The sequence below is a fragment of the Balaenoptera physalus genome, assembly GCF_965194825.1.
Source record: "Balaenoptera physalus genome assembly, contig: HAP1_SCAFFOLD_1385, whole genome shotgun sequence".
Taxonomy (NCBI): Eukaryota; Metazoa; Chordata; class Mammalia; order Artiodactyla; family Balaenopteridae; genus Balaenoptera; species Balaenoptera physalus.
Window position 1 is genome coordinate 40,015 of NW_028125411.1, and position 144,179 is coordinate 184,193.

General features: G+C 40.8%; 2 protein-coding genes across 2 annotated transcripts; both read right to left on the bottom strand.

Annotated features, from left to right (window-relative positions):
* Positions 1 to 29,617: 29,617 nt before the first annotated feature.
* On the bottom strand, positions 29,618 to 107,894 carry LOC309653887 (dihydropyrimidinase-like). Its single transcript, XM_082478650.1, is given in 10 exon segments — positions 29,618 to 29,938; positions 39,960 to 40,167; positions 70,354 to 70,496; positions 72,581 to 72,725; positions 72,727 to 72,805; positions 86,125 to 86,347; positions 87,604 to 87,783; positions 93,103 to 93,201; positions 93,203 to 93,265; positions 107,617 to 107,894. Coding segments are annotated over 10 exon segments (1,515 nt in total). The 5' UTR covers positions 107,875 to 107,894; the 3' UTR covers positions 29,618 to 29,821.
* A 13,901-nt stretch (positions 107,895 to 121,795) lies between these two features.
* On the bottom strand, positions 121,796 to 134,416 carry LOC309653889 (low-density lipoprotein receptor-related protein 12-like; the record flags this gene model as incomplete). The annotated part of the gene is made up of 5 exons (XM_082478652.1): positions 121,796 to 124,096; positions 128,661 to 128,793; positions 130,424 to 131,528; positions 133,034 to 133,236; positions 134,361 to 134,416. 5 exons carry the CDS (start codon positions 134,414 to 134,416, stop codon positions 123,230 to 123,232), a joined length of 2,364 nt encoding a protein of 787 aa, XP_082334778.1. The 3' UTR covers positions 121,796 to 123,229.
* Between the last annotated feature and the right edge of the window lie 9,763 nt (positions 134,417 to 144,179).

The following is a 144,179-nucleotide window of genomic DNA, read 5'->3' on the forward strand; positions in this document are numbered from 1 at the left end:
TCTCATGGCCATCGTGACTCTCTAAAGAAAGGACAGAGCAAACAAACTTATCTGATATCCTTCTCTCAAGGAAATCTATATTTCCACAGTCCCGCTTTGGAAAACTCTGCAGTGGCTACAACTAAAATTCATCCCTTCTCCTTTATTCCAATCATAGCACATAAAAGGAGCAGGGATAGCCCCTTCAGCCAAAGCTCCCTGCATATTTTCAGATAAATGTTACGTGCTACGGGGCAGTATTGAGAAAGACAAGGACAGAGTATGAAAATGGCATGGATCTTGATGATTTTATTCTTTCATTTTAGAAACAAGAAGCTCAAGACATCATCCATGATTCTTCATTTAATATATCTCTGTTTGAACCCAGTTGCCTCCCTAAACCAAAGCTACTTCTGTCTAAGACCTGGATTCCTCTCAGTTTTATTCTTGGGATACTAGTGATGCTAGGACTGTTGTCCTCCATCCTGATGCAACTTAAAATCCTGGTGTCAGCATCCTTCTACCCAAGTGTGCAGAGGGAGCGCATCCGATACCTACATGCAAAGCTACTGAAGAAACGATCAAAGCAGCCAGTGGGAGAAGTAAAAAGGAAACTGAGTCTGTACTTCACAAAGGTAAAGCCAAAATAGGGTTATAACCTGTAATTAGGGAAATCTTGATTTTGAAGGGCAAATGGAATTTCAAAGCACTCTTCAACTTTACATTAGGGCTTATATCCCCAGCAACAGATAGGACACTGTTTTGGGGCGGGTGGGGGGGGTGGGATGGGTGGGCAGTGACGGGGAACGGATGTACATGGCTAAGTCCAGAAGACTCTACAGCAATGACGGTCCAGAGGATTCTACAAGATAGCCTTCAAAACACTGATTTCAATTGAGTACGTTCGGTCATATTGTAGAAAAGCTACTGGGAAGGCCCTAATGGCTGTTAAAGAACAATACCCAGTCAGAGTTACTTTACCGGGATAGATAAATAACAGAAGGGAAGTATCTACTACAGCTTGGTAAACGCCAAAGAATTTGCTCATCCTCCAGCATTAAAAAATATATATGATGAGATATATATATATGATATGTATATATTTATACATATATATGATAACATAATGACTTCCATACACATATAAAATGAACACTTGTCAAAGATTTTATTCAACGTATTAAAGATGGAACAGTAAGAAACTCCAACCAATTCAAAGAACCGTTTAAATCACACATGTATACAGGCCATCGTGAATACCAAAATGAATTTGCTTAATAGATACAAAACCGGCTTCTTCCACAAGGGAGGATGGGAGGATCAATTGTACTCTGCAGGGTGAAATTCATTTGCATGTTCATAGACAAGAATCATTTGCATTGTTGCCATCAGCTATCTACAACTTCCAGAACTGGAAAATACTTCATAGACAATGAGAGACCAAAATAATACCTAAGGATAAGCTTTTCTGGCCGTTTCAGAGTCTTGTGAAAAGTTTGTGTCAGTGGCATTTGAAATGACTTTAATGCTCATTCATCCAGCTTCGTGTCTTTTCAGATTCATTTCTGGCTTCCAGTCCTGAAAATGATTGGGAGGAAACAAATGGACATTGCCAGTGAAGAGAGCCCGTGAGAGGCCCCATGCAGCTCCTCAGCCACGCTGCTCCAGCAATTCTCCTTAAGTCTCCTGATGGTGACCCTTACTCATGCCCAGCAACAGAGAACTGCACTGCACGGTCCTTCAGCGGTTTGAGTTTGCAGCGCCAGGCTACTTTTTTCCATAAGGGCCAAAGGGCTACCAGATAAATTGTTGTGTTGTCTGTCTCACAAACAGGGCACATGATCTGGACTGTATCTCAGTGTAACACGACTAGAACCAGGCCCTTCGAGGAGAGTCTCAGCATAGAGTAATATTCAAAGAAAAAAACTGGAAAAAATCAAAATCTCTACTGCAGGCTCACAAACAAATATCAAGGAGAACATACATGTATGATGCCAGCAAAATATCTTTAAATGCTTCTGTCCCTTCTCTGCCCTTCTTAATATCCTTCATAGCTATTTCCTACCCACAACTGTCTGGCCTCCCCCTGCCCCTTTATTCAAGAACTCTTTCCAAAACCCATCTCCAGCAGCTCCTAATTTCTTCTCACCACCTGCTCTGCTCCTATCCTCTACTTTCCTGGATCTCTTTTGTTCTTCCTCTTCTACCAAGTCCTCTAGCCACATTTATTTAGAGAACACATTTATTAAAATCATATGAGAGGCTTCCTACAATGTGCATCTTGGGCCTCTTTTTCACTATAATCAATGTACACTCTACAGTACAGGGGCCTATTTCCCCTATATTCAAAATACCTAAGAGGGAAAAAATACTGATTCTATTATCTCTAAAGTGCCAGAATGGGAAGAAATGAAGAAACATTAAAATTTTAAAACAATTTTTTAACTTTTCATTTTGAAAATGTTTCAGCCTTACAAAAAAGTTGCCAGATAGTAAGTACAGTGTTCCATTTACCCATCACCCCTCATCCCCGAACATTAACATCTTACATAACCATAGCACAATTGTCAAAACCAGATAAATACACTGAAAAACGCACAATCTACAAAACTCATTGGATTTTCACCAATTGTCCCACTAATATCCCACTAATGTCCCAAGGGCTAGTCCTTGATCCAATCCAGGCTCATGCATTGCATTTGGCTGTCATGGTTCCTTAGGCTCGTCCAGTCAGGGACAGTTCCTCAGTCTGTCTTTCTTTTTTTTTCATGACCTTGACATTTCTGAGGAGTGCTGCCAGTTATTTTGTAAAATGTCCTTTGCTTTGCGTTTGTCTGATGCTTCCTTATAAGTAAACCCAGGTAATGGATTTTTGGGCAACAGTACTACAGAAGCACTGACATGCTCTTCTCAATGCATGAGATCAGGGGTATGTGATGTTAATATGTCTCATTACTGGTAAGGTTACCTTTCTTCACTTAGTTAAGATGGGGTCCGCAGATTCTTCCACTGTTGAAGTTACTATTTTCCCTTTGGAATGAATAAGTATATTGTGGGAAATACCTTCAGACTATACAAACATCCGGTTTCTCATCATACATTTACCCTCTAATTTTAGCATCCATGGATGCAAAACTGTGCCAGCCAAACAGTGATTTTCTATTTTAATAATATCTTCTACATTTTAAAATTGAAATTCTACACTCTCCCCAGAATGAACCATTGTTTCAAAGACCAAATTTTGTTTTGGGCACCAGAGTAGGCATTTTACACATACAGTCTCATTTATGGTTCATGACAATCCTGTGAGGTAGGTAGTATTATTTCTATTTTATAGATGGGAAAACTCACCCTCAAAGACCCTGACTTAGCTGGCCTGGGCTGGGGCCTGGGCACTGGCACGTTTAAAGCTCCCGGGTGATTCTAATAGTTGGCCAGCACTGAGAACCATCATTCCAGGAAGTTTTACTGAATTGCAGGTCTTTCAACACAGGTCTTCAGTGGTGAAATTTCTCTAGCAGAAGGAGCCTACATTAGAAATCTGAGTCAGCATTTCCCAAAGTGTGTTCCTCAGACCACTAATCCCTTAGTTGTTCCATAAAAGAGTTCTATGATGTCAATAAATCCACACCATCTGCCTTCCAACCTTGAAGATTCATAATGCATGTTGGCATAATTTTAAAACTTTGAGAAACCCTATAATAAAGAAATCTCATTTAACCTTGTTTCACCCAAAATTTTCTCAAATTATTAAACCATGGAACAATTTTACCTGTAATAACTGTTAACAGCACATAGGACCAGTTCTACAGCCCATACTCTGGTAAATACTGATATAACTGGCATAACTTTCAACCAAAAAAGATCTGAGAAGGTGAAGATGAATTTTTAGTTTTGGCTTATTTAAATATTCTGATGATTTTATGCTTTACTGTGTTTTCTAAACAAAACAAAACCGTGTTTATTAAAATTATATATTAATAAACTAATACAATATGTGATTTTTTTTTTTTACTCATTTTGCATTTATTCCTCCTACAGAGAAGGGATCTGCTCCACATTAACTAGGCAAAGAATCAACTGCTCAAGTTAGAATGCACCCTCTCACCATACACAAAAATGAACTCTAAATGACTTAAAGACTTAAACATAAGACATGACACCATAAAACTCCTGGAAGAGATCATAGGCAAAACATTCTCTGACATAAATTGTACCAATGTTTTCTTAGGTCAGTCTCCCAAGGCAATAGAAATAAAAACAAAAATAAACAAATGGGACCTAATCAAACTTACAAGCTTTTGCATAGCAAAGGAAACCATAAACAAAACAAAAAGACAACCTACAGAATGGGAGAAAATATTTGCAAATGACAAGGGCTTGATTTACAAACAGCTCATACAACTCAACAACAAAAAAACAAACAACCCAACTGAAAAATGGGCAGAAGACCTAAATAGACATTTCTCCAAAGAAGAAATACGGATGTCCAATAGACACATGAAAAGATGCTCAATATCGTTAATTATTAGAGAAATGCAAATCAAAACTACAATGAGGTACCACCTCACACTGGTCAGAATGGCCATCATTAAAAAGTCTACAAATAACAAATGCTGGAGAGGGTGTGGAGAAAATGGAACTCTCCTACACTGTTGGTGGGAATATAAGTCAGTGCAGCTGCTATGGAAAATAGTATGGAAGTTCCTCAGAAAACTAAAAATAGAATTACCATATGATCCAGCAATCCTACTCCTGGGCATATATCCAGAGAAAACTATAATTCAAAAAGATACATGCATCCCTGTGTTCATAGAAGCACTATTTACAATAGCCAAGACATGGAAACAACCTAAATGTCTATCGACAGATGAATGGATAAAGATGTGGTACATATATACAATGGAATACTACTCAGCCATAAAAAAGAATGAAATAATGCCATTTGCAGCAACATGAATGCAACTAGAGGTTATCATACTAAGTGAAGTAAGTCAGAAAGAGACAGACAAATACCATTTGATATCACTTGTATGTGGAATCTAAAATATGACACAAGTGAACCTATCTATGAAACAGAAACAGACTCACGGACGTAGAGAACAGACTGGTGGCTGCCAAGGGAGAGGGAGTTGGGGGAAGGATGGAGTGAGAGGTTGGGGTTAGCAGATGTAAGCTATTATGTATAAAATGGATAAACAACAAGGTCCTATTGTATAGCACAGAGAAGTATATTCAATATCCTATGATGAACCATAATGGAAATGAATATTAAAAAAAGAATGTGTATATGTATGTAAAACTGAAGCACTTTGCTGTGCAGCAGAAATACATTATAAATCAACTATACTTCAATAAAAAGAATTCTTTTTAAATCAACTGCTCAAGTTTTAGAGAAAATGGGATCCTTTGGTCTTTCGAAATTCTATTAATTAACTAACTTACTTATTTACCTAAAAATATCACCAATATCTACAGGAAACATTTGAACAGGGCACACAGAAGGTGCTGGTGATGCCCAGACAGCTCGCCTTGGCCCCTGCCTTTGGGATGCTTCCAATCTAGTCAGGAAGACACACAGATGCTTAGACAAAAAATAACAACATGTGGTAGCTTTTGGTAAGTGCCAAGGGCACCGGGCAGGCAGTGCCTTGAGGGAATCATGGCCAGTTTCTCTGCCCTCGTCTATTACGAATGCCCAGTTTACCCCTCTTCTCTATGACAAGGGCACTGGAGGGGTTGGGAAAAGGGTCTTAATTTCCTTGAAACCAAACTACCTTTCTGAAGTAGCATAATCTCTGTTGTTTCTAATGGACCGTGACTTTGAACAGTTCTCGAGACTTCTAGAGAGTGACCTGCTGTCTTTATCTGTTAGGTATGCTTGCCCTTACTCTGAAGTGCTTGTCCCTATTGGAAGGACAGACTGGCAAAGAGGTGCTGTCACAAAAGGCAATTTTGATCTTGAAAACAAGATTTAGACTTACTCATTAGGGCCAATCTAATGTAGGGCATAAAATGTTTATTTAATTGCAGCTTACCCATGTTAGATTTAAACAAACGGTTAGTTAAATTTCTTGAGACATCTATTGCCAAGTGTGCTCTGTTAATCTTGAAGAGGAAGAAAGATATTGCCCCAGGTAATTTAATAGAACTTCTTTTTCACCTCTAATGTTAATGGCTTATAAAAGAGTATCACATTATGGTCTAAGTCACTATTTCTCATCTAACGAATCTCAGCTTGGTGGCTGTATTTTGTTATAAGCGTCATTATGATGTCCTCATTGACTCCATATTTGTTGTCAGTTACGTTGCTCTTTGACAGGAAGGTACAATAATTCTAAACACCTTCATAGTAATAGATCTCTTTTACTGTTCTACTCAGGAAGTAAAACCTTGTCCTTCCTCTTAGATCCTATATCTGCTGCTTTCTCTGTTAGAACCTAATCAATCCTAATTATAATACGGGATATGTTGACATATTCACACATCATATATTTTGTCTTAATTCACCTAAGAGAAAGAAATAAAAATATCTTCTTTTTTTTTTTTAATTTTTAAATTTAATTTTATTTATTTTTTTATACAGCAGGTTCTTATTAGTCATCAATTTTATACACATCAGTGTATACATGTGAATCCCAATCGCCCAATTCATCACACCACCATCCCCACCCCTCCACGGCTTTCCCCCCTTGGTGTCCATACGTTTGTTCTCTACATCTGTGTCTCAACTTCTGCCCTGCAAACCGGTTCATCTGTACCATTTTTCTAGGTTCCACATAAATGCGTTAATATACGATATTTGTTTTTCTCTTTCTGACTTACTTTACTCTGTATGACAGTCTCTAGATCCATCCACGTCTCTACAAATGACCCAATTTTGTTCCTTTTTATGGCTGAGTAATATTCCATTGTATATATGTACCACAACTTCTTTATCCATTCATCTGTCCATGGGCATTTAGGTTGCTTCCATGACCTGGCTATTGTAAATAGTGCTGCAATGAACATTGGGGTGCATGTGTCTTTTTGAAATATGGTTTTCTCTGGGTATATGCCCAGTAGTGGGATTGCTGGGTCATAAGGTAATTCTAGTTTTAGTTTTTTAAGGAACCTCCGTACTGTTCTCCATAGGGGCTGTATCAATTTACATTCCCATCAACAGTGCAAGAGGGTTCCCTTTTCTCCACACCCTCTCCAGCATTTGTTGTTTGTAGATTTTCTGATGATGCCCATTCTAACTGGTGTGAGGTGACACCTCATTGTAGTTTTGATTTGCATTTCTCTAATAATTAGTGATGTTGAGCAGCTTTTCATGTGCTTCTTGGCCATCTGTATGTCTTCTTTGGAGAAATGTCTATTTAGGTCTTCTGCCCATTTTTGGATTGGGTTGTTTGTTTCTTTAATATTGAGCTGAATGAGCTGTTTATATATTTTGGAGATTAATCCTTTGTCCGTTGATTCATTTGCAAATATATTCTCCCATTCTGAGGGTTGTCTTTTCATCTTGTTTATGGTTTCCTTTGCTGTGCAAAAGCTTTTAAGTTTAATTAGGTCCCATTTCTTTATTTTTGTTTTTATTTCCATTACTCTAGGAGGTGGATCAAAAAAGATCTTGCTGTGATTTATGTCAAAGAGTGTTCTTCCTATGTTTTCCTCTAAGAGTTTGATAGTGTCCGGTCTTACATTTAGGTGTTTAATCCATTTTGAGTTTATTTTTGTGTATGGTGTTAGGGAGTGTTCCAATTTCATTCTTTTACATGTAGTTGTCCAGTTTTCCCAGCAGCACTTATTGAAGAGACTGTCTTTTCTCCATTGTATATCCTTGCCTCCTTTGTCATTGATTAGTTGACCATAGGTGCATGGGTCTATCTCTGGGCTTTCTATCCTGTTCTATTGATCTATATTTCTGTTTTTGTGCCAGTACCATGTTGTCTTGAGTACTGTAGCTTTGTACTATAGTCTGAAGTCAGGGAGTCTGATTCCTCCAGCTCCACTTTTTTCCCTCAAGACTGCTTTGGCTATTCAGGGTCTTTTGTGTCTCCATACAAATTTTAAGATTTTTTGTTCTAGTTCTGTACAAAATGCCATTGGTAATTTGATAGGGATTGCATTGAATATGTAGATTACTTTGGGTAGTGTAGTCATTTTCAAAATATTGATTCTTCCAATCCAAGAACATGGTATATCTTTCCATCTGTTGGTATCATCTTTAATTACTTTCATCAGTGTCTTATAGTTTTCTGCATACAGGTCTTTTGTCTCCCTAGGTAGGTTTATTCCTAGGTATTTTATTCTTTTTGTTGCAGTGGTAAATGGGAGTGTTTCCTTCATTTCTCTTTCAGATTTTTCATCATTAGTGTATAGGAATGCAAGAGATTTCTGTGCATTCATTTTGTATCCTGCAACTTTACCAAATTCATTGATTAGCTCTACTAGTATTCTGGTGGCATTTTTAGGATTCTCTATGTATAGTATCATGTCATCTGCAAACAGTGACAGTTTTACTTCTTTCTTTTCTTTACTTCTTCTTTTTCTTTGTCTTTAATTTTTGCCAGTTTGATTACTATGTGTCTCGGCGTGTTTCTCCTTGGGTTTATCCTGTATGGGACTCACTGCACTTCCTGGACTTGGGTGGCTATTTTGTTTCCCATGTTAGGGAAGTTTTCGACTATAATCTCTTCAAATATTTTCTCTGGTCCTTTCTTTCTCTCTTCTCCTTCTGGGACCCCTATAATGCGAATGTTGTTGTGTTTAATGTTGTCCCAGAGGTCTTGTAGGCTGTCTTCATTTCTTTGCATTCTTTTTTCTTTATTCTGTTCCACAGCAGTGAATTCCACCATTCTGTCTTCCAGGTCACTTATCCGTTCTTCTGCCTCAGTTATTCTGCTATTGATTCCTTCTAGTGTAGTTTTTATTTCAGTTATTGTATTGTTCATCTCTGTTTGTTTGTTCTTTAATTCTTCTAGGTCTTTGTTAAACATTTCTTGCATCTTCTTGAGCTTTGCCTCCATTCTTTTTCTGAGGTCCTGGATCATCTTCATTATCATTATTCTGAATTCTTTTTCTGGAAGGTTGTCTATCTCCACTTCATTTAGTTGTTTTTCTGGGGTTTTATCTTGTTCCTTCATCTGGTACATAGCCCTCTGCCTTTTCATCTTGTCTATCTTTCTGTGAATGTGGTTTTTGTTCCACAGGCTGCAGGATTGTAGTTCTTCTTGCTTCTTCTGTCTGCCCTCTGGTGGATCAAAATATCTTATTTCTGAGTGAGTAGGAACTAACTTTTTCACCCAAAGTCACTAATACTGACAAAGACCATTGAGGTCAATTATTATTATTATGTTATCATTATTATTATTCGTGCATTTAAAACAAAATAAGGTTTAATGATAAGGTTAACTCATTTACTTTAAGGAAGGATACACACTAGATTGAATTTGATGTAAATGATTAGATTCACCAATCCCTCACACTGCCTCCAAGTAAAAAAAGTTAAATGTTCTCAAAAAGATGTTGGGTACTACTTATTTAAAAGAAATCTTTAACATTACCCTAAGAGCATAATCATTAAGCCTATGGTAATGGAAGAGGTGGTGGTATGCATTTATATAAGTATTAATACAAAGTTCATACATCAGAGAATTTATAAGGTCAGTTTTTTAAAATATTGGGTTGGCCAAAAAGTTCGTTCAGTTTTAAGTAAAAATAAAAGACATTTTTCATTTTCACCAAGAACTTTATTGAACAATGTATTCATTAACCAAACGAAAATTTTGGCCAACCCAATATTACTTTGAAGGATGCCCAATATCTTTTTACATTTACAAAAGTGCTTACATAAATAAAACATTCCAAACTTGTTTTAAATTATAAGCAAATTTGTTTAAAATTAATTATTGTAGAGATTTATTAATAACTATATTTGGCAAAGTTAGTGGGGGAACCTCAAAAGATGAAAAAGCAGCTTTGAAAAGATTCCCATATAATTATGGTCAATGCATGCAGAGCTTTTGAAATGAGAACTTTGTTCTGTTAAATAAAATGACAAGTTAATTGTTTGTTCTTAATAATATATCATGGGGAACCACTCTATCTGTGAAGTTTAGTAAGCAAGAATTGAAGAGATGAATATAAAATATCTATTTGGACAAGCACCGATTAGCAAAGTCAGTCCATGAACTATTGCAGGAGAGCACAGGAAACACAAGGAGGGTAACCCATGATATTCATAAATTTATTACTCACATACACATTAGAAATCAATGCTGTGCTTGGTAGAGCTTATGCATAGCTCTTTAAGAGAGTTTTTTTTTTTTTTTGGTTAAACAAATATTGTATTTTAAAATCACAATACAAGAAGAAAAAAGTCAATACAGATTCTGAAAATGAGCTTCACAGCGACTAGAAGGTGGCATGAATGAAAAAGTCAATGATTGTTGGTGAGATTGTGGAAGATTATTTTTCATATTTAGAGTTTTCTAATGTGCTATATTGTGGTATGTGATTAAGAAGCCAGACCTTCAGGCAGCAGCTTTTAAAGTATGCAGGTATATACAGTCCTATGGGACTGCAAGTGTATGCTTCGCTGGCCACCATCTCGAGGTGTCCCCCGGGGAAGCAGTCCCCCAAATTGGGACTCCAGAGGAGTGTACAAACTCCTGTCTGTGAGCTATAGCAAGGCAGAGGGAGAGCGCAAAGATGCCTTACACTAGCCTACCTTCCCTGAGAGCACATCGACGTCCATAGAGCCCTATAGGTGGGCCTGCACCTCGGACCGGAGGTCCAGGACCAGCAAAGAGGCTGCACTTGCAGAGAAGCTGGGGAGGGTGCCTCAGACGGCTGTCTGCGCACTGCCCCAGGTGGCAGACCAAGAACCACCTTGCAGATTACCATACTCGCAGGGGACCCAAGGACGCCAGCCCCATTGGCCAACAGAGCCGGGCAATCAAGGAGTGGCTCCTGGGCGGCAGCCAGACGCATATAGAAGCTCCGCTCAGGCGACCCTGGCCCCCAGAGGCTGCGGAGGGAGAGCCACGATGTCAGCCGCCAGCCCCCACCCCTACCCCCAGAGCTCCAGCAAATGCCTGTCTGATCAGATGCCTCAGCCCAGGCCAACTCCAAGACCAGCACGTGGGCCTCTCCCCCTACAAGTCCCGGCACCCTGCATCCACGCTTTGCCCTGAGCTTTGGGGCTGGTGCATCCCAGTGCGAACCCTTTAAGAGCCCAGGTCCGTAGAGCCTTGTGGGGCTTGTGGACAGAGCCCCCGTTAGTTTTCAAAGCTAGATGTTTTGGGGGCCCGTCTCTCAGGTGCAGATCTTAAAAGTGGGAGGTGCCCAATGTGGGGTTTAAAGCTTTTGCTCCTCAGTGAGAAGCTGTGGGTCTCCACACAGGGGTCAAGGAGGAGGAGGAGAAGGAGGAGGAAGTGGGGTTTATGGCGAGATTGTATCCCAGCCTCTCCTACCGGGGGCTTCTGTGTGGACCTTCTCTCGTGCGCTGGATGCTAGGAGTGGCTCAGCCAGTTTTTAGGTTTCTTCCAGAGGAAATTGTTCCATGTGTAGTTGTAGACTGGGTGTGTCTGTGGGAGGAGGTGAGTTCAGGGTCCTTTTAGGTCCCCATCTTGAATGGGAAGCTTGTAAATCTCTTTTATTTTTTTTAACAGTCCTGATTGACTTTTTTTTTTTAATTTTTATTTTATATTGGAGTATAGTTGATTTACAATGTTGTATTAGTTTCAGGTGTACAGCAAAGCGATTCAGTTATGTATACACATATGTCCATTCTTTTTCAGATTCTTTTTCCACATAGGTTATTACAGAATATTACGTAGAGTTCCCTGTGCCATACAGTAGGTCCTTGTTGATTATTTATTTTATAAATATATAAACAGCTCATTCAGCTCAACACCAAAAAAGCAAACAACCCAATCAAAAAATGGACAGAAGATCTAAATAGACGTTTCTCCAAAGAAGACATACACATGGCCAAAAAGCACATGAAAAGATGCTCAGCATCACTAATTATCAGAGAAATGCAAATCAAAACTACAGTGAGGTACCACCTCACACTGGTCAGAATGGCCATCATTAAAAAGTCTACATATAATAAATGCTGGAGTGGGTGTGGAGAAAAGGGAACCCTCCTACACTGTTGGTGGGAATGTAAATTGGTACAGCCACTGTAGAGAACAGTCCGGAGGTTCCTTAAAAAACTAAAAATAGAGCTACCATATGACCCAGCAATCCCACTTCTGGGCATATATCTAGAGAAAACCATAATTCGAAAAAAGAATGCACCCCAATGTTCATTGCAGCACTATTTGCAAGAGCCAAGACATGGAAGCAACCTAAATGTCCATTGACAAAGGAATGGAGAAAGAAGATGTGGTACATATATATAAAGGAATACTACTCAGCCATAAAAAAGAATGAAATAATGCCATTTGCAGTAACATGGATGGACCTAGTGATTATAATACTAAGTGAAGGAAATCAGACAGAGAAAGACAAATACCATATGGTATCGCTTATATGTGGAATCTAAAAAAATGGTACAAATGAACTTATTTACAAAACAGAAACAGACTCACAGACATAGAAAAGAAACTATGGTTACCAAAGGGGAAATGTTGGGGTGGGGAGGGATAAATTAGGAGTTTGGGATTAACATATACACCTTACTATATATAATTATTTTATTGAATTTATACTATGGGAGAGGAACTGGTTAATAAAATGAATGTGGGTTGAGTGTGGTTATATATGTATATTTAAAAGCCTGTTATATTAGGCTAATGTAAACCCTGTACAGTGGGGAGGAAAGATTTAAATTAATGCGTCTCTGAAACCACCAAACTTTCAGGGTACAAAGTACCTTTTGATTTTAATTGCTAATGGTTGCAGTGACATTTTTAAAAGTTGGAAAGGACAGGGAGATGAATAACAGGGTACAGGGGATAGTAGCCTTTTATGATCAAAATTTTGGGTGTCCATGAACCTCACTTTTTAGTCAAAAAGCAGAAGTTAGTCAGATTTGTATCTGAGGAAATTTTGCAAATGCAAATGAAAAGCAAAAAAAGCAATGAGAAAAATAAAAGCATAACTAAACACAGTAACTACAATTAAGGCAGAAAGTGTCTGCACTGCTTTACTGGACACTGAGGAAATACATAGTGTGGTGTGTGAGGTGCCCTCGCCCCCAGCCTCATTCAGCAAAGACAAGTAACAATGTATCCACTGATCACCGAGTGGGACTCAGGAAGAGGACAGGTTAGAGGACGTAAGGGAAGACCAGGAAGGACTAAGACAAAGATACGAACATCCATCCCTTCATGACCTTACAGAGTAGTGGTTCCCAGAGCTGATTAATCATCAGAATTATCTTCCGAGGTTACAAAATAATGTAAAATTATGGATTCCCAAACCTAAACCCAGATATACTAACTAGAGAGTCCTGGAAGGGTCCTGGGAATCTGTCTTCTAAGGGTCTTCACGGGCAATTCAGATGATTAGGCAAATTGGTAAACACTGCTTTAGAGAAGTGTAGCCAACTTTGGAGAGGAGGAATTGTTGGTTAAATAAAAACACATCTATGTGGTATCTATGTAATTAGTTGTGTGGACATATACATAAGACTTCCATTCTACAAGTTGCTGAAGGAGCTATTAAATCCATCAAGTTTAGCCAATAATGCAAAATGCTAATTGTCAAAAAATATACTCTTATGTTCTGCAGTCCAACTCCCCCACTTGTGTAAATGAGCACCCAAAGGAAAATAAAACCCATGATGGCATCATGAATTAGACAACTGTAACCAGTATTTAACTATTTATCAAATATGATTTGGTATCTAATATTATTTTTTAATTCAACTCTTTCAATTTAAGGGATGGTATATCACATTTTGAAAAATAGAAGGTAACCTTGACTATGACAATCACACGGTACAGAAGAAAGAACAGAGATTTTTAGAATGGGGAAGGCTGGATTCAAACCTTAGTCCTGCTAATTATTAGTGACATGAACTTAGGCAACTTGGCTTTTATCTCTCTTAGCCTCAGTTTTCTTATTTATAAAATGGGGCTTAAAAGAGCAATCTGACAGCATCTTTTTGAGAATTAAATGGGGTGACACATAAAAAGTCTCCCCCAATGAGACAAATAAATGTTAGTTCTTTCCTTTCTCTTTCTTCTTTCCCATTCTTCCCTGCCAAACCCCACTTTATTCAACATTGACATTAGGGTCTGATACAAAAAGAATAAAAACAAAAAACAGAATTTCAACTAGGCTTGATATACGATGGAAATTGACACAATTTTTTTGTGAAGGGACTGATAGTAAGTCTTTCAGGCTTTGCAGTCATGTGGGTCTGGTGCAACCCCCTCACCTCTGCCACTGTAGTGAGAAAGCAGCCATAGACAATCAGTAAAGGAATGAGCATGGCTGTGTTTCAATAAAACTTTATTTGCACAAAGAAGCAGCAAACTGGATCTGGTCTGCCTGAAACGCAGGAAGACTTTTCAGAAATCCATGAGTTGATGCAGGACATGATGCAATGCCAGAAAAAAAAGGGGGTAGGGGATCAAAATCCCTCGTTTTTTTCAAAGTTAGAAAAAAAAAAATGGGATCAAAATCCCTCTTTTCCATCAACTAGCTGGATGACTTTGCAAAAGTCACTTCACCTTTCTGAACTGAATTTTCTCGTCTATAAAGATGAAGGAGCAGGGATACGGAATCTCCGAGGAAGCTGCCATCTCTTAAGGTCTATGATTCTTCGGGAGACCACAGTCTCCTGGAGAGAATCACCAATAAACTGCCACCCAAGTTTCAGTATTTGATTTGTTTGTTCTTTTATGGTTGATCAATGAAGCATAAAGAATAACAGACGCTCTTGGGTCATAAGGATGATTCATTTGATGAAAGAGGGAAAAGATAACATTTGGTAAAAATAAATGTTTTCTCTCCAGACACAAAGAAGCAATCAGAATAGTTATTATATTCTAAATGTCATATGTAATTTCTTATGGTTTAAAGTCAGGCTGCAATGTCAGTTGCCTGAAGACCTGAAAATTGAAAGACTTTCTTTTTCAAAGCAAACAGTGCAGTCACTCTAAATGTGATATATTAATTAGAGAGTGAAAGAAATTGATCAAAATTCTTTCTCCAAAAGGAAACCATTGTAATGATTGTACACAAAGAATAAGAGTGCTATGTCTTGCAAGTCGAAATGCTAATACATACCAGAAAATAAATAATCCATTGTTTTAAAATATGATACAATGAAAGAAAAAGAATGTTGAGTTAGAAATTACAGGAACTGACTCCTAATTCTGGCTCTGCTATTAACTAGCTCAGCCAAGGCACTTCTGTCTCTTGAGTCAAATTAGTCCTTAGAAATCATAATAGCTATGATTTATTGAGCCCTTACTAGATACTAGATATTGTTTTTGGTGTATTATTTCCAGTAATCCTCACCAAAATTTCATGAGGGAAGTTCTGACGCTGTTGCTGTTTTGTACGTGAAGAAACCAAGGCACAGAGAGGCTAAGTAACTTGTCTGCACTGTGTTCTGGAAACAATATTTGAGCATAGTTACTTTCTGCCATGCTGCCTCCTGCAGCATGGTTCTGACCTATTGTTTCCCAGCTCAGAGATTTGCATCATAGGTCCTGGGGAGTTAACATTCTCCCCATTGGGCATTCAAACTCCCCTCCAATCTGATCCCAGCCTATTTTGCCACCTTATTTCTCACTCCGCTTCTGCCCCAACCTTCCCTTTAGTCAAAAAGCTCTTCCCACCTGGCTTGCGAAGAGTCGCCGGCATTCCCCCTTCACACCTTTGCTCTCTTGGACCTCCTCATTGCACGCTCCAATCTTCTCTACCCATTCACTTCCTCCCATTCTTCAAGTCCCGCCTCCTCAGGAAGTGAGCACTGTGGGAAGAGCACGGGTGGGAGTTAAGTGAATGGGGCCTTGTCCTGGCTTTGTCACCGACTCTGTGTGGGAACTGGGAAATGTCATTTAATCTCTCTGGGCCTCAATTTCGCGATCGATTGAGTGTTGGACTCCATTTGAAATTTGCAAACGTATCAACTACTATTCTTTTAAGCAGTAAACCCCCCTTCCTCTAAGTCACCTTTTTTTAAACCTATATATTTTTATTTTGTATTTTTTATTATGGTAAAATATATAGAACATAAAATTTGCCATTTTAACAATTTTTAAATGTACAGTTCAAAGCCTACAATGTATTTTTAAAATAGAAGTATAGTTGATTTTCCATGTTGTGTTAGTTTCAGGTGTACAGCAAAGTGATCCAGCTTTTGTTTTCAGATTATATTTCATTATAGGTTATTACAAGATATTAAATATAATTCCCTGTGCTATACAGTAAATCCTTGTTGTTTATCTAGTTTATGTCTAGTAGTTTGTATCTCTAATTCATTCTTTATATCACCAGTTCCTAACCCAACAAAGACAGAGGTGCCATGACTGAAAGAGAGGCTGATGACCTGAAGCCAGCTTCCCTTCCTCTCCTCCGTCTTGGCAGTTCCCCAAGCACCTGAGGGATCTGAAAACAAAGCAGGAGATCCCAGACTAACTTTAGTCATTCATGTACAACCTCCACCATTTTTTATCATATTAGCATAGTGCATGGTCTATCGTGTACTTAAATGTTCTTTAAGTCAACTCAACATTTTTACCTAAATAAGTTCATTCTAAAAGGAAACTTCAAAAGTCAGAAAGAGAAAGACGATTACCATATGATATCACTTATATGTGGAATCTAAAGTATGACACAAATGAATTTATCTATGAAACAGAAACAGACTCACAGACATAGAGAACAGACTTGTGGTTGCCGAGGGGGACAGGGCATGGGGAAGGGAAGGATTGGGAGTTTGGGACTAGCAGAGGCAACTATTATGTATAGAATGGATAAACGACAAGGTCCTACTGTGTAGCTCAGGGAACTATATTCGACATCCTGTGATAAACCATAACGGAAAAGAATATGAAAAAGAATGTATATCTATGTATAAATGAATCATTTGCTATACAGTAGAAATTAACACAACATTGTAAATCACCTATTCTTCAACAAAATAAATTTTTAAAAAACAAAAGGAAACTTTATAACACCACTGTAAATAGAAAAACAGTATCACCTTCCGTAAATAGAAAGTAACTTATATAAACATCATATATACATTATTTATTATATACCCATATTTACATATATACATTAATATATACAATATATACATCTTAAATATACATATATAAACTATACATACCACACACACAGACATACACACACACATTGAAAACAAAACAACATTATTACATTAACTCTAGCAAGATACTTGCCTGCCAAAGCCTGCAGCCTACTTTCTCTGTTAGCAGCTTGTAGAGCTCATGCCTAGGGGTCATCCCACTGAGGGGTGAGGGCCTGGGGTATTTAGACACCAAGTGCTACCAGTTCCTGATTGTGGGCCACTGCTGCTTCTGGGTGGTATTTATTCCCTGGCGCATCTGGCTTTCCTCAGTTATGAAAAAAGCCCCCAGGCAAAGAGATTTTAGAGTCTGGCCACTGGAGGACAGCGGGAACGCACAGAAGTGGTGAGGCTTGGGGGGGCCGGGGGTGAGGAGCAGGGTCTGCACACCGTCTGCAACAGTTCCATCTCCCCCTCAGTAAAGTGAGAAGGTTGCCTTCCATGATGGCTGAGCTCTCTGCTGACGTTCAAGGCCTGCCATTGTCATGATGTGGTTCTCATCCATAACGCATTGACAACGCTTTGCTTTCATCCCTGATTCCTTTTCTCCAATAAAATGCCTGTTCCTGGGGCAGGGATATTTATACAGCTAGATAATAGTTTTGCTGAAAAAATCAGCGTAATTCTCCAGGTAATCTACTGAAAAACTGTCATCACTGTACTTTGGAGTCCAAAAAAGTCATGGATCATTAATTCAGCTTTAATAAATGAATGATTTCTCTTTGAATGTCTGCCCCATTCAGCCATGAAATCCTAGACAACTTCCAGAAAGCTGTGGCCCAGAACACCTTGATACCACTCAGAAGACTATTTTTAAGAATGCCCTATGTGCAGTAGTCTTTACAGGGTTTTCTTTTTCCTTCTCAAATGTTCTCTAGCTCGTGTAGATGACATTTATGCAACTCAGAGAAAGGCGCCTCAACAGGATTAGTCAGCAGCCAGTCCTCTGATGCAGCTTCTGTGATCTAGTTAAAAATAGGAAAAGAGGATGTTGTGCATAAGTCATCCCCATCGCGCAGTATTGGAGAACTGACCACATTTTTGGTTTCCACATCCTGTTGCTTTATCTAAAAATAGATGAAAAGTCTGTCCCTGACTTTTTGGACAAGACCTTAGCTTCTGTGACCTAGGCTCTCTAGTCCTCCTAGTGCCTGGGTTTCTTTGCCGGGTTCTTTTCACCCCTGCCATTAACAGTCCCAACTCTGGCCTCGGCCTCAGGCTCAGGGCCTCTCCCAGGGCTGGCAGACTCCAGGGCCGGCAGGGGCCAGGTAGAGAATATAAGTTAGCAAAGCCGGCCAGGTAGATGGGCACACACCCCTGGGCCTGCCTGCCTGCCTTCCTCATCTAAACAGAGGGCAGCTCTTCCTCCTGTCACATAGATCCACTGACTTTTCCCAGAGCAGCTAGACAGCCAGAGTTTTAGGGGAGTTCACTTACTCTTTTTTCTTTTTTTAAGGCCTTTTTTTTTTTTAATTAATTTATTTTAATTTTTTATTAATTTTTATTGGAGTATAGTTGCTTTACAATGTTGTAGTTTCTGCTGCACAGCAAAGTGAATCAGCTATACGTATACATATATCCCCTCTTTTTTGGATTTCCTTCCCAGTTAGGTCACCACAGAGCACTGAGTAGAGTTCCCTGTGCTGTACAGTAGGTTCTCATTAGTTATCTATTTTATACATAGTATTGTATATATATCAATCCCAATCTCCCAGTTCATCCCACACTCCCTTCCCCCCTTGGTATCCATACGTTTGTTCTCTCCATCTGTGTCTCTATTTCTGCTTTGCCACTAAGTTCATCTGTACCATTTTCTAGATTCCACATATATTGCTTACTTTTTTAAATGTTAGTAATCAATTAAAAAAATTTTTCTTTGGCTGCGCCATGTAGCTTGTGGGATCTTAGTTCCCAGGCCACAGCAGTGAAAGCACCAAATCCTAACCACTGGACCGCCAGGGAATTCCCAATAATCAATTCAAAAATTAATTTAAAAAAATAGAGTCGAGGTCAATCCATGAGCTGGTGGTTTGTGGCCTCTGCTCATACATTCTTTTTCGGGAACCGTGTTTGTTACCAGCTATAAAGCGGGGTTCTACAAAATCTACATGCTTCAGCCTAAAGCTTCCCACTTTCTTCCAGTCTTCTAATTTGGAAAGAATACAGGACGATGATAGGAGTCCTGGATTCTGACTTGGGCTCTGTCTGTCGCTGGCCGTAGGATTTTGGTTGAGTAGTTTCCCCTCTGTGGGCCTCAGGGTGACCCTTGGAGTCAATGAGTTTGAGAGCCCTACAAGCTCTATTAGCTCATGAGGCTGCTAGATCCCCATCCTCATCACCCTCTTTCTTGCCCTTCTTAGTCTCAAAGATCAATTCCCCATCACGATCAGTGACCCAAATATTTTCCAGATTTTCTCAGCTTAGGAGTCAGTTTTATTTGTAATTCTGCTTCTATCCAACACCCAACCAATTCCCTTGCTGCACATCCCTTGAATCTCCTTTTTTTGTTCCAGTGTTAACTGCCAATATCATTTCCTTACCAAACCATTGCATTTGCTCCCATCCCTACTCCAGCTTCTCCATCAAGCCTCAGCTCTAGAACTCTTTCTCCCAAAACAACAAACACAAAAATAATCTAAAAAGCAATTTGTGCGGAGCTTTTCCTTGGATGAGAATTTACAATGGTCACTTGTAATCCCCATTACTTATCACATCCAACCCCCAAGTTGCCTGCTGCCCTTGCAGATTAAGGAGTCAACTCAAGCAGTCATGTTTAATTCACTAGCTGGGCATGGAGGGAGGGTGCAAAGCTGAGCATCATGGTCAGGGGTGTGTCTCTCAAGCAGCCTCTTATCAGGATGTTAGGCATTCATACTCCAGGAGGAGCTGTAAATATTTAGGCAGTAGCTCAAATATGATAGTCTAATATATTACGGCTAACAATGATACCAATGTCAGGGGAGGAAAAAATGTCTCTATTTTTTTTTCTCATATCCAAGAAACAAACTGGGCAAATTCCCATTTATCCTTGGGGGATTTGAACCTTGGAGGCAGGACAAAATTCTCAAGTTTCAAACTTCTTGCCTTTATTTAGTTTTCCAGTGGTGAATGTATTGGTTTCCTAGGACTGCTGTAACAAATGACCACAAATTGGAGGCCTTAAAACAACAGAAATGTATGCTCTCATAGTCTGGAGCCTGGAAGCTGAATTCAAGGCATTGGCGGGGCCATGTTTCCTCCAAAGTTTCTAGGAGAGAATCTTCCCTTGTCTCTTCTGCCTTCTGGTGGTTACTGGCAATTCTTCACATCCTTTGGCTTATGGCAACACAAGTCCAATTTCTGCCTCTGTCTTCACATGACCTTCATCCTTCTGTGTCCAATATTCTCCCTTCTTTTAAGAACAGCAGTCGTTGTATTCGGACCAAACCTAATCCAGTATAACCTCATCTTAATTTGACTACATTTGCAAAGACCGTATCTCCAAATAAGGTCACATTGGCGGATAATGGGGATTAGGACCTGAAGGTATTTTTGTGGGGGACACAATTCAACCCAGTACAGTAAACAACCAGCACAGACTTTCCCCTAAAAGAATCACCCCTTGTACGGTATGTCCGGCATGCATAACCAACCCTTTAGAAAATATCTTCTACTGGGTTATAGCATAGCTGCACGGTTAGGATGAACTTTACACATCCTCTGATGCATTCTAACTCTAAATGCAGGCGTGAAAAGGGCAGGAGAAATCAGAATTGATTTTTTTTCCTTTTTTTTAATTGAAGTATAGTAGATTTACAATGTTGTGTTAGTTTCCGGTACACAGCAAGTGATTCAGTTATATATATATTCTTTTTCAGATTCTTTTCTCATATTGGTTATTACAAAATATTGAGTGTAGTTCCTTGTGCTATATAGTAGGTCCTTCAGAACTGAATTTTTTTTTCCTCTGCACAACCAGAGGGAAGTTGTTCTATGGAACTTGGAAGTATATCTTAGCCACAATAAATGTTCTGCTACACAGAGTCTCACTGAGCATTGAGGAAAAGATCTAAATGAAGGATCCCAGCAATACACTGAGCTGAGCCATGAGGGACCTTATAAGTGAGAGACACCAAATGTAGGAATCCATTTGGTGCTTTATGGGAAGGTAAGGAATGGTGAAAGGCCGCAAGTGAGGAACAGGATGAGCCTCTGGACCAAGGACAAGCCTACCCACACTGGTTACAAGTGGCAGGTGTGTGACAGACAGTTCTTCCAGCAGATGTGAAAATCCGCCTTGAAAAGAAAAGACGAGGTGATCCTGAACCGGCATTAGTGGGTCCCATCTGAGTGTTTCTTAAAATAGTTGACAGCTGAGAAAGAGACTAAGGTCAAGACACACTCTGTAAATTGACCAAGATGGATTCTAAGAACAGATTAGCTTGATCTTTCTTCATTAAAGTGATGAAAACCATGTCGGGAGCCTTAAAACACAAATGGACTGGTCTAATAAAAGTGACACAATAAAATGAAATTAAATATGTACTGTGACTCTTGTGCCTACATTTTCTTGGGATGGTGTTCAGATCTTCTTCAGTACCAAGGGAGAGATGGCTGGTGGTCTGACCATGGCAGTGACCAGCAGGGGGCAGAGTCCGCAGATGTAGGTGAAAGTTTGAGAGCCATACATTACTTCAGGAGCCAGATGCTTCTCCTGGAGACTCTTTCCAGGGCTTTAAAATATGCATGGAGAAAAAAGTTTTGAAAAGAGTCAGTGAAAATGGCTGACAAGGGAACTTGTTTCTTGGCAAGGAAGTTGTGGAGAAAATTTATATTTCTAGTTGGAAAAAAAATCATGCCATAATGTGTTTAAGTGCAATTTTTAAAGTTAATTTTCTGAGAAGACAATGTTCCCTTAATGTAAGACATTCTATATCAGACAGGATGTAAACACGGCTGGGAACTGACAGGGTTAGAAATCTGAATAAGATACGGCAATGCCTGGTAATGAGAGGCAGGGTGAGTGTGGCATAACGAAGAAGCAAGTTGCCAAGGAAACAAGCCGCTAAGTGGAACGTGGCCATATCAAGCACACCTACCACGTAAAGAGAAGGGAAGGAGACACACTGGGTGGCCAAGAGTTCTCAGGAGGGACCGTTAGGGTGGTTCCACATGAACTATCTGGCACTAGAAAGAAAGCCAAAGGCTGTCAAAAGCCACCAGAGGGAGGAATAAAATTCAAAGCTTACTGGGTATTTTGAACTTGGCCTTATTCATTTGTCATTCATTTGTTGGTTCATTCCAACGAACACTGATCAAGTGCTTTCTGAACACCAGGCACTGTGCTAGGTAGTGAGGCTACAGAGAGCGATGAGACATAGTCCCAGGCCACAAGCAGCCTGCTGTCCCTAACTGCTCTCTGGGGGAGCAGGACCTAAACACTGTCCTCATGTCCCGCTCTTGGGAATCAAGCTTCTCTCTGCCCTGTAGCTCTGGTCCTAATCTAGGGTGTCTGCCAAGTCTCCTTCCTGACCAGGTAGCATCCTTGCCACCCTGCCTAGGATTCCAGCTCCTTCTGAACTGACCTTCTTGGCTTCCAACCCATCCCCATGGCAGGTCCTTACACCTCCTGGCAGCCTTCGCTGCCCAGATATCCGTGCGTTCGCTCTGAACTCCTCCCACCGCCTCCTGCTGAGCTTTCTCAGAACTTGCCTGGAGTGTCCAACTCCTTTCACCACGCTGGTCCCCCCAGCTCAGTGCATCTTCTCCATGGGTTCTTGAATGCAGTCCTAGCCTTCACTTGGCATGCCTGTTCTTGGCTCTGGCTTTTACATGTGACACTCAATAGGGATGGTACAGTGACTCACAGTAAATGCTCACATTCTAAGCTCTTCCCCAGCCCCATTCCTCTATATATCAGTGAACAAAACTTCCAGCTTCCTCCAGTGGGACCCAGCAACACTTCCTCCTTCTCTGTGGCCCCTGTTAAACATCTTGTTCAGTTCTCAGTTATTTTCTCCTTTTCTTGTCACCCTCCCCTTAAAAGTGCCCTTCTGTAATTACAGTGATCTCACCAGGCTATTTTAAAATCTCCCATGGCCTTTATAATCTCTCTCATTCTGAATCTTCTTTTTACTACAAACCAGCTTTCCAGAGTAACTGACTTTTTGAGCCTGGCATTGATATTATCATCATATTATACTCATAACACTCATAATGTTTTATTGTCCACAAACTTCATTCAGTTCAAAGCAGTAAAGTAAGCAGGGCAGGTATCATCATTTCCATTTCATGGATCAAGAAATGGAGGTTCAGAGAGGTTAAGTGACTTTCCCCAAGCCACACGTTGAGAAGTGATGAAAACCACCTTCTCATTCCAAATCTCAGGCTCCTTGCCCATGTCATGTGTCCTCTGGTGCATGAAGCATAACTTCTGGGGCTCTGAGTCTTTGCCCACACCCTTCCCATCTTAGTCTAAGAATCTTTCCTTCTTAGTGTTAGACCATTGTCCTCCAAAGAATTTCAAGAAAAAGAAATACCAACTCATGCCTTCAATTTCCCCTCTTTCATTAGCTCCATGGCATAAAGGTAGATTCTAGGATCCTACAACTAAGATTCAGAAACCTTCATTTTTTCCTTCTTTGCCTACAAGAAAGAGGAGCAGGGGGGAGGAGGAGGAGGAGAAGGAAAAAACAACACAAAAACCACAACAAGAAAATCCTTTTTTCAGGAACTCCCTTGAAATCCCACCACTGCCGGCATAGTTCCACTCCTAAGAATCTTAGGAACTTTTTGACTCCTCTCCCTGTAACATTTTTATTATAAGCTCCCTGAGGGCTGTGTCTACATCTTCTTAACGTAAACCTCTCTCCCTCTCAGCAGACCTAGAGCCAGTAAATATTGATTGGAGGGGACGGGCCGTGCTCTTTTAGAAAAGAGAAAGCAAGCCGTCTTGTTACTAGAACTCCCCAGAGAAGAGAAGCCTTAAGAGCGAGTTGCATATAAGGTGTAAAGCAACTCAGAGTACTGTAAACCACTTAAGAAAAGGATGCAGGCCTTGGGAGGAGGGGGAGTGGAGAATAAAGAATTCCCAAATGTCTGCCTGCAGAGGGGTGAGCAGTCTCCTGGTGCGCGGATGGGAGGAGATGCCCCGTTGGAGTGGGTGGGGCGAGCGCTCACTCAGCCCCGCAGCCCAGTGAGGGCCGCACCTGCGCAGGACGAGGGTCGGTGACACGCCCGTCGGAATCTCGCTGGGTGATGAACAGGACAGGCACAAACACGGGGTTCGGGGGAGGTTCCAACGCTGCTCTAGACACCTAATAATGATGCCGAAATCTCGGCCTCTGTGTACCGGTGCCTAAGCGCATCTTGGAGACAGAGTTTTGGGTGAAGTAGAAAAGAATAGCTTTACTGCTTTGCCAGGCAAAGGGGGACATCACAGGCTCAGGCCTCAAAAACCATGTGTCCCAACCTGGGAGGATTTGGTGAGGAGTTTTATAGCAATGATTTAGGGGCAGAGTTGCTGATAAGGATCAGGGTGTGTGCAGGGCCTGCACTCCTTTAATCTGGCCTCCGGTGGTCTCCCGATGAGCTTCTCTGGTTCCTTTGATCTGGCCTCAGGTGGTCTCCTCCCTTGTCTCTGCATCCCCTCCCTTCCCTGATTAGCAACTGTTCAAACCTGCCCTTTGGAAGGTCATGGAGGCTGGAGTCTATTCCCTACAAACAAGAAACAGGGGACACAGAAAGGCTTCCATGTCCAGGAGCCCCAATGGGTCCTGCTCTGCTTCAATAAGGGCCTAATAAATGTTATATTAATGATCTATTGTGCACATTTATAGAAATCATTAAAGAAAATGCCAAAGGTTCTGTGTTCTTGTGGAGACTACATCCTATTCTAAGGCAAATACTGTTAATACTTCCTTACCCCAACAGCTTGTTTTGGAAAACTCCGTTGGCCCATAGAGCCACAATGGCCAGTCCCCAGTGAACCTCCACTGGCTGATGGCCCTGGCTGAGCCAACCTCTGCTTTTGCTGCGCTGTTCCTTTTCCTAGAATATACTTCCTTCTCTCCTCTGCCAGGTGTGACTGTCTTCATCAATAGGATTTTAAATCCTTTTCTTTCAGCGAGCCTTTCCAAATTCAGACGCTTTCCTTTAAATCCCCTCAGCCACGGTACATTAATTTCAATTCACCAAGCCCATCGTGAAGGTCTGCCCTGTGTAAATCATTGTGCTGGTGTTGTTTGGGGCACAAGCTGTTAAGAAACTGTCCCTGCCCTCAAGGAACTTTCAATCATAATGCAGTTGCAAATATTTTGTATAACAAATATAACATAGTTATTTTATCGTGTTAGATTATTTTATAGGCTGAGTTAAAATGTGGGCAAATATATTTCACAACTGGCCATTTAGATTTTTACAAACTCCCCTGACACGCTATGGATAGCTCCTGAGATAAATGCCGTCCTGACCCCTGAACACAAATAATGGTTTGCTGTAGTGTTGATTTTCATTCGTGAATTATTTCTCTCTTCTTCCTCCATCACCATAATCTTCTTTGTCTTCTCTTCCCAAGATGAATTCATTGAGCACTTCTTTGTGTTACTCACTGTACTGTTGAGGGACAGTGGCAGCCAAAACTGAGGGGTTTGGTTTGTGTTCTATAAACAGTAGGTGTTTAATAAATGATAGATCCACTGCCTTTATTTCCTTTTAACTTGTCCGCAGATATTCTCCAAAAAGAAGGAAAGGGAGTGGGTTTGACACAAAGAAATCTAATGAATCTATTGGTGCCTTCAGGGGGGTTCGATAGTAGGTAAGTGAGAAAGAAGGCAAAAAAAGAGTAAAAGCAGGTGTAGGGGAGGGCCACAAGAAGAGGATGAATCTGACCTTCCATATCATCTGAGTTAATCCTTTCGCCTCTTCCCTGCCAAGGAAGTATTAGTAATTGTTCCCACCTTACCAGTAGGGAAACAGGCTCAGGAACGTCAAGCATCTAGATCACCTGGTTCAAATCCAGCTTTGTGATTTTAAAGGCAGTGACAGGCCGACACTCTTTCCCCCACAAGATGCTGTCTCCTCTCCAGTGGGCAGGCAGAGGGGAGAGAAAACACTGAGAGAAGAGGGTCCCAGGTGTAGCTGGTAGATGCTGCCATTGGGACCTGCTGGATCTACAGGCGTCACTTGAGAGCCAGGCTCTGCTCATCCCCCGTATTTCTGCTTGTGCCCCTGCTGACTGCTCACATGTGCCAGGACCCAGGGCCACCATGCCCACTGAGCCCTCCCCAGGCCCGTGCTAATCCCTCACCCTGTGCCTGCTCTCACTCCGCCCTTCCGGTCTTGGCTTCCATGCTCCTCCAGCTGCCAAAGGAGCTGGCATTACCAAGCCTGGTGAGCTTTGCCACAGAAGGAGAACAGTCAAGATTTCGGCAGTCTCTGGGCAGCACACTGTTTATTATTTCATCATGACACTATTAGCAGTAATCTTAGCTAGCCCATGCTGACCACACAGTATGGGCTTTGTAACCCTCACAGCATCCTTGTGCATTAGGAAGATACTATTATTCTCATCTTATAAATGAAGACGCTGACGCTTAGTAAGATCAATTAAACTGCATGATAAAAAGGAGCTCAACTTCATTAGCACCCAAGAAAATGCAAATTAAAACTCCGATAAGATAACTTTGAAAAGAATCAAATTAGCAAAGTTAGTACGTTGGACAATATCTCATGTTGGTGAGAATCTGGAGCAACAGAAACTCTTCCACTCTGTTATGGAGGGCATACGTTTCCACTTTGGACAAGAATTTGCCAGTATCTAACTAAGGGGAGAATGCGCCCACCATTGGACCCGTCAGTTCCACTCCCCTTCACTCAAGGCATATACGTTAGGGAAGCACTCAGTGAGCACAAGGAAATAGGTACAAAAACGCTTATAGCAGTGTTGTTTATGATAATGGAAACGACCTAAATGTCCATCAACAGGAACATGGGTAAATAGATTACGGTGTGGTCATACAAGGAAATACTGTATAGCAATAAAATGGATAACTAGAGCTAGACCTAGCAAAACAAATAACTCCCAAACATGTTGACTGCAAAAAAGCAGAAACCAAAGAATACGTACCAACAAACAAAGAAAAAACCAACACATACTATATAATGCTTTTATGAGATTTAACCACTACAAAACAATGCTTAGAGATATGTACACATATAGCAAATATATAAAAGATGTATTGTACATGGGAATAAAACACCAGATTCCAGACACTGGTTACCTTGGGGGAGGAAAGGGAAATGAATAGAGAAGCACACAGGGCTCTTCAGCTGTACTGGTAAAGTTTTCTATCTTAAACAGGATAATAGGTATATAAGTGTGATTATGTTAATTTTTTTGCTTTTGGTATGTTTTGATAAATTCATAATGTATTTTAATTTTAAGAATTGTTTAAGGCCTCACAACTAGGAAATAGAAGTTTAGATCCCACAATTTTTTGCTTCCCAGTACATCATACTGCCCATCAGAGGAAGGAGTGAATATTTAAAAAAAAAAAAAAAAAAAAAGCTACTAATTCCATCTAGTCTTTGGACAGACCTTGAGAATGCAATTGTTTAGTGACAAAGGGACCCTTACTTTGTATACCAGAGGCAATCCTGAAAAACAAGGTATTAAATATTAATAGCTTGAAATCATGTTTTTCCATTGCCTTATGTCATTTATTTAGAACTATGTTTCTACAAACATTTTCATGACAAAGCCTAAGGAAAGCAACAAAGGGATCCCCACATTCATTTCAAATGATTTTGTTCATGTAGAGTCCTAAGGCTATTTCATTCTCCCAAAGAGATCAATCAAATACCAGATAATGAGTCAGTAGTCTTCATTTAAAGCCCCTTTACACTAAAATACTCCACAAAATTTATCCTTATTTTGTTGAAAGTTCTCACTTAGTTCATCAGTATCAATTCAGGAACTTAGCAGGAACTCCTCCATGTCCTCTGATAATTATCCATTGAATGCCCATCACTTGGTGCTCTGATAGATGCTGGGGAAATAACAGTGGACCAGACAGCCCTGCCCTGAACGAGCTTTCAGTTTCCTGGGGGAGGCCAACAAGTAAAGCAGGTAGATATAGTACAGTTGGGTGTGGTGCTGTGATGGGGTACGTGGTGGCCTTGATATGGAGGAACAGAAAGTGGGACTTAACCCTATGGTGTTGGGTCTGGGGAAGCCTCTGAGTGAGGGTGATATTTAAGCTGAATTCTAAAGGATGAGTGAAAATTGGCTTCTAGATAAAAAAGTAATTTCATTCTTTCTTTTCAGAGGATTCAGTCATCTTATTGTCGAATTTTTTCATCAACCAAAGTGGAGGAGAAAAGTCGTATTTTAAGGTATCTCTTACCTGAGAAAAAAGACCTGTGATTCTTCCGTAGATGTATTTCATCATCCTTTTTACTGTGTGTTCAAAACGAATCACAACTGAGTAAACTAGATTCCTACCATCCTTTGTCAAAAGTGTGACTACACCCCAGATCTAAGTGAGTAAGTCGGGGCAGATGTGTCTGCAGTGAGAACATAATTGCCCTGATTTTACTGCATGTTTTAAAAATCCCTCTTGGCCTAGTTACCCAGGAGAAGGAATATAAACTCAGCTTCTCTGCACACCCAGAAGGTTCAGAGCACAGACCAGGAAGCACAGGGGCCGGAAGGTATCACTGCAGCATCTTTCAGCCACGTTGACTCAAAACAAAGCCATAGAGGCTAGTGAAATTGCAAAACTGGCAAAACATGTAGATTTCATGAAGTCAGTGGAAATGATGTTAGAGAAATGTTGAAATCACAGGAAAGCCATGGTGAAATAGGTACCTGGCAGAGCAGGACCAGAAAACAACTGGAAAAAAAAAAACCCAAAAAACCCAGAAAAAGAAAAAGAAAATTGACAAGGATGATGATAATATGTGTTTCAAAAAGAAAGATTTGAATGTCAAAAGACTAAGAGAAAACTGATGAAGCACTCAAATGTTTTTTAAATGACCATATCTATATTATTCTAAAACTATGTGAAATAAGCTATCAAATAATTTTCCTGAAAAATTATACCCAAAGCAACATGATTCATTTTTCATTCCATTCTAAGTTCTAGAATATGGTTGCCTTTACAATACATAGATTCATTTCTTCCAGATAAAGTCCTAACCGGTTTATCAATTTTGACTATAAACTTGCACTCTCAGTTTTAAGTAGTGCCAACCTTCCTCAATAACAGCCTCCCTCTGTGTTACAAGCCTCTTGCTCAAACTTGATTCTCTAGGCCTCTGTGCAATGTTTCCTGACGCCTCAGAGAATAAACCTCCAGCTAGCCCAAGGCCTGCTTCAACCTGGAAGGCTCATCCAAGTGTTCTGCGTCAAGAGGTCTTTTATCAGCCTGCCCTTTGGCTGAACTGTCCTTGAGTCTGAGGTCACTTTGAAGTCTTTGACCTTGACCATGGACTCTTTAAACACTAAGGAAGAAAGAGATATGCTAATTCCATATGCTGTCAGGGAGGAAAACTTTCTCTGCCCACTATCCCTTACTGACAGCACCGGGTTCAGGAGGGGGCCTGTTTCCTGGTCCCATGTGTGGAGTCTTCTGTTGTCCCTCTGGATTTCAGTGTGATGACTTCTCCCTTATAGGGTTCACGCTCCACGGGGGTAGGCGTGCAAGTCTGAAACAGAACATTTCATTTTTCTCTTGTGGCTTATTGACTTCTTGAATTCAAAGCTAAGTTCTGCTCCCTAAGTGAATTGTGAGACCAAAAATGAGCCTTGTGAATTTATCATGTGCCTCCCATGCCCTGCCCTTTCACAGAAATTCCCGGCGACCTCGGGTACCGGCATTGCCCCACTCTTTCACTGGGGTTGATCTGCATCAGACAAAGGCCCAGGGAACACTTCCTAACAATCATTCCTTCCAGTGCAACTTTCACTGGGGCCTCTGCCATAGCCTCACACATTCTGTTCTATAACCACCTTACAGGCTTTGCCAACATTCTACCTTTTCTTGTAGTTTCAATTCTAGGTGTCTATATTCCCAGAGTGCTTTGTTGTACGTCTCCTAAGACTTTCAGCTTTTTGTTTCAGATTCTAGCAATCTGTGTGTGTGTTTCCTCATTTTCCTGATAGTCCCCGCTTGTAACAAGCCTTCTACAGAATCTCCCATCTGGAACTATACCTCTTTGGTGGCCAACTGTGTAGCAGAACCCTGGATTCAGCTAGAGTTAATTCAGTGCTTGAGCAGACTTTGGAAATCAGGACTTTCTAAACAAAGGGATTCATAAGAAGTAAGTAAATCCTACTGTTTGTCAATGTGGACACAAATTCACTGGCAAGTCAAGTAATTGTAAACCACAGTGGTTAAGGGCCTGGGCATGTTACTTAAAACTGTGCTTCAGCTATAAACTGGGGATCGTAATAGCTCCTAATTTATAGGGGGGTTGTGAGGATTAAATATATGTAAAGCATTTAGAATAATGCCTAGCATATAAAAGCTCTTAAAAAATAAATATGTGTGTGTGTACGTTTGTGTACATCTGTCTTATTTTGACCACCAAAACTAATATATTGTAGTGATCAACCGTGTGGGCTTTGGAGAAAGGTAGGTCTAAGTTTGAATTCTAGCTTTGCCATTTACTGGCTGTAGGAAACTGGCAAGTTAATAAGCTCCTCTGAGCCTACTCACTCACTTATGAAATGCAAGGAATAAAACCTACCTCACAGGCACATGAGATTTCCCAGATACAAAGCATTTCCTTCGTTCATTCAGTAGATATTTACTGAGCACACACAAGCCCCAGGTATTTTGCCAGGCACAGAGGATAAAGCAGAGAACAAGACAGAGACCGTGTCCCTACAGTGGAATTTGAAGCACACTGATCACTTAGTGACTAGGAAGACCCCTGCCCTCTGTGCACAAGTCCAAGCCTCTGTCCACTTTCTGTGTCTGGTTGGATGCTTTGCTGGACTTGCATCTTGGCTCGCTATCGACTCAGTCCTTTCCTTCGCCCTGGATCCTGCCATCACCTTGAACATCGACACGGGGTAATGAAGCACCAACTTCCCTTGGCTGCCACCCAGCCCCTGGACATTGTAGTTACCTGGAGCCAATCCACACCTGAAACTTTAAATTAATTTAATACCCCACTCTCTGACCACATCCCCCGTTTCAGGTCTTAGTCTCATTGTTTTTTCTTCTCCTGGTTTATTTTTCAAGCCCAACTATATGTATGTACTTAAACCTAATGTGACCATATAATTTATCATCCAAACTGGGACACTTCTGAGAGTGTAAAGGGTACTAAACGTAATTAACAGGTAAAATTCAGGACCATCCAAGCAAACCAGGATTTGTTTCCACTTTCCTTCAACCCTTCTCTTGCAGACAACGTAAAGAGTCTTGCTTTTCTCTTTTCCTGTTGGTATTTGCACTCGGCAAAACCCGTGGCATATTTCAGTTCAAGCATCAGCCTCTTCTGCAGCCCCTGGAGAAAGTGACACCAGTGGGCAGATATTTGTGCCATCTGCCTTTGTGCTGCATGTCCCTCATCAGCACCCCCATCTCCCTGTTCCAACAGTTCCTTCGAAACCTTTCTGTTTGTGGCTTTCATCTGTACTTGTTTGTCTCTCCTGGACTCCTTCCTGGGGACTGATGACTAATACCAGTGATTTAAGCGGGACCGTCAAGCCCGGGCCCCCCCCTCCTCATTCAGGGGGTGGGCTTGCTCCACAAGCCGGCAGGTCCCTCGGAGGATCCCTTCCCTGAACCCAGCTGCAGGCTCAGGGGTGACTCAAACCAGGTGAATCGGCATCCTTCCAAGCATCCTTCTGCCAGGGCCATGCCTTCAACCATCATGGCATGCCCACCCTCTTTTTTTTAACCTAAATATCTCCAATGGATCTTCGGTAACTCAGCCCAGGCAATCATTAGCCCAGGGAGCTTTAGACCTCTCTGCCACATCCAGTATCGTGCTTACCATTTTCTGTAATTATCTGTCTATCTCCTCCAGCAGACTCAGGGTTGGTCTATTGCTCTGTTTCTCCAAAACAAGTACTCAGTAAATACTTGATAAATTCCTATTAAGGGTGGAAGGATGCTGGTGGGAAGGAGATCTCTAGTTGAGCTCCTCTCCTCTTTGTGTCAGTTATCCTGGCCAGAGCTGACTCAGTTTCCCTCATCCTCTTTTGTTCTGCTTCAGCACTGATCTGCTCCCCAGGTTGCACCTGCCCTTTGCACTTGTCTAAGAATCCCTTTCCGGCTGCTCAGTCACTGTACTAGCAATGCCACGAGGCCCCTCTTAGCCTGGCTGGTCACTCTGGTCACACTGACCGTCAAATGTCTCTGACCTGACTGGCCAGGTCTCACGTGCACACAGCCTTCCTCTTCATCTGCTGCTGAGGCTCGGGACGGGCAGGGACCGATTTCCTGCCAGGATGGCTGTGGGCTGTTAACCACTCCTGCCCACACCGCCACCTCAGACACAGACTGACCCTCTCTGGGGAGGCTTTTGCTGCCCCACACTTCACAGTCTTCCCCTTTATAGACAAGTTGACAGGAATCAAAGACAATTTAAGTTCTGGTCTCAAGCCTTGCAGTACTTTCAACCTTCTAATCTTTTCTTATCCTTAGATGTGGTTACATAAGCTCTTTAATGCTAGACCCAGGTCTTGTCCATCTTTGTACTGTCTATTGCCCCTGGCACTGTACTCTATATACATTTTAGAACCTCAGTAGATGTTCACGGTGACGAAATAGAAAGGTGACGGCACTCGTTCTGCAGAATGTTAAGCCTTCCCTGCATTATTCCAGAGTTTGGCTGCACATGTTTTCTAAGCAGACTTACCCTGCAGCTCTCAGGAAAAGTAGTCACGTGGCTTCTCTCTAGTGGCAAATGGCAAACTCCATCTCCAGTGTGACGTGCCCAGCCCTGACACGGGCATCAGCATCTGGTGCAACCAGTGTATAATGCTCAGAGCTTATCCTAGTGGTTGGGTCCAAAGTGGGCTTCTTTCCCAGGTATCCAGGATGAGTACAGTGATGACAGGGACACCATCCTGAGTTTCCCAACTACATGCATACCTATTTCTTTTTTTTTTTTTTTTTTTTTACTTATTTATTTATTTTTGGCTACGTTGGGTCTTCATTGCTGTATGCGGGCTTTCTCTAGTTGCAGCGAGCGGGGGCTGCTCTTCGTTTTGGTGCGCGGGCTTCTCATTGCAGTGGCTTCTCTTGTTGAGGAACACGGGCTCTAGGCGCACGGGCTTTATAGTTGTGGCATGCAGGCTCAGTAGTTGTGGCTCGTGGGCTCTAGAGCACAGGCTCAGCAGTTGTGGTGCACGGGCTTAGTTGCTCCACGGCATGTGGGATCTTCTCAGACCAGGGCTCGAACCCGTGTCCCCTGCATTGGCAGGCGGATTCCTAACCACTGCGCCACCAGGGAAGTCCCTGCATACCCACTTCTTAGAGGACATTAATGCAGCATAAAGCTCACAGGAAGACCAGGATGAAGTATCAGAGGGTTCTGGGTTGAACAAAGTAAGCAGGTCTCTTATCTTCTCCGTGTTCTCCTACTTTTCTTCTGATCTCACTGGTCAGCTTTCTCAGGCTCCTTTGCTGGCTCCTCCCCTCCACCTCTCCTCAGCCTCTGAAGGTTGGCAGCCCCAGAGCTCTTTCTCAAGTCCCCTTTCTTCTCTGTCTACAGTCTCTCTGGTGGCCTCAGACTTGTGTTTTTAAATAAATGTAGATGCCAGGATTCCTAAATTTTACGTCCAGCCCCAATGCCTCCCAATTTCCGCACTCCTTTATCCAAGTGGCTAACTGACCTCTTCACAGGGAGGTGTAATTAGCATCTCAAACAGAACTAGAACTTAAGCACCCACAAACTATAGTTGAAAGAGAAGTAGGATTAAAGCTCTTTGAGCCCAGGGACTGCTGTCTTAGTTACACCTATATCCCCAGCACCTGGAATATGGAATTGTATCTGGTCCTTAACAAACATTTGTTAAATGAAAGATTTCTTGACTGTAGGACTTTTTAGAACTTTTTAGATGATATTGGGCAATAGAATCTCCTGAGGGTAGCATTATCTAAAATCACTTGAAAGCTTTCTTAAGGAGCACCTAAAAGAGACTAGGATCCTGAGCGCACACCTTTGGAAGACTGATCTGGGTGGGGACATCTTTTTCCCCCAGTACAGGCTGGCCAAAATTAGACGAGCACACCCCGCCAGCAGTTCTTCCCATCTTGGTGGGTTCACAATCAAATAGAAAGGTTTGAGGGTAAAACACTGTGAGAGGCTATCCTAAGTAAAACAGGAAACATGGATGGCACCTCACCCAGCAGGGTGCTGGTGGTTTACTTAGGTAGATGGGAGCTCAATTTGAGTTCATAGTACTTAATGATGATTGTCACGGTGATGAGTTTATAGACAAAAATGAGAATTATATCGCGATATGAAGTGCTATGAATAAATATTAATTGCAATCACTATACCCGCATGATTGCAGAAATGTTTTTGGTTAGCTGGTCAGGGAAAAGAGGAAGCTTAAAATTGATAGAAAATTTACCTGTATTGTCTGCAGAGAGTAAAATGCTAGGATGCTAGATTTCTCTGAGATTTTTAAGACCATAGACAAGAATCCTGAACCCCAAGAAGTTACTAATACGATGTTGATCATGGAGGCTAAGATACTAACATAGCGATAAAGACAACAGAACTTCCAAATACCAAACAGCAGACACTGACCTAACACCAAACGGTCCAAATGAGCAGCGACTCCCTGAGAATGAAATCCATTCCTGGCTGGTGAATTTAGAGGTAGGTATTCAGTACCTGGTGAACTTCAAGGTTCTTAGAGGTCCTCACAGGACTGAGCTCTCCAGGGGACTATGAATCACTAGATTCAACAGAGGTGATCTATAACATGGACATTTGCACTTTGATAATGTTTTACTATCCACCAAATGTTTCCATTTAATCCTCAAAATACCCTGTGAGCTATTTCTCAAGAACAATGTCAGCACATAATTGGTCATCAATAAGTATTTACTGGATGAACATTGAATGGTTAGATAAAACATGAAAAGAGAGTACTTAACAAAGTCCCTGTATACAGTGATGTACTGGTAAATGTTGACAACCCACCTTCCCCTTTTCTCATCACTCCTAAAGCCCTGATTTATAGCACTTGCCTATTTCTGTTGTGTAAATGCTCTCACCATGGCTGATTTCAAGCTACTGACACCACTGAAGGAGGAGTTGGGAAGGGATACATAGAAGTGTCTCTCATAAGCCAAAATGAGCTGGCTCCAACATATGTATCGCTTTTTGCAATTACTAGCAATCAATCCGAGGAAATCAGAATTACATGGCAGCTGATGATATGAAATTATTTTCTCTGAGCTACCACATTGAGAAAGACATTGACAAACTGTTATTTCGGAAATGGAGAACACCCGTTTCAAGGACTAGATCAGCCATCCATTTAATTTTATCTTATCTAAAAGGCAAATTATGCTTATGGTTGCAAAGGCACAAGCCAGTTTAAAAGCTTTGGCAGCAGTATTCTGAAACCATGCATTACTCCATGAAGTTATCCCTGCTTCTCTAGAAAATGCAATGTGACCCTAATTTTCCAAAATAGATTGGGTTGCTTATTACTGAAAAAAGAGAAAAAGGGATGACTTGAAGAATGTCTGTGCTTCCAAATTTTGGTAAAAATTATAATACCCTAAACAAACAAAAATTCTAGGAATAATAAACCATTTGAGTTTAAAAAGTTTTTGTTTTTGTTTTTTTTGGTAAAGAATGAGTAGTATGTAAGTTGATTTTCTTCTTTCAAAATGTACTTGAACACCCAAGTTGCTGTTACCGTGGCCCTCCATGTGCACAGCTGGTTGAGTACATGGATAGAGAGGGCCAACAGTATAAGGGACTTGAGCAGCTGTGGGTTTTGGTATCTGCAGATACTGAGCACCAAACCCTATGGATACCGAGGGGCCATGTCCTTTTTTTCCTTCCTCTTTTATTTTTCTTTCCTGAATCCCCCAACCCTCTTCCTTAAGTGACTTTTTATATTGAATTGAAATACGTATTTTATTATGTAACATTTATCAAATAAATTTTGAGGTTTCATCTTCTGATTTAAATTTTTTCCCTTAAGGATCCCCTGTTTAACTATTAAAATAAAGTAAACAATTCCCTGAAGCTGTCAAATTGCATTACAATGTCATTTCTGTCCTTTGAAATTCCTCACAATATCCGTTAACAGTGATAGCTGCACAGCATGATGCCAAGTTTCACTAAGTAATAAAATCGTGGATAAGAATCAAGTTCACAGACAACCCCACTGTTTGGGACGAGGCAAGAGGCAATCTTCTGTGTAAATTTATTTCAAGTCCTTTCTATGACCTCTGAAACTATAGTCTTTGCTCCTTCCATTTGCAATTTGTTTATTTATCAAACGCCTACTACATAGGAAGTACTGGGAATAAGAAAGTAAGTTCCTCAAAGAACTAAAATTCTAGCCAGGAGACCAGCTGAGTTCTGGGACTGACAAACACTGGCGTGTCTCTACAATCTGTGCTTTGGAGTCCAGAGTGGCAAGTGATTAATTTTCTTGGGAAGGATAACAGAAGAGCAGGAGAAATGGTATGGGCCTTTCCTGCTTGCCTTCAAACTCTTCTCCTCACTTACAAAGAAATCTGAATATTTCAAATGAAAACCAAAGTAAGAGCTCTAATTACCTCATGTGAATTTAAAATCTAGGATTCCTAACAACTCTTTTTAACTTTAGCGTAATATTTTCCTTCTATGAAATTATCTTCGCCTAATGGAGAGAAAAAAGGTCTGAAACATCTCCACACAGTCCCCCAACCTCATTTGATTCATTTTATTTGATACTTTTTCCACATCAACACTTTTTAAAATAATGCATTCCCCATGATTTGAGTTTCACAATCATTTTCTTCTCTTTTCTTGCTCTACAGAGGTCTCATGTACAGCGGGAATCAGAAAGGTCTTATCACACACCCTGGCTCTTACGTTTACTTACCGCTCAGCCCAGGTAAAGTTACTTAATCTTGCTGAGAGTCAGTTTCCTATTCTGTAAAATGGGGATGACAATATCTCCCACATGGCTTGTTGTGCAGGTTAGGTAAAATAATGAATATAAATTACACCAAATACAGTGCCTGGCAGATAGTAAGTGCTCAGAACAATATATTATAATGCAACTATTATTTATTGTTATTGTAAAAACAATAATGCACTAGAATACCTAAAAAGTTGGTATCAGAAGAAAATATTGAGAAACTAAAATAACTCACAAAATTGATAGTGAACTCCTAAAAAATGATGTTGGCATTAATTTTGCCAATAAAATACCCAACAACAATTTGAAAAGGAGAACTGATGAAGCCAGTCATTCGGTGATCTCGGCATATTTTCCCTACAAGAGGAAGACTTAGGCAAAGTCAGTCCTTTAAATACAGTCTGTCAGGGGTTCCCAGTTAGTCTAGTGTCCCTGCTGGTGGGCAACTGGTACTGACAGCCTGGAGCAGGCTGGTCCTGGATTCACTTCAAGTGTCACATGATTCATCACCCAGTTCTGTCGGTACTATCTCTCCTAAGTCAACGCTTATCTGTTCCTCCCTTGGATTACTACTACAAGTGTCATGAATAAACTAGCTGCCATCAAGGCCTCTCATTTAGATTTTTTCCCCAAACCTAGTTCAGAATAACTTATCTCCCATTAACTCATTTAACTCAATCTTTATGGTTTACGTTATATGGTTTATTGCTTAAGCATACAGCTTTTGTAGTCAGATAACCGGAGTTGATGTTTTGGTCCTGCCATATACTAGCTATGTGACATGACCAAGTTGTTTAATTTCCTTAAGCTTCAGTTTCCTAATACTTAAAGTGGGGAAAATAATACTCCCTCGCTCACAGGGTTGTTACAGTGACAGAGCCCCTAGCATTGTGCCTTGCCTTCAGTAAAAGCTCAGTAAATGTTAGTATTGCTGTTATTTACCATGTGATGTTTAGAAATACATGGAAACCTTATAGCCTCTACCTACCTGTCACCTGTCAGTGTCAATATTTACAAATTAACTCCCAGCAAAATAAATTGCAACCTTAAATATTTTGACTGAAATACAGTATATAAAGAATTGTGGCATCCTGAGAATTTAAAGCATTCTAGAGCACTTGTTTACTTAATCAAAGCTTTAGGAAGTGGTTAAAAAGGATGAATCTTATCTAACAAACTCTGAGAATCCACAAGCAAAAAATTTTCACAAGACATTAGAGGAGAAATCAGAGACTACAAGACCCAAACGAAATGAATCGGAAAACAGCCAGAGAACTTTGGAAAAAGAGAAGTATATTTTAAAATGGAAAGAAGACACAGAAGCCTTAGAACTAACCCAAGGGTTACAAATTCTAATGGCTACACAGCCGGTTTGGGAACATTAATGAGTGAAGCCTGTAGGTGAAAATCAGAAAGGCTGCCTCTGTAGGGCTTGGCCATCCAGCTCCGGCCTGTTCTTACCATGTGGGATTGAGGGCACACGGTGCCCCGCCTCTCTCCAAACCCAGCAATTTAGATGGTTTTAGTCTGAAAATTCTGATATATTACTGTATGTAGTGAAGTGAATTTTTAAAACTGTTTAAAACACTGCATGAGCTAAACAAACACTGGAAAATGCAAGACATATTAAAAGAACAAACACCTCTTTTTTAACAACTGGATTATAACAAAGACTTGGAGGCCTTTATTATAAATTCGGTCATCAAAGGCGGAAAGCAAAGAGACTGAACTGATGTTTATTGACCTCCTACTGGTGCCTTACGTTTTAAAATCTCATTTGACTCTTGCAATCTGTTGGGGAGAACACACTGTTGTCATTTTCCAGATGAGGAAACAGACCAAGGATGATAGAGAAACTTGCTCTTGGCCACACAGCTAGGAAAAGGGAAGCCAAGGTAGAATTCATATTTACCTTGACCTCAAACTCCGCCATTGCTCTGGTGGTCATTAGAATACACCTTGCAGACCTTCAACGACAGGGAGCTTGATGTTTCAAGGGACAGTAGTTGAGTTCGAACTCCATCCTTTTGTCCGTTTGAGGACATGCCTCCCACTGCTGTTCTCAGCCAATGACAGCACGCCACGTGGCTGGATGCAGGAGATGGCTCAAGGGCTGCTTGTAGGCCTTGCTCAACCTTTCTTGGTCTGTATAGTACTCTAGGATGTTTCCACCACTTGCTTTTCTCCCTCTCTCCTTCACTGGGGCCAGGCTTGAACTGCAGGCTGAGGGCTCTCCCAGCCTTTCCCGGGCTCCCACCCATTTTCTCTCCCAGGTGTTTAAAAAAGTCACACCTTTATCCATCTGGATGGCTGCTTCTCACAGGACTCTGACTAACAGCAATTGTCAAAAGGCCCACAGGGGCCCTACACTTGCCTGGGAAAACCTGACTTGGTCCATTAGGAAACCTGATAGACACCAATCTTCAAAAGAAACTGCATCCATCCAATAATGACTTTTTTCTTTGACAGCTGTATTTGTTCATAACCTCTTCTAACACCCTGTGAATATGTTAACCAATTGTATGTGACAACGCCATCACCAGCATCCAGGAGCAAGTGACAATCCAGCCCGTGTTAACAGCCCACTTAGCCCCAACTCACCTGGTCCTGCTGCTTGATCCGTCTGTAAATATATTCAGCAAATGGTTTACGAGGAATAAACTTCCCGTCTCCTGCTGTGACATTGAAAACTCCAGCTTCATACACCACTTTGCCTCTTGAAATAGTCACCAGGGGCACCCCATGGCACACCATGCCCTCAAAGATGTTGAAGTTAACAGCCTGATGATGAGTTTTTGCCGAAATGGTCCTGACGTAAAAACAAAGATGTTCCCGATCATTACCAGCTCATTTGATAAATATGAAATATTAAAAGAATGACTTAGAAGAAAATTTAGCAACTCTATTAAGCCATAGCTTTATCACTGGAACAAGTGACTTTAAGGATAGAACATAGCATTAACATTTTATTGCAAAGTAATTACATTTTCTGAGAGAAAAACCCAGTAGATCACTCTTTACGGTGGTTAATAAGGATGGAGCGAGTGGAAGAAGGGCATTGTCTCTCGTTTATAATTTTAAGTTATTTTTATGTATATGTTTAAAGAACAAAATATTAATTATAAAATATTTCAAACATAGATTAGTATGATGAACACACTGACTCAATACCCACTCCACACAATTTTAACTTTTGCAGACACAGTGGAGGTTTCCTCAATACCTCCCTGTCCCTCAAATTCCATCCCTGTCCCTCCCTTCCCAGAGGCAATCGTTAATTGGTAGTTATCGTATATGGTCTTTATTGTGTTGAGGTAGGTTCCCTCTATGCCCACTCTCTGGAGAGTTTTTTTTTTATCATAAATAGGTATTGAATTTTGTCGAAAGCTTTTCCTGCATCTATTGAGATGATCATATGGTATTTATTCTTCAATTTGTTAATGTGGTGTATCACATTGACTGATTTGCGTATATTGAAGAATCCTTGCATCCTTGGGATAAATCCCACTTGATCATGGTGTATGATCCTTTTAATGTGTTGTTGGATTCTGTTTGCTAGTATTTTGTTGAGGATTTTTGCTTCTATATTCATCAGTGATACTGGTCAGTAATTTTCTTTTTTTGTAGTATCTTTGTCTGGTTTTGGTATCAGGGTGATGGTGGTCTTGTAGAATGAGTTTGGGAGTGTTCCTTCCTCTGCAATTTTTTGGAAGAGTTTGAGAAGGATGGGTGTTAGCTCTTCTCTAAATGTTTGATAGAATTCACCTGTGAAGTCATCTGGTCCTGGACTTTTGTTTGTTGGAAGATTTTTAATCACATTTTCAATTTTGTTACTTGTGATTGGTCTGTTCATACTTTCTATTTCTTCCTGGTTCAGTCTTGGAAGGTTATACCTTTCTAAGAATTTGTCCATTTCTTCCAGGTTGTCCATTTTATTGGCATAGAGTTGCTTGTAGTAGTCTCTTATGATGCTTATCCCACTACCGGGCATATACCCAGAGAAAACCATAATTCCAAAAGACACATGCGCCCCAATGTTCAATGCAGCACTATTTACAATAGTCAGGTTATGGAAGCAACCTAAATGCCCATTGACAGACGATAAAGAAGATGTGGTACATATATACAATGGAATATTACTCAGCCATAAAAAGGAACGAAATTGGGTCATTTGTAGAGACGTGGATGGACCTAGAGACTGTCATACAGAGTGAAGTAAGTCAGAAAGAGAAAAACAAATATCATATATTAACGCATATATGTGGAATCTAGAAAAATGGTACAGATGAACCGGTTTGCACGGCAGAAATAGAGACACAGATGCAGAGAACAAACGTATGGACACCAAGGGGAGAAAGCGGGGGTGGGAGGGGTGGTGGTGGTGGGATGAATTGGGAGATTGGGATTGACATATATACACTAATATGTATAAAATAGATAACTAATAAGAAACTGCTGTATAAAAAAGTAAATAAAACTTTAAAAAATTCAACATAGAAAAAATTATACCTTCAAAAGGAAAATTATATCTTGAATTTCTTTCCCTTGTCTGTGGCAAAACTGGAAATTTGAGGACAATAAAAATAACAAAATATGTTGAATATAACCTCAGCATATTTTGTCATGTATTTGCATAGTCATCAGTATTCTCAGTAGTTTATTAATACTTTTCAATCTTACACAGTATGAAATGACTTCTAAGCTGGATATTTGGAAATACTGGGTGTTCGCCTTTCCCTAAATCACATTAAATGGAAAAGGAAAAAGAAAATCTGGCAGCAGTGGATCAGACAAGCATACTCTGAAGTTTCTACAAGCGCTTGCTCTCAGGAATGGATTAAAGAAAAGTGCTTTGCTAAAAATCCCAAGGCTAGGTCAAAGGAATAGCAGCTAAAAGCTCCCCTGAAACCCTAATCTGGAGGGGCGGAGCTGGGAGACTCACTGTGGCGCCTCCAGTGGAAATGAACGACACAACGCTGACCTGGTCCTGGGTTCCAGAATCCTGTACCCAATTATCTGTTTGGTTTCCACTCCTTAACACATCCAAACAGAATTCTTGATTTTCCATGATGACTCCAGCCCACACACTCGAGTTTGCTCCTCCCTTGAGTTTCTCATCTCAGTAAATGACACCCCCAGCCACCTTTCCTCACTCCTCAAACCATCATCAAGCCTGTTGGTTCTACCTCCAAAAAATAAATAAATCCCAAACCTGCCCATTTCTCTCCCCCTCCATCGCTCCCACCGAGTCCACGCCACCATCATCTCTCATCTGGACGACCCCCAACACCTCTTACTGGCCTCCATGTTTCCATTCTTACCCTCCTACACTCCTTACCACCCCCCCACAAAGCTGCTCAAATGATATTTTAAAAATGAACATCAGATCAGGTCACTTTTCTGCTTGAAACCCTCCAGTCTGTTCCCCAAGAGACAAATAACTGTAAAAAAGCCCAGGTAATAGTAATCATGAAAAAGAATCTGCTCCCAATGAGAAATACCAGCATGGAAAAGAAAAAGAAGATTTTCCTGTATGTCAGGTAGATACTTTATGACATTCTAGTTCATCTTTATGACACCTCTTCAAGGTAGAGAGTATTTTCTACACTTGACAAGTAAATAAATTGAGATTTAGAGAGGTTAAATAACTTGTCAAAGGACCTACGACTACTTCGATGAAACGGGAATCTTTTCATATTTTTTAAGTTAACATACAATAAAATTTACATTTTTAGTGTTAGTTCTATGACTGTTGACCCCTGGATAGATTTGTTATCCTCACAACATTCAGGACACAAACAGTTCCATCGCCCCCCAAAACTCATACCATCCCTGTGTAGTCATAACCTCCCCCCACGCATAACTCCTGGAAATCCTTGATCTGTTCTCTATCTCCAGAGTAGTCTCTTTTCAAGAATGTCATGTAAATGGAATCATAGAGTATGTAACCTTTTGAAGCTGACTTCTTTCATTTGGCATAACTATTTTGAGATTTATCCAAGTTGTTGTGTGTATCAATAGGTCATTCCTTTTTAATTGCTGAGTAGTATTCCAATGTATGAATACACCACAGAGTGTTTATCCATTCACCTACTGAAGGACATTTGGGTTGTTTCCAGTTTTTGATGATTATGAATACAGATATTATAAAGATTCATGTATATGTTTGGTGTGAACGCTTTTCTTAGTGTAAATTCCCATGAGTGGCATCACTGGGTCCCATGGCCAGTGTATGCTGCACAAAAAGAGCTTTCAGTATCCTTAGGAACCAACTTACTGGTACAGAGAAACATTTAAAAGGTTAACAAATAGGAGGCAGGTACAAATACAACAACAATCATTTCAAACACTAAGGAGGAGGGAAGAGTACTGATCAAATAGTAAGTAATGTCATTAAAGTAGGAAAATGAATAAAATAGTTAAAGGGTTACTAGGTATAGAATGAGTTATGATAAGTTATGAGTTGGTGATGAAAGATACAAACTTAAAGAAAATAAATCTAGGAAACAACATAGAGGAGATTTAGACCTTCAGGCTAGAGTGTCGTTTTATGACCATCACAATCTCTCTTCGATACTTCCATAGTCTGGGCTACTGCTTTCCTGCATATCACAGTTACACTGATGGCAGAAGCTCTTGGGCTTATACTGTACAGTGTTATATAAGCATGTCTGGACAGATGTATTAGTAAGGCTGCTATACAGAGAAAGTAAAATGCATAATAATTCATGCTGAAATGGTTATTTACATACAAGAATGGGAGGCAAAAAAGGGAAAACCCTAAGACATAAAACTTTATTTTTCCAAGCAGGAAGTTAAGAGTTACAGATGCTGTTAGGAAAATAATCTAACAGAAGAAATAAGTTCTATACACAAAAATTGCCATTACGATACCTAAACTTTTGAAAAACTGAAGCATAACAATTTCCCAGTGATTACTCAATGGAACATTGGGCTTCTGTGAAAGACTAGAAATAAGAATACACTGGGGAAGCAAAGAAAATGATAATTATATAATTTAAATGGAAAAAAAGTTACAGAAAGCATGGGAAAATACATATGCATGTGGACAAATGCAAAAGGAAATATACAAATTAAAGTGCTTGGGTGGCCTAGGAAAAAACAAATAAATATGAAAGCAAAAGATCTGTGACAACAAAATATCAAATCAGATTTCTCTGCCGCAGCCAAAACAAAGGCCATTTTTTTGACTTTCTCAGCATTGGGGTTAGCAAGAGAAAGAAGGCAATTAGGCAACATCTAAGTGATTCTCTATAATAAGGTATTATGTCAATGAGGTCAAATTAACACAAAATGTAAATTCTCGGCATTATCACCAGCAGCAAAAAGAATGTGCTTCCACTTTCACATTGGAAGGTGTCTGACAGGGTGTCATTCCTCACCCAACTTTTTCCTTCCAGCCAGAGCTGCGAGTCTCCAGTTCTTTAGGAACTTCCACACTTCTGAGTCTTCCTTTTCCCTGGGTGCCCTTCTCACTGCTCAGATATGCCCCCTCCCTGCCCCAAGACTCTGCTAAAAAATCCTGGTCCCATGTCAATCATATCTCAATAAAGCTGGAAAAGAAAAGAAGAGAAGAAAACAGAAGAGAAAAGAAAGGAAATGAAACAGAAACGAAAGGGAAGGGAAGGGAAGGGAAGGGAAGGGAAGGGAAGGGAAGGGAAGGGAAGGGAAGGGAAGGGAAGGGAAGGAAAGGGAAGGGAAGGGCCAGCTTCTGGTTCCTAGAAGCTGACCCTGACAACCCACGGCAAAACCTTGCATTTTCCTCTGTGTTGTAGCATTATCTGAACCAATTGTAATGATCTCTTGATAATTACAGTGTTTTGGAAATAACAGAACACTGACTTACATGGAATGTAAACATCCAGTCCTAAAGTTCTGCTGTGTACTTAGCATTTCTGGTGAACTGTACAAGCTCATTAGTAATAAATAAATAAATAAATAAAGGAACATTGTTATAATTATCATTCTTAGTTGTATCTTATCCAGTTAGATGAAACATTTGTTTATTGATACCTAAAAATACTTAGCAATACCAATATTATCAACACGATTAAGTCCGCAGCTAAGTACTATTACACCATGTCCTGGATGGTAATGCTCAAATACAGCTGTGTAAGAGTTTGCCCAAGGTTCATACAGCTTGATATTGAAGGAACCTCTGACAGGTTGGAATCACTGCCACTTTTTGAGCATACTGGTGTATCTGTAACCCCGTCATAAGAAGATGAAAAAAAGTGTGGTACATTTTCAATATTTGTTTTCAACAAAAAATAGAATGCAATATCATCATAAGGTTTATAAAATTATTACAAAATGTATTTAACATCTATTCATTACTAGTGCTGTATGGGAGATGTGGTCCATTAGTGGAATGAACACAAGTTCAAAGTCACACAACTGCCTTTCTAAGGACACTTGCTGTTCCTTTGAACATGCTTCCTCCAAGGCAGAGGCCTTCTGTTCTAAGGCAGAAGCCAGAACATGCCTTCCCAGGCCCCTCTGCAGCTGGGGCCCGGTCATGTCGCCTGGTCTCCTCCAAAATGGTGCCCCAGCACCGTACTTTGCAGGGCAAGCTGGTGACTCAGGAAGCAGGTGCTGCAGGATCCATGTTGGTGAAGGTAGAGATGGGTCAATCCTGTTTTTCAGGCCAGCTGTGACAGGGGTTCAGCACTAGGGTCCAAGCCCCACCTCAGTGAAGCGATCCATGGCAACTGAGCCCAGGGGCAGCGCTGGGGCTCTCTACTGCCCTATGGTAGGCCTGGGGCATTGGCCCTGGCTACACAGCCTCTCAGCCTGGTCTTCTGGCCCTCTTGGAGATCCTCTGAGTCACCCAGTTCTTTTAGTACATTCCTCTTTTGTTTAACCACCTAGCGCAGATTTCTCTTGGTTGCAGCTAAGAACCCTGCCTGATCCATCTTTTTCTTTCAACCATCTTAGAAGAAAGCAGAACACACGTCTGGGCTCTAACTAGAAGGGATTCAGTCAATGGGCTAACAGGTCACCGTCCTAAGGTTCAGCAACACTGTGAGATAAATTGGAGCAGGTGACATGGAGCTTTGTAGTGCATTTCAGCCACACACGTGATCCTATTCTGAGGGATGCAGTGTAGCAAGCTCTGTAGTTCCATCCCTTAGCATACACTCTCCCTTCTTCTGGTTTCAGCATTCCCCCAGTTTTTCTTTAAGAAACATCTCTCCCCCATTGGAGATATCTGGCAAGATGGTTAGGCATGGTGCCCTATTCTTCCCTAGCCAAGAGAGGGGGAACTGCATTGTTTCCCGGGAATTTGAATCTTTGGTAGAATGACAAAAAGAAATGTTTTTTTAAGGGATTGGAGGGTGCATCCCTGAACACAGAGCAATTCTGCTGCAGGCTGTCCAGGGCTGCCTTGGACTCTGTCCTTTCAAAGTCTGGAGCACTGACTATTCCTTTGATCTGTGGGCACCCCATGGCCTTCCCACAGAGTGTGGTTTTGCTCATCTGCGTGGGAGTTAGTTGCTATGGTTTGCAACCAAAGATGCTGACTGATGAAGACCTTGTCCTCTGGAGAGTAATTCCTGTAATGAAGAGCCCATGGATGTCTCCAAGGCACAGGTCAAAAGGTCTGCGACTCAAAAAGAAACCAGAAACTATTTTCCACCAAATCTGTCCACAGAACAGATGCGAATGTGGGGCGGTGCTCTGATTCCACTCATCAGTCAAACCAAAGAGCTGTGAGATTCATCATCAAATAGTTTTCAAATTTAACAATATGACAGTCAGCTCAGGAGAGTAGAGAAATACCTTCTCTCTAATTACTGACTGGATGGCTAGGCTGTTGGCCTGTCCTGGTGGTGACAGGAAGGATAGGAATGATTAAAGCCTTCCCGTCTGGTAAGTGAAGCTGGGGTTCCTGGGCCATTAACTCTTCATTAGCAGATTCTCCGTGGTCACCCTGCCCCAAGGGAAAAGCTGCTCTTTGTCAAACTCGCTTTGAGCCTGTATCAAACGGGCACATTTCTCTGCAGAGGGGTGTCAAGGTTGTCTTACTGAGTCCCAATTATACACATCTCCAAGGCTCAAGCCGACAGGAAAGCGGAAGCCTTGAAGATAACATTAAGCTATTTTTCACTGTGTCAATAACTTTGATACCACTCACATCACAGCTGCAGAAAAACATTCTGTCCCTTTGCAAATAGCTTCCTATCAAAGAGCTGCGTGCTCTTACAGATGAGAAAATCACTGAAGCAAAATAGCCTGTGGGAGACTGCCCGTGTGCATTCAAAGAGAACACTGGGGAAAGGAAGATAATTTCTTAAAACAATGTGGGTCTTCCTGACCCCAGAGAAATGACTTGTTTAGGTATTTTGTTATACTGCCTCCAACTCAGCCACTTTGTCCATGGCATGGATGGATCCTTACCAGGTTGCCATGAGAACCAAAAAAAAGGTTGAAAGAATCATATCAGGTCTATTAGTGGCTTCTTTAAAAATATACCTCATCTCTCTACACTGTGTTATATGACATCTTGTATATTCAACATGAAGGAATAGTAACCATTTAAAGCTTCCCAACAGCACCATGCAATAGACAAGGATGATGAGACACAAAAAGGTGAATAACTCACCCCATGTTACACAGCTAGTAAGTTCATGCAGCTCAGATGAGATAAAAGGTTGGGCTCTTAACCACTAGACAGTGTTGCCCCTTGAAAGCTCTATGAGAAGCTACTTGGAAAGCATGCAGTCAGTGAAAACATTCTTCATCCACCAGAAAACAAATGGGAAGCAGCTCGTTCCTTACTTCCTAGTGTTTCTTAGTCTGTCTTCTGTTTAGCGGCAAGGGATTTAGGATGCTATTAAAAATTCCTTAAACTGAAATTGGTCATTCTCCATGTGATCATGATGGAAAATATTTTTTTGACGTGTGCTCCCACTGTCTATTTCAGACTACTTCTTCTGTCAATTTCTTGGATGTGACAAGTTATATAAATGGGGAGCAAAGCAACCACATCTCTGGAAATGCTAAGTGGTGCTACTTCAAGTACATTCTCATTATTAAGCAAAGTTGCTGCTCACTGCACCCATCAATCTTCCATCCTCGATGCAGACTTCTGCACCGCCTCCCACAGAAGAGAAAATGGGAACTGCTTCAGCCACATTATTAAATCTAAATTGGACAATAACTTGGAACTCTACTGGTGCTACATGGACAACAAAACACTTAATACAGGTTCATAATAATGCTGCCCAAGCACTGACTTAAAGAAATAAACCCATCGGGCAAGCCGGCTATTTCGTCCTTGGAGTTATGTCATCCAGGTCATGGATGGTGGTGCAGACCATGGTTAGATAAACTGGATTTAGATTCTAGAAAGTTGACCTTGGAAATAGGTCTCACATCTTTCACCCCCTGTGCCTTGCACAGCACTGAGCAAATAGAAGGCATTTTAGATACATATTTGTTTATCTAAAAATAAGTTATTAGCAAATTTTGACATTACTACTTAACATAAATATTTCATGTTCTATATACTAGTTTTCAGAAAGTGGGGAATTAAAAATAATTTAGTGTCTTGAAGGAAGAGGAGCTGAATGGGAATCAGCAAAAGCTAGCATGATACTAGGATGTATGTCCTATGAATATTAAACAGATAAGTTCTTATAGGTGAGGTATGATTATTAGCTTTCGGAAGGTGAGGTTGTTGGCCTAACATATTGGTAAGAGTTAGAAATCACTTTCTGGGATGGGGTGTGGACTTGGTCTTGTAATTACATTGTCACCCTTCCTGGGAGGCTGCCTTGCCCTTGGCAAGATGACATTGTTTGACAGACTATCTAGGGGCACAACTTGGGCAGAAAAAGATGTGCGTTTTCTACACAGGAATACAATGGGTAAAATTCACACACTATCCTTCTTGCAAACCAGAGTCGGCCAGGTATTTATGATTATGTTCAGCTCTAATACCATATTTCAGGAAGAAAGAAGACTTACTGGACTATAAAGGGAAGTCAGTAGGGTTCTCAATAAAGGGATGGAAAAGAGAACGCTGGATCACGTAAATGTCTGGGGCACTTCTAAACTTTACTCTTTTTTTTTGAAACGAAAAAGATGACCTATTTTCCTTCCATCCCTGCTGAGGAAAATAAAAAGAGGTAGTGAGCAGAAATGCTGGCAGATGAAATGTAGTTTGACACTGGAAAATAACTTCGTGACAATCGGGAGTGAGGTGTGTTAGTGAAGAACAAGAGCAAAGTCTGCGGCCAGGAAAGAGATCCGTGGACACAGGCGGCCAATGAACTGTGTGAAATCCACCAGGATGGGCTACAGCACCTCCTCAAAAGTCAGAGAGAATTTCCGGCTTCGCAATCCTAAGAACAGAGCCCTGGCCTCCAGCATTCCCGAGAAAGTGATGAGGCAAACAGAACGTCACATGATTCTATTTCCAAGTCACTTCAATTAGGGGCCCAGCAAGTTCCAGGTGTGGTCAATGTCCATTAAGCTATATTCTGGGTTCTTCCATGTGCACGCCTCACCTAATCTCTCAAGCACTCATTATCTCCATTTAACAGACGAGGAAATGGAGACTGAGAGGGGTTGAGTAAATTGTCCGAGTTAAACAGGAAGTATGCGGTCGGGAGGAAATAAACACGGGCAGGCTGAACCCCCATTCCACCCTCCTTCACCACACTCCACCATCCGTGAGCACCCCCTGCTCCAAGGATGAAAGCACTACATTCTTCACTCATTAAAAAGGTTACCAGAGACCACATGTTAACCGCTGGGCGGTAGGTATGCCTTCCTTCCCTGCCTTTTGGGGCAGCTGTAACTTTGCAGTGTTTAAGAGATTAGTCAACAAGTCAACCAGGCCTGCTCTGGATCCCAGCTCTGCCCTCTGCAGCTGTGTGATTTGAAGCAAATGAATAACCTCTCTGTACCCCTCAGTGTCTTCACCTCAAAACAGATAACCACGTGGATAATGACACCCAGGCCTCAGAGGGTGGAAGTGAAGCAGCGGCCAATGTGCAGCTCCAATTATCTGTGGGCTCATCTGGCGTGAGGAGCCACTGGGGCTGAGCCTGGGCCCAGTGTGTGTTTGGGCCCATGACCAAAGTTTGACATCCACGCCACACCAGCAAGGGCAGAGGCAACAAGAACAGGCACTGGTGTCACTCCGTCCACCCTGTCGGGCCCAGCTTGCGCTTGTGGTTCCACCTTGTCTCTGCACTTCCCACTGGACCTCCATCTTCCCCTCCCGATGGCCTGACCGCTGGACTTCAAGCTCCAGCATCAGATGCAAAGACAGCAGCCTTGCAGACACTGATCAACCAGCTCCTACAGTTGTGAAAGGTCAAATCATATATACATACATGTATGTGTATACCTATGTATATATACATGTGCACATATATCTACACATACACATATATGTATATATGCATGTGTGTATACATCTGTATCTGTATCGATATCTGTATCTCCAGGTGGTTCCACTTCTCTGTTTGAACCCTGACTGATATATCCTGGATGGGGTGCTTCTGGGATTGTTCCTTGCAGGCATCTATCTCTCTTTCCTTGTCTCTTGCTTTGACATTTTCACTTGCTTTTCTTACATTTGCTAATAGCACCTCAGTGGCTAAGAGCCATGGCCCAGCCATCTATGATGAACATGACAATAATAAATAATAATATTCAGTTGCAGCCTCTATTTCCTGCTTGCTTATTTGTCAAACCCTATGCTAACATCTTTTCACACATTATTTTATTTAATCCTTACAATCCAATGGAAGCAGGGTTTTTTAAATACCTATTTTATAAATGAAGAAATTGAGGCTCAGGGAAGCTGAGTAACTCACCTAAGATCATAAATAAGGTTCTGTGTGCCTCAAAAACAAAGCACTTAACCATCATGTATTGCCTCCCACTGTAAGTGATCCATCCAGAACATGAGTCTGGAGCAAAATGCACATTTATATGAAATTTTACCCCATCTTCTTCCAGAAACACTAAAGCACCTTAAAAGGAAAACAATGTGAGGTAGGATAATTAGGGATAAAAACAGAGCAGAGAAACTCTAGAAAAGAAGCTGGTACCAGGCACCTGTGGGTAGTTGAATTTAAGTCTATATAGGAGATTAAACTCACTAGCATAAATTTCTATGCAAAACCTTTCCCACAAAATAGGCAACCAAAGAATGAATCAATTTTAAGGCATACTGTCATGTTTTATTTTAGACCTTGGGTACAATTTATTCTCATAATTGCCAGAAACCACAAGTGAGGCATGGACAGACTAGGAGGCTTGTCATATATTTAGGAATTAGAAATGCTCTTATATAAAAATAGAACAACAACTTGGGTCTTCTATCATACTGCTGAAAGCCATGCTTGGGTCACTAAACTCTTCTTGTCTCTGGTTTATCACTTAAATAAATGAGGTAGAATTACTAATTAGGCTTACAATGTTACCATAAAGAAAGTTAGGTTCTAAGAAATGAGCTTCCTAAGTCCAGAATGATAAGAACACTATTTCACAGCTCTGACCTACCAGCCATACACAACTCTATTTGCTTCCAGCTTGAGGCAAAAAAGAAAATGAAATGAAGTCAACTTGGTGGAACATTGTAGAAAATCTCTATCCATCTATGTGTTTATCTCATATTCCATTCATTTAACATGTATTTATTGATCACTACTCCATGCCACACACTGTTCTAGGCACTGGGGATGCAGCAGTGAATAAAACAGACAAAAATCCCGACGGGAACTGACCTCACACTCTAGTCAAGTCTATTTCTGAATTTGCAAGGACCTCTTTGTTATAAATATGACTCTAACATATGAACAAGGTCAATTTTTCAATAATAATAACATGCATATAGGTCCTTACAGTTTATGCAAAACACTTTCATGTAACTATAGCATTTATTTCTCAAAAGAACCTGGGGAGTTTGCAAGAAATAAGACAGACCCCTTTAAATGAAGAGACAAATAATAACACTTTACCAAATGAAAAATGAACAAAGGACATGAACCGATATTTCTTCATAAGGAAAAAGACCCAATGACTAATAAACATGGAAAAATATTCAACTTCCTTAGTGCTCAAATATATGCAATTTGTAGCTGAAAGGTAAAAATTTTTACCTGCAAAAGTAACAAAAATCAAAGGGAAAAAAAAAAGATTGTACCCAGAGTTGGTGAGGAACCATGAGGAGGTAACCACATACGCAGAGAACCCTTAAATGCATATACCCTTTGATATAGTAATTCTGCTCTTAGTAACTCATCCAATAGAAATAATCAAAAATTTGGATTTAAAATAGCAAAAGGAAAAAAAAAAATTTAAAACTGTAAAAAGTAATCCAAGTTATAACTAAAATAAAGAAATTAGATAGAGACCTTTCTCTGGAGACCACTGCCCCACAGGGTCAGACATCCAACACTGATTAATGGCCCTTTGCAATGTGACATCTAAGGGGCATTTTACCTAAATTGCAGGTACAACTGCACCCCACTGACACGCCAATCGCAAACTAAATGTGCAGAAGTGGATATGCATAAACAGGAGTGAAACTATGATTGACAAAACAAACTGGAATTCTGGAACTATTGTTGATTCGTCTAAGCTTTTTTTTTTTTTTTTTCTATAGGTTCTCACTTTATAAAAGTCATTTAGGGCTTCCCTGGTGGCGCAGTGGTTGAGAGTCTGCCTGCCATTGCAGGGGACACGGGTTCGAGCCCTGGTCTGGGAAGATCCCACATGCCGCGGAGCGACTAGGCCCGTGAGCCACAATTGCTGAGCCTGAGTGTCTGGAGGCTGTGCTCCGCAACAAGAGAGGCCGCGACAGTGAGAGGCCTGCGCACCGCGATGAAGAGTGGTCCCCGCTTGCCACAACTAGAGAAAGCCCTCGCACAGAAACGAAGACCCAACACAGCCAAAAATAATAAATAAATAAATTAATTAATTATTAAAAAAAAAAAAAAGTCATTTACTTTGACACCTCCCTGCTAGGTAGTAAATCTCTCGTGTCTTACCACTTTGTATGTGATAATGATAATGATATTAATGTTGCTTAAAGTTTTACCATATGCCATGCACCACGTTGAAGGTATTATCTCCTTCCAACAAGGCCCAGAGCTTGGCACTATGATTAGCATATCTACATTACTGTGGGTCTGAGGGGAAACTGAGAATTGAAAAGGTAACTTGTCCAAGGTCATGCAGCTAGTATTTGAGATTTGAATCTAGTGACCCACTTCTGCTCTGAATCCCATGCCCCTTAACTACTGTGCCACACACCCTGACCTTTTACCTTATATTATAGTTATTTGAAGAGTTTTTAAAAAAATTTTATTTAATGTGTCCAATCAGGTCCTAAGTTATATAAGGGGAACACATTTCTCACTCAACTCTGAGTATGATATTTTGCACCCAGTTGGCACTCAATAAATGCTTGGGTCATAAATGAACAAAGCTGCAGTTGTTTTGAAGTCATTTCTGACTCCTTTACCTCATTCAATTTTCAATCTTTCTCCTGGTTGTTAGGAGAACTTTTCCTCCCTGGGGGAAAAATGTCTTAAACCAATTTTTTCCCCCCATTTTCCTTGCCATCATCTTGTTTGAGGCCTTATCCCCTCAAGCCAGACTCCACCAATAGCCTCCTGACCATGCTTCCAGACTCCAACCCATCCTGCCCACTCATAACCCTAAAATACTATTTAATCAAGGTTTCCCAACTGATGAGCCCGGATGCAAGATTGAAACTCTGAGATCCCAGGGTGACCAGGTGTGGGCAGAGCTCATAGGCTAGTCACCTTTGACCAAAAGTATTCTCCCAGGTGACAAGCAGTCATTGAGGATTTGTCTGGACATGAGACTTTCAGTGCTATGGGAAAACTGGGAAGGTTCCAGGCAAACCAGGACAAGTTGCTTTTGCTATATTCTCCTCCCAGTCTCCAAATCCCTTTCTCTTTAGTGCCGTGTACTCTACAAATAACCATTTTCCACTTATGCCATGTAAAAATAGGGAGGTACAGATTTAGATCAATTCAAATCCTCACACAAAGACATTCAATAGCTCGTGCTGCCGAAGAGAAAAATCTTCTGTACTCAAACTACCATTCAAAGCCCTTGGCAGTTTGGCCAGGACTAATCTTGTCTCCAGCTGCCTGCCACCTTGACCCCTCTGCTCAGCCTCCTGGGTCTCTTGATTGCCCACTGAATTATCTTTTCCATTTTCCCTCATTTATCCCTGACTTCTCCATCTGGAGGGCTTTACTGCCCCCGTCTACTTATCCAGAACCGTCCCCAAGGATTCAGCTAGGTCAAAGCCCTTTCCCAAGCCCAACCCAGTCTTCTGTGAAGGCTTGATGACCTCAACTCAGGACAATTATTTGGACCACTCATTGGTAGGAGTCAAGCACATGAGACCCTCCCCACTTCTTGAACTGATGTGTTGAGCGCTTCTAATTTTCCTCTTCCAAGAGTTATCTTATCCTTTCCCATGTTTATATCTTGTCTGTCCAACCAGAATGCAGCCTCTTTGATGGTAGGTGTTAAATCTTATATTTATGTCCCTCACAGCACTTAGCAACGCTATTTCTTATACAGAGTGAGCACGCAATAAATACATTTGTAGGTAACCGGTTAATATTTTCTCCTCCCATCCCCACCATGCGAGGAACTCAGCAACCCTTCCGCACAGATAAATGCTCCTATTTTCTGTGTGTGGCTAAACTGCCTTTTCATTTTTCTGCCTCCAGACTCTTAGCTTTCCTTAAATGCCTGGGTAGGAGAATAGAACCAAGAGCAAAGTATAAACATGTCCCTCCTTGGTGATTAAAAAAAAAAAAAAACGGGCAGAATCACATTGGGGTGGGGTGGGAGGAGGGGAGACAGGAAGGAAATATTATATCAGAAATGTAAAGAAACCACCGTTAAGAAATTTTGGAGAGACAGAGAGAATTCCAAATATAGGAAAAGAGATAGAGAAAAGGTAGGGAGCAAAGGGCTTCACAGAAAAGAAGAAAATAAATAAAATGAAGCTGTCTGTGTTAGAATGTGGCCAGAGACGCCTGCAGGAAGGCCTGGCACAGACGCCAAGCTCTGCGTGGAGGGGCAGCCTGCGTGACCCCCTCCAGAAGGCCGCCGGGGAGGTCGCTGCCCAGTCCCAATTACAGGACTGAAGGCAGGCACAGGGAACTGATGGAGATTTTCCTTCAGGCAGCATCATCTCGGCATAAAAAGCAAGACTGATCCATTTCTCTTCCAGCCAAAAAGAAATCAAGTTGGACAAAGGAAATTAGGCAATAGGTTTAATGTGACTCCAGCTGCCGCTGCAAAATCAACTTAATGTACCTTGACTCTCCTTCCCCAGCTCTCTCTGCTTTGCACAGCCCGCTCTTCTGGGAGGGCACCGAGTAGGTGTTCTGCAGGCACAGGAAACCTTTTAAATGGAAAATGTCCACTGTCCTCTGGTGTCCAAAGAATCCCCCAGCCAGCAGGATGTGCTGGGAAGTGATCCAGGAGCACTGGCAGATTTGCAGAGACCTATATGCCAAGTGCGCACTTGTCACCGAGGACAGAGCACGCAGTCTGCTGCCCTGCAGCCCAGCGAGGAAGCTCTGACCTTGGACTCAGGGATGCTCTGCTCAGCACCCCCAGCTCACCACTCTGCATAAACCTACATATATATACACATATATAGATGCGTATATATGTACATATAAACTTCATCTCAGTTTATACATGATAAAGTGGGGAAATCAGGGCCAACATGTATGTTTATGCAAAATACGTGAGGCTGTAACCAGAGGCCCTGATGAATAGGAAATCGTTATATGTCTGTGTTCATGTGTCTTTGGTTGATGCTAATATTCTGTATCTCAGGGATTGGGGATGCAGTTAGAATAAGAAAATAGGTACAAAGCCAGGTGTACAGGTGGATATTTGCTGTGTCACCTCAGGGGACAGGAAGGGATCGGAAGCCCAAGTTGTCTAACCCCACTTCCTACCACCCACACCCCATCTCCACATTCCATCCCACTCTGTTAGTGACAGCGGATCCCTGCAATGTCAGGCTCGCAGCTCACAAAACAATGACTGCAGCCAAAAAGCAAAAGCCACCACCTCTCCACTAACCCTGCCCCTGCCACCCAAGTAAGGAGTGAGATTATGCCTCACTTTTGTTTTCAGCTGCCTACTGTGGTCTTTGACACATGGCAGGGGTCCAATATATGGTTCTTAATAACTGAACAAATGAATGTGGGACAAGATAAGAGGTAATAGAGACAAATGGATCGTTCTGCATTTACTTACAAAGAATCGAGCAATTTTATATCTTTCTACTGGCAAAAATTTGACAGCATTTGATGTCAAACAAATCAGGGACTAGACAGATGTCCTATAGAAACTCTCACACATGTATACAAGGATGTACACACTGTCTGAAACAGTGAAAGACTGGAAACAACCTAAATGTCCACCAGCATAGGAAGATATATAATCAATCATGCTATATTCATAAAATAGAATACGATACAGCAGTAGAAAGGAATGAAACACCTACACACATTTCGACATGGTTAGGTGCCAATAAACATAATATTGAGAAAGTTGCACAATAATATATATGGTACAATACAATCCATATAAAGCCAAAAATACACAAAATATATTTATTGTGTATATACTGTGCTTGGGAATGCACCTATATATATATATCGTACAAATAGGAAGAAATGCATGGGAGTAATAAACATCAAATCCAGGATTCAAGGTATTTATTGGGGGAGGGGAGGAGATGGGCTTGGGAAGGTTAATACACAAATGTTAACTGCATTATTCTTTGTGACTTCTGTTTATATTAAATATTGCATCTTTGAAGAATTATGGACACTGTAAATTACTATCTGCTCAAATGGACTTAAAAGTGTGAAACAAACAAACAAACAAACAAAAACCATTTAGCATAATCCTGTTATCTTAACATAAACACCAGAGAAGGCCCAATATGTTTTTATATTATTGACTGAATAAATGTGATATTAGAACTCCACGCAATTGCTCACATTTCACATTTTTAACCTACAAATGGCAATTTCATAAGGTACATCGCAGAAAAAAATGTCATAAAGGAAATGCAAAGTTCTGCATTTAGTTATAAAACCAATCAGCCTCACATGTTCTTGCTCTCGTGCTATGACGAGCAGAATCGGATCCAGTTCTGGGACTTGCATCTTTGTAGGATGTGGACAAGTGTGCGTCAAGAGAAGGGTGAGCAGTAGTGTGGTCAGGACATTGGGATTCTGCTATCATGGACCTAAGGATCCACTGAGGGATCTGAGGATGCTTATCTGGTGATGGGATGACTTATTGGAGCCAATGTCTTTCTTCAAATGTTTGACTGGATGAATGAATGAATGAACAATTATCTGAGAATGTAGATACATTCCTCATAGCTTCAGAGGCCAAATATGTTAGCAGCTGGAAGGAGGGAATTTTTAATGCAACCAAAGTAAGAACATCCTAACAATTACAACCATCCCAGGAAGGACTGAACAGTTTGGTTAGGTAGTTAAGTTTCCTAAAACTAGTACTAATCAAGCAGGGCTACAGAGAACTCTGTTTGGGGAGTTAATTGGACTTTGAGTTCCAAAGCCTTCTCTCACACTATGAGAACCAGTGCTTCTTAAACCTGAGTGAGGAACAGAATCCCCTGGGGGGCTTGTGAAAACACAGGTTGCTGGGCTCCACCCTCAGAGTTTCTGAGACAGCAGGCTCCGGGAGGTGCCTGAGAATTAGCATTTCTAATACATTCCCAGCTGATGCTGATGCTACTGGTCCAGGGACCACACTTTGAGAACCGCCCCCTTTTCTTTTTTTTTGGCCGCACCATGCAGCATGCGGGACCTTAGTTCCCCGATGAGGGATTGAACCCGTGCCCCCTGCACTGGGAGTGAGGAGTCTTAACCACCGGACTGCCAGGGAAGTCCCAAGAACCCCTGTTCTTAAAAAAAAAAAAAGTAAATTAGCTTACATTAAGGTTTTTTGTTTTTGTTTTGTTTTTTGAGCTTTGTTCAGGCCATTAGAAAAGACTGTGCTTCCCTAAATTACTCACTGCCTCCAAATAGACTTCCAATTGTGATCGCCCTCTAAAGAGAACAATGCATAGTAACTGATGCTTTCTCCAAAGGCCTTTGTAGGAAGTCGTGCTCTTTGCTGTGCTTTAAGAATATAAGGACACTGGGATTCTTTTCAGGTACTGACACGAAATTTCCCTCCATCCATTTTCATTCCATCTTCTGACCCCTCCATAACCAAGGGCCCATGTTTTTAAGATAACTGGCCAGAATTAGAAATGAGTCTGGGACCAAAACACAGAGTCGTTTAACCCACAAAAGGATCCAATCTGGCTTAAGCCACATTCATGGCCAGGCCAGGTCTGGCAATGTTACTGGCCACTGACTCTGGAACGTATCCTTGTCAAGTACTGCTTTGGGGAAGGAGAAGGAAGAAGTGCCAGAATTCTTTTTTTTTCAACTCAGAGGGAAAAATGTAAAACCTCGATCTTGGACGTGTTTCCGAAGCAGATAAACAAAGCCCAACCAAAATTTTAAAATCACATTTGTTCACTGGCCCGAGACAATTAATATCTGGTTTAGTCACTCAATAAATAATTATTGAGCTGCTATATATTCCTGGCACTGTTTTGGTACCTAGGGATACAGTTGTAAATAAGACAGGCAAATGCCAAAGACAAAAAAATTTATAACATATGTCAGGTAGGAAGAAAAATAGAGCAGGTTAGAAAAGCCTATGCGTTTCATACAACCACCTCCCCTTGGTGCTTATTTGTTACCCAAATCCTAATGCTTAAAATAAACTATGCTTACTCTGGCAAAGGCAAATTGTCAACGATAGAATATGGGTTACTGTGGTCTGTCCCTAAGCCGTTTTTCCTGTATCATTTGAAGAAAATTGCAGCTATTAGTAGTGAAGTCCTTGGAAATCATTTCTAGTTCACTTGAAAGGTTCAGCTGCATAAGAACATGTTTAAATAAACAACCTGGAATAAATAGTGGTTAAAATTTCACCCGTATGTAATCAGCAAGCTAGCTTTTTTCATGCATAGTCCAAAACTTTTTTTTAAAGCAAATGTCTTCTGAAGGTCACAAAATGGATCTTAGGTGGTTTGTTGAAACTGTTTCACTGCAAATAATTTTTCAAAGGAGTCAGCTCTGGGCGCACATGAGTTCTGATTTAATCAGGTTATCTTAGCCTAAAGAATCCACTAAGCTCCTTAATTTTAGTCATTCTTGCTGCAAGTTGCAGATGTGTAAGAAACACAAGAGATGGAGCGTTACATGAAATATAATTTTAGTCCTGTTTGGTCTGAAGTAAGTCATTACTGCTTTTGAATCACAATTATAGTTAATAATAGCTCCCACTTATTTGATCAATTGATCATCTACTGACACTGACCACCTACTACTACTGAGCATCTACTGCACGCCAGGCACTACTGAACATTATGTACCACACATTTCAGATATTTTGTTTTTTATTACATTTATTATACCAAGCATTTTACGTACACTATCTTAAACACAACAATGCTATCAGATAAACGTCAATCATCATCAACATCCCTATTTTACAAATAAACAGACTGAAATTCAGAAAAATTAAATAACATTCCCAAGGTCACATCCAGTTAGTATGTGGCACACAGAGTAGGAATTGAACCCCAAAGCCTTTTTCTCTTTATGCTCTGGTTCTGCTCCTGCCCCCAGCAGCTGAGAAGGTGGGCTGGATTTTGTGTGGATTAGCAAAAGTCATTTATTCCTCAAGAAACTTTGCTATCATTTGCCAGAAAATTGTCAAAATTACTCTATAAATCTATGGTAACTACTATGTGGCGGGTCCTCGGATAGCTGTGCAAAAGCAGAGCCTTGGTCAACCTTCACCTGACGCCATGCTGCCCCCATGAACGTCTGCAAGACAACCCGGTGAAAAAGCATGGCATAAATCGTCTTCATTTCCAGCCACACACGTGGTACAAGGCCTGGGTCTCTCTCCCCTCCTCCCACATGACGTGATGGTGTGGGTTTGGGGACTGGGAGAGGAGTGAGTTATAAACAGTCTTAGAAACAGGCATTAAAAGCAGAGTTTTCAGGCTGACCAACATTTACAAGCAGAGACACGGTAGTTGTGTTTATGTGCCTGTGTGTGAGTGCGTGCTAGCATGTGTGTGTGCAAACGCTTCTTTTGAGAAGGAAGATGATAGTGTACAAGTTAGTTAAATGATACACGATGTGCAACTTCAAGGGAAAATGCTTAGTAGCTTCCGTGAAATAGTCACTGATAACATAGCTGTAATAATCAGCCACAGTCATCACTATTCACCAAAGGGCACCTTACTCCCTATTTCTTCTTTTTCCCCACGTCCCACACTCCCCACTAGCCAAGGATGAAATAGTCATTCTTCTCCTTTTCACACACAAGGCCCTCTCTAGAACTCAGAGGGGCACTTTCATTAAGCTGCAAGTCATTACTCTTCTCTGAATATAGTTAAATTCATTTATCTCTATCTTCAATGAGAAAGGGAAGGAAATTAAGCAGGAAAGACAGCACAACGCCTTCAAGAATGGTGTATTCAAGGTCGAAGCCTGCCATAATTGAGTTAAAAATAATAAACGAAAATAACTGTGAGCAAAGTATGCCTGCTTTGCAAAATACAGTCCAGCCTAGAAGTCTTCATTAAATGTTCCAGTGCACACAGTGTGTTAGCTGTGTGTCTGTGTGCTTGAGATTCTGTGAGATACCCTACCGCTCACAAATAATGAAAAGGGACAGTTGCCATGGTAACTAAGTGCTATTTAATGAATGCAGAAGAACGGAAGCTCATAGGATAGTCTTCAATTGCCAGAACATGAGTTACTGCTGCTGCTATAGGCTTGCAAGTAACTCACATGCCATCTTCTCTAATAAGGTTTTTAACAAGTTGGCCAATTTGACTGGTCTCTGTATTTACCACCACATGATACCACAAGATTCTGTCTTGACACTACATGAAAATCATAATCCTGATTTTGTCCTCCTGACTCTAAGCTCCAAGATATCCTACAGAAATGGGCCAAACATTTAGATAGGCAATGTGTCCTTAAATTTCAAGCTCTGACCCAAGTAGTGATGTGTTAGGGCACATACCTCTGTCACAAGCAATAGGCACTGGCTCAATGGGCCATCACACTGAATACAGCAGACTCTTTTTACTTCCAAAAAAGGTGAATGCTCCATATGCACCAAATGCAGTTTGTTTTGATTGTGCAATGACACAGAAGAGCTATTGCAGTTGATTTTTGCAGGAACTTTTTACAGGCTAGTAACGTCTTAGGTAACCTTTCAACAGGGTGTCCAAACCTTCTCTACAGACGCCCACTCCCAATCCTCTCTCAGCATCCAGCACCACATGTCAGATCCCTCACCCTGGAATCACCCGGCTTTTTATAAGTTTAAAAGAAAAAGAAACATGGCTGCACTGCCTATCTTTCCCTTGACCTCCTTCAGCAACTTTAATGCAGTCCATTTTTAAGGTTACAGATTGTGTTGCAAGCATACTTCTACATGCCATTAATAAGTAATGAGAATTTAAAAAAAAAAAAAGGAAAACATCTATGTTCCATGAAGCCAAACATCATTAGCAAACGCATCCATCCTCCAAAGGCTGGCTTTTTCTTGCATAACCAGAAGCTCGAATGGCCTGGTTGGGGCCCTTGGCTCAATGTGGGCTGTGGGCGCCCCCTTCAGGCTCTGGGGTGAAATGCACATTGCTGTCATTTGACATACTAACTAGTTAGTCAGCAGGGCAATTAATTGCTTTTGCTAAAAACCTTTCAGGAAATTTCGAAGGAAAATTCTGTTCCAACTCTAATGTTGTGGTCAGACAGAAAGCCTTCACATCACCAGCCTTTAGCTAATATTAAAATTAGGTAAAATCAAAAGGAGTATCTTGCAAGAACAAAAAAACCTACAGATATATCGATTTGTTCATTGGATTAAATGACGCTTCTTCACTAGATAAGCTCTTTTTAAAATTGCCTGTGTCTGTAATGAACAAGATTAAAACTGGAGATAGGCAGCCCGCGACCTCCTCATCCTCCCACTCCCTTCCACAGCCTGAACCTGGTCTTCCTGCTTGTAATCCCCGGCCTTAACTGCCTCCACCCAGACCCTGCTACCAATGCCTCAGTCTACCTCACCTCCATGTTTAGCCTTGACTCTCAGGGTCAGAAGCCTCATTTCCCCTCCTCTCTAATGTGACCCTAGGTCCTATGCCAACGACTGCACTAGTGCAAGAATGATCTTTCCTCGCCGGGCTTCCGTAGCATCTTGTTTCTGCCTCCCACGTGATACCCTTAACACATTCCTCCTGAGGCTGAGACCCTTTGACTTTCTCTCTTATCTCCTCTCCATAGACTGTCAGCTTCCCAAAGGCAGGGCCTGGCTCTTGTACAACCTTGATCCTCATGCCTGGCTCTCAGCGGTGCTCCTTGCTGACTGAATGAAAGAAGCAGGAAGATAGCCCTCTGTTAACTTCATTTTCTTCTCTTATTTATTGTAAGAGCTGCTTAAAAAGCTAATTGCGCCCCAACCTCAAAAATGAAGGGGACAGGGGCTTCCCTGGTGGCGCAGTGGTTGAGAATCTGTCTGCCAATGCAGGGGACACGGGTTCCAGCCCTGGTCTGGGAAGATCCCACATGCCGCGGAGCAACTGGGCCCGTGAGCCACAATTACTGAGCCTGCGCGTCTGGAGCCTGTGCTCCGCAATAAGAGAGGTCGCGATAGTGAGAGGTCCGCGCACCGCGATGAAGAGTGGCCCCCGCTTGCCACAACTAGAGAAAGCCCTCGCACAGAAATGAAGACCCAACACAGCCATAAATAAATTAATTAATTAAATTAAATATGTATTAAAAAAAAAGACAAGTGAGAAAAAAAGAATTAAAAAAAAAAATGAAGGGGACACAAGGAAAAGAAGACCCGTGAAGCAGTTCTTTCTTCTTTCCTTAGAGAATCTTTTCTCCTTTATTCATCTTCATTTCAACAATTATTGATAATTTGCAATACGTTAAAAGTGTGAGAAAATGCTATTCTTCTTACTTTTCCTCTCACTATAACTGTCGTTGAATAAAATCTTTCCAATTTTCCTTTATGTCATTCCTTTACTTTTCCTCAGCTTTATTGAACTGTAATTGACATATAGCATTGTGTGAGTTTAACGTGTTGATTTTTTTTAAAAATTAATTTATTTATTTATTTATTTATGGCTGTGTTGGGTCTTCGTTGCTGCGTGCGGGCTTTTTCTCTAGTTGCAGAGAGCGGGGGCTACTCTTGGTTGCGGTGCATGGGCTTCTCATTGCGGTGGCTTCTCTTGTTGCGGAGCACGGGCTCTAGGCGTGCGGGCTTCAGTAGTTGTGGCTCGCGGGCTCTAGAGCACAGGCTCAGTAGTTGTGGCGCACGGGCTTAGTTGCTCCGAGGCATGTGGGATCTTCCAGGACCAGGGCTCAAACCCGTGTCCCCTGCATTGGCAGGTGGACTCTTAACCACTGCGCCACCAGGGAAGTCCCTAATGTGTTGATTTGATACACACTTACATATTGCAAAATGATTACTGACAAAGCACCTCCATCATGTCACATAATTACCATTTCTCTTTTGTGGTTAGAACATTTAAGATCTACTCTCTTAGCAACTTTCAAGTATATAATAGAGTTTATGCCACGTCTTAATCACATCAATCTTCCATGCAGTGTGGAACCTGTATCCTTCTCACTCACCCCTTCAACATTTATTGTGTTTCTACTCTGTGCTGAACTGGGTCAGACTCTGGGGATGTAGAATCAATTAAAACATAAAACTAGAGCATAATACCCCACTCCTTAAGTGTGGGCTGTGCATAGTGACTTCCTTCTAAAAGGTACAATATGGAAAGGGGAAGAAACGACTAATTGTACAGTGGAGAAAACGGATGCAGCTGATCCAGGTCAACAACGACAGTGAGAAGTCACGTTGATAGTAGGTACCCTTGAAAGGTTGTGATGAAAATAGTACTTTGCCTCTGTGGCCTTCCTCCCCAAACCCATAACCCCAGGCTAACATTGAGAGAAACGTCAAAACAAAAAAAAAGAAATAGACATTCTGTAAAATACCTGACCAGAATTCCTCAAAACTGTCAAGGTCATCAAAAATAAAGTCAGAAACATACAGAACAGACTTGTGGTTGTGAAGAGGGAGGGATGGAGTGGGAGGCTGGGATTAGCAGATGCCAAGTGTTATATACAGAATGGATAAACAACAAGGTCCTACTGTACAGCACAGGGAACTATATTCAGTATCCTGTGATAAACCATAATGGAAAAGAATATAAAAAAGAACATATATATATATATATATATATATATATATGTATGTGTGTATAACTGAATCACTTTGCTGTACAGAAGAAATTAACACAACATTGTACATCAACTGTACTTCAATAAAAATAAAAAAATAAAGTCAGAAAAATTCTCAGAGACCAAAGGAGCCTAAGGAAACATGACGACTAAATGTCATGTGGTGTCCTGGATGAGATCCTGGAATGGAAAAAGAATATTAGGCAAAAACTAAGAAAGTCTCAAAGTATGAACTCTAGTTAATACTAACCTATCAAAACTGGTTCATTCATTGTAGCAAATGTATCGGAGCAACGTAAGATAATCATAACGGAAACCCACTGTGGGGCATTTGGGAGTCTCTGTGCTAACTTTGCAACTTTTCTGTACATCTAAAACTATTCTGAAACAACACGTTTATTTTAAAAAATGGAATTAGACTTCAAGAATGTTAACGAGGGAGAAAGACAGTGAATAAAGGCTGTGACGCAGTGTGGTCGGTGGGCGTGCGGCATTCCAGAGAACGCAGTCTGCGAGGCGAGGAGAGGCAAACCGTCACGGAGGTGGGGGAGTGGCTGGAGACAGGGGGAAGCTATGGGTGACGTGCGGACAGTTAGCGAAGGCTTAAAACATTGTCTCGCACCAGACAGGTCCTCCTTGAGGTCATCAGCATAAATTTTGGCCAGGAACAGCCAGCTCAGATGAGCAACTTTCTCCTAACAAGCAGGCCAAGAGTAGAGACGGCTGGTGCTAGAGATCGACCTGGATAAGGGATCAGCATTCAGTTTCTGTCAAATTCTCTCTTTTGATATGAACTATGATAAATGCACTTTCTCCTTGTCCAAATATGTATTCCTTTTCAAAGGTGAGGGAGAAATGAAAACACTCAAACTGTCCGGTCTAATTCCTAGCAAGGTGGAGAGCCATGGGAAGGCCATTCCCTGTGGATCTTCTTTTTAACCCTACACCTGGGTATCTCCAGCGGTACCAGCCTTAAGTCTCCTCTGCTGTTGTAAAGTCTGAGGACAACACCAGCTCAGGTGTAAAGCATTGTCTTCCTTAGACAACTGGACAAAGAAAAATGACCTGAACTCCAGGTTGTGAATAATTCACTTCCTTTACTTACCACATATATTGTTGCTTGGAGGATATTTATAGGCTGTGATTATGTCTCTTTGAGTCATGTTTTCAGACTATATCAATTTAGACCACTCTCTCACCAGTGTTAGCTACTGATTTCTATAACATTCTTTGTCCTCCTTTTCCTAGTCAGTTGTTTCAGAATAGCCCGTAATGATCCAGATGTTTAGTTCTTATTCTTTTTTAAGGTCTATATATTACCTGCTTAATTTCCTTCATTTCTAGCCTAAGAATAACTAACTTAAGGTCAAGCTAAAAAGCCTCTGTGCTTTTAAGTTTCTATCACTTTCGCTCATCGGTTCTCTAGTATTTCTTATATAATATCTTTCCTTCACTTTGTAACAGTAATGATATCAGAAAATTAAATATTTACATTTTTATATATGTGTCTTTTAGTTAAATGATACATACTGGCATGTGATTACTAGTGCTGAGTCTTCTCTATTGATGTCTGCTCATTGTGTATAACTAAGCGCTAAGCATAAAGAAAACCAGCACAGCCCAAGAGCCTGATGTGTAGATCCTGTTCCCAGCTCATCAGTGCCAAGCTGGAGAACCCAGGCATGTCATTTAAGGTCTCTGAGTGTCCGTCCACTCTCTCATCTGTAAAATGAGATATTAATCATTTTTATGCCTACTTCCGAAGGTTTTTGTTAGAATCTCATGAGAAATGCAAAAATGTTTTGTCACCTTAGAAAGTGTTACACAAAATTACTAAGGTTATTTTATATTTATCTAGTTTGGCTGGAGGCAGATGAACCATAGGGTTCTATTTCTCTGACTCTCGGAGACTTTTAAAAAACTGGAGACCTTTTTGATTTTCTTTTCTTGTTTTAATGTCCTTTTGAAACACGCAGAAATATTATCTTTACTTGGGAGGATGTGTTGAAATGATCTAGCCCTCTTTGGATTTCTTTGACTTATATCTTGCTTCTCCAACCCTTTAAGAATTTTCTCTAAGCCACCGTCAGAATTTTTTACACTATGCTTATTCATCTTTTTCAGTGTGAAAACTGCAGAATGTGAGAAATGGGATAGAAGGGGTGGTTGAAGAGGAGGCTCCATAGAATAATGAATCTGGAAGAATACAGGCATACCTTGGAGATAGTGCAGGTTTGGTTCCAGAGCACTGTAATAAACTGAATATCATCATAGAGCAAGTCACATGAATTTTTTGGTTTCCCAGGGCATATAAAACTTATGTTTATACTATACTGTGTCTATTAAGTGTGCAGTAGCATTATGTCTAAAGAAACAATATACATACTTTAATGAAAAATTATTTTATTGCTAAAAAGTGCTAACCATCATCTGAGCCTTCGGCAAAGTCCTAATGTTTTTGCTGGTGGAGGGTCTTGCCTGAATGTTAATGGCTGCTGACTGACCAGAGTGGTGACTGCTGAAGATTGAGGTGGCAGTGGCAATTTCTTAAAATAAGACAACAATAAAGTTTGCCGCATCGATTGACTCTTCCTTTGACGAAAAAATTCTCTGTAGCATGCAGTACTGTTTGCTAGCATTTTACCTACAGCAGAACTTCTTTCAAAATCGGAGGTAATCCTCTCAAACCCTGCCTCTGCTTTATCAACTAAGTTTACAGGATATTCTAAATCCTTTGTTGTCATTTCAACACCTTCACAGCATCTTCATCAGGAGTAGATTTCATCTCAAGAAACTACTTTCTTTGCTCACACATGAGAAGCAACTTCTCATCCATGAAAGCTTTATTATGAGATTGCAACAATTCATTCACAACCTCAGGCCCCACTTCTATTTCTAGTTCTCTTGCTATTTCCACCACATCTGCAGTTACTTCCTCCACTGAAGTCTTGAACTCCTCAAAGTCATCCATGAGGGTTGGAATCAACTTCTTCCAAACTCCTGTGAATGTTGATATTTTGACCTCTTCCCATGAATCACGAATGTTCTTAATGGCATCTAGAATGGTGAATCCTTTCCAGAAGGTTTTCAACTGACTTTGCCCAGATCCATCAGAGGAATCACTATCTATGGTAGCTATAGCCTTATGAAATGTATTTCTTAAAAAATGAGACTTAAAAGTTGCAATTACTCCTGATTCATGAGCTGCAGAATGGGTGTTGGGTCAGCAGGCATGAAAACAACATGAATCTTGTTGTGCATCTCCATCAGAGCTCTTGGGTCACCAAGTGCATAGTCACTGAGCAGTCATATTTCAAAAGGAATCTTTTTTTCTGAGAAGTTGCTCTCATCAGCGGGGCTTAAAATATTCAGCAATATCCACAGATGTGCTGTCATCCAGGCTTTGTTGTTCCGTTTAGAGAGCACAGGCAGAGTAGATTTAGCATAATTCTTAAGGGCTCTAGGATTTTCAGAATGGTAAATGAGTACTAACTTCAACTTAAAGTTACCAGCTGCATTAGCCCCTAACAAAAGAGTCAGCCTGTCCTTTGAAGCTTTGAAGCCAGGCACTGACTTTTCCTCTCTAGCTGTGGAAGTCCTAGGTGGCATCTTCTACCGATATAAGGCTGTTTCATCTACATTGAAAATCTGTTGTGCAGTGTAGCCACCTTCATTAATGATCTTAGCTAGATCTTCTGGGTCACTTGCTGCGTTACCTTGTGCTTTTACGTTACGGAGATGACTTCTTTCCTGAAACCTCATGAGCCAACCTCTGCTAACTTCAAACTCTTCTTCTGCAGTTTCCTCACCTCTCTCAGCCTTCATAGAATGGAAGAGAGTTAAAGCTCTGGATTAGGCTTTGGTTTAAGGGAATGCTGTGGCTGGTTGGATCCTCTATCCAGACCACTAAAACTTTCTCCGTATCAGCAATAAGGCTGTTTCACTTTCTCATCATTCGTGTGTTCACTGGAGTAGCACCTTTAATTTCTTTCAATAACTTTTCTTTTGCATTCACAACTTGGCTAACTGTTGGGTGCAAGAGGCCTAGCTTTCAGCCTATCTCAGCTTTCAACTTGCCTTAATCATTTCTAGCTTTTGATTTAAAGTGAGAGACGTGAAACTGTTCCTTTCACTTGAACACTTAGAGGCCACTGTAGGGTTATTAACTGGCCGAATTTCAATATTGTTGTGTTTCAGGGAACAGGCAGGCCCAAGAAGAGGGAGAGAGACGGGGGAACAGCCGTTTGGTGGAGTAGTGAGAGCACACACAAGTTCACTGTCTTACAGGGGCTCAGTTCGTCCCCAAACAATTACAATAGTAACATCAAAGATCACTGATCGGACTTCCCTGGTGGTCCAGTGGTTAAGACTCCGTGCTCCCAACGCAGGGGGCCCAGGTTCGATCCCTGGTCAGGGAACTAGAGCCCGCATGCCACAACTAAAGATCCCACGTGCCACAGTGAAGATCCCATATGCTGCAACTAAGACCTGGCCCAACCAAATAAATAAATAAATTAATTAAAAAAAAAAAAATCACTGATCACCACAACCAATGTAATAATAATGAAAAAGCTTGAAGTATTGCAAGAATTACCAAAATATGATGCAGAGACACAAACTGAGCAAATGCTATTGGAAAACTGGTGCTGATAGACTTGCTCCATGCAGGTTTGCCACAAACTCTCACTTAGTTAAAAACATGGTATCTGTGAAGTGCAATAAGGTATGCCTACATAGACGTCCGTTTACTACAACATAACCCTTAATAGACTTTGAATAAATGCCTATTCAGTAAAGGTAGAAGGTCTTATCGTATCCCTGTTTGCACACGTACGCGTGCATGCACACACACACGCAATGTTAAAGTATGTGGGATTTTCTCCATTACAGCTGCAGAGTTTATGAAAAACAGAAATCAGGATGCAGGTGTTGTCTGTGCCAACATCCTATAAGGAGAAATTAACAAAGCTTCAGCTTCTATTGAATACTTTTCTGAATTGGTGGAATCAGCCAAACCTGCGATACTCACGTAGAATTATGGAAATTGGAAACAAAAAGCCGGAGTCTACTGGGAATGACAGGCTCAAGATGAACTCAGCTGGAAAATTTGGCTAACTAAAAGTGACATCCTTTGTGCTGGAATTTTTCTATCTGGAAGCTGCAAGAAGGCTGTAATTATTTCGAGTTTTCAATGCAGCCCTTTTCAAACTAAGCCTTTCCTTTTCTTCATTGCTCTGCACCTTTCCTCCATGTGAACTCAGGTGTTTGCCAAGCACTGAAGTGGGAAATTCATACTGGTTTTATACACACATGCATTTCCAGGGAATGGGAAGCAACACAACTTTTGCATTCTCTATGCCAAGGAAAACAAAAGAATGTTTGTACATCAAAACCTTTATCTTGTGCATAGGCTCAAAATACCTGAGCCTGGCTAAATAAATCACCTAATAAGAAATGGCTGATTAAGGCCAATGAAAATTTCTTTGCAAGTTATGCTTTGTCTCCATGGAGAAGCCAATACAAAAACTTAGACTTACCTTGTGGCTTTTGGGTCCCAAATCACAATGTCAGCATCTGAGCCCACAGCTATTCTTCCTTTTCTTGGATACAGATTAAAGATTTTAGCTGCATTTGTGCTGGTAACTGCCACGAACCAGTTTTCATCCATTTTGCCACTGTGCTGTAAAACAATTCAAGGAAGAAAATACATTTCTTTTCCTGATAAATGATAAAACACTAAAAATCTCCTGTCAATCAAAGTATAAGAATTTTCTCTCTTAGAACCAAATAAAACTGCATCGAATTTCTTATATCGTGAAGCCAAACACATCTGTGAATACTGATAAATCTTAAACAATCATAATGATAATGATGGGGATGAATGGGGTTATATATGGAAGCCTGAAGACAATTTTTCAAAAACCTATCAGCTTAACAAAACAGCCCCATTAATTTTTCCCATTCTTTCCAAAATCACACAGACAAGAGCTAAATATTGGTAACAATATTTCCAATTCTTGTTTAAAGTTTACTACCACCACCTACTACATTTATAATCTGGGCCTAAGATTTATGAGATGATCATGTAGACATTATATGGAATATTATAGAGTTAAAATGAGATAGACCTATAATTCAGGTGACACGCTTTTAGAAATCAACTAAGAGGTTCAATTTTGTGCTACTGAAATTTACATGAACCAACAGTCATGGACAGTCTGCTATAAGAGATTTTAATATGGACAAACTTCAGTGGGATGTGATCCCTCTAAAATGATTTGTTTTTAAATGTTGAGAATTTATCCCTATGTACATTTACATGGCAAGAGCATCCTTAAGGTTTATTTAATTATCAAAGGGTCCCCATCTCATAAAAACATTAAGAACGATGTCCTGAAAGTAATTTTCCCCTAAATAAACCATCTGAATGTTTCAGAAAATAACATAGGCTCCTGTATATTATGAAGAAGTATCTGATCACTTGAAAGCCATTTCTACACTTTATATATTATGAAAATCTGCTGTAATGAAGGTACTCATTGTAATTCACACAAGTTCAAAGTGAAAGGTTGGACTGTTATCAAGAAAGTCTAAGCAGAGAGAAAGAGAAGAAAAGTCATCTGGGATGCTTAGAATTAGGGTAGAGGTAGCAGGGGGTGGAGAGGACAATTGGTAGAAGATAGGGCTGTAGAGATGTTTTGAAGATCCTTGCATGGAAATTAACTGTTCAAATATCATCCAATAAGTAATGCTGAAAATTAAAGGATTTTAGAGAGGAAAGTAGCATGAACAGACCCTGGTGTTTGAAAGGCAACTCTGGTCTTAGAGTATGGGATAGATTGTAGTAAGCCAGAGAGTGGAGGCAGGGGCACCAGCTGTGAGACTACTGCAATGGTCCAAACAAGACATGGGACTCAAAGTAGAATGGTGGACATGATGGTGGAAATAAGGAGGCATTTTGGAAATAAAATTGACAAGACCTGGTAAAATATTAGAGCTAGAAGTCAGGGGTATGTGTAAGGGATTCTGAGGTGTGAGATGTGATTAATGTGCCATTGAAGGGAGGGGTTCTGAGAGATGGGTGAGAATGGCATGACAATGGGGACCTCAGGTCTTACCAGGCAAGTCTCCACTGCTGATCTTTACAACTACACTTGTCAGCTGGCTGGATAGGCTAACATATGAGCATTTAGCCATTTGATTCTTCTTCGTCCTCAGGTAGAAAATTTTAAATCATGAAATTTTTTAAAAAATCTTTCTATATTTTGGATTATTATTTATGTAACCTCATACAGCAGTTTTTAAAACATAATATCCAAAAGTTCTTTAAAAGGGATATCTACATTTTTCTATGAAAAGGAGGTATGAACGTAATAAAAATTCTTCATGTCCTTTCAATCATTCCAAGTATTTGTATCAGTGACACATAAGGAACTAGGATTCAAAAACATGGAAATCAAGTCGAAGTGCTATTACATTTCAAAGATTTCAAGAATAATCCTCTAGGTACCCAATCTAAATTTATCCCCTAATGTCTGCATCATGGTGCAAAGCATCCTCTAAACCATGCAGAGAAGAAAATTGTTTTTCATTATTATCTTGGGGGATGGCATGGTGGTGCTGATACTGTTGTATTCCCAGTTTCCACTCTAGTGAAAACAATCAAAAAACTTCTCTATGAAGGCTTTTGCCACTCTGGTCCTAAAATGGGCCAGATTCTGGCTGAAAAATCAGGCAAAACAGACTGAATCCTGTGAAACTCACCACGCCTTTTTCCCATGTTACTGACATCCGGTCCTCAACACCATTCACTCCATTGGGAATCTTAGTAAAATCATCCTTCCCAAGAGCTTTCTGGCAGGTGTTGAAAGTGCAGTGGTCAGACCCTGTTATGGTTAGATCACCACTGTAAAAGAGAAACACACAAGAGCAATAGGGGTGAGTAGATAGAATATGTCAGGAGGAAGCTACCATAACCTTCCCTGGTCTCTGGACCCCATTCTCAACTGATAGTCAGAAAACTGCAATGGAGAATGAGCAGCTTTTTTCAAGTACATATTTCACCCATGCCTGTCTCTATTCCAGGAAACACTTTTGGAGAATAATACTCTTACATGAAGCATGATGAAGGATCGTGCTTGGGTCAGAAAAAGTGGGTTCTAGGCTCCATCACCTATTGGTTATATGACGATGAGTTTGTCCAATGCTCAGTTTCTCATCTAGAAATTGGTAATTATATATACTTGATGACAAGTATTCAGGATCACTGGCAATAACATAAGTGAATATTTCTTGTGAGTACAGAACTACACAAAGATGAACCAGGGTGATTCACATGAACAGAGGCAGCCCCTGGCCACATGGCAATGTTGTGATGAGCAGAGGTGGGACACTGGCTGAGGATGTTGAGGTCACGAGCAACAGGAATTGTGCTTTGACCTGTGAGTCACCTCGGGGATGTAGAAGGCTGAAGGAGGTAGGAGCCTGAAAGGAAATGGCAAGTGAACTCTTGGACAGTCTGTGGTGAAAAGCTCTTTGTTAACCTGGATCTGAGTATCCGTGAATGGGGAATGTCTGAATGTCCACGAATGGTGTATTTCTCAAGAAAAAATGATCAAAGTGTCTCCCAAAACAGCATCTGAAAATAGTTTGGATGGCCTTTCATGGGGATAACCTGCTCAGAGGGTAGGATTTTGCCTTTCACCTCTCCAGTGGCTCTGCCCTAGATCATCATCTCTTGTATCTATACAACAAGCACATCTGGTTCCTGGGTTATATCAGCATAGAAAAATATTCAAGACTATTCTGTACGATAAAAATGGGGCATATTGAAGAGACCTGGTCCTAGGCAGCAAGAGATAGAAAAGACAACGAAAAAATCAGAGCAGAGGAAAATTTCAGTAAAAATGATCTGATTTCTCTGTGGCCAGGAGAGATTTTACACCACATCATAACACAATTAAGCCAATGCTTTTGGGTCTCCAGATGAAGGATTCCCCAGGGCCTGTGAGATCAAGTAGAACAGAAGACTGGGAGGTCAATGGAAGGTCCAGACCTCCATTTGCAGCAACATGGATGGACCTAGAGATTATCATACACTAAGTGAAGTAAGCCAGACAGAGAAAGAGAAATAGCATATGATATCGCTTATATGTGGAATCTAAAAAACAATGATACAAACGAACTTATTTACAAAACAGAAATAGACCCACAGACATAGAAAACAAACTTATGGTTACCAAAGGGGAAGGGAGGGAGGGATAAATTAGGAGCTTGGGATTAACAAATACACACTACTATATGTAAAACAGATAAACAACGAGGACCTACTGTATAGCACAGGGAACTATATTTAATATTTTGTAATAATCTATAAGGGAAAAGAATCTGAAAAAGAATATATATATATATATATGTATATATGTGTATAACTGAATCACTTTGCGGTACACCTGAAACTAACACAGCATTGTAAATCAACTATATTTTAAGAGAATAAATAAAGATAAAACTTTTAAAAAAGATGAGGTTAAGGCTTATAGGATTAAGTAACTTCTGTACAGTTAAATTACATGCACTCAGCATAGATGGGGTGGAGAAGGTAGGGTCCGAATCCAGGCATTTTGACTTGAGTGGTCCTAACCTCTACACTATACTATCCTGATGACAATGATCATATGGTCATACGGAGTCCAACCACACTATATCTCTGTTGCAAGTAGATTGATCATCTTTGCACACCCTTAAGGTATAAACCTCCTCTAAAAACTTATGTTAAATAAAATAACACTCAGATAATAAAATTGTAGCCAGGAATGCATATTTATAAAATCATGCAAATGAGGCCATCAAAAGCACACTATGTTAGAAAAGTTAATAGCTTGTAGTGAATTTGAATTTAAAATCAGGAGCCTATCTCTGATTAGGATTTGTCAGCATAATAGATTCTTTGGCACCAACCTGCTCATATCCAAGCAGTCATGAAGGAGAGTGCACAGAAAGGAGAAGCTGGCATCCCAATTACTTCACTCTAGTTAACCAGATGCCAGACTTTAGTTAAAATCCTGATACACAACTGAAATGCACTGATTTCCTCAGAGTCCTGACCGTGGATGGCCACCAGCTGCCTGAGTCATACTGAGTTGGAACGTAGCACCCTATTACCTCACAGATCATTTCTCCCCAAAATGAGCCATCTTCCTCCAGTGAGCCTAGGGATTTGAAAAACCCTGAAAGCAAGGCTGCTTGAAGCCTAACCAACTTTGCCTCTTATGTAACCTAGCATCAAACTACTGTTAATAAAAGTTCTCCTCCAAGAACTTAGCCACGGCTAATATCCTTCACTTTCACGATATACACACATTAGGTGAATCCCACCCCGTTTCTTACTGTCCTATTCCCAGAAAAGAGGAAATGCCGTTAGTATCTCCTTCTGGTGTACCGAACAAGAAACAATCACTTTTAACATGAACTAAGAGGTAATGCACTATTTACTGGAGAGATAACAGGACAGGCATGGTATTGTATTTGCAGGTACAAAGAGACCTTCCTATTCCAAGAGAACTTCTTATGGATGCTTGGACAATGAAAAACTCAGATTCTTGATCTGCAATCGCTTTACAAGTTGCCAACTCAGGATTTTTCCTGGTACTTCATTACAGAGGAAAGAGTCTAATCACATGTTCTGTTCAATCATTTGGCCCATCAAGGTGGTATGGGAATACAGTTCCAAAATTTCTACAATTTTAATAGCTCTCAGGAAAAATTAAAAGTGTCAGCATCTACCAGGAGTTTGCCAGGACTCTTTTGAAACCAGATGACAGGTAATTTCCTTGGAAGGGCTTAGCACCTTTAAAATATGACGTGCCACTTTTTTGGTATATACAACAATCTCTTCGTTAACAGGGTTATTTTCAACTGTCTCCCCATTAATTATCTGTAAGTACTTAAAAAAATGAAAAAATAAAAAAGTAAAAATTTCTAACTATTCTTCCCTGTATTTCACAATGGTTCTAAGACATTTTTCAAAGGACTAAACAGCATGCAAGCTGTAAAAAGGAAACAAGGGGCCTGGATAATACATCAATTGAAGAATCAAACTAGATTAATTCAGCATAATGGCGGGTTCTGTTAGATTTGGGCCAGAAATGAAGTAGTAATAAACATATCTAATGTATGTATAGCACTCTAGAGTTTGCAAATACAGCTTGAAGATCATATACCTTACTTGACCTTCATGGCAACCCAAACACTGATTTGACAGACAAAGAAACTGACACTCAATAAGACTAATTTCTCTATGACACAGGGGTAGTGAGTGGTACATTAGAATTAGAATCCTAGTATACTGATAACATACCATACATACGCAGTATGTTAGTAGGAAAAGTATCATTTTTCATTTCTTGGTAAAGAGCATGTATTTTTAAAAGTCAACCATAAGATCTGTGGACATGGTTAAGCAATTTTCCAATTTCACTTACTGGTTTGATTTGCTACACTTAACAGGTTAGTAATGAAAAGTCCTAAATCTGTCCTAGTCTGATACTCTCCTGATTACATTCGAGACCAGACGATTTCAGCAACTCCTGGGAGACAGTACATATCCATCATTAACATCCTCCCACTGTCTCAGCAAGTTTCACATTATGTTGTATCCTGTCTCCCCATACGTGTTCTCTCCTTCTTTCTCCATCCTTTAGCTCAAAACCAAAAAAGAGTCTTCACTTATGATGCAATCTCCCAGTTAAAGGAGTTCCGCTCTCTGAGACATTGTTACGACTTCCAAATAGTGAAACATGTCAAAGCAACCAAAACTACGCCCCATCCCTGACCAGACAGCCCATTGTTTATTAGATGAAAGTGACAGAGCAGATGTCAACATCTTGTCTGAATTTGGGAGCAGCATGTAATCAAGTCATGGGATCTTTTAGAAAAGGTTGAAAGATGCAGAGAAGCTGGCATAGGTGCCCAGGAGTGGAAGCACTGCCTGCCAAACAGAAGGCCAAACGCTTTTATAAAAATAATTTCTCCCAGCTAGAAGGATAAAGTAGAACCTTCCTGGGCTTTGCTTGCATTCAAAATATTACACTTACAAAGAAAGAAAATAATTGAGAAGGAAAATATGTAGAAGCAGCATAATAAAGTAGCTCACACAGATTTAGGTTCAAATCCTGATCTTGCTTTTAGTTGGTGACCTTGTGCATGATAAGTCATTGCTCTTGGTCTCAGTTTTTCTCATCTATGAAATGGGATCATAAAGTCCCTCTAGTGTGGCAATTTTGTGAGGATCAAACAACTTAACGTATACGAAAATACCTAGCATCTTCCTGGGATCCTGCAGTCACTTCATGTTATGAGCTGAATTGTGTCCCTTGTCAAAATTCACATGTTAAAGTCCTAACCCCCAGTATCTCAGAATGTGACTGTATTTGGAGATAGGGCGCTTTAAAGAGGTAATTAGGTTAAAATGAGGTCATCAGAAGTGAGCCCTCATTCAATACGACTGGGGTCCTTATAAGGAGAGGAAATCTGGACACACACACACACACACAGAGGGAAGACAACGTGAAGACACAGGGAGGAGACAGCCCTTCCAAGCCAAGGAGAGAGGTCTGGAGCGCACGCATCCTTCCTTCAGTGCCCACAGGAAAACCAATGTTGCCAACACTTAGGTCTTGAACTTCTAGCCTCCAGGACTGTAAGAAAATTAATTTCCGTTGTTTTAAGCCACCCAGTCTGTGGTACTTTGTTAGAGCAGCAAACAAATACATTCTACAAATGTTAGTTTCCTTATGGTTACACAATTCTTTTTTTTTTTTTTAATCTTTTAAAATGGGCAGTCTTGAACTGCTTTGCAGTTGGACATAAGGTAAATCATCTTGTTCTAAATTTAAAGGACAAGGGATGTTCGGATGTTCATGCACAAGAGAGAAAAAAGGAAGCCTGAGATTCAAATCCACCTTAACTCGGGCACACATCAACCCTTTCTTAGGAAAAGCACTGGTTACCAAGCATCAGCTCATAGTACTTGCGTGAGATTTGGTTTTCTCTCTTCAGCACCAACAAGCAGGGGGCAGTGTGACCACATGGGCAGAGAGTGGCCTCTGTGTGGCCCTTTTTCCCTGTTAGTCCCCAAATACAAAAGAAATACGCTGTGGGGGGAGGGGGGCAGAGTTTAAATAAAATGGAAAATAGGACATCTAAACCTCTCTGTAAGAGAAGTTTATATTTTACAGCAATAAGCCTAGAAAATAAAGCTTTCTACAACATGGAAAACCAAAACCAAAGCAAAGCAAAGCAAACAAAAACCCCCAACCATCATGTAGCCCAGTTCACTGTGAGCTACCTGAGAACCAAAGTTATCTTAATCATTTTTGCAAATCCAATGCCAAGAGCACAGTGCCAAGCATATATTAGATGTCCAATAACTTGGTTTTTTATGAAAAGCATAAAGAAAACATTTTATTAATAAGTTCAAGTGAGAGTCATATTTATCCCCTAAAGACACAAATATGGATATAAAATAGAATTAGCTTTATTAAGGTAAATGAAAACAAGTTAAACAGGGAACTAAAAAAAAGTACTGAAAATTTCAGTCATTAATTGGTAAACAAATTTATTATAACAGATATACACCAAAGAGAGCATCAAGTAAGTTGCTGGGAGAAATCGCCACCATTCTAAGCAAAGCACCAGAAAAGTAATGAATCCATATGCATGCAAGTTTTACTGGGAGGTGGGAAGGAGAGGTGAACAATATGTTTTTTTAAACATTATTAATTCCATATGTCAATACACGGCAGAAAAGGAACATCGATACCCAAAGCTACTCAAACCAAAGTAAAAAATACCTCTGCCACTGAAACAAATGACATATATTGACACATATACTATTTGGACAAAGACTAGAGTACAGTGAGTGAGAGAGGTCTGAGAGTGGTAGGTGGGAACTTGTATATGAGATACAATTTCAGCTGGTTTGTCCAACTTTATACTGGGGGTATGGAGCAAGGGAGGGGGGATTCTGCTTCTGGAAGAAAAGGATAACACCCTAGGGACAGCCTTCTGATTCCTTTGCCTCATTTTTTGCAAAAGTGGCTTCTCACAGTAAAGATGGGAACTAACCTAGTTACTCAACTTAGATTAACTGAGACTTGAAATAAGCATGAAATTGAAATTCCTTGCAAACGGTCAAAGGCAACTCAGCTTTCCATGGCTTGCATGTGAAAGCTTTCTTCTTTTCCCTGTAACCTGCTTTTCACTTTTTATTGCAGGTGCTGAATGCTAAAAGGAAATATCATGGTAGGGAAACCGCAGGCTTTGAAAGAAAGTTGATGGACTGAACATGCATTCCCGTCTCTTGCTTCCCAGTTCACATCAAACCCTGGTGAAGATGTACAACAGATGAACAAAATCCAAAACTGTGCTGAGAATAAAAAGAGGAACCATGGCCGACCAGAGGTTATGACAGATTGTAGGAAGACAGAAAGCTGATGGGATGGCAATGCTTCTAAAGGAAAGTAGAAGCAGCTACAGCTTGAACTCAAACGAGCAGAAGGGTCATGACAGACATTCCTCCTGGTGTGGGGAAGGGGATGAGTTGGGGCAGTTAGCCCTCATCCCACCCTCTGCCTGGGGAACAAAGCTTTCTAAGGTGGTGCTGATGCTACAGAGTGAAGCTCACCTGAAAACCGAAGCTCACCAGTGACCACGCCCCATTTACATTCACAAAGTTCATAGTCTCATTGTTGCTGCTCTCATTTGGGGGCGGGGCCTGCTCAACAGCAGAGGGAATCCACACCAGCTCCTTACTCTAATCACCTGAACTGTCCAGTCATGAATACAGACAGCCCAAGATCACCAGACACTTCAAGAAAAAACAAACAACATAAAAAGAAGGGCCAAGATGTTTAAAAAAAAAACTGAAAAATTGACTCAGCAAGAAACAAAGATAATCCAGGAAACAGAATTAAAAAAAAAAAAAAATCTCTGTTAGTATTCTAATGAGGTCAAAAAGATCTCATCTATTGAAGGAAAAAAATTTAAAAGTAAGCAACTGTAGGAAAAAAAAAGAGCTATCAGAGAACAAGTGTTTTCTTGGAAATAAATATATCATTACCAAAATTAAAGTTTATTAGAAGGAAAGAAGAAGTAAACAAAATCCTTTCCTAAAATACAGAGCAAAAAGCAGGTTTTTTTAAAGGTGAAAGTAGTTAAAGGACATGGAGGCTTAGTTCAAGAGGTCTTATACTGGAGTTCCAAGAGAGGAACAGAGAAAATTAATATGAAGGAAATAATAGAAGAAAAAATTTCAGAATCAAAGATCAGCCTTCAGGGGCTTCCCTGGTGGCGCAGTGGTTAAGAATCTGCCTGCCAATGCAGGGGACACGGGTTCGAGCCCTGGTCTGGGAAGATCCCACATGCCACGGAGCAACTAAGCCCGTGAGCCACAACTACTGAGCCTGCGCGTCTGGAGCCTGTGCTCCGCAACGGGAGAGGCCGCGACAGTGAGAGGCCCGTGCACCGCGACGAAGAGTGGCCCCGGCTTGCTGCAACTAGAGAAAGCCCTCACACAGAAACGAAGACCCAACACAGCCAAAAATAAATAAATAAAAAAAAAAAAAAAAAAAAAGATCAGCCTTCAGATTAAACAGACATCTGAACATGAAGGTGAATTTTTAAAAATCCTACTGCTAAACATAGTCTTAATATAATTTCTGGAATTCTAAAATGAAGAGGAAATATAAAAATCTTCCGGATGGTGAAAAAAGTGACAAACGGACATGAATTTTATTGGCATTTGTCTATGTATCAGTAACACTAGACGCCAGAAGAGAATGAAATGGTGCCCTTATAATTCACAAGGAAGTAATTCTGAACCTAGAATTCTATGTCCATTCAAGTTGCAAACAAGCTTGAGGACAAAGAATCAGAAAATTTACCTTCTAACACTCTTCCTTTAAAACTCACATGAGAGGGACTTCCCTGGTGGTCCAGTGGTTAAGAATCTGCCTTCCAGCACAGGGGACACAGGGAACTAAGATCCCACATGCTGCAGGGCAACTAAGCCCCGATGCAGCGAAATAACTCACTAAATAAATATTTTTTTAAAAAATCACATGAGAGGGGCTTCCCTGGTGGCGCAGTGGTTGAGAATCTGCCTGCCAATGCAGGGGACATGGGTTCGAGCCCTGGTCTGGGAAGATCCCACATGCCGCAGAGCAACTGGGCCCATGAGCCACAACTACTGAGCCTGAGCGTCTGGAGCCTCTGCTCCGCAACAAGAGAGGCCCACGCGCCGCGATGAAGAGTGGCCCCCACTTGCCGCAACTGGAGAAAGCCCTCGTACAGAAACGAAGACCCAACACAGCCAAAAATAAAAATAATAAATAAATAATAAATACAAAATTTAAAAACAAAAACATAAAATCTGGAAAAAAGTTGAACACCTATATATCCACTGCAGACTTTACAATTAGTATTAAAAAAAAAAAAATTACATGAGAATCTTCACAGTAATTCAAGGAAAGGGGAGAGATGGGATCCAAGAAACAGTATATCCAACCTAGGATTCTGTGAAAAGAAATCCAAGGATGGCATCTCTACAGCTTGGAAAGTATAAAAATAAAGCAGAAAGCCAAAAGATTCTCCCCCTAAAAAAATATCTCTGCAAGAAGAGCTGATTCATTTCAATAGAAGCTGATTCCATTCAATAGAAGGTATGAGGTAGAAGCTAGAAAATCTTCATGATATAGAAGGTGTACATGTTTCTTTTCTGAACCTATATTCAAAAGAGCTAACTGGAAAAATTCCAAGCCCAAAAAAACTTTACAAGACAATAATGGTCTAAATATGTAGCCAATTAAAATAAGGCATGCCGTTAATCTTATGGGAGTGTAGGAAAGGAAACCCACTTCACCTTGACACTTGGCGATGGCCTCTCCAAGAGTTAAATGACATTAGCTTTCACTCTCAAGTTAGTGATATAAATTCCTCTGAGGTTCTCTTCTCCTGAATTGTTTCTACCAAGAAGAATATTTCCACAATCTTACTTTATAACAGTTCTAAATTTTAGACCTAACCTATAGACAAAGCTTGAAAGACCTGATTCTAGTTCTAAAGCCAACTGAAAATGCGGTAACTCCTGTCCATGTAAAAATAATAATACGGCTGAAAGAAGTCGGGAGGGGGCAGAGAGGGTGATGCTGGGCCTCTCAATTCCTTCTCAGCCTAGTAGAGAATAAAGAGATACCACACACAAAAAATAGCCAAAATACATAAATTTAAGTAATATTACCTGAAGTGAACATTTACTACTAACAAAACTCAGGAGGTGAGAGGTAAGATTTATGTAGGCTAGACTGTTCTTTTTTCATCACTCAGAGTCAAGTGATACTGTCAAAAATTTATAAGTCACTACTTACAAATTTATGGTTTAGAAATTTGAAGGAAACCACCAAAAAAACAGACATGGTTAAAAATTGCTAGTTCCAAGGACTGAGCTGAGAGAGATAGAAGATGTTTACTCTTCACTTAATAGATTCTTGACCATTTCCATTTCTGGAATGTTTTCTCCTTTTAACAATGATAAAAAAATAACAAAATGATGGCAATATTTTAAATAAATCTGTTAAAAATGTAAGGCCAATAAACAAAACCAATTAAATATAAACTTGGTATCTGCATTTCCCAACTCTGTAAACTGATTTCTTCTGGAACAGGGTGGAGGGTAATAAAAAATGTGGGCTTTGGAGTTGGATAGACTTGAATTTCAGGTTTAGCACGTACTAGTAAAGTGATCATGGGCTTAATTTACCAAACTTTTCCAAGCCTCAATTTCATCAGTCACAAAACAGTGAAAAAATTTAGCTTGAAGCATTGTTATGACAATTTAAAAAAAGATTGTATATTACAATGCATTGATGAGATAATCTATAATAAAACTTGAAATGAGATAAAGGATATATTAAAATATGTGCCAAGCACATATTAAGCACTCAACAAAGTTAGCTGTTATAATCGTTAACCCTCAGGTCGCTATCTTTGGGGTATATAGTTGGCAATTCAACAATAAAATCCAAGGTAATAAGAGCATTTTATTGCTAGGCAACTACAATAGAGACAGTTACTAATCGGGTATCTTTTGTGCCTCCTGGGGCAGTGAGTCTCAAATTCAATACGCATAGGAATCACCTGGGGTTCTGGTTATAAGGGCACATTCTGATTCAGTGCATCTGCGATGAGGTCCAAGGACCTGCATCGCTAACGAGCTCTCACGGGATGTCAGCACTGTGTTCCAGGGACCACACTCTGAGTGGCAAGGCCCTAGATGATGGAATGGGCTGGCAAAGGTATCTACAGATGTTCATATTACAAATCTATAAGGCTGAATTTTTTCTTCTTTAAACAAGATAACAATGAATAGATGTATCTTGCTCTTTTATGTTCAGAAACTACGTTAGATGATAAATGCATACAGAGTAGAGGGATCTTCTATAAAAGGTCAGTGTGTCCACCAGCTCTTGTCACTCTGTACTCCCCATGGATCTGCCCTTGGATTGGCTGATGCAGTCACCATGTGAATGGATTGACACTGCTTGACCACCTGTGAGAGGTCACATGCCAGCGATGGAACAACCTCTCGTGCTAATTTATTCTGGACCTCTGCTGCCTCGGAAAATTGCGCGTTAGAGTATTTTCACAAGTGTTATTACGGTAAATCATTTGGGCTGACATTTTAAGTATTTCATGTTTACAACCCCTTTGCAAAGGGATTTAGCAACGTCCAAAAAGTAGATATGCACTTGCCCTTTGAACCATTTCCAGGTTCTCATTTCTAGGACTCTACCCTGAGGCTACCCTTTTGTGGGAGACACAATAATGGTGCCCCAAAGATGTCCATGTCCTAATCCCCATAGCCTGTGAATATGTTAACCCTACTTGGCAGAAGGGACTTCACCGATGTGAGTAAATTAAGGATCTTGAGATAGGGAGATTATCCTGAATTAATTAGGTGGGTTCAATGTCATCCAAGGACCCTTAAAGTAGAAGAGAGAGATCAGAATAATGCAATGTTCTCCATCCACCATTGCTGGCTGTGAAGATGGAGGAAGGGAGACAGGAACAAAGGAATGTAGGTGGTCTCTAGAAGCTAGAGAAGCCAAGGAAGGGCATACCCCCTAGAGCCTCCAGAAGGAACACAGCCCTGCTAACACCTTGCTTCCAGCCCAGTGTGACCGACTGCAGACTTCCGACCTCCAGAGCTATAAGATAATAAATGTGTGTTGTTTTAAGCCATTAGGTTTGCTGTAATTTGTTACAGCAGTAATAGGAGACTAATACACCTTCCACAAATATGAAATAGCATAGGCATAGGACATCACTGTGGTTCTATTTGTAACAGCTAAAGATTGGAAACGACCCAAATATCCATAATTAGAGACTAGTTGAACAAATACAGTGGCATGCTCTGCACCTGTAAACAAGAATGAGGAAGCTCTCTATACCTAATATGAGCTGACCTTTAGGACATATTTTCAAGTAGGAAAAAACAAGATACACAACACTATGGATTTTACCTTTCAAGTAGGAAAGAAAGAGAAATAAAAATATAGATATGTTCCTTTTTCATAAAGAGAAACACTACAGGGTAGGCCAGAAATAAATTAATAAAAATAATTACTTATGGGGTATGTGATGAAGAAGCTAGGGAAGGAAGCAAGATATCCCTGAGAATATATCTTTTAATATATCACTTTGACTTTTGGGCCAGGTACACGTTTTACATATTCAAAATATAAAATTATATTTAAAAATAATTTAAAATAAAATTAAAAGATTCATATTTAATTTTAATAGTTTTCTGCCTACGATTTACATTCTAAAACCTTCCCTAGACTTACTCCGCTGCTAATGGAATTCTATCCCAATGCAAAATAAATACTCTAATCGAGAAACTGTTTCCTGACACAACTGGCAAAATCACAGATTGCTGGTGGGTTAAGATTGACCATTTCTGCTGATTTTGCTGTTTGTTAAACCATATTCTGACATTACGGACCTAACTGACAGGCTATGGGACACACGGTACACCACTTGCAAAGCAAATAGAGAAAACCAATTTCATAGAGCTAGCAACGGCGCCATCTGGTGGCAAAACCTAAAGCTATAACTTAAAATTGAAGTGCAGATTCTTTTTGAAGTGGTATGCTCTTTTATACTGAAATTATACTATATGTGGGGAAAAAAAGCAACCAGAAATGGCTGGTAGTAAGACCTTATTAACTCCTGTGTGAAACTGAGGTGACTCTTAGTACACGATACTGATATATTACATTTAAAAATGCATTTAGCTTGCACAAAATCCTTATTGAAACTCAAGCAACAAGAAGCAATTTTGAAAAAAATTATTTTAGTGTCAATTATAGACATGCCAAATCTATTTTCATAGTTTTTAAGATCCATGTTATAAAAATGCAGCCAGTTTCAGTTTAAAAAACAAATAGCCAGGATGATTTACACAACGATTTCTGATTATCCAGGTTCCTAAAAGTGAGAGATAGAAACCAGTACCACATCCCAGAAGGGTCTAAAGTACTGAATAAAACACACCTCATTTGTTTTTCATTCTTCCTTTCCCAGTACTGGCCAATGAATAAAATTATTTCCATGTTCAATTCTTATCAAAAATAGGAGATTTTCTCTTTCTTTTAAGATGACTGTTTACATATAAAATTACACTATAGAAGTGAGGCAATTAAGCAATTTGGAGTAAACATAACTTTGCTTTAAAAATCTTAAAATAATTGTCATAAAAACACTATTTGGATAATTGCTTCAATCGCGCCAACAACCAAGTTGCTGTGAGACGAATCAATTCGATTCAAAAGAAATTTGTGGAGCACCTACTGTGTGCCCTGCCTGACCCTGATTCAGGTACTGGAAGGGCTAGCGGAGGTGCCTAAGAGCCAGGGAAGCTTCTGTAAAGTTCACTGGAGAGTTGGCAGTTAGTGGTGTGAAGGGCGGGGCTTGCGGCTGAAGAGGGCAGAAACAGACAGACGTGTAAGACTGCGAGAACACAGAAAGGATGCTAATAAAAAGGGAGGAAGAATCGTTGGGATTGGGATTGACATATATACACCAATATGTATAAAATAGATAACCAATAGGAACCTGCTGTATAAAAAAATAAAATTCAAAGATTCAAAATAAAAAAGAAAGAAAAGTTGTGGAAATTCATGGGCAACTTTCTGATAAGCAAAAGCAGGGGTTGGCGTTATTTTACCTTACTCTTCAGCTAACAGTACTAGTTGTAAGCGAGGCTACAGTTCGGGAATTACCATCCCTCCTGGCATCTGCTATCACCCTTGCTGCGGACTTGCTCATCACGTGCACGACGCACAGAGGGCAGTTCACGGCGCCAGCTATGGTGACGGCTCTCAGCGTGGCCTCTGCCTCCACCGCTTCTGGGCGGCTCAGCTCATGGCCCTCGGGACCCGTTAGCCCCAAAGCCAACATCTTCTTCGCTCCCTAAAAAAGGCAGCAGGAACATGCACACCGGTGAGAAAGGTTTACTAACGACAACTCCCATAATTTTGTTGTGAAACGAATGCACTGCCAGGCTTTTATTTTAGATCTAATAGGTATAGGTGTGTGTGACTGTGGCATAGACAGTGTGTGTTTTGGGTAAAAATAATCTACTACTCTCAAAGCATGTGTTAATTTTTCATATACATATTTCACAATCAAAATATTTTGATTGAAAAGGTGACAAAGATAATGAGGTCTGTTCTAATTACAGTCTTTGAAAAGTAGTGTCCATATTTAAGACTTTTTATTGGTTCAGAACAAAATATAATAAAACAAAGTATTCTAGTCCCCCATATTATATCCTTGATGAAGCGACTCATGCTATTATGTAATTAGTTCTACGTTTTACTGATTCATTCTCTTCACTGCCTCCTCCCCCAATCCACAGAGTGATATTAGACCAGTATTTCCTCTCTCCAAAAGTGTTATTCCTTCCTTACAAAAAAGGCAGGAAGTCAAGACTCAGAGTGTCAACATCACTCGCCTGGTGTCACACAGCTAGGACGCGGAGGAGTCCAGTTTAAACCTGGTGTGTTTGAGCTTACAGCTCATGCTTTCCTCTTATCAGCCCCCCTGCCCACCACACCCCCCCCATCCTGGCCATGGGGCCTCCATCTCACTGACTTTAATGGGAAGTGAGCCCAGGGAGAGAGAAAGATCAGCTAACATAAAGGGTAAGAGACAGCTCTTTAAATCTTGCAGATGGTGTACCCTTCGGGCATTAATAATGGAACTAACATGAGAAATATCATCTAGATTCCTCCACAGCACATTTTAATACCCAGTTTCTGAAAAGAATGGGGCTTTAAACAGCTACCTAATGCACTGCTTTAGTCATCAGATTTCACCGATGTCCACACTTTGGCATTCTGAACCAGCAGCTTGAGCTACCTAAAAAAAAAAAATGCTAGGGACTCAAAGAAAAATATTTGTGTTTTTAGAATAAACCTTGTCTGAGATCTAATAACTGATTTGAAAAAGGGAACTCCTCATTCCAATACATATACCACCTGCAAAAAACTCAGAGCCAGGCAGCAAGTAATTCAAGTCACGTGTTTCCAAGCCACATAAAATTAGTTTCTGAATTTCCTTTCTTCCAATCCATTAAAAGAATTTACCTACATGGGGCCAGTCATCCTCACCTTAAGTTATGGCCATTTTCATTTCTGTGGAAGTTCTGGAAGGCAGTTACTTACCTCTGCAATTAGGTCTCCATTTTCTGCATGAACTTGAGCAATTGCTCCAATTTCCTTGCACCGAGAGAAGACCTTGTACAGCTCCCCATCTCTCAGCATGTACAGATCTTTATAGGCCATGAACATCTTGAAGGAGTTCACACCTTTATCTTGGGTAAGGATTTTCATTTCTTCTTTAACCTAAAAGGGCACAAAAACCACAACAAAATGTCACTCTTTAATTTAAAGATAATATCAGCATTCTCCAAAATCTTGCATTCAGAAGAAAATGAAGTAAAATAAGGACATCAGTTGAACTCCAGAAAAATGTAATTAAGGTCTTGATCTTTCCCCTAGGTTAGACCTCATTTCATGTGATGAATTGCTGTTGCTACGATACTTTTATTTTTTTAAAATTATTTATTTATTTTGGCTGCGCTGGGTCTTAGTTGCAGCAGGCGGGATCTTTAGTTGCGGCATGTGGGATCTAGTTCCCTGACCAGGGATCGAACCCAGGCCCCCTGCATTGGGAGTGCAGAGTCTTAGCCACTGGACCACCAGGGAAGTCCCTACGATACTTTTAAATCATGAAAGAGTTAATAGTATTTCCCCCAAATACTTCATTGTTATACTTGATGAAATTCTCAGCATCTATCTCCTGATGAGAAGAAATTATTCTAGAACATGAAAACAAAGCCACTGGCAGCAACAGAAGCAATTGTGTCTCTAGAAGGAATCAGAGCTAATGCGAAGTAAGGGTTTGGGGTCAAATCTGAAACCTACAGGATGAGTTCAGAGATGAAGGTAGTGGAAGATGCAGACTGAGCCACTGGCAGCTCCTGGGAGTTGAGCGACTCTGGACCTGTCAGAAGCCTCAGGAGCCTTCTGGGTTGCCAACTAAAAGGTTCTGATCACCGATTCCAATGTGTGGAGGTGGGGAGGTTCCCCACCCTCACCAAGCAGCTCTCCAGACACCAGCAGGGGGGTATCCTACAATTAAACTCAATTTTCACACTATCTACCTGCACCAGGTAGACTGCACTGGATTCCACAAGTTAAGCGTTCAGTGCTATGGGGTGTCCAGGTTGTCACCTGCACTTCTGACCAACTGGCTATAAGTCAGAGCTTCCCACAACCCCCTCCATGGGTTCGATTAATTTGCTAAAGCGGTTCACAGAACTCAGAGAAACATTTTACTTACTGGATCACCAGTTTATGATACAAGGAAACGATAAAGGATATAGATGAACATCTGGATGGAAGAGGTACGTCACAGGGCAAGGAATGGCGAAAGGGCACGGGGCTTGAATGCCCTCTCTGAGAGCGCCACTCTCCCCAAATCTCCATTTGCTCACCATCCTGGAAGCTCTCCAAATCCTATCCTTTTAGGTTGTTGCGGAGGCTCAATTACACAGGCATGATTGATTAAAGCATTGGCCATTGGCAACTGATCCAGACTCCAGCCCCTCTGCCCTCCCCGGAGGTCAGCTGGCTGGGACTGACATTTTCAACCCTCTAATAATACAGTTGGCTCCTGGGTCAATCAGCCCCCATCTTTAGATGCGGTCTAAAAATCACCTCTTTAACATAATAAAAGACACTTTTGTTGTTCTCATCATTTAGGAAATTCCAGGGGTTTTAGGAGCTCTGTGCAGGAAATGGGAACGAAGACCAGACATGCATTTCTTATTATAAATCGTAACATCACACCAACGGTAAGGGACAAGTTCAGATCAAAACTAGCTTAGTAATTGCCCTTGCAGGTCCAATTCTAGTCTCATCAAAGACTAAAAACTTCAAAGGAAAAGTCAGAAGACTTGATCAAATAAAATTGCTTGAATTTCTACATGTTAAAACAAAAACCCACACACACATACAAATAAATATATATATATAACATAAAATATAAAACAAAAATATACAACAAAACATAAAAATGTATAACAGACATAGGATTATAGCTTTTAGTTAATAAAAAATTTAAAAAGAGTTATTGCTGTTTCTACTTGATAAGAAAAACCCTAACATTCTAGGTAAAAAATGTTACAGTTCAAACAGTATATACAAATGACTAATAAACATGGAAAAAATGTTAACCTTCCTACTGATTAAAAAGTACAAAATAGGGACTTCCCTGGTGGCACAGTGGTTAGGAATCCGCCTGCCAATGCAGGGGACATGGGTTCGATCCGGGAAGATCCCACGTGCCGCGGAGCAACTAAGCAGGTGCACCACAACTGCTGAGCCTGTGCTCTAGAGCTCGTGAGCCACAACTACTGAGCCTGCGTGCCACAACTACCGAAGCCCGCGTGCCTAGAGTCCGTGCTCCACAACAGGAGAAGCCACTGCAATGAGAAGCCCACAGACAGCAATGAAGAGTAGCCCCTGCTCGCCAGAAGTAGAGAAAGCCCGCGTGCAGCAACGAAGACCCGACGCAGCCATAAATAAATAAATTAATTAATTTATTTTTTAAAACAACGCAACTTTTCCCTACTGAATCAGTAAAGTTTTAAAAATGACAATATCACATATTAAGTTACTCACTTCCATCACTATTTATTCCTTTACTAATTTTCCTTACTTTCCTCCATGGCGCTTTATCACCTGGCATATAATATAGTTACTTGTTGATGGCCTGCCTCCTCCTCTACAATTTCCACCCCATAAGAGCAGGGCCTTTGTACAGTTTGTCCCTTGCTATATCCTAGAAGAGTGCCTGGTCCATAGTGGCCACTCAATAGCTTTTTGTTGGACGAATAAATGCATGAAAAGGAACGGCAAACATCAAAATGTTGAGAGTGGTCATCACTGAAATGATGGAATGGGTTCCAAGGTACATTAAGTGACAACAGCAAAGGTAGGACTTGGGATAGTGTGCCTCATTTTTTTAAGCTTCAAGTTCATATTTTCTACCATGAGTCTATTATTTTTTATAGTCAGAAAAAAAATGCTTTAAACATTGTTGGAATATTCACACGATGGGGTTCCCAAAGGGAATTATAATCTGCATTGCTCAGATGAAATACCTATTACTCCCTGAGTAGAAGAGCCTTTCTGAAGGTGACCTCGTTAAACGTCCCTGTCATCCACATCCATACCCATGGGTAAGTCTCACTATACTGTATTGCTCTCGCACCATCAGCACCACCTGGGAGCTTGTTAGAAATGCAGAATCTCAGGCCCTGCCCCAGACCTACTGCTATGGGTTGACTGTGTCCCCCCAGATTCATATGTTGAAGTCCTAACCCCCAGTACCAAATGTGACCTCACTTGTGTAAAAAATTAATAAATAGAAACCTCAATTAAGCGGATGTCGGGAGACCAGAAGGGGGAGCTCTCACACCTGCATATCAACACAGGGGGGGGAAAAAAAAAAAAAAGACTCCTTTCTTAGCAAGGGCTCAGCCAATGAAAAGTCACGGGCTCTTTGTTTACTACAGCCCTCCCAGCTTCCTTTCCCCCTCTATGAAAGCCTGCTCCTTCCCTTGCCCTGCGGGGACTTGCACGTGGCTGGCCAAGCTTGCAGACCCTGAACTGCAATTCTCTGCTGATCCCAAATAAACCCATCTTTGCTGGAGAAATACCCAGCAGTCTATTTGTTTCAGGTCAACATTTGGAAATAGGGGCATTGCAGATGTAATTAATTAAGATGAGGTCAGGGCTTCTCTGGTGGCACAGTGGTTGAGAATCTGCCTGCCAATGCAGGGGACACGGGTTCGTGCCCTGGTCTGGGAAGATCCCACATGCCACGGAGCAACTGGGCCCGTGAGCCACGATTACTGAGCCTGTGCGTCTGGAGCCTGTGCCCCGCAACAAGAGAGGCCGCGACAGTGAGAGGCCCGCGCACCGCGATGAAGAGTGGCCCCCACTCGCCGCAACTAGAGAAAGTCCTCGCACAGAAACGGAGACCCAACACACCCAAAAATAAATAAAAATAAATAAATTTTAAAAAAAAAAAACCTTTAAAAAAAAAAAAAGATGAGGTCAGCAGGGTGGACCACAATCCAATAGATTGGTGTCTTTAGTAAAAGGGGAAATTTAGACACACACACACACACACACACACACACACAACATCATGTAAAGATGATGGCAGAAATTCAGGTGATGCTCCTACAAATCAAACAATACCAGAGATTGTCAGGAAACCACCAGAAGCTGGTGAGAGGCATGAAAGAGATTCTTCCTCACAGCCCTCAGAAGGAACCAACACGGCCAACACCTTGATCTCAGACTTTTAGCCTCCGGAACTGTGAGACAGTACACTTCTGTTGTTTCAGCCACCCAATTTGTAGTTCTTTGTTACAGCGGCCCTAGCAAACTAATACACTTACTGAACATAATCTGTGCTTTAACAATATTCACCAGGTAATCATTTGCATATTAAAGTGTGAGAAACGCTGGTAAGGGCAAACATCTTCACCTTTGCTCTATCTTATAAAACAAGAGAGGGAGGAAAGGAGGAAGCGAGAAGGGAAAGAAGGAAGGGAGATAGAGAGGAAGGATGGGAGGGAGGGAGGGAAGAAGGAAGGTAGGAAGGTAGGAAGACCCTAAAAGCACGAAAGAGATAAGATGCCTCAGTTAGAATGGCGTTTCTGGGGAAAAATTAACTTTTTCTCTGGACTATAAACCTTGCTAGTATGTTTGCTGAACTATCTGTTAAAGACTGATTACTTGTTTTATATTAACTTGGTGTCTACAGTCCAAATTTGGGAAGGAAGGAGGGACATAAGTTACATGGTAACTTCAAATAAAGTCATCCCGTGAGCCCTTTCTGGCAAAACGAGTTCTGAATTAAGTTCAATGTGGAAAAACATGTTATTGATTTAAACCACAAGTAAAAGTTTCTTCCAAAGTACACATACATGTTTTCACGGGAAAAAAAATAAACATATTTTAACATCTCTCAAAACTGTCTTTTCTGTCTGAATCATGTTATCATTTCTGCCATGACCTAAATAATTAGCAGATACGGAAGGTTGTGTAAGCTCTGTTTTGAAATGCTTTGACCAGGTGTTGATGTTCGCAGAGCACCAGGTTAGTGCACAGCTGGGAGAAGGCCTTGAACACATTCCCAGTCTGTCGCTTCCTTGGTTTTTTCCCAGATATTAAAAACATTTCTAACTAAAGTTCTTATCTGTGGGAAAAGACTGCTTAAAAGCGTCCTGTATTGTTGAAGTTGAGAAGTCCAGTACTTTTAAAAATTACATTTAAAGTATTTACAATTCATGAATTAAATATTAGGAAAGTCTTTTGTGAATGAGTATAAGGGATTTATCCTACCACCTTCATATGCTTTAAAATTTTTTTTAGTTTTCTAAATTGATAATACCTCACATGATTCAAAATTCAAACAGTACAAAAGAGTATGCAATGAAAAGTCTTCCCTCCAATTCTGACCTCCAGGAAGCAACCAACATCACCAGCTTCTTATGTTTTGACATTGCCTGTTCCTTGATCTTTGCACAGAGCAAGGACTAAAGGGCTAAATGGAAGAAACTGGACCCCCCAGTGGTTCACCTGCTCACTCCACCATGTCACCGCCACATGAAGGCTGTAGTCACAGCAGACTTTGGGATCAGCCCAGCTTCGCCAGGTCTCGAAGGCCTCGATGAGGGAGTGAGTGGCCTTTGTGAGGAATGGCGAAATCAAGGATCATGGTGGTGCCTCCTGCCAGGGCAGCCTGGAATCACAAGAGAGTTTCAACAGGTTAGCCAACAGTTTTCTAGTTGAGTCATTTATCTCCTTGAACAACATGCATTTGCAAGCACTCGGGCAAACTTGATGGGTCCAGGAAATTGCACAAAGATGCTGCCTGTTTAAAAGATCTAGAGAGACATGAATAGATGTCCCATAAATTAAAGTTTGAAGTATTCAAAGAGCTGGAATTGCTTCTGCAAAAAGAATGACACGTCTGATGAAATGAAAATGGCTTTGACCAAAGAAAATAGTGAAGGCTGTAAAGAAAAACCAAAATGGAAAAACAGAGACGATTCAAACATTTTTCTTCTCAAGAAAACATCATTGTACAATCCATTTCATTAGAATCAATCTTGGTGAACTGTATCTCTAACTACACTGTGTTCCACACAGAATCCTGGGAGACTCACGTGATTCCCACCTCGCCTTCATTCCCCACAACCAACTGGTGACTCCTTAATTCTCAGCTGTCCCCTCTAATCCATCTCCAATGCTCTGGTCTTAGTGTCACCCCTCAGCTTGATCTTTATGTCCCCAATTTTGCTCTTACTTCCTCCAATGCAAACCCCTTTTTGCAATTAGGGGGAAATTCCAAAGCACAGATGGGGCCCCTTGACTCCAAGACTTAAAACTGAATGCTTCTCACTGCCTCTGGAATAGCGTTTAATCTTTTTAACATGATCTACAAGGCCCTGCGCGATCTGCCTCGAAGCTTCTATTTTCCCTGGCATGTTACACTATGTTACATTACAACTGGATTAAAAACTATTAAGTTATTAAATCACGTCTTTGACTAATTACTGGCTTTGATTTTATTTAAACTAAGATTAAAAGATGGTTAAATGTGGTTTTAACTGCTGTGTTCAGACAATGTAGGTGAAAAAAAAAAAACATAGGCAGGGATATACTAGTGCACTGGTTAAGGGCACCGACCAAAGAGGCTTATTGGTTCCAGGGCACAGCTCAGATTCAGCACTTATCAGCTATGGTACTCTGAGCAATTCCTTAACCACTTCCTTCCCTCCTTCCTTCCTTCCTTCCTTCCGTCCTTCCTCCTTCCCTTCCTTCCTTAATTCGTTCCTTCCTTCTTTCCTTGTACAGTATTGTTCTGTACATTCTGCACATTTGATCCCCAGAACTTATTCACCTTATAACTGGAAGTCTGTGTCCTTTGATCAACAGCTCCCCATTCCCCCCATGCGCCCCGTCCCCAGCCCCTGGCAACCACCATTCTACTCTTGGTTTCTCTGAGTTTGGTTTTTTTAGATTTCACATATAAGTGAGATCATGTAATATTTGGGTTTCTCTGTCTGCCTTATTTCACTTAGCACAATGTCCTCAAGGTCCATCCACTTTGTCACAAATGGCAGGATTTCCCTCTTTCTGGATAATATTCCATTGTACACATACACCATATTTCCTTTATCCACTCATTCACAGATGGACACGTTAATTTATTTATATCTTGACTATTGTGAATAATCCTGCAATGAACGTGGGAGTGTAGACAGCAATTTCTTAACCTCTGTGTGCCTTTGATTCCTAACCTGTAAAGTGAGGACAATAATTGTACCTGAACCATAGGGTTGTTGGGAGGATTAAACTGGGGTGACGTATATAAAGTGCTTAATACCGTGTTTGACTCACGGTAAGTGCTTCATAAGCTTCAGCCCACAATGAGTGATGAGCCTTTGCACCACTGCTTTAGAATCAGGCATTTCCCCACTTTTCATACATTGACTCATCTCACCACCAGAAACATGGTCATGTTACAACAAAGAAGGGAGTGCCACCAGCTTCCCTCCCAGGTCTGCACCCCTGTCACCTTCCCCCCCACTCACAGGCCCCCAGACATGCCGAGTGCTCCCAAGGTCCCAGCTGCTACATGAGCTCTATTCTAGCTCCTTGTTCTTGCTTACTTCAATGGATTTTTATTTGTCCTTAAGTCACTTGGTCCCACTCCAACTCTTTTTGCTCTCAGAAATCTCACTATTTATACAGGATCCTGTACTTTATCTTTCGATAACAATTGCCTTATGCATGGCAAAACAATGCATATTTGCATTTCTTAAGAAATCCCTATTGGTATAATGACAATACCAGAAAAAATCCCTTAGGCTCTATATTTTTATTCGAATGCAGATTAACCTTCTCACCTTCTTCCTTCTAAAATGTCTTCTGACAGATATCCCTTGAGGCTGAAGGGCATTTTTCTAATAGAAAGTGCTGTTAATTAAAGTGTTGGAAGAAAGTACTTTTTTAGTGTCTACTGAACTAGAAAATCAAGCTTAAAGAGCAATTCTTTCCATATTAAATGTCTATCACATGCAGGATGTGGGGAAACTAGATACAGTGCTGGTAGAAATATAAATAAAATGATGCAGCCACTTTGGAAAAGAGTTTGGCAGTTCCTCAGAGAGTTACCATATGACCCATCAATTCCACTCCTAAGTATATACCCAAAAGAAATGAAAACACGTCCACACAAAAACTTGTACACAAATATTCAGAGCAGCATTATCCATAATAATCAAAAAGTGGAAACAACCCAAATGCCCATCTACTGATGAATGGATAAACAAAATGTGGTATATTCATACAATGGAATATTATTTGGCCATAAAAAGGAATGAGGTTCTGATTCACTTGCTACAACTTGAATGAACCTTGAAAATATGATGCTAAGTGAAAGAATCCAGTCACAAAAGATCACATATCATATGATTCCATTTATATGAAATGTCCAGAAGAGATAAATCCATAGACAGTAAGTAGAATAGTGGTTGCCTGGAGCCAGGGGGGTTGGGGAAAGTTGGGGTGATAGCTAAAGGGTATGGGCTTCTTTCTGGGGAGATAAAAATGTTCTAAAATTGATTGTGGTGATGGTTGCACAGCTCTGTGAATATACTAAAGAACATTAAACTGTACACTCTAAATGGCTAACTGGTATTGTATATCAATTACATCTTCATAAAGTTATTACCAAAAAAATGTCTACCCAAGTAAGCCATTACAGGGAGTGAGTGGGCTGTTACACACAATGCAATGAAAAGTCTTCCCTCCAATTCTGACTTCCAGGAAGCAACCAACATCACCAGTTTCTTGTGTTTTGACACTGTCCATTTCTTGATCTGCCCATTTCTTGATCTTGTACAGAGCAAGGACTAAGGGACTAAATGGAAGAAACTGGACCCCCCAGTGGTTCACCTGGTCACTGCACCATGTGACACACTAATAATCAGACACACACAAATAATCAGACCGTCTAGAGGGGGAGACAGAAACATGCACAAACAATTATAATCAAATAATCAGATGGTAATAATAGGTAGCAAGTACACTTCCATAGTAAATGTGGTATAGGAATTGCTAAAGGGAAGTTAAAATTGCTAAGCTCCCTAGAAGAGGAAAAGACTCCTGGGAATTCAGAGGAAGGAAACAGATCAGAGGAAGCTGGGATTTGAATTAGCATTAGGACATAAATGTGCAGTTGACGATAAGGATAATAGTATCTAACTTGTAGTGAGTGCTTATTATGTGCCAGGAACTATTCTGATGTCCTAAGTGTTTTAACCATCTCATCAGCTCTGCAGCAGGTCGTATTGTTAACCCCTTTTCAGGGTTGAGGAAACTGAGAACAGCACCATGAAATAACTCCCCACATCTCACAGCTAGAGAGTAACAAAGGCAAGATTGGACGCAGGTCATTGGGCTCCAGAGCCAGTGCTTTCAGTAACAGTTGACAGCAGGGGAGAAACTCTGAGAAAAGGGTCCGTGAGGAAGCATCAGCAGAAAAGTAGTAAAGGGCAGAATGTACATGCAAAAGAGAAACAGACTCACAGATAGAGAACACAAACTTGTGGTTATCAAAGGAGAGAAGGAAGATGGGGAGGGACAAATAAGAAGTATGGGATTAAGAGATACAAACAACTATGTATAGAACAGATAAGCAACAAGGATATACTGTACAGGACAGGGAATTATACCCATTATCTTGTAATAGCCTATAATGGCGTATAATCTGCAAAAACACTGACTCACTATGCTGTACACCTGAAACCAACATACTACTCTAAACCAACTGTACTTTAAAAAAAGATGACTGGGATGTGTGACGCAATGGTTCCCAGAGGGCAAGGCAGTGGCTGGCTGGCTGCGGGGGTGACGGGAGTCCAGGAGCTGATTTTGGCTGGAGTGACTGAGAGGTGGCAGATGAGGGGACAGAGGAGGGCAGCCGATCTGGTCTTTGGAGGGAGCATGAATTCTGCGGAGAGCACCCTGAGCATGAGGTGCTCAGGCACATGTCCACTCTGTGTGTTTGCAGACAGAGAAACGCAGCCCCGAGCACAAGAGCACTCAAACGCAGGAGAAAGATGTGGCAGTCACCTTGCAGAGGAGGCCAGAGGGGTCCCAAGGTCAGGGGAAATAACCAGAGAGACAGAGACGCCATGGCAACATGCTCCAGAACATACCAACCCTTAGCAAGAAAACAAAACAGGTCTGAGCCAGTGGCTGTTTCTGGGTGGAGTGACTACAGATCCTTTTAATTTTCCTCTAGTTCAATTTTATTTTCAGTAGTTGCTACATTTTCTATAACAAAGCCTAACTTTCAAAAGAAAAAAATAAAGATTTTACATATATGTGATACAAATCCAGGTATGCATGCATATGCCATATAAATTAAGTAGTTCAACTTCGATGGGCCTCTTATGAGACTGAAGATGTGATGGTCAAATGGCCACTTTTTTTTTTTCTTTTTAAACTACAGCAAATTGAAATTCCTGGGGCTATCATTTAAAAGCCCATAAATAAGGATTTATCACAAATGCTCTATCTCCCTAATGAACAGTAAAGGAGCAACCACTTGTCTTCTTTGGTTTCTTCTTGTTCTGTTTCTCCTCCCTAATTTCCTCCTTCTCCTCACCCTCAAAATGGGAACAGATCTAGAAAAACTATAGTGCCTGGGACAGGACAGCCTGGGCCAATCCTAGGCAATGGATTGAAAACGGAACCTGTCTTTTTCCAAACCCCTGGGGCTTTATCCATCCACCTGCCGCAGGGATCCTGGCTGCTACCCTGGGACCTGGCAAACAGTGGCCGGACAGTCAGCGCCCCAGCCTCCTTGGAACCTCTTTCTTCCTCCTGCCTCTTCCGTTCTCTCTGGTTATCCAGGGTCCCTTGGCTGCCCAAAGTTATCTCAAATCCCTATTATTTCAAGATCTGAAACGTTGCCTTCTTTCCACTGGATCCAGGGAGCCACGTGCCAGAGCTGCAGTTCTATAATCCCAATTAGAGGGGACACCAGGAGCTGTGAAGGAGACCTGCCCCTCCCGGGAAGTATCTGCCTCTTGAAAGAAGAGCTTGTTCAAATGCCCAGTCCTGGGTTAAGCATCTTACACACGTTAGCTCATTGAACGAAGCCTTGCTACAGTCCTGAGAGGTAGAAATTGCTTTTCTTATTCTACAGTTGACGATAATGAGGCTCAGAGAGGTCAAATGACTCTCCAGGGTCTCACAGCTGGTAAATCCTCATTGGGAACATGGAGGAGGATACAGCTTTGAGCAGGAGGTCTTACATTCAGCCTACTCTGGGCCTCAACCCTATGCAGGCCATTCCCCCTTATCCCATCTTCCATTTAGTGTGATCTGACTTCCAGCCTGTTGCCCCAGGTCATCAGTGAATCATTACTTGGAGAAAGGCATAGGTTGGTAAAATGAATCAAGCATTTAGGAAACCCAAAGCCATACCAAAACAAAACAAGTCCCATCAAATTATAAATTGTAAATTCACAAATGAGACGCAACTTCATTAAGCTCATGTGATGTTCATCACTGCGACACCTGCCATTGAAATAATGCGCCCCTAGAAGAGTTACAAGGAAAGGCCCATATCAGTGCTTCTTGGCCTCCACACACTTGTTAGCCATGGGATAATTAACTTTATCCAGCAAACCAACTCAGCAGAACATCTCATTCCTAGCTCACCTTGGATATTTTCAGTATTCATTGAATTGCTTTTAACATCAGATGCTTCTAGATTCACTTCACAAAATGTTCACCAGGATCAACATTTGAAGAATGAAGAGAGTTTAGGGGAGGGAGAACCAGTAAAGGGTGAAAATTTCTTTCATATTTTTATATAAAACCTAATTGTTTCCTTTGTATTTATTGCTGATTGACTTCTCCTTTGTCACGTAGCCAAACAAAATGCCTTTGCCTTTTCTAATCTTGGCTCATAAATCAGTTCTTTCAGCTCCTAATTACTTTGGCTGTTCTCCCTTGAAAACCTTCCAATTTGTCTAAAACCTTGTCTTGAGGGGAAAAGAGCATGTGCTGTCTTACGTGAAAACGTGATAGAACATAAATTGGGATAAACTCTTAACCAACAGTGGGGTCATAATATGACAGAACACAAGACTTTATTTAAGACTGTATTAGGTTGTAAATCATTATTGAAAGCATCCCAAGGATTTTCTTTCCTTTTATGGGGTCACTGAATTTTCATTTCTAAGCTCATCCTAGAACAAGTGACTTTGTTTCCCTAAAATTTATCAGAGGACCTGCTCGACCCAAATAAAACAAAAAGAAATCCAACAGTACATTTGAGCCTTAGGGAGAAAAACATGTGGCTGAATTTTCAGACTTCTCATAGTCACTAAGACTTATGAGAACAAACTTCATGATCCCAGTTTACGTTCCAACTCTAGAAGCATATCCAGCTTTGTAAAGATGTCCTCCACAGTGCCTCTCCACACTCCTTGCCTCCCCAAATGTGAAATATTCATCACACCATCACCCATCCCACTGTGCAAACCACAGACTCAAGAGGCACCCTTGACGTCTACCTGTTCCCTTCCTTACATCCCCAAATCCAATCCATCAGCAACCTATCCCTTCCCCTACATACTCCATGAGTCTCCATACTTCCTGCGTCTGCACCTCCGTTGCCCTGTGCCACCCTCATCTTCTGACTAGACTAGACCAGTTAGTCTGGGCCACTTCCAATCTGTTATTGACTTCCCTCTGCTCTCACGATGAAGAAAACAATTATTACACAGCCCATAAAGCCCTGCATGATCTGAGTTCCTTTCCACCTCGGAGAGACAAGTCACCCATACTCTTCTCTCCCTGTCCCCTCTCTACCTAGTCCAGCGACTCTTAACCCTGGCTGCACACTGGCATGGTCTAGGGAACTTTTATCCTGCCCCCCAGAGATTCTGATTTAGCTGATGTAGTTTCATCTCCTTAGGCCCTGTGCCTGTTACAGTGCCTAGTACATAAATACTCTTTAAATGTTTAAGGAAGAAAGGAAGAGAGGCCAATGAATGTCTCCCAGAAATTATGAGATGGAAGAATTAAGATGGTTCACTTTTCCAACAGCAAAGTGGGAAAGCTGCGCAAGTTGCATATTCATGTGAGATTTTGTTTCTCAAAAATATTGCTAGCCCTGGCTGTGCGGTTTCTGAAATCCTTCTATGAAAATGTTATTGTAGAATGTAGACTCTGAGCACACTTGAAAGCTGAATGCTCAGTTTTGTCCCAAGCCCATTACCTCATCAGCGTTAACGAGGACTTTTAACAAAACAGAATTATAGCCTATTTCTATAACTATGCCTCCAATAATTTCCTGTTTTTAAAAAAAGATTATGGTTTGTTTTATTTTAAGCTTTTACGTGTGAACAGATCCTCAGGGCTCAGGAACGCATGACTCTCACTATAACATGAAATTCCTCTATTAGATGCAATGAAGCATAACAGAAAAATTGCAGTGTCCTCCCTCAACTGTCACTTGACATCTGAGAAAAAGCACAGAACGGTGTTGAGGAGAAGGCTCTGGGGAGTTGCTGAGGCTCACCTATTGGAAATGCAGCCCAGCGATGCCAGCAATTATAAATGGTTACTAAGCACAAGGGGAAATGCCAGATCAAAAATTGTTCACTCAAAAATAGTCACAAATTGTCCAAGTTAAGTCTACAAGTCCAAAAGTCCACTGTATATAATTTATTATTAAAGCCAAGATAAATTAGAACCCCATATACCTCCAGTCTGTCTGCCATTGCGAGCAAAGACCACAGTTTTCATCTCTATAACCCCAACCATAATGCCTGGCTCGTAGTGGGTTCCCAAGAACTATTTGTTGACTGAATTCACGGAACATAACTATCAACTTGAAAATTCCTTAGCTTAAGGTTATTCCATATTAGACGGCAGTGACAAGGTCCAGAATGTGCCACCGCGGCATAAAAATCATTTTGAGCTGAAGGCATTTGAGAATAGGCTTTTTTTCCTGAACTCCCTTAGCTGCCTAAAAGCAGAGCTTTTCAAAAGAACTGAATTGTCATAAATGCCTTTCCAGGAAGATGACTCTTACCACCTGAGACTAGAAGCCTGCACTGCACCTAAATAGACCTCGTCATGAACTATCGTATCTCCATCTATTCCCCTAAGAACCCACTGGTCTTTCCTAAAAGTCATTTGCTTTTCCGTAAGTGCCCTTCTTCCCCTCCCCTTCCCTTGTTAAGGTGATATAGAAGCCCCAAATTCTAACTGCCTCCTTGAAGCACATTTTTCTGTGAACTTGCACTGCATGTACATGAATTTTAAAAATCTGTCTTTTCTCTTGTGAATCTGTCTTTTGTCAGTTTAATTTGTGGGCCCCCAAAAACTAAACATAAGAGGTTAGAGGAAAAATGTTTCTTTCCCGACAGCAACGTCAAGGAAACCTTGAATCCTGACTACCCCTGTCAGACACTGAAGGCATGCAGTCCAGATAAATGAGGGAGAAAACAAGCAGTGGAAGTGAAAAGCCTGCAAAACTCAAGTATGAAAACTGAAAGAAGGCAAGTCCCAGATTCTGTAAAATTCAGTGAAAGGATTCCTAACACACAATACCTTCAATAGGCCCAAAGCCCTATTTAATGTCAAGTGGTTTCAAATTAATCTTTGAGGTGGTTTTATTTTCTTCCTCTGATTAGTGCAAAGATTAACTTTGTAATCAGTAAATAGCCACTGAAGGAAATGACAGAATTATACACTCTTACAGCTGGAACATGGAAGTTATTAACACAAGAATGTTCAAAGCTCAGCCTTACAAGCAATTAAAGAAATGCTTGTTTAAAAACATTACGAAATTCTATGTTTTTCCTATTAAATTAGCATAGATTTTTAAAAAGTCAATATCCACAATTAGCTAGGATGCAGTGAGATGGGAATTAGGATGTACTGCTGTGAGGAGGGCATAAATTGAAAGGCAATTTGGATGTATGTTAGACTCCTTTAGGATGGATCTAACACTCACTGGCCCAGGCATTTCACCCTGAGGGGTGATTTCTCCGTCAATCATCAGGAATCTGAGTGATGAATTACGTCACAACATTGTTATGCACAAGCCAAAAAAAGCTGGAAACCACCAAAATGTCCAACACGAACAAGATGAGAGTGGAGCTGTTAACAGTTGGGGAAACAGAGGATGAAAAATGGGTCGAGCACTTGAAGTTTGAGGCGCCTGTGGGACATTCATTGTCGATGGGCAGAAATGGAAGCCTGATGCGGAAGAGATACAAGACCAGAGAGAAAGATCTGGGACTTAGCCTCGGAGATGTCAACAGGCCACAGAAATCACGTTCTCTGACAACAGTGAAGGCCGTGGGGGAAAGGTTTAACGAACAAGGCTGATTCCAAAGTGTACGCACCATTTAGTAGAAGGAAAAATGTTTATATGTGCCCCCAAAAAGAAAAATCTGAAAGGAAAATGTTAAAAGCAAAATGCTGAAATTATAGATGATTTATATATTATTTTTCTTTATACTCTTCTGTATTTTCCTTTTTTAAAAAAAAAAAAAGCAGTGTCTTCATTCAACTATGTATGATCAGCGAATATAATGCTCCAGCATTTTCCTGAATGATAAATATATGTATTTTTCATTACTTAGAAAAAAAATTTAATCCGAGATGTTCTAACTATTGCCTTGTTTTACAGATACGGAAATGCTGACAACACCAGTAGAGGAAGTGACTTGCCCAAGGTCATGCAGTCAGCATGCACAGCTTCTGAAAACCATCCTGGAGCGCCAGCAAGAAACAAAATAAGGGATTTGGTTTGTAACCAAGCTCTCTGAATCACAGCTCTTCTACCAGGTGAGGAAGCTCTATAAATACAACCATAAATATGTGCTTAATCATGTACCTTCCACTGCCTTATGATAAGTAATCACCTCCATGGCATTTTACCAAAATGTTCCAGAGCAAAGTATAATTTTCTCTCTTGATAATTTTGAGGACTTTTTGTCCTTTACAAAAAAAAGTGTTCTGCATTTTCTCAATTAAAAAAAAAAAAAAAAAAAAAAAAGATCCTTTTGCCAGCTACTGATGCTGCCAGGTTTTCAATGTGAGTCCACCCACGCCAAGCTGTATCTATGTCTGAATACAAATACGTATATTTGAAGACTGGCCAAGTCCTTTTAATTCATTCTCTTATCACAGGATGTAGTAAAAGCAAAGTCGTATTTCCTTCAAGTTTATCTAATTTTCAATACCCATTTGAATAAAAAAGTCCCACTGTCTTTCACGATGGATACTGAATTACTGGAAGACCACTGTACAGCCAGTCTAGACCAACAAAATGAAATATGATTTCTTTAAAGCAGAACGCTATTTCCATTACTTACATCAGATGGAAAGCTTTTACCTGTAATTAACTAAATCAATTATAAGCTTTAAACCTACCTCTGACACGAATTAGATTTCCAAAATATGTAACCTTTGGTTGACCTATATTTCATTTTTAAAACTGGGGTCCATCACAATCTAGTGATCAATACATAGACCACCACAAATAGTATCCCTTCTGTTTGTCAGATATTATAAATGATTAGCATTATGCTTGCAGGAAGCACACAGCTATTGGTCTAACCTTTGGGGGCCCATCTCCTGAAAGCATGATATATCGTTCTTACTTTATGGCTTTCTGTACTTAAGGTACCCATTTCTGTAGCCTTAGGGATGATGTGGCTATAAATGCACGTATAAATGTCTCACAAACCCACACCATGACATGTGTATTTATTTTGACAACCTTAACTGCCTCCAGTGTCGGGAAGGTAAAGAAGGGCTAGTGTATTTCTGAAAGATGACTTTGCTCTGTCTTTGACAAAAGACTTCTCACAGTAACACACACCTTACATTTACAGCTTTTTCATCTACCTACTGCCATTCTGACGAATCTAAACATTAGACTTTTTTTCAATCATCATTTCAGAAAGGAAGAGAACCTAGTAGGTAAGAGCTCTAGGGATGGCAGGCAGTCCTGAATTTGAAGAGCCACTCTACCACTTACCAGGTGTGCGACCTTGGGCAAGTGACTTAAGTTTCAGTTTCTTCAATTGCGAAGAGTAGACAATGGCACCTGGGATTGTTGGAAGACAATGCACAGTTTAGCACAGTGTCTAGTACATAGCACGGACTTGATAAAGTAAATGTTACTTAACAGTATTCATAAGATGTTTTTCAAGTTTGGTATATAGTATGATGAGCATTTACAAAAGACTTCTTTGTCCCTGTTTCCCCAAACCAGAAACTCCATCAACATTGCCTTGGGAATTATCGTGAAGACTCTAGAAAAGAGGACAAAATAACTCCACAATGCCCTTCTTTCAGAACTCAGGCCAGTACTTTAATGCTCATGTTTATCTGTATTTACCTGGCTGGTTCCATTTTACGGAGCCTCATCTGTTTGGGGGATGGGGATGTCCTGGGATTCAACCAACCAATTTTGCAGTAGACTTTTGCAACTTGGCCCTTTTGTGAGTACTGTTTAATGTTCCACGTGAATTTAGTCTTTGCTAAATCTTTGACCTTATCTCGGACCATATCATTTTCCGCTTGTGATCCTAAGCTCATGAAAATCATGTTTTCCTTTAATGTTTTGACAACCTTTTAAGTACAGAAACGCCTACAGAATCAACTGGTGAGTAAGTTCTTTCAAATGGTGAGAACAGACTATATATATATATATATATGCTACAAAAACCTGCCTTCTAAGTATGGAACCGTAAATCTCTCCACACTGGAATCCCAGAATGGCCAAGAACAGATAGAAAACTAAGAACCACCTCCCAGGGTCTTGGGGCATGCACAGATAAACTTGAGAATGAGAAGGAATGTCCTGCCCTGGCAACATTCTAACCCCTCTTCCTGGCTGCTTCATCTGGAACCCTGATCAGAGAAAGGGAAATAATGAGGGGGAATAACGCTAGTGGGTCTGGTGACTGATGGTCAGCCATAGCAGCAGGTCCCCACTTGGCAAACGGGGGTGTCAATGGAATGCCCTGCCATCAGCAATGCACTTAGTGAATGACGAGTCTGTGATAACAGAAAGTGCCTGTACTATAATTGAATACAACAGGTTACAAAACTTTTGTAATACAAGTACACACATTCATACACACATGCACAATACAACCTCAATTATGTAAAATAAAGCATATGAAAACCATAAAGACAATACACCAAAACATGGGTTGTCACTGACTGGGAGATTATGGGTAATACTTTTCCTCTTTCTACTTTCCTATTATTTTTTTCCAATTGTCTATAATCGTGTATTGCTTGGATATCTAAAAAAACGTATTTTAAATGTCAACATAAATTCAATGAAATTTAGCAAATTTCACGTTTTAGCAAGAGAGAAAAATAAATACTCTTCAAAACAGATAACGATCCTTCCTACAAACGACTTTGACCATTGGCCTAATGATAAAGGTTGATAATTAGTAAATAGGAGGACGCTTTGCAAATGTTGGCGTCAGCAGCCTGCCCCAGACCCCTCTCTCTGGGTCAGAGGGTTCTTTTTTCTGTGAAACATTCTGGTCTATCCTAGAGGGCTGGGGAACGTGGAGGGAGAGAGGTGTAAGGAGAGTAAAACGGTTAGAAATCGGTTGGGTAACGGATATATCCTCAAAACTGCTCTGAAAGTGTTTGCAGCCTGTACCTGCACTAAACAGCCCGATCTGTTTCACACACACCAGGGCGTGGCCCACGAGGAAAAACCCGCGCATCCGTGAGTGACATTTTAGACCTTAAGGGTATCGATACTTCCACTTTGCAAGGAACCGTTGCTCCTTTGGCTTGGCCAAAGCCGGGCTGATGCCACCGAGGAGGGCCACCTAGAAGAAGGAAGCTCAGCGTGAGCGCCTTGACCCCGCTCGGGTCTCCGCGGCTCGCTCCCGCCCCCTCAGGCCCCCGCGGCTCGCTCCCGCCCCCTCAGGCCCCCGCGCCTCGCTCCCGCCCCCTCAGGCCGCCGCGCCTCGCTCCCGCCGCCTCAGGCCGCCGCGGCTCGCTCCCGCCCCCTCAGGCCCCCGCGCCTCGCTCCCGCCCCCTCAGGCCGCCGCGCCTCGCTCCCGCCCCCTCAGGCCCCCGCGCCTCGCTCCCGCCCCCTCAGGCCGCCGCGGCTCGCTCCCGCCGCCTCAGGCCCCCGCGCCTCGCTCCCGCCGCCTCAGGCCGCCGCGCCTCGCTCCCGCCGCCTCAGGCCGCCGCGGCTCGCTCCCGCCTTCTCAGGCCCCCGCGCCTCGCTCCCGCCCCCTCAGGCGGCCGCGCCTCGCTCCCGCCCCCTCAGGCCGCCGCGGCTCGCTCCCGCCCCCTCAGGCCCCGGCGCCTCGCTCCCGCCCCCTCAGGCCGCCGCGCCCCGCTCCCGCCCCCTCAGGCCGCCGCGCCCCGCTCCCGCCCCCTCAGGCCCCCGCGCCCCGCTCCCGCCCCCTCAGGCCCCCGCGCCCCGCTCCCGCCCCCTCAGGCCGCCGCGCCCCGCTCCCGCCCCCTCAGGCCCCCGCGCCCCGCTCCCGCCCCCTCAGGCCGCCGCGGCCCGCTCCCGCCGCCTCAGGCCGCCGCGCCTCGCTCCCGCCGCCTCAGGCCGCCGCGCCTCGCTCCCGCCCCCTCAGGCCGCCGCGCCTCGCTCCCGCCGCCTCAGGCCGCCGCGCCTCGCTCCCGCCGCCTCAGGCCGCCGCGGCTCGCTCCCGCCCCCTCAGGCCCCCGCGCCTCGCTCCCGCCCCCTCAGGCCGCCGCGCCTCGCTCCCGCCCCCTCAGGCCCCCGCGCCTCGCTCCCGCCGCCTCAGGCCGCCGCGCCTCGCTCCCGCCGCCTCAGGCCGCCGCGGCTCGCTCCCGCCCCCTCAGGCCCCCGCGCCTCGCTCCCGCCCCCTCAGGCCGCCGCGCCTCGCTCCCGCCCCCTCAGGCCCCCGCGCGACGCCGTCGCGAGCCGGCCCGGCCTGACCCCGGGGGGCAGCCCCAGAGGCGGCTGAGGACTCGGCGGGCATCCCGGGGTGCAGGGCGCGGCGAGGCGGGTACCTTGGTGCCCTGGTAGAAGTCGTCCACGGACCGCGAGCCCATGAAGGGGAACTCCATGTGCGTGTCGATGCCGCCGGGCAAGACCAGCTTTCCGGCGGCGTCTAGGACCCGCAGCCCGGCCGGCGTGTCCCCGGGCGGCAGCAGGTCGCGCCCCAGCGCCCGCACCACACCGTCCTCCACCAGCACGTCGGCCACCTGCGAGGAGTCGTCGTTGACCACGCGCCTACCGCGTATCAGGAGCCGCGACGGCGCCGCCATGGCGAGGGGCGCACACGCTGCGGAGCCGCCCTCCTTCCGGCGGCACGGGGCGGGCGCTCTGGCGGGGCTCCGGGTTTATCAAGGACCCGCTGCGAGGGGGTGGGGGAGGAGCGGCTCCACCCCCGGGGGGCTGGGCCTGCGCGAAAGGCTGGGGCGGGCGCAGAGGTCAGCGGGGGGTCTGACCTGAAAGTTCCGCCGACCTGAATCCAGGTGTACGTCCAGACCCTGGATGTACACCGAGATTTTTTCCCTTCCAGTCATTGGAAGGGAAAAATCTTGGAGGCACTTTTAAAGACGAGGGACGTTTGTTTTCCTTTCTAAGAAAAGGCACTTTGGGGAAAGAAATCCACCTCATTTCTTCCGTTTATGAAGAGTGTGTCTGTACCAAAATGCAGAGAGACAGGCAGAGAGAGAGAGGAAGGGAGGGAGACAGACAGACACCACCAGCAGCAATGAAAATACCCACGCCCCGAAGAACCACTTGATCTGGATTTCCTTTTAAATATTCTTAACTATGTGAGGAACAAAGATAAATGACATTCTCGTCGTCAAGGATCTAAGAGCCAACAGTGACACACATACATATTTCAATGGATAACAATAAAGAAACCAGAAAATTCTACCTTCGAGAGAGGCTAAAGATACGAGTTTAGAGGAAAGGGGGAGTTTATTTCTGCCTTGAAGGAAATTAGATATGGAAGATTCACAAAGAGGTATCTGAAGCAGGACGCAGAGGACGTGGACATGGAGAGAGGAGGGGTGAGAAGAGGGACGATGCTCTGGGTGAGGGAACAGCTGGATAAAGGCACCAAGAAGGTGATGGCAAGTTGAGTGTGACCTCCACGTGGTCAAGCTGAGGGGATAGGGTTGGACAGCTGTGGACCACCCCCTTCCTCCCAGGTGAGAAGGATGAAGAGAAGACAGAGGAGGAGCCGTGAGAGAGAAGGGAGCTCGGGGAGCCCTGCGTGGGGGAAGACGGCAATGCGGGATTTCAAGAGCACCGAGATCGAATGCCGCAGGAAGCGTGGGGAGCGTGGTGGACGCATGCTGCTGCATCGTCTATTCTCTTCCTCGTTCTGCCAACAGTCACTGGAGTTTCTTTAGCAGGAAATCCTCCCCGTGCATTCTCAGAACACTCGCCTGGGTGGAACTGATGGGACCTCCGGCTCTGGGACTGATCTGCTTATCTAAGCACTTCCAATCACAGCAGGAAGTCCTCACGGCCACGGTGATGTGTTCGGGGATGACACGGGTCCCAAGAAGACTACCTGTGCTCAGTGAGAGCTGATCCTAACTTGTGTTAGGTTGAGCAGATGAGGGGCTTTCTCTTTCCTGCTGGACTTGAATCCTGGAGGGAGTAAAAGACAACAAGGGACTAGTCCTGTGAACAGAGCCAACACAGAGAACAGGAAGGAGAGATGGAGAGGAACTGGGTTCTCATGACACCGTTGGTGCTCCTGGAACCAGCCATGCCTGATGTCCCCTCTTTCAGACTCTCCAGTGTTTGCTTCAGCTGGTTTACTTTGGTTCTTTTGTCCTTTTCAACCATCAACTGACAGAGGATGGGAAGGTACTTTGAGTTTGGGGAGTAGGTGGTCGGTCACATGTGACCTCGGAGATGGCATTTTTAATAGTGGAATGCAAGGTGTTATTATTATCAAATTTCCTCAAGTCTCAGATCACACAAACCGCAAAATGATTAAAAATTAGGAAACATCAATAAAGTGCCATAGATTTGGCTGTCAAGCCAGGAATAAGAAGCCCAAGAAGGTTATGCAATTATTGTCCAAAGACCATTGTGTAAAGATGAAAAGAATAATAATAAATATGCAACTCTGCCAAGCTACACACATAACAGCACTCTAGGAAAGTAAGATTGGGTGTCAGGGTGGTTGTGACATCCTTTCTGAAGCTCAGATGATGATTTCAAAGGTTTCTTTATCTCAGACACTTTATATCACAAAATGCCCTGTAACACAATGCAGCATAAACTCTCCACATTTAATTAACTCAAACTTGATCAGAAGAGGGGATTTGTAGAATGTCACTGAGGCAGGAGGAAATAGCTCATTGAGATTCACTGACCGCACAGAAGAGAGTGTTGGGTAAGTTTAAGGAGAAAAGCCAGCTCGCAGAAAGAAGGTGTCTTCCCCCTTTCTGGCCACCACTGTCCAGACGCTGGGCATGTCTAGATGCCGGATGTCGTCCACCAGCTTGCCGGGTGGGAGGCGAGCAAACGTGCTCAGAGGGGAAGCTTGTCCTCAGAAACCCCTCACCTCCCTTTTCTCTGCCCTACTCAGCCACCTCTGCACCCAGACACACGGGCCCTCAGTGGGCATGAAACAAGTAATCCCAGGCACGATGATCTTGGCACTGGAGGAAGGCGGGAAGCAAGCCTCCTGCTGTTTTGCCTTCTTCTTGCTGGAGAAAGAATCAGTTTGATTAACTAACACACCAAAGTGTGTCTGAGGACCCATGACTCCTTAGAGGACTCATTTTAAAGGAGGGTTACAAAGGCTGTGAAAGCTTAACCCACAGAAACATGTCTACTTTGAAGTGTAGGTGAGAGCAATTGGAAAGGAAGGCCTTCCCAGCCCTGACTGATGGTCTAAAGGGACAGAAAGGCAGAGCAGAAAAGGGTGACTTCCTTCACTGAGCAGCTCAGGGTTTTGGGGAAACAAAGCCACCAGGCCCAGGTGTATTTAAGTCCTCTGAAGCCCTGGAGTCGCTGAGTTTGCTTTCCCTACTCTCCTAACCCACCCCCACTCCTACTCCAGGCCCCTGTGGCTCTGAGGGGATTTCAGGGTATTGTTTCCTCTGGAGGAAAAGCTGTCCGTGGGGCAGAAAGAGCAGACAACGAGGGTGTGTGAGCCAGAGTGAGCAAGGAGAGAGGGGGCAGAGCCGGGCGTCTCCAGTGCGCCCCAGCTGGGGGCTCTGGGCAGCCCCAGTCCCCTGACCCTCGCTGGGATCAAGGTCCCTGGCAGGGTGATGAGGTTATACCTGAATCAGCGATAGGAGAGGCAGGTAGGCAGCATGGATGGGAATTAGGCGTCTAATCCTGGCTCTGATGCAAGCTTCTGGTGTGAGTCTGGGCAACCCACTTACTCTTAGGGCCTCTCTCTCCTCAACTGAAAAATGAGGAGCTAAGTTGACAAGAGCTCGTAAGACCCAGCCTTTGCACTTTTAAAAGTCTTGTGATTCTGTGAACAGGGACAAGACGCCCATCCACGGAGTGCCTGGCATAGTCCTAGAGCTAAACTCTTCTCAGGTCTACATAAGGGAAATGGAGACCAAGAAGGACTTGCCTTCTAGATTTGGGGCTCTTTTATTTCTGGTCCCTCCACTGAAGCAGAGGGGATGTGCTAGGAAAGGGTGCCAAGCACAGAGTGTAAATCCAGATGTAGGTCATGGGGGGACGATGCTTGGTGGGACCTTTCGGTCATGAGCAGGGACAACATCTTTCTCTCTGGCAGCCGGCAGTGGTCTCTGTAGGACCAGAGAGAGAAAGCTGGCCACTGCACAACTCCAGAGGGCACTCTTCCCTGAACCTCCCAGGCAGAAAGAGGAAATAATAGCCCTGAATAACAATACCAGCATCGGGAGCTAAGGTTTATTGAGTACTTGAATCAAGTCAGTACTGGGCCAAATGCTTCACATGCCTTATTTTACTTCATCCTCCGCAACACCTCTTTGAGCTAAATACTATTTCCCTGTTTAACAGATGAGCCTTTTGAGGTAAAAGGACCTGCTCAAGGTCACCTAACAGTAAATGCTGGAGGTAAGCCTTTCATTCCGGAACCTGTCATTTACTCATTATGTGAGTCCAAACTCTAAAGCCAGGTTCAAATCCTGGCTGCATTTGGGCCTCAGGTTACGTACATGGATGAGCGTAATCCCGGAATGAACTCCTACATCCATCACTCTTTATACCTCGAGCACTTGTGACATGGGGCTGCAAAGCTGCTTCAGATTGTTATCTAAATATTGGGGAGCTGGTCTATGTTTTTGCTCAGATAACTAATGTCATGAGGGTTTAAAAAAAGTGCTCCATCCTGTAACAAACAAATTTAGTGAGTCCAGATCTAATATACCAATACTGACCTGCCTTGGGGGAAAACTTTCAGGACATGCCACCTAGATAATCCAGGATGATCTCTTCATTTCAATAAATCCTTAACTTTGCCACATCTGCAAAGTCCCTTTTGCCATGTAAGGTAACTTTCCCAGGTTCCAGGGACTAGAAAGATATCTGGGTATCTTCGCGCCCCGTAATTCAGCCTATGACAGTGCCTATCAGTGTCCCCCCTTGAACAAAAAGACGCTGCTTTCTCAAGGGATGGCCTAGGAGCACCAAGCTCGGCTCAAAGGTTTCTTCTGCCCTTTCTGCCAGCAGCACTAATGTATGCTTCCAGAAACTCTCTTGCCCCTTGACCTCATGCGTACTGTGCCACGGTTTCCAAGTTACTTTGAGCTTTCCTAGCAAACTATATTTCAGCAGTGAAATAATACTCAAGGAAATAGAGGAAGCGCCCCCTTGATTAGAAAAAATGTAATAAAGTAAAATTAAAAAGCTTGTACTTTGGAGCCAAATTGATCTAGATTTGAGTTCTGGTTTTATCACCTATCATCTGTGGATTCTTTGGGTTTTTTTTTTGGCTGTGTTGGGTCTTCGCTGCTGCGCACAGGCTTTCTCTAGTTGCGGCGAGTCGGGGCTACTCTTCGTTGCAGTGCACGGGCTTCTCATTGCAGTGGCTTCTCTTGTTGTGGAGCACGGGCTCTAGGTGCGTGGGCTTCAGTAGTTGCAGCATGCGGGCTCAGAAGTTGCGGCACGCAGGCCCTAGAGCACGCAGGCTTCAGTAGTTGTGGTGCGCGGGCTCAGCAGTTGTGGCTTGTGGGCTTAGTTGCTCTGCGGCATGTGGGATCTTCCTGGCCCAGGGATTAAACCCATGTCCCCTGCATTGGCAGGCGGATTCTTAATCACTGCACCACCAGGGAAGTCCACATCTGTGGATTCTTGGTTGAGTTTCTTAATGGTCCTAAGCCTCTTGGTTTTTTTTTTTTTTTGGGTTTGTTGTTTTCTTTTGTCTGTTTGTTTTGTTTTGTTTGTTTTGTTCGTTTTTTGAATAGTGGTAGCAACCCATTAAGGGCTGTACACTTTAAATGAGATAATTCATGTAAAGCCCATAGCATAGTGCTTGTTAGATATTATTTTTAGCAAAACCAACTGTTTCATTTCTCTATGCTAGCATTTTCTTCTTATTAATAGTTTCACTTTTTAAAATGTGAGATCCACAAGCTTATGAAATTATTTTACTGATCTTGAGAAGAACTTTTTCCAGCTTTATGGAGATGTAATTGACACATAACACTGTGTAAGTGTAAGGGGTACATGTAATAATTTGATATATGCATATATTGTGAAACGTTTACCACAATAAGGTGAGTTAACACATCCATCACCTCACATAGTTACAACTTTGTGTACGTGTGTGTGGTGAGAATATTTAAAATTTACTCTTCCAGCAACTTTCAAGTACGCAACACAGTACTGTTAACTCTAGTCACCAAGCTGTATATTAAGTCCCCAGAACTTATTCATCTTATAATTGGAAGTTTGCACCTTTTGACCACCTTCACTCATTTACAGCCCTGCCCATGACAATCACTAATCTGTTCTCTGTTTCTATGAGTCTGGTTTTGTTAGATTCCACATATGAGTGAGATCATATGTGATCATATGTGGTATTTGTCTTTCTCTGATCTGTTTCACTATGAGCATAATATCCTCACCGTCCATCCACGTTGTTGCAAATGGCAGGATTTCCTTCTTTTTTTTCTGAATAATATTCCATTTGTTGACCTGAAACAAATAGACTGCCAGATATTTCTCCAGCAAAGATGGGTTTATTTGGGATCAGCAAAGGATTGCAATTTGGGGTCTCCAGCCATGGCAAGCCACTGGGCAAAGGAAGGAACAGGCTTTAAGAGAGGGAAAAAGAAGCAGGGAGGGCTACAGTGAACAAAGAGTGCATGGCTTTTCCTTGGCTGAGTCCTTGCCAGGAATGAGGAGGAGTCATTATTCCTGCGGGGCTCTGCTATAGGTGCAGGAGGTGAGAGCTCCCCCTCTGGTCTCCCAGCTGTATTTGATTGAGGTTTCTGTTTATTAATTTTACACACACACACACACACACACAAAATATATCTATATCTATATCTATATCTATATGCCACATTTTTATCCATTCATGTGTTAATGGACACTTTTATGTTTTGGCTATTGGAAACAATGCTGCAATGAACATGAGAGTGCAGAAACCACCATCTCTGAGATTTCATTTTGAGAAAGTTTTATTTTTTTAAGAGTCAAGAGTAAATCATTAAAAAAATTACTTGGACTTTGCTACACAGACCAAAGAGGGTTTGAATATGCATTTTATATATTTAATTTCTTAACAAAAATTAAAGTAAAGCACATAGAGCAAAATCCATCTTTTCAAGTGTACAGTACTATGAATTCTGACAGAAACACGCTGTCATGTAACCACCACCACAATCAAGACAGAAGATATTTCCATCACTCAGAAAAGTTTCCGGGTGCCCCTTTGTAGTCAATTCTCTTCCCCCAGCCCTGGCCCCTGGCAACCACTGATCTACTTTCAGTCTTTTGTATTTTGTTGACTTGAGACATGGAAACAAAGTAAGTTGCTGGGTATCTTCTGGAGAGTTCAACTTCGGTTCTGCCACTTAGTAAAACTCTTCCTATGCCCTGCTGTTGATGCTGTCAAGGTCTAAAGCTGAAAAGATTCAGAGGCGGACCTTACTAGGATTTACCTCAACTTTTCCAGGAATCCTGGGAGGTCCTGAGCGTGACCACAGTTGGGGCTGAAGCAGGGACAGCAGGTGCCGTTCTGGAGCCCTCATGACACTGTTTACAGTTATGTAGACAGGACAGTGTCGAGACTGATGCCCCAGATGTTGGAGGCATCAGTGTAAAAGGAAGACCATAAGATAGAGAGAGACAGTAGTCAAGGTGCTGCCCCTTTTACCTGCACTTGTCCCACCGGGGCCCACACCCTCTGAATTAGAACCTTTCTGTCTCTGCACTGGCTGTGCCATCTCATTTTATACTTCATTTCTCTAATATAACTGGAAGGGACTAGATTTGTATATCTTCCTTCTTTATTAAAACTTTTGTTCATCTTAAACAAATACGTCTTGGGAGAAACTTACTGTTCTGCTTGCTGTGAGAGGTATTTAGTATTAGACAAGGCAAGCACAGTGAAAATGTGATTTAAGGTCAAGGATAATACCAACTACCCGTCTGTTGTGTAACTGTACTTAAGGGCACTAATCTGTGAGCTTCTGGAAAATGAAAACTGCATGGTATTTATTTTTGTATTCAAAGACCTATCACAGACCATGGTGACGTCTAAGAAGAGTTCCCTGTGTACCTGATGTACTTCATTTCTAATCCTCAGAACAAATCTGTGGGGTAGGTCTTATCCTCTCAAACATCAGCAGAAGCTTCAGGAAGTGCCTTTCTCATTGGGATTGGAAGCAATATGACTCTTTGCTGTATTATATTTTCACATTGCAAGGATGTGGAGAAATTGAAACCCTCATACATTGCTGGTAGGAATGAAATGTACAGTTACAGTGGGAAGTGGTTTGGCAGTGCCTCAAAAGTTAAAGAGAGTTACCCTATGACCCAGAAATTCTACTCCTAGGTATATACCCAAAAACTTGTACATGAATGTTTATAGTAGCATTATTCTTAATAGTCAGAAAGGAGAAATAACTCAAAAAAACATCATTTGATAAATGGGTAAACAAAGTGTGATATATCTAGTACTGTGGTTGGTTCTCAGGAAGTACTCTAAACATGGATGCTTATTTTCATTCCAAATCTAGGAAAAGGTTACGAAGAATTGCTTTGTGCACTTGGCTAACATCTCTAATGGCAACTCATGAGCTAGAGAAATGGAAATTATGTTGTATGGTGAAATCTCCATCGAAAACAGCAATAATGTAAGTTCCAACCCAAGGAAAGTAATAAGAACCCAGTGAAGTTGAAATTTACACAATGCACAATAACAAAGTCTATATTTAAGGTAAGTAAAAACTAAATCTAAAAGCCAAATTAGATAAGGAATTTCTATGCTCCTTGAAATCAGAGCTCAGCAGATGAGAGAAGTATAAATATTCAAGTGAAATTTGATACTGTAGTGAAATTGAGAAAAGTTTTTTTAATATTGTTTGTTACTATAATTTTTTAATAGAAATCACTTCTCTGTATGTCTTTTATTTATACTCGCTCAACATATGTTACGAAGTCCATAGCTTGTAGCCACATCTTTCTTGGTCTGGGGCTCTATGGAAGTTCCCCATTTTGGCCTTTTTATAATAAAATAAAGACGTCTGTGCCAAGATGCCACTCTACCTTTGTTTAGTGAATCTACTTTTCATTGAGATACAGCCATAAGTTGCCCTGTAATCAAGAAAACAGGAGAATGATTACTGTAAGAAATATGCTCTTAAAGAAAGCTCTACTAATATACAAAATGCATAACACTCAGTGGAGGGGAGCTCGAAAAAAAGGTCCTTTTTATTTGAAAATGAGTCTGTAATAATCACAATTAAAATTTATTTCAACCTCTTATTTCTTTCTTTAGTTTAATCCTTACAGTAACCCTCAAGCCTGGATGTTAGCCCATTTTTCAGATGACACAACAAGGCTTACTGAGATCAAGTGATTTATTCAGTTATAAAACTCCTAAAGTAGCAGAGCCAGGAGTCAAACTGTTATGTGTCTGACTTCAGAGTCCATGCTTTCCCACCACACTCTATTATTTCTCCTTAGTAAAGCTTACATATCCCTTTTTTGGAGGATATTAAGCTTCCTTGGGCTTTAGCCTCCCTCCAGCACGTGGGAAAATCCACTCCAATTGACATCTCAGTATCGTTACTTGAAATCACTCTGTAAATTCTTTTCAAGGCACTTCATGATCAGTAAACCATATGTGCCCTAGATTAGCATACGGCAACTTAGTCTTGTCATGTTCTAGCACTGGTTTCTAAATTTTATTAACTCTCAAAACCCTTTGTTCAAATGAAATCTTGTAGGAAAGCCCAAGACATAAACAGAGTTGCTGCTGGAAGAGAGCAGGGTGAGCAGTGCATTGATAACCTGACCATCATCAACTGTAGCCACATTTATCGTTTACCGAGCACTCACCTGACACTATTTTAACTCACTAATCCTCATTAACTCTCATTTAATCCTCCCAACCACTGTTGTTATTCCCAACTTAAGAACCCGCCCATGAGTTAGGCATGTCTTACTCCGTGGGTGACGGAGAAGCCTACCACCCTTGCTTCATGGAACCGGGAAGTTGAGGGAGCCAGGCCAAGGCTGGTGCAGTTGCTCAGAGACATCAGGCTTCTTTTATCCTTTCCCCAAACCCTTAAAATGAGGCTTCTCTCCCTCTGGATGTTGAGGATGCACATTTGCTACAATGGAAGAACTAAGTGGTCTAAAAATTACCAGGTTCTAGGAGACCTGTGAAGACTTTTCTCCAGATTCAGTCACTGTGGTAATTTCCTCAGGCCCCAAGCGCAGCACGATCCTGTTTCCTGGGTCTTGGAGCTCCCTTCAACTCATCACAAGCGGGCTGCTACTGCTTTCTTCCCCGCCTTTTCTTGCTCCCCTTTTGACTTTGAGCTGCCGGTTCACTTCCACGATGATCCCAGGGGAAGCGGCTGCATTCAGAAGCACCTGGGAAGCACATCTTCACGACCTTTGGAAACCATGAATCATTTCGGACTTTTCACATACAAGATCTGATTTAATTCAAGCTTCAGAGATGTTCTCTGTTTAACATTCAGACAATGACAATAATAGCAAAGATGTAGTCCTTACAATGAGCCAGGCACTGCTCCAAGAGCTTTACATACATTACTTGAATCTTCCAACAGCCCTATTATCCCCATTTACAGATGAAGAACTTAAGTACAGAGTGATTAAGGGACTTGTTGAAGATTGCACGATAGGAAGGAGCGGGACAGGCAATGTGGCTCCATTGTTTTCATCCACGATGTTGCCTCTAATAAATTTAAAAATATTTTACAGGTTATGATAACATGTTGAAATAAACTTAGCTGAAAAATAACTAATTGTTAACATTCATCAAATGCCTAAACATGCTTATCTAAATTTGCATCAATGCTATGATTTCTCATTCGAACATGCTAAAGCAAATTGTTACACTACTGTATTTCTAATCAACTAAGATATGCACAATTCATGTACGTGACGTGACAGAGGAGCTCATTTGATAACCTTTTGGCAAATGAGCTTCTTACTGGGACTGTAGCACTGTTTTTCTGCTTAAAATATTAATTCTGGCAACTTGGTGTTTCTTACGTATCAGGCACTGTCCTGGGGTCGATTACAGACGTCACAAATTCTTTGTTACATCTGCTATGGAGAGTGGAGTCTCTCTTTCTATGGAAGCTGGGTTGGCCTTAGTGATTCGTTTGACCAACAGAATGTGGCGTAAGTGACATTTTGGGCCTTCGGAGACTAGCTCATAAGAAGTTTCTGCAGAGATGTCTATCAATTTTTAAACAAGGGCCCACTTGAGTAAAATGAGTCCGATCAAGTTGCTGTCATCTTCTGCCTGGAATTCAGCAGGGTGAGAGGGAATGGCCAAGCAGTTTGAATGGAGAGCAGCAGCAGGCAGGTCACCGCTGTCAGCATTACTGGGTCTGTGGTAGGGACTCGACAAACACCTTGTGAAGTCAATCTGCTCGTTCTTCCTTTATTCTTTTAACCTGTCGTATGCATTTATTTCCAGCTTAACGGTGGATGCCGGTGGTAAGCAGTAGTAGCAGCCAAACCCCCAAGAGCTTGTTGGAAGACTGCCCTCATCACGTGCTTATGTTCTCAGTCCTAGTAAGTGACATGACCTGAGGCGGGGATCTTGCCCCGGGAGCTCGTCTGACACAGCCCCTTGGTTCCCCCTCTCTTCCTTTATACCAACACTGGAGCTCTGACAGACAGATGGATAAGACAAGACAAAGTACAGGAGGGAAGATCTAACTGATACATGATAAACCTGAGTAATATCTATTAAAATCTATATCCTGTAAACCGGGAATATACTTTTTTAAAGTGATCCTGGAATATTTTAAAATTAAGAAAAGACAATAAACTCTCCACAGTAAATAGAATACACATAACATTCTCTGATCCTGATGCCAAAACATGACAACTAATAAAAGAGTCAGAAAACAAAACCACTACCCACACCAAACTGCCATTATCTGGGGGAAAAAAACAGCAAAGAAAAAGGGAAAAAGCCTTCTTTTATACAACTTGTCGGTTAAGGAGGAAATAAAAACTGAAACTGCAGAACACCTAGAATATAATAGTAATGACAACACTAGTTCACCTAAGTGATTCAGCTTAAGCAGTACTCAAGTCCACACCTTAAATCTCATATTAATAATTAAGAAAAAATAAAAATGATTAAACTGAATGCTAACTCAAGGAGTTAGAAAAAAAAAACAACAAAATAAACTAAGGAAAGCAAAAAGTAGGACATTTAAGGAAATCAATTAATTGGAAAACAGAAAAATAACAGAAGAGACGTTCAAAGCATACCACTTGGGGGAAACAAGCAAACAAAAACAACAACAAAATAGGTCAACCATTAGCCATCTTAATTAAGACAACAAGGGAGCAAGCATAATACATAGTAAGGGGGACAGAGCCATATGCAGAAAAGAGGAGGGTAACTTTGCTCACCTCTAGGCAAATGAACTTGAAAACATGGACAAAATGGATGGTTGATGATCCTAGCTAAGACAGAAAAACTACACAGACCAATTACTGTAACAGATACTAAAAGAGCTGTCAAAGAGCTATTGCCGAACATCCACCAGCACCAGATAAATTCACTGAAATTTTAAGGAAGAGAAAATTCCAATGCTGTGCAAACTGTTCCAGAACTCAGGAAAAGGAAAAACAGTTCCAATTTACCAGTATAAAATTAATAACAAAACTTATTAAAGATAGCGTGCAACACACACACACACACACAGGACTAACTGCACTGATGAATACAGATGCAAATATATTAAATAAAATATGAAACATAATCTGGAAATATATTAAAAGAATAATACATATGGTCAAGTAGTTTATTTCAGGAACGCAAGGATGGTCCAAAATGACAAAATATATTAAAAGGTCAAAGGAGAAAAATCGTATGATCATCTCCATAGAAAATGAAAAGGCATGTGATAAAATTCAACATACATTCTTGACTAATTTATTTTAAAATAGGGATCAATGGATACTCCTTAACATGATTAAATGTATATATCTCAACCCAGTTCATTATAGCCAATATATTTTAACATTATTCTAGAAGTACTAGACAATGCAATCAAGACATAAAGAGGTATGCAAACTGGAAGACATGACTGTATAACTGGAAAACACAAAAGAATTAACTGAAGTACTATTACAAACCATAAGAAAATGAGAGTCTGGTAGCTGGGCAGAAAATTAACATAAATAAGTCATTAGCTTTCATATATACTAAAATCAGACTAAATTATAAACAGAAAGGACTTCCTTAATAATGGTAACAAAAATAATAAAATTTCTAAGAACTCTTGAAAAACATGTACAAGATCTCTGTAAAGTAAAATGCGAAGCATCTGTGAAGGAAAAAACAAAAAAGACTTGAACAAATTGGGAACCATTTTTGGATAGGGCACCATGGTTTAGATAGAAGCTTTAACATGATAATGATGTCAAATTTCCCCAAGTTGACCTATACAAGTAAAACTGTCCAAAAAAATAAATGTACAATGGATTTGTTTTGTGGAACACAAAGGGTTGATTCTAAAGTTCAAATGGAGAAATAAGCAAGAATATTTGAACATTTAAAAATTACTGTTATTAAAACAGTGTAGGACTGGTACAAAAAAAAAAAAGGCAAGTCAATTGAAGAGAATGGAATTAGAGTCTAGAAATACATCCACATAATATGAAAATCTGCAATACGATAAAAGGGCCATTTCCAACAGCAAGGAAAGGACAGATTTAATAAACAGCCTTGCAGTAACTAGGTAGTTACCTAGGAAGAAAAACTGGAGCCTTAAATTCAGGATAGATCAAATTTTTAAATGTGAAAAGTCAAATAACAGAAATACCCAACTGTACTTTTAACATTCAACCAGTAGCAGATACACTTTTTCCCTTGAAAAAAGGTGCAGAAAAAGAATGCATAGTATGTTACAATTTGTATTACATCATATAGCATTTATACATATAGATACATTTATGTATCTATATGGTATTTCTGGAGGGTATACAAGAATTTGGTCTTGGTACCTATTTCTTTGAAAGGGAACTAGAAGATGGCTGTCAGGGATAGGAGAGAGACTTAATTTTTTTACTGTTTGAATCAAGAAGATGTATTAGTTAATTAAACAAAGAAATTAAAATATATGTCAGAAAACAAAAACAAAAAACCTATACATAATAGTATATAATTAGTAGGACCTAAACAAGGTTAATTTGGTAACCCAAATTCTGCCAGTAAAATATTGTATAGGGGTCTAAAATGTATCTGAAAATAATATAAAAAGAGAACTGATATAGTTACTGACTCTTATAAGACACATCAATTAAAGGCAAAATAATGTCCAGGTCCTTAGGGATTTTTTTACCCTTGAGAACTGGTGTAAGCTACTACTTTCTACTTTACTATAAGGGAGTTAAGAAAGACATCCCCTCTTTAATTTTTCTTCTAGACACACTGCATATTTCATGGCCTGAAATTGTATATGCACCAAATGAACAAAAATAAATAGAAACTTTGATTTAAAAAGTACCTCAAGGCAATACAAAAAAAAGAAGTCATTTTAATTTTTGATACATATTAAAACATTTCAGTCAGTTCTTCCTGACAGCATAACACGACAAATACACAAGACCTCAAACATGCTTTAAAATGACATTCAGCAAAGTATTTAAAATTTAATAAATAGCAATAATCATACACAAATACATTTTTCATACTCAAACATTAAGCTACTAAAACAGACAGCTAAAGAATAAATAAATGGGAATTGACAATAAAAAAATATGCGGGGTTTTGCAATTCATTTTACTTAAAAAAGGGAGGTGATCTGAATGATTTCTTAATTTGCTTTTCAACATGTAGCATGATCCTCCCCTTATGAATAAAATATATTGAAAAAATCACTTTCTTACTATAATGCAGTTTTTAAATACAACAAATAAATATGAAACTAGCAAAGCAACCTCAAGTTGTCATAAAAATGCCCCCTCACGCCCCCCCCCATAAGCTAGGGAAATATATAGTCATTATGATAGCAAATAATAGTATTTAAAATGATAGTGCTTCTGCACTAAACTCATCTGAGACCTTGATATGATTTTAGTGCAAATCCCTAGGGTCCAATACAAGCATAACCCTGTATCAGGGAAAGACATTACCAGTTGGAACTTATCTTGTACAATTTTTGTACATATTTTATAAAGTTCAAGATTTAATGCATAGTAGAATATCTTCATCCGCTTAATTCTGTCCTTAAATAGAGATAAAAAAAGAAATGATTTGGGCTTTTTACCATTTGGTTTGTACCATATTAGAGTATTAAAGTCAACATTAGAAAATTTATAAAAGAGTTTTGTTTTTGCCATTAATTTATCTAACTCTATCTAAATTTCACATCATTGCATGTTAAACATGAGAAAAAATTTTAGACAGTTTTTTTCCCTTTGACAAGCTCATATTATGAAATCTAATAATGTTTAGACAGATGTTATACAAATAAAAACAGGTGAGAATAAGGACTTTTTCTCTTTTTATATTAACCACCTTAACATCTCGTATATTAAGTTACAAGATGTATTGGCAAAAGCATAAAGGGTTCAATTAAAAGAAGGTATTATTTTGAACAAAGAAACGTTTTAACATAGGATAGATAGAAACTGACAGTCAAATGAGTTTCTGCAGCCATATCTCTACTGCGAACTACAGTACCAGGATGAAAACAATTAGAAACAAATGGAAGAACATTATTGAACAATCTGAATACATAATGCATTTTTAGCTGCTACAATAGTAAACTCTAAAGTTTATAGAGTTACAGGTGTTTAATTTAACCATGCAGGCTAACATATGATAGTAAGAAATCACCCTGCATCTTTTTTCTTTTTAAATTAATACTAGTTTAATTGTAAAGTTCCAAAACAATGAATGGATATTGCTCCAACTTGTATCCAATCTCCCTGATGGGATTCGTGTACCTAACAAAGTAACAAAGCTTCATCATCGCTCGTTTCATTTTTCAGCATTGCTTCTAAGCAAGAGTCTGGTATCTGGGCAGTGTGGACAATACCGCAGCGCTCACAGGGGCCATCGCGATTACTTGGTCTTACTCCAGGGTCTGCTGCACTATATGGTTGTCTGAACCTTTGCCCTTGATCGGAGGCAAGATCAAGAAGAGGTCTGGAACAGTCATTCACGTCAAAGTCTGAAGCTCCTTCAGAAACTGGACTCAGCATTTCGACATCATCATCTTCTTCTCTTCCATTTACCCCATTATCAAGTTGTCTCAAAGGGCTCTGGTTCTGACTTACGGAGCTTGATCGCCCTAATGTAAAACGTACCCAACGTAGCCCCTGAGTCATACGACTTAGCGCACTTGTGAGCTGGTGACGCGCCAGACTCACACTTGGGGGTTCCGCACTTGTCACATCCTGTCCGGTTTCTGTGTGACCACCTCGGGTATTCTGAGTGGAGGAACTTCCACTTGCTCCCACTGTTGCTTCTACCGCTGTTGTGGGAGGGATTTTTTGAGGCAAAGGAGCTGCAACCCCGCCAGATGCTCCTACCTTATTTCTTCTCTCATTTTCTGTGTCTGTGTCGTCAGATTCCACAGAAAACAAACTTCTGTGAGTATGATTTCTTTCAGGTTCTCTGTTGGTACTCTGACTAGGGGCAACCTCATCCCCATCTGCTGAGACCAGAGCCAATGACCCTGAATGGCGTGATCTTGCAAAATTAAAAATACGATTCCAGATGTTGCTGGATCTGCCTGCCATAGGAAGTCTGATTGAAGTAAATCCAAGCTGAGACCATACAGCTAGCCTCAGGTTTTCCAAAACAGAAGCCTGCGGAAAAAAGAAAGAAAGGAAAGAAAGAAAGAAAGAAAGAAAGAAAGAAAGAAAGAAAGAAAGAAAGAAAGAAAGAAAGAAAGAAAGAAAGAAAGAAAGAAAGAAAGAAAAAAGATCTTAAAACAGCTAACAACGAGGTATTAAGATGGAAAACACCCTTCTATTCAGCATGTGTTGTGGATGAAAGTTCTATTACTCATTTTACGGTCTATGGAGGATGAATTAAATTCTCTCATCGATACAGGTTCACCTCACTCCAGAATCTAACCTATAACTTGAACCACTGTTCACTGTGTTTAAGATTTTCTCGATACTTCATTTTATATATGAACTTTAAAATGATGTTTAATGCCAATTACAACAGCAATTTTATTTCAAAACTTCACATAGTAATCCAATCCTAGAAATGCACCAAAGATGGAAAATAAAAGTATTTGATACTTCTTTAGCTACGAAGATAGAAGAATCTCTACAATAATTCTCTAAATGACCTAAAGGAGTGTGAAAACTAGGCTGTTTGTTTTTTTGTTTTAACACAGCACAAGTTAGACTTGATTTACAAGGATGAAACCTTCCAAAACATGTAAAAATTATATCTCACAGTTGGTTCTCAAGGATTTGTTGAATGAGTGGATATTGAGGATATCCATAAATTGAGGATATCCATAAATAAATAGCCATAAATATTTATTATAAATAAATACAAATTTATTTATATTGTCATAAACAAAGGAATTACTGTATTTGTAATGCAGCACAGGAAACAAAAAGCCAAAGAAATTAACTTGTTTATAGCCCTATTCAATGGTATCTGAGACATTTGGGTTCCTTCTCAATCTTAAAGATTTAAGTCTTGGGCTTCCCTGGTGGCGCAGTGGTTGAGAATCTGCCTGCTAATGCAGGGGACACGGGTTCGAGCCCTGGTCTGGGAAGATCCCACATGCCAAGGAGCAACTGGGCCCGTGAGCCACAACTACTGAGCCTGCGCATCTGGAGCTTGTGCTCCGCAACAAGAGAGGCCGCGATAGTGAGAGGCCCGCGCACCGCGATGAAGAGTGGCACCCGCTTGCCGCAACTAGAGAAAGCCCTCGCACAGAAACGAAGACCCAACACAGCCAAAAATAAATAAATAAATAAATAAATAATAAAAATAAAGGAATTCCTTTAAAAAAAAAGTCTTTTAAAAAAAAAAGATTTATGTCTTATTTTCTACAGCTTCATGTTAAACATAAATTATAACCGTATTCTTTGAAAATTGGTGATTTTTAATTAGTGCATATGGGAGGTGACCATATTGCCCAACTGAAAGAAAAATCATCTAGATTTTCTTTTTTCTAGATGAATGAATGACTATCGGAATTAAAAAAAACAAAAAAACAAAAAAAAAAACTACAGTATTTACAAAAACAGTCTTTAAGCTCCATCTAGTGGTTACAAAAAGGAGTAATCAAACTTGGAACAAACACAGCTTTCATCAATCTGGCATTTAGTATTTAAAATACAGTATTTCCAAGAAACAATGGTGGATTGATATACTCCCTTTCAAAAGGTGATACAGTTTCCCTCCGCCAAAATGAATGGCTCTTGCCTATCCCCCCACAGAAAAAAGGAAGGGAAGAGAATAAGAAGATGTGATAACATATGTTTTCCATCTCTGTTTGTGACTGGTATTGAAGTAAATCCAAGCTGATACCATACAGCTAGCCTCAGGTTTTCCATATAGATTTGTGATTTCCATATACACCCTTTGAACATAATCCCTGGAATATAATTCACAGAAAGCTAAGAAGCTACTATCACAGGAATATTTCATAGTCTAGCCTTAGTAAATAACAGATTGCCAATAAGAAATCTGAATATCAGCACATAAAATTTACTATATAAATGAGTAAGAGTTTTCACCAATTGGGAAGGTAACTATAAACTAACTGAAAAAAAAAAAAAAAAAAGTGGCTCACATCCCTATGAACTCCATAGATTTGGTCCTCCTCATTTGGCGTTCACGTTCTAAGGCTTTGTGTGAGCACTGTCATTAAATCCAGCAATGAATACAAGGCTCTTCAGATATCCTCCACTTTTATGCAGCTGCCACCCACAATGCCTTCAGCACACTTCAAAGCCGACTTTAACAGTATAGTCTGTCAGTGAGATGAAGCTCTCTACTGGCTTCAAAGTCTGTTTAATTAAATGATTGCCAATTTAACATTAGATTCTACAAGGGGATCTCATGATTGTTTTAGGAATAATTTTATATACTTCTTCCATTTATGAAGCAGAAGAAAAGGATTCTTCAGAAAGGATCGCTATTTTGAATGAGTTGGTAATCAGAAGATTATTTTTCTTTTTAAAAACAAATAAGGAAATTTGATAATTTATTACCAAAAGTTTCAAACATAAGAGTGTAATCTCATTAACTGAATAAAATCGAGTTTACCATTTGCAAACATATTTTATTTTAAAACTTTGTTGAAGCAGAATTCCCTCACAAGGGTAAATTATAACCCTACAAAAATGCTGTAGTAGGTAGTAAAGAATTGAAACCTTACCCAAAGTGAGGTCTGACCTTTGCCCTTTACTTCTGGGATGAGACCTCAGACCTTGGAATGTCAGCTTTGACAGGAGTGTCATTGCATGGAGACTTGGGCCAGCCAGAGAGTAGCATCGCGTTTTCGGTGGAGGCTCTGAGCCACACCAATGTGATGTAGCGTGGGAGAGTTGAGTCAGCAGAATCAGTCAACCTCTGGAGAGGCTAGAGACTGGGATCAGCCACGTGTGCAATTAATCATGCCTATGTGATGGAGCTCCAGTAAAAACCCTGGACACCGAGTTTGGGTGAGCTCCCCTAGTTGGCAATGTTTCGTGCATACTGTCACACACCTGTGTCGAGAGAATAACACTGTCCTGACTTTATGGGGAAAAGACAATTGGAAGGGTCGTGTTTGGTACCCTCCTGAACCCTGTCCTACGTGTCTCTTCCTTTGGCTGATTTAATCTGGATCCTTTCCCAGCAATAATAGTTACACCAGCTTACACTATTAAGTAAAACAGCTTTCAATGAGTTCTCAGTCCTTCTAGTGAATTATCAAACCTGAGGATGGTTTGGGAGCCCTGGAACTTAAAATTGGTTTTAGAAGTAAGGGCTGTCTTGTGTGGACTGTGCCCCCTCTAACTTCACAGTTGACTAACCTCTTGAAGGTAGCCTCAGGATATAGGGGTGGGGTGATACATGGTGGAGTGGGTGGATGGAATTAACCATCCTCTGAATTCCTACCTAAAAAGAACCCTTCCCCATGGCAGGGACAACAATATATAAAAGCCACAATGTAGGTTTTTCCTATGTTGCACACAAAATTCCAACCAGTGGAAGTTCTGAATTACTTACTTAGCAAATTACATCAAATTCTCACAAAGATTTCCTAAAAGACTCAAATAAGATGACCCACTGTAATTGGAAACCTATTTAACAAAAAGGAAACGGTCTTTCATTTTGAACAGAATTCAATTACTGGGAAAACAATGTTCATCAATTTTTCTTAATTCTGATACTGGGAACAACTTTTAGAAATGATTCTGGATGAATTTACATTTTAAATGTAGAAATCCTTAATGCCCTTAAGAACCCTGGGCACAATTGTAAGCACTGAAAAAGAAATTAAAAAAGAAATTGCAGGGAACTATATTTGATATCTTATAATAATCTATTATGGAAAAGAATCTGAAAAAGAATATATATATATATATATATATATATATATATATATATATATATATATATATATATATAACTGGATCACTTTAATGTACACCCGAAGTAAAAAATCACTCACAAAAATTTAAAGAATTCAGAAACATTAATAAAGAATGAGTTACTATTTAAAGAAAATGATATGAATTTTTAAGCACTGTAAAATCCAGCTGTGAAGAAGTTTTCTCTCAAGTCAGGTAGAAATGTTAACTTAATTTCAACAACTTTTATTTTAATCTAGCATGTTACTAATCTATTGCTAAGCATATCAACTTTAGTATTTCTTTTTAAATCTTTGAAATAGTTCAAGTAGAAAATAAGCTGTCAAACTTTACTTTTGAATTTTAACGCACTAAATTATCCTAAACAGTAAAATGCTTAAGAATCACCTAACCAAATCAGAAGTAAAGAATGAAAAGTATACTTCTGAATTTGTTAAAATACAATGAAACAATTAGAGTTGACCCTTGAACAACATGGGCTTGAAATGCACGGGTCCACTTATATGTGGATTTTTTTCAATAGCAAATACTAGAGTACTACATGATACATGGTTGGTTGAATTTATGGATGTTGAGCCCCAGACACAGAGGTCTGACTATAAAGTTACATGTGAATTTTCACCTGCACGGAGGGTGGGTGTCCCTAGCCCCCTCGTTGTTCAGGGGTCAACTGTATAATTTCAAATCCTCCATATATTTAATTCTTAACTTGACTGCAAAAATTCTGACACAGTCAAGGATACTTTACCATTATATACAAGTATAGATTTCATTTTAAGAGGTACGGAAAGAGAAATAATAAGTTGCAACATACCTGATTAGGTGGACAAACAGGAAAATCTTCAACTGGTGGAATTAAACCCTGAGCAATCAATTGTCCATAAGAGGGAGGAGCTTCTCTTCTTAACAATTCTGCTTCCACTCTGGACAACTGTGTTTCAAATGATCTTTGAGAGAAACAGGGGGATAAAAAGGATTAAAAAAAAAGGCAAGCCAAAACAGTAATTTTTAAATTATCAACAATTAAAACAATCTGAATTTTAATATACTTGTTCATTTGTAAAGCTTACTTAGCCAACATTTGATGAGTATCTATACTACCCTACACTGAGAACACAAAGATGAAGCAGACAGTTTAGTCTCATGCGGTTTTACACTAGGGGTCTGGATCACTAAGTTTTAATAAATTAGATATCCCCGTAAAAGATAAAAGTACTAGATCTTTAAACCCCTAAGAACATAGGGGCTTGAGACTTGAGGTGAAAGTATTTGAAAATTCTTAGAAGACACTTTATTCATCAAGTCCAACACATTTACTTTTCAGATAAGGAAAAGAGTGAAATGAGTCACCAAAACCCTTTCTGGAATAACTTGTTCTTAAACTCAAGACCTCTGGTCTTCATTGTACTCTTATGTTGCAATGTAGTAAAACATTTTCTGGCCATTTATACTGAACCAAAGATAAGATGCACTTGGTTATTGTGATACTGTGCATCTATTCTTAGCTGTCTGGTATGTGACTTCTTTGTTGTATCTATCATTTGTAATTCTCCTGGGACTGACGGTCATGGTCTCCACAGGAGCTTTCTAGAAGGCCTCTCTGCCATCAACTTCTCCCAGGTCCAGTCTCTCCTCTACCACACAAAAGACAGCTCTCCCTGAAGGCCACCCTTTAACGCTGAACCACTTCTTAACTGAGATCTTCAACTTTTATACCACTTTATTTTATAGCTCTTACAACATATATATTTTTTGTCATCTAATTCTACCCAACAGTTCCTTCCTTCTAACTGTAAACTGCCCATGAGATTACTCCTACGCATTTCTCTATTCACCTGTATAATGCTTTCAACACAGAAGGTTCTCAAATATCTGGAATTGTTGAATTAATATTTATAAAAACCGAGGTTAAAGAGCAACCACCGAGGGCTTCCCTGGTGGCGCAGTGGTTGAGAATCTGCCTGCTAATGCAGGGGACACGGGTTCGGGCCCTGGTCTGGGAAGATCCCACATGCCACGGAGCGGCTGGGCCCGTGAGCCACAGCTGCTGAGCCTGCGCGTCTGGAGCCTGTGCCCCGCGGCGGGAGGGGCCGCGATAGTGAAAGGCCCGCGCACCGCGATGAAGAGCGGTCCCCGCACCGCGATGAAGAGTGGCCCCCGCTTGCCGTAACTAGAGAAAGCCCTCGCACGAACCGAAGACCCAACACAGCCAAAAATAAATAAATAAATAAATAAAATTAAAAAAAAAAAAAAAAAAAAAAAAAAAAAGAGCAACCACCGAGAATTACAGCTTGCAAAATTCCTGTAAGACAGATTAACCTGAAAACAGGAACTGATAAATACTGATTGGCTTTTCTCACCTCATAACTCTTAGTATTTATTTGTTTTTTAATGTTCTTATTAGGTTTTTGAGTCATAGGCTTTTCATAGTCATTTTATAAATCATAAGAAGTATTTATTTCTCAACAATATAACAAAAATATATTGCTAATCTCATTAAAAAAATGTGTTGTAAATATTTGGGCCACGCTTTTACTGTAGAGAGCATAAGCACTATAGTTTTGTCTTGATACTGACCTTCGTTCAAACATTCTCAGAGAATAAAGCTTACAAGTACATCCCAAGGCAATGAGCAGTAACAGGCCACAGATAAGGCTCCCTATGACGGTTGCAGTTATGACTCGGGTAGGCACGATTACCGGGCAATTCTCCTCGTCGCTGCCATCGCCACAGTCGTCCTGAGAGTCACACACCCAGCTTTCAAACACACAACGATTGTTTTTACAATGAAAATTTCCTGGCTGGCAAAAAAAGCAGTTTTTTTCATCGGAGCCATTTGGGCAATGATTCTGGTAGTTGCAGCGATCAGAACGAGGGTAACAGACGCCGTTCCGGGAACATGGGAACTCTTCCTTTTGGCACATGGTACAATTGGTTTCATCCCTTCCGTTTGGGCAATGCCAATACCCATCACAGCGCTGCTGCGCCGTATAACACCCCCAGTTCGCTCCGCAGGGTATTTCCCATGGCAAACAGAAGCCGTCTACTTGGTAAGTAGCATTAAATCCCCTGGCAGCGTTGACTTTATCGGCACAGAAATGTACCCTTATCTGTCCAGAAGAAGACACGACAGTGAGAGGCGCATGAGAATCAAAAGCAGTTAACACACGCAAAAGCTTGTGTGGAGTCTCCTCTAATCCATCGTATATTTTGACATAATCACCATAACCAGTATCATCAAGTTTAAAGTCAGTGAAGCGTAAGATGACTTTGCGATGATCACCAGTGTCTATTAACCAGGTACAATTGCTTCCAGGAGGATAAAAGTCTGGATAATTGGGAGAATTAAAAGTACCATAAAAATATTTTAACCACTGCCCACAAGTTGGCACATCACAGTCTATCTCATCTCCAAGGTCAAGGCAGTCAATGTTCCCATCACATTTTAAAGATTCGGGGAGGCAAGTGTAAACTTTGGTAAACCGAGATAGGCACTGGAACTGGCTGTAAGCACAGGGTTGGAAAGCGGCCGATGTTGGAGGATTCACTTCTTTGGCACAGATCTCTTCATCAGAACTATCTCCACATTCATCCATGTTATTGCATTTCCAGGCTGCTGGTATACACTTTCCATTACCACAACGAAACTGGTCACAAGCACAGTTTGGTTCCTCAGATTTCCCTGGGAGGACATTGGGAGGAGGGAGATGGAGAGATAAGGAGGAAAAAACATACTCTTTAAAGGGTATGTAACAGCAAGTGGCATTTTTATCATAAATGTTGATTAGCCCAAATGATAGTTGGGCTTGATCAAAAATAGGTTAAACTCTAATGACAAATTAATATTGGCTTACTGATTACTCAACAATTTATTAAACACTTATGATTTGTTCCATGAAGATCTCTACAGCTGATCTAAAGAGAAAAGACCAATCCTGTTTTTGCAGAAGCTATTTTACTGCAGAACATTTAGTAAAGTGATGTAAGATATATAAGTTAGTAGGATGTATTGCCTAAGAATTTCAAATACTCTATTGTATAAACATTTTGCAATGAAGAAAAACTCCTCTATAATAATCACCTTTTCAAATCCAGTTTTAATATTCTTTTTGAGTTGTTTATATATATATTATATATATATATATATACACATACACACAATATTTTGCTTTGTGTATCATAGCATATTTTGCAAGCCCATTATTTAGACTCAAATTTTTGCTAAGATTATCATAAGTTAACTTTATTCTATTTCTAACATTTCATGTAACCACAACATGGTACTTCCATTTTATAATTTCTATTGTTTTAATACAACTGCAAAATATTTTATGAATCTGAGCTAAAGGTATAAATTTACTCAACAAAACAGTAGGGGGAAGAAGAGAGAAAAGAATTGAAATGTTTATAGAATTCTGATTATCTTAGTGGACTACCTTAAATATATAACAATAATGAGGTAGGGAAAGAAAACCAAACATTAGATTCCTACAGTCCACACTGATGATGTCGGCCAATGCTTACCTCTCCATTAACAACTTTTATTTACTGGCAAATAGGTGACAGAAAATGTGCTTCAGCACCTAAGTAAATATTACAAAGACTGTGCTTTTAATAAAAAAGAGAAAAAGCAGCATATGTTGCTAAAGGAGACCATGTAATTTCAGAAAATGTAAAATGATTTTCAGCAAAAATTTACATAACTCTAATGCTCTGAGTTCTTCATATTTGTATGATCTGCTCACTCTTTTCGGATAAAGTTTAAGAATTAGCATAAGAAGACTTCTGATACTACAAACTACGAAAGTGAAATTGATTGTCTTTTCTTTGAAGGTGTAAAGACAAGGGTAATGCACACACAAAAATACATTCTGAAGTAACTTGCAGGATACTGGTAAACACTTGAGGGGAAAAAGTTCCTTTTAAAATAAACGTATTCAAAATATTTAAAAAGAAAACTGACCTTAGTTTGTAAAATTAATCATTTTATTAGGATTATACAAAATGCCTTTTGGAGACTCGGATCTACGGCACCTGAACCTTTAGCCTCTAATTCCTCAATCTCAGCTGCCTTGAGGATTGAGTCACAATTAAATGGACATTGTTTAGAAGGCGAGTCCCAAAGTGACTGAGCAGTAAATACTATAGAATTCTGTTCCATATCTTTCTTCTTATTTAAAAACACACCTGAAAAGTATGCCAGTCTGAAACCCTTCCTAGAGATACTGTCATCGGAATGGAACCTGATCCAGACGTGGTCTTGTGAAGAAATATATGGTGGTGGGATTGTAGAACCACAGGCTCTGTAGCTTTCAATATTCTTGTATGTTTCTATCGTCAACCAGTCCAAACTGCATCTTCTGGACCCTTGAATATCAAAATCCTGAAAACTACAAATAAAAAGTCAGAAAAGGCTACTGAAAAGGAAATTTTGGAAAAAAATTTCATTAATAATACAAAGTAACTGAGGACTTTATTATAAGCCTCCATATATTCACTGATTATCCTGGCTCTTCTAGGCCCACGACTATATCATCAGCAAATAATAATACTGCTTCTGTGTTCCTAACATTTACATCTCTTTCCCAGATTCCAGAACAATACCTCTTCATAAGTAACACGAAATTCCAAAAAAACGCTAAAAAACAGGAGACAGTTGGCACGATGTTTCTTTGTCTTCTCCCTGTGTGTGTTTAGGAAGGACCACTTCTAATTCTTAGCACCCTAAATTGTTCTCTGTTTGAACCACTCCATAATTCGATGAACTGAAAGACATAGAGGAAGTCTGCCTTCTCTAGATTAGACTGGTTCATCTGCTTGCTTAATGAGTTTACAGCTTACATTTTCAGGAGAGCAAATAGCAAACCTGAGCCAAGTAAAAAAGTTAAAAATGAACAAACAAAAAACTTCTTCAGTGAAAAGTCCCTGAGTTTGGGAATACTTTTCTACATAAATGATTTATAACCAAACGTTATCTTGTGGTTCATAAAATATGGGCATGAATAAAGGGCAGAAAAGTCAAATAAGAAGCACATACAAAATTAGCCAGTGCTATGAAAAAAGAAAAAACAAAATAGCATTTTCTACTAACATGTCTCACCGAAAAGTGAGATTCCTGCCTTAAGCCAAGTGATGATAAAGTTAATTATCCAAGGATTATTGTACCAGGATATTTCCTCTTTAAATATTCTGGGGGCTTCCCTGGTGGCGCAGTGGTTGAGAATCTGCCTGCCAATGCAGGGGACACGGGTTCGAGCCCTGGTCTGGGAGGATCCCACATGCCGCGGAGCAACTAGGCCCGAGAGCCACAATTACTGAGCCTGCGCGTCTGGAGCCTGTGCTCCGCAACAAGAGAGGCCACGATAGTGAGAGGCCCGTGCACCGCGATGAAGAGTGGCCCCCGCTTGCCACAACTAGAGAAAGCCCTCGCGCAGAAATGAAGACCCAACACAGTCATAAATAAATAAATAAACAAATACTCTAAATATTCTGAGTAACTATAACAAAGGCTGACAATTTGACTGCTTCCAGTTTTTCATTATTACGAACAATGCTGGAATCCTTATACATGTTCTCTCCACACACACATAAGCAAGTATTTCTCTAGGACAAATTTTTCTAGAAGTAGAATTGCTAGGTCAAAAGACACAATTCCACTTTAAATTTGATAGCAACACTGAGAAAAATGTTTATACCAACTCACAATTCCACCAAGTGCGTATGAAAAAGCACCTTATACCCCACAACTCTGGCAAAATGCAACATTTTATTTCTAAAGATTTGTTGCCAGTTAGGTGGATAAAAGGGATTTATCATTGTTCTAGTTTGCATTTCCTTATTTACTGAAATTGAAACACTTTTTCCTATGTTTATTAGCTATTTCTATTTCTTTTTCTGTGAATCACCTTGTTATATCCTTCGTACCTTACAATTTGTTCTTATTTAAGAGCTCTTTATATAGTATAAACGTGTATCTATTTGGGGCATGTATGTTATGCAAGATATATGTAGATCCACTCAAACCCTCATTCTCTCCAATAGTTGGTGCTGTCAGTCTTTCTTAATGGTATCTTTTACTGAGAAGTTTTTTTTTTTTTTTTAAGTATAGTTGACTTACAATATTATATTAGTTTCAGGTGTACAACACACTGATTCGATGTTTTTACAGCTTATACACCATATACAGTTATTATTGCATATTGGCTATATTCCCCTGTGCTGCACATTACATCCTTGTAACTTATTTATTTTATACATAGTAGTCTGTACCTCTTAATACCCCTCACCTATCTTGTCCCTCTCCTTGATCTCTGTATCTGTGAGTCCGTTTCTGTTTTGTTATATTCGTTAATGTGTTTTATTTTTCAGATTCCATATAAACTGAAAACATACAGTATTTGTCTTTCTCTGTCTGACTTATTTCACTAAGCGTAACACCCTGTAGGGCCATCCATGTTGTTGCAAATGGCAAAGTTTCACTCTTTTTTTATAGCTGAGAAATATTCCATTATATCACATCTTCTTTATCCACTTATCTGTTGATGGATACTTAGGTTGCTTCCATGTCTTGGCTACTATAAGTAATGCTGCTATGAACACTGGGATGCATATATCTTTTCAAATTTTTTTTTTCATTTTCTTTGGATATGAAGAGTAGAACTGCTGGATCGTCTGGTAATTCTATTTTTAATTTTTTGAGGAACCTGCGTACTGCTTTCCATAGTGGCTGTGCTGAATGGGAGAAGATATTTACAAATGATATGTCCAATAAGGGGTTAATAATCCAAAATATACAAAGAACTCATACAACTCAATATCAAAAAAAAACAAACATCCCAATTAAAATATGCACAGAGGATCTGAACACACATTTTTCCAAAGAAGACACACAGATGCCAATAGGCACATGAAAAGATGCTCAACATTGCTAATCATCAGGGAAATACAACTCAAAACCACAATGAGATATCACCTCACATCTGTCAGAATGGTTACTATCAAAGCCATGTTGGCAAGGATGTGGAGAAAAGGGAACCTTTGTGCACTGTTGGTGGAGACGTAAACTGGTGTAGCCACTATGGAAAACAGTACGGAGATTCCTCAAAAAATTAAAAATAGAACTACCATATGATCCAGCAATTCCACTCCTAGGTATTTACTGGAAGAAAAAAACACTAATTAGAAAACATATATGCACCCCAATTTTCATTGCAGCATTGTTTACAACAGACAAAATATGGAAGTAATCAAAGTGTCCTTTAATATACTTTTTTTTCACACACACACACTGTATTTTATTTTTACAAGAGATAAATAGACTGACACCAAGCATTGTACATGGATGACCACAACAAAAGCAACAATGATTGCAATTACCAAACATGAAACACACTCATACTATGTCATAATATTGACATTCAGTCCAGTAATCCTCCACTGTAACAGCTCCTTTACTTTGCAGTGAAAATTGATTTGTATATTCTTTGCCTCTGAGTCCTTGTGGGATTTTTTTTTTTTTAATTCAGACAGAAAGTCACAAAAATTATACTCATCCTCATCAGTTCACTCAGTCCCATGTAATTAATTTTTTTTTCATCTTGATCTTTTGTTAGCACTTTTATGAGTTCATCAGTTTTTCATTAGAGTTCTGAAAATGCTTATTCATTCAGTTCAGCAGTACAGTCAGTTACCAGAAACCTGTACCTGTCAGAGTCTTTTCCATGAATTTCTTGAAGATGAAACCCTTTTATAGGAACATATTTGCAAAATCATCTGAGTACACCCAGAACTGTCTGTACATGACAAAAGACTTAAAAATGACCACAGTTAAAGATTTGATGAGAGTTCATAATAATGCAGTTGACAAGAAAATTAGTTATTTCTGAGATATACATTTTAAAGTAATAACTAGGATTATTACTTATAACATTATACCAGAACATATAAGATTTTTAGAAATTTCATGTAATGTCTGAAACATTTATAGTAACATATTTCCATACATATTTCCATACAAATACAAATATAAGATTTTTAGAAATTTCATGTAATGTCTGAAACATTTATATTAACATATTTCCATACATATTTCCATACAAATACAAATATAAGATTTTTAGAAATTTCATGTAATGTCTGAAACATTTATATTAACATATTTCTATACAAATTACCCAATGAAAGTTTAGTATTAGTTGTTTTGTTTGTTTTTTTATACTGCAGGTTCTTATTAGGCATCAATTTTATACACATCAGTGGATACATGTCAATCCCAATCGCCCAATTCAGCACACCACCATCCCCACCTCACCGCAGTTTCCCCCCCTTGGTGTCCATATGTCCATTCTCTACATCTGTGTCTCAACTTCTGCCCTGCAAACTGGCTCATCTGTACCATTTTTCTAGGTTCCACATACATGCATTAATATACGATATTTGTTTTTCTCTTTCTGACTTACTTCACTCTGTATGACAGTCTCTAGATCCATCCACGTCTCAACAAATGACCCAATTTCGTTCCTTTTTATGGCTGAGTAATATTCCATTGTATATATGTACCACAACTTCTTTATCCGTTCATCTGTCCATGGGCATTTAGGTTGCTTCCATGACCTGGCTATTGTAAATAGTGCTGCAATGAACATTCGGGTGCATGTGTCTTTTTGAATTACGGTTTTCTCTGGGTATATGCCCAGTAGTGGGATTGCTGGGTCATATGGTAATTCTATTTTTAGTTTTTTAAGAAACCTCCATATTGTTCTCCATAGTGGCTGTATCAATTTACATTCCCACCAACAGTGCAAGAGGGTTCCCTTTTCTCCACACCCTCTCCAGCATTTGTTGTTTGTAGATTTTCTGATGATGCCCATTCTAACAGGAGTGAGGTGATACCTCATTGTAGTTTTGATTTGCATTTCTCTAATAATTAGTGATGTTGAGCATCTTTTCATGTGCTTCGTGGCCGTCTGTATGTCTTCTTTGGAGAAATGTCTATTTAGGTCTTCTGCTCATTTTTGGATTGGGGTGTTTGTTTCTTTGATATTGAGCTGAATGAGCTGTTTATATATTTTGGAGATTAATCCTTTGTCCGTTGATTCGTTTGCAAATATTTTCTCCCATTCTGAGGGTTGTCTTTTCGTCTTGTTTATGGTTTCCTTTGCTGTGCAAAAGCTTTGAAGTTTCATTAGGTCCCACTTGTTTATTTTTGTTTTTATTTCCAGTACTCTAGGAGGTGGATCAAAAAAGATCTTGCTGTGATTTATGTCAAAGAGTGTTCTTCCTATGTTTTCCTCTAAGAGTTTTATAGTGTCCGGTCTTATATTTAGGTCTCTAATCCATTTTGAGTTTATTTTTGTGTATGGTGTTAGGGAGTATTCTAATTTCATTCTTTTACATGTAGCTGTCCAGTTTTCCCACCACCACTTATTGAAGAGACTGTCTCTTCTCCATTATATTTTTGCCTGCTTTGTCATAGATTAGTTGACCATAGGTGCGTGGGTTAATCTCTGGGCTTTCTATCTTGTTCCATTGATCTATGTTTCTGTTTTTGTGCCACTACCATATTGTCTTGATTACTGTAGCTTTGTAGTAGAGTCTGAAGTCAGGGAGTCTGATTCCTCCAGCTCCATTTTTTTGCCTCAAGACTGCTTTGGCTATTCGGGGTCTTTTGTGTCTCCATACAAATTTTAAGATGATTTGTTCTAGCTCCGTAAAAAATGCCATTGGTAATTTGATAGGGATTGCATTGAATCTGTAGATTGCTTTGGGTAGTATACTCATTTTCACAATGTTGATTCTTCCAATCCAAGAACATGGTATATCTCTCCATCTGTTGGTATCATCTTTAATTTCTTTCATCAGTGTCTTATAGTTTTCTGCATACAGGTCTTTTGTCTCCCTAGGTAGGTTTATTCCTAGGTATTTTATTCTTTTTGTTGCAGTGGTAAATGGGAGTGTTTCCATATTTTCTCTTTCAGATTTTTCATCATTAGTGTATAGGAATGCAAGAGATTTCTGTGCATTCATTTTGTATCCTGCAACTTTACCATATTCATTAATTAGCTCTAGCAGTTTTCTGGTGGCAGTTTTAGGATTCTCTATGTATAGTATCATGTCATCCGCAAACAGTGACAGTTTTACTTCTTCTTTTCCAATTTGTATTCCTTTTATTTCTTTTTCTTCTCTGATTGCCGTGGCTAGGACTTCCAGAACTATGTTGAATAATAGTGGTGAGAGTGGACATCCTTGTCTCGTTCCTGATCTTAGAGGAAATGCTTTCAGTTTTTCACCATTGACAATGATGTTTGCTCTGGGTTTGTCATATATGGCCTTTATTATGTTGAGGTAGGTTCCCTCTATGCCCACTTTCTGGAGAGTTTTTATCAGAAATGGGTGTTGAATTTTGTCAAAAGCTTTTTCTGCATCTATTGAGATGATCATATGGTTTTTATTCTTCAATTTATTAATATGGTGTATCACATTGATTGATTTGCGTATATTGAAGAATCCTTGCATCCCTGGGATAAATCCCACTTGATCGTGGTGTATGATCCTTTTAATGTGTTGTTGGATTCTGTTTGCTAGTATTTTGTTGAGGATTTTTGCATCTATATTCATCAGTGATATTGGTCTGTAATTTTCTTTTTTTGTAGTGTCTTTGTCTGGTTTTGGTATCAGGGTGATGGTGGCCTCATAGAATGAGTTTGGGAGTGTTCCTTCCTCTGCGATTTTTTGGAAGAGTTTGAGAAGGATAGGTGTTAGCTCTTCTCTAAAGGTTTGATAGAATTCACCTGTGAAGCCATCTGGTCCTGGACTTTTGTTTCTTGCAAGATTTTTAATCACAGTTTCAATTTCATTACTTGTGATTGGTCTGTTCATATTTTCTGTTTCTTCCTGGTTCAGTCTTGGAAGGTTATACCTTTCTAAAAATGTGTCCATTTCTTCCAGGTTGTCCATTTTATTGGCATAAAGTTGCTTGTAGTAGTCTCTTAGGATGCTTTGTATTTCTGCGGTGTCTGTTGTAACTTCTCCTTTTTCATTTCTGATTTTATTGATTTGAGTCCTCTCCCTCTTTTTCTTGATGAGTCTGGCTAATGGCTTATCAATTTTGTTTATCTTCTCAAAGAACCAACTTTTAGTTTTATTGATCTTTGCTATTGTTTTCTTTGTTTCTATTTCATTTATTTCTGCTCTGATCTTTATGATTTCTTTCCTTCTGCTAACTTTGGGTTTTGTTTGTTCTTCTTTCTCTAGTTTCCTTAGGTGTAAGGTTAGATTGTTTACTTGAGATTTTTCTTGTTTCTTGAGATAGGCTTGTATAGCTATAAACTTCCCTCTTAGAACTGCTTTTGCTGCATCCCATAGGTTTTGGGTCGTTGTGTTTTCATTGTCATTTGTCTCTAGGTATTTTTTGATTTCCTCTCTGATTTCTTCAGTAATCTCTTGGTTATTTAGTAACGTATTGTTTAGCCTCCATGTGTTTGTCTCTTTTACGTTTTTTTCCCTGTAATTCATTTCTAATCTCATAGCGTTGTGATCCGAAAAGATGCTTGATATGATTTCAATTTTCTTAATTTACTGAGGCTTGATTTGTGACCCAAGATGCGATCTATCCTGGAGAATGTTCCGTGCGCACTTGAGAAGAACGTGTAATCTGCTGTTTTTGGATGGAATGTCCTATATATATCAATTAAATCTAACTGGTCTATTGTGTCATTTAAAGCTTCTGTTTCCTTATTCATTTTCATTTTGGATGATCTGTCCATTGGTGTAAGTGAGGTGTTAAAGTCCCCCACTATTATTGTGTTACTGTCGATTTCCTCTTTTATAGCTGTTAGCAGTTGCCTTATGTATTGAGGTGTTCCTATGTTGGGTGCATATATATTTATAATTTTTATATCTTCTTCTTGGATTGATCCCTTGATCATTATGTAGTGTCCTTCCTTGTCTCTTGTAACATTCTTTATTTTAAAGTCTATTTTATCTGATATGAGTATAGCTACTCCAGCTTTCTTTTGATTTCCATTTGCATGGAATATCTTTTTCCATCCCCTCACTTTCAGTCTGTATGTGTCCCTAGGTCTAAAGTGGGTCTCTTGTAAACAGCATATATATGGGTCTTGTTTTTGTATCCATTCAGCCAGTCTATGTCTTTTGGTTGGGGCATTTAATCCATTCACGTTTAAGGTAATTATCGATATGTATGTTCCTATGACCATTTTCTTAATTGTTTTGGGTTTGTTTTTGTAGGTCCTTTTCTTCTCTTGTGTTTCCCACTTAGAGAAGTTCCTTTAGCATTTGTTGTAGAGCTGGTTTGGTGGTGCTGAATTCTCGTAGCTTTTGCTTGTCTGTAAAGCTTTTGATTTCTCCATCAAATCTAAGTGAGACCCTTGCCGGGTAGAGTAATCTTGGTTGTAGGTTCTTCCCTTTCATCACTTTAAGTATATCATGCCACTCCCTTCTGGCTTGTAGAGTTTCTGCTGAGAAATCAGCTGTTAACCTTATGGGAGTTCCCTTGTAGGTTATTTGTCGTTTTTCCCTTGCTGCTTTCAATCATTTTTCTTTGTCTTTAATTTTTGCCACTTTGATTACTATGTGTCTCGGCGTGTTTCTCCTTGGGTTTATCCTGTAAGGGACTCTCTGCGCTTCCTGGACTTGGGTGGCTATTTCCTTTCCCATGTTAGGGAAGTTTTCGACTATAATCTCTGCAAATATTTTCTCTGGTCCTTTCTCTCTCTCTTCTCCTTCTGGGACCCCTATAATGCAAATGTTGTTGCGTTTAATGTTGTCCCAGAGGACTCTTAGGCTGTCTTCATTTCTTTTCATTCTTTTTTCTTTATTCTGTTCCGCAGCAGTGAATTCCACCATTCTGTCTTCCAGGTCACTTATCCGTTCTTCTGCCTGTTATTCTGCTATTGATTCCTTCTAGTGTAGTTTTCATTTCAGTTATTGTATTGGTCATCTCTGTTTGTTTGTTCTTTAATTCTTCTAGGTCTTTGTTAATCATTTCTTGCATCTTCTCAATCTTTGCCTCCATTCTTATTCCGAGGTCCTGGATCATCTTCACTATCATTATTCGGAATTCTTTTTCTGGAAGGTTGCCTATCTCCACTTCATTTAGTTGTTTTTCTGGGGTTTTTTCTTGTTCCTTCATCTGGTACATAGCCCTCTGCCTTTTCATCTTGTCTATCTTTCTGTAACTGTGGTTTTTGGTCCACAGGCTGCAGGATTGTAGTTTTTCTTGCTTCTCCTGTCTGCCCTCTGGTGGTTGAGCCCCAGTTCCTCTCTCTTTAAACATAAAGTGATTGGACTTAAAGCAGTGCTTAACGTTTACTGGTACTATAATCCTTGTTCAAAATTGCTCTGTGGCATAAGCCACAATGCAGTGAATTGTTGACACCTCCAAATCCCAGGGAGGCCCCTGAGTGCTCTCTCAGGAGGAAATTGAGGTCAGGTGTATCTGATGGCCTGTGTGCTCTCTGTGCTCCTGGTGATATGTGGGGGCTTTCAGGTGAGTGCAGTGGGTAGACTCATGGACTCTTAGTCTTGGCTGGGGGAGACAGCACTGGCGGGTTTATGTTTCCACATTTGCCTCCTTTTGTGTTGCCTTTCTCCCAGTTGCATTTAGCCTGATGAGAGGGAAGGAGGAGATGTCGGTAGCTGGGCAGGTGGTTCTCCAGGAGCAAATGTCAGGGATGGTTGTGTGGGGAAGATCCCTAGGCCCCGTCCTGGCAATCTTGCTGTGCACTGAGCAGTCCAGATGAATCGGGTCCTTGACCAGAAGTCCATGAAACTTTTGGCAATCTGGGCAAAATTTGGGATCTGAGGATGGGCTCAGAAATTTCAGCAAGGATTTGGCGGTATCTTACCCTCGGGCTGTTTAAGAGCCCCTGGTTTTGAATGGCATGAAGCACCAGAGAGCCTTTGATCACATTCTATACAGCTGTCCTGTGTGTGGCCCTCCAGCAGCAAACCTTCTCTGCTGTGACCTCAGGGCAGGCCCCATCCCCCCCGCCCCGAGGCTCCTGCCCTGTGCAACATGAGGGTGTAACGCAGACTGCTTGTCAGTGCTTGGCTCCTGGCTTGCCTGACGCAAAGGATGGAGCATCTGTTCACCTTGTGCTGGTGCCCTTCCCAGAATCAATGGGCTCACAGCCCAGACACTTATGCTGAGTCTGGGGGCAGCTGTGCCCTGAGAAGCCATGTCTTGTCACTTGGCCCAGGGAGCACCTACTCAACGGAGCACACATCATACGGGCCTCCTGCTCTTGTGCCCTCTTGTTTTGTTCTGAGGCAGGTGGTTGTGATGGCCAATACTGTGGGGTCTTGTGATCTCAGAGCAGACACTGGAGGCTGACTGACCCCACAGAGGTGGACAAGGATGTGGGCTCAGGCGATGGGTCCTTTCTTGGGTTTCTGCCTCTCCTCCCTGACTCCTGACCCTTGCTCTCAAAAGCTCACCTTTCTATTGTAGTTGCCTCACCAGGGGGCAGTGACGGGCTTTGCCCTGCTGAACTATACCCTCGAGGTAGGTGGCCACAGCCTGGCTTGTCACACACTGGGGAAATCCTACACTGGGGAAGTCAGGATTGTGCCTTGCTGGGCTTGGAACCCAGGTAGAAAGGTAGATGGTGTGGGTCTGAGGGACTGATGCCCCAGCCCCAGGGCAGGTGACTTCTCCTGGGAGAGGTTGCCCATGGCCCCCTTTGGCCCCTCGACCCTGCAGAGGTGCTGATACACGCCCCCTGCAGGCCACACCCTCTGTGCATAGGATCTGCCCCAGTATCACATGAGAAGCCGAGGCCAGGAGCCTCGCTCTCTCTGAGAGCAGCTGGTCATCCCACACTGAGGGGCGTCTTCTCGGACACAGGGCACATAGCTGACCTGTAACTGACATATGGACTCTTCCCTGGGCTTTACCCCTGAATTTACCTCCATTCTTGTCTCCTGTCTCACGGCCCCTGCCTTTTCCCCCAGACACCGGAGATCTCCAGGCTTGGGTGGAGTATGGCATGTTGTCAAGCTCAGTGGTGTCCACCTCACCAGCCCACTGGAATCAAGCCCCAGGGAGCCTTTGAGAGAGCAAGACCAAGGACTTTAAGAAGACTACGGTTAATGTTAAGGAGCAGAGATTGTAAGATGAGGAATTTCACTAGTGTTTTTCAATCCGTAAGAAGAAGGAAATAGAAATTGCAGAATTGAAACTTGCACAGACATCAAGAAATAATAGTTTACAGGCCTCAAGAAATAATAGTTTAACAAATGCCCCATTCACAGAATCAAGGAAATGAGCACCATCCACAGGGTGTGCAAAGGAGGTGCCTAATCCCAGGAG